The 144,179-nt window shown below is 38.6% G+C and overlaps 5 protein-coding genes across 10 annotated transcripts in view; 4 read left to right on the forward strand and 1 right to left on the reverse strand.

Moving 5' to 3' along the window:
- Positions 1–5,113: 5,113 nt before the first annotated feature.
- Positions 5,114–42,467, forward strand: sh3bp2 (SH3-domain binding protein 2). Of its 5 annotated transcripts, XM_088071206.1 has the most exons (14): positions 5,114–5,629; positions 18,967–19,127; positions 35,366–35,505; positions 35,689–35,791; positions 36,224–36,341; positions 36,630–36,697; positions 37,096–37,181; positions 37,269–37,346; positions 37,859–38,579; positions 39,167–39,284; positions 40,048–40,103; positions 40,520–40,595; positions 40,698–40,757; positions 40,874–42,467. In XM_088071206.1, exons 3-14 carry the CDS (start codon positions 35,370–35,372, stop codon positions 41,009–41,011), a joined length of 1,758 nt encoding a protein of 585 aa, XP_087927332.1. In that variant the 5' UTR covers positions 5,114–5,629; positions 18,967–19,127; positions 35,366–35,369; the 3' UTR covers positions 41,012–42,467. The 5 variants fall into 5 exon arrangements, with proteins under 5 accessions (XP_087927332.1, XP_042365154.2, XP_042365155.2 ...); XM_042509220.2 differs by lacking the exons at positions 5,114–5,629; positions 18,967–19,127 and adding an exon at positions 23,305–23,677; XM_042509221.2 differs by lacking the exons at positions 5,114–5,629; positions 18,967–19,127 and adding an exon at positions 23,305–23,677 and having other exon boundaries at positions 39,170–39,284.
- Positions 42,468–47,996: 5,529 nt separating this feature from the next.
- vldlr (very low density lipoprotein receptor) lies at positions 47,997–116,638 on the forward strand. Of its 2 annotated transcripts, XM_042508911.2 has the most exons (20): positions 48,011–48,489; positions 64,557–64,676; positions 71,769–71,891; positions 80,760–80,882; positions 82,385–82,593; positions 85,437–85,599; positions 86,027–86,149; positions 87,434–87,556; positions 90,406–90,525; positions 92,691–92,816; positions 93,920–94,091; positions 94,467–94,691; positions 94,805–94,923; positions 96,847–96,986; positions 99,574–99,715; positions 100,348–100,497; positions 108,330–108,383; positions 112,636–112,713; positions 113,091–113,260; positions 115,388–116,638. In XM_042508911.2, the coding sequence occupies exons 1-20, from the start codon at positions 48,417–48,419 to the stop codon at positions 115,421–115,423; spliced, it is 2,589 nt and encodes an 862-aa protein (XP_042364845.2). In that variant the 5' UTR covers positions 48,011–48,416; the 3' UTR covers positions 115,424–116,638. The 2 variants fall into 2 exon arrangements, with proteins under 2 accessions (XP_087926915.1, XP_042364845.2); XM_088070789.1 differs by lacking the exon at positions 108,330–108,383 and having other exon boundaries at positions 47,997–48,489.
- Positions 116,639–120,305: 3,667 nt separating this feature from the next.
- Positions 120,306–128,752, forward strand: kcnv2a (potassium channel, subfamily V, member 2a). The gene is made up of 9 exons (XM_042509998.2): positions 120,306–120,835; positions 121,736–121,873; positions 122,521–122,699; positions 122,789–122,960; positions 124,486–124,677; positions 125,444–125,698; positions 126,519–126,635; positions 126,823–126,948; positions 127,877–128,752. Exons 1-9 carry the CDS (start codon positions 120,716–120,718, stop codon positions 128,153–128,155), a joined length of 1,578 nt encoding a protein of 525 aa, XP_042365932.1. The 5' UTR covers positions 120,306–120,715; the 3' UTR covers positions 128,156–128,752.
- Positions 128,753–129,141: 389 nt separating this feature from the next.
- pum3 (pumilio RNA-binding family member 3) lies at positions 129,142–138,426 on the reverse strand. Its single transcript, XM_042509204.2, has 18 exons — positions 138,326–138,426; positions 137,294–137,406; positions 137,005–137,211; positions 136,336–136,522; positions 135,605–135,680; positions 135,412–135,505; positions 134,570–134,636; positions 134,272–134,446; positions 134,023–134,126; positions 133,738–133,816; positions 133,365–133,463; positions 133,171–133,224; positions 132,884–132,964; positions 132,630–132,772; positions 132,217–132,439; positions 131,878–131,965; positions 131,112–131,202; positions 129,142–129,991 (listed from the first exon to the last, which is right to left on the reverse strand). Exons 2-18 carry the CDS (start codon positions 137,358–137,360, stop codon positions 129,862–129,864), a joined length of 1,965 nt encoding a protein of 654 aa, XP_042365138.2. The 5' UTR covers positions 137,361–137,406; positions 138,326–138,426; the 3' UTR covers positions 129,142–129,861.
- Positions 138,427–139,758: 1,332 nt separating this feature from the next.
- cfap44 (cilia and flagella associated protein 44) overlaps positions 139,759–144,179 on the forward strand; it is a 19,443-nt gene continuing 15,022 nt past the window's right edge. The window contains exons 1-8 of the mRNA XM_088070806.1: positions 139,759–139,817; positions 139,992–140,094; positions 140,900–141,053; positions 141,159–141,321; positions 142,185–142,287; positions 142,940–143,156; positions 143,307–143,421; positions 144,144–144,179. The exon at positions 144,144–144,179 is cut by the window's right edge and continues 129 nt beyond it. Coding sequence (XP_087926932.1) covers positions 140,028–140,094; positions 140,900–141,053; positions 141,159–141,321; positions 142,185–142,287; positions 142,940–143,156; positions 143,307–143,421; positions 144,144–144,179 — 855 coding nt within the window. The 5' untranslated portion in view covers positions 139,759–139,817; positions 139,992–140,027. The remainder of the gene's footprint in view (positions 139,818–139,991; positions 140,095–140,899; positions 141,054–141,158; positions 141,322–142,184; positions 142,288–142,939; positions 143,157–143,306; positions 143,422–144,143) is intronic.

Consider the following 144,179-nt stretch of genomic DNA (forward strand, 5'->3'; position numbering starts at 1 on the left):
TGAAATAAGGAAACAGGGAGACACCAAACCAGATAGTAACATTAGGTGAAGTCAGCGGAGTATAGCGGCAATGGTGTCAGAAGACGACATTGCCACTCAAAGTTTAAATATCCTAACATTTTGTCGTTTTTTCACAATGGATTTTACAACCAAATGTTACAAAGATTCTTTACATGAGGTGCATCATTAGAATAATTACACAAAATAATAAACACAAAATAATTTTACAGGGTCTCCACAGTCATGGAAAACCTGGAGAAGTCACAGAACTTCACAATCACATTCTCCAGGCCTGGAAAAGTCATGGAAATTATTAAAAAACATTGAAAGATGTGGAAAAATCATAGAATTGTGATTTAATGAAATTGTATCTGTAATCTTCTGTGGATAACATTACACATAATGTAACAAAACGTATTTATTTTTTGGAGTTGTCAATGCAACATTGATATGCAGCGATGAATGACAGTTTGTTTCCCATCATGTTTCCATCCATCATTTGTTCATTTTCTCCCAGCTTTCCCTCCTCATGTATGCGAGCAAGCTGAAAACAGCCTGACAAAATTCCTCAATCATTACATTTTTTTACATTTCTTTTTAATTGCCTTTGCCAACTTTAATGTTGCTACTGAAACATATGTGATAAGTTACAGAAAAAGCCAATGTAGCAGACTTTAAAATTGGAAGTCTCTCCTTTTTCACTTGTTTCCTGCAGTTCAGACTAAATAAAACCCTCCCTCAGACTAACTGTGCTGAACTCACCCCTGTCTGCTGCAGAGCTCTCTGTTCTGAGAAAATGAACCACTGATACAGTTGAGACTGACTCAGCTTTAACCCCATCCAACCCTCGATTGGTCTCTGGACTGCCCCATGGTTTGGGAGGTCTAGACTTACTGTAAATGCATCAGTGAGATTCATAAAAGACTGAGGAAAACACAAACATGCTTTGTCATTTACCACTGACCGCTACGGCAGGGATGGAAAGCACATTTCTACCAATATGCCCAAAAGTAGTCTATGTCTATTCTGTAAGCATGAGTAGTTTTGTCACAAATATAAGAATAATTTCCAGATGATATTGTATATCAGGAGTCTGCAACCTGGTTCTGTCTGACCACATTCTCATCTGACGCCCTCCACCCATGTTTGGTTGGACGCAGAAGGTGGATTTTGTCATCACGCTCAAACGCTGACAGCACTTACAGAGCGGCGCAATGTGGCGAGTTCAGAGTGAGCACAGTTTGGGTGACAACGTATCTTAAATTTGCTCACAGTTCACTTGGTTTTATATGTTGTCACGCACCATTCTCCTGGGATTAAGTCCTTTGTGTGTTTGACCCATTTACCACCTCAACGTTCTTCCTTACTCAGACTTTCGCTCTTTATACTACTTCCTTCTTTACTCCATTAATTAAATTGGTCATGTGATTGCATCCTTTCTGATTACATGAGTTATACCTGAACTACTGGCTCATGATTATGTGGGTTATGTACACTCTAAAGAATAATTCAGGAGACCGATCACCACCACATTTTGGATGTAGAATAGGAGGTACGCCTTTAACCAGCTGGAAATATTAAAGTACAGCCTCCAAAAATTAAAATATTCAACTGATTATTGGTGACATGTAAGTTTCATTTGTCAATGGGCTGTATGTGCAATATTGACGCGTATATTTTGCTCCACCGTGATCTTCCTGTGCATGTGTGAACATATGATTACATGTTTACACACGTGTCTCTTCTCTAATTTGAAACATGTTTGGAGGAAGTTTCTCTACATCTGAACTAACACTAACGTGGCTCTCTGAGACTCATTTGACCAGCCTGCAGTAATTACAGACCACCGGGCAAAGAGGACGCTGGCACTCCCAGTCAGCGAGCCCAAGAGGCCCCGTTTTTTGGGGGAGGAAGTGACCATACATGGGCACTCCTCTGGATGTGTGGCCTTGAGTCGTGTCTTTGTGGTTCACTGGAAGTGCTGACCTACAATAACCTCACTCTGTGACTCTGTCAACACACAGGGTGAGGAGATGGTATGGATTCTGGGTTAAAAAATGTTATTTGGAAAAGGGAAAGAAGGGGACAATGAATGAAGGAGGAGAAAAAGAAGATTAGCAGACTCCTCTGGATCTGCAAAACGTTTCAGGAAAAAATAAATTAAAATCATGGGACAAATGGTCAGTTTGATCTAATTTGGTACTATTACTACAATACAGGCATACACACAATTTATCTGTTATCTGGCTCCTTCCAGTGTTACCAAAATCTCTTTCATATAGTGCAGAAAAAAATAATGCTGACTATATAATTTCAGATTTTGACTCATAGTCATTAGACCGTTTCTGCAGTATCAAAGTGGGCTTTTGTCTGTGCATCTATGGATACGAAACAGTTTCTACTAGATTTGTCGTGCATTGCAGGATGAAGCTGAACTGATGTTGCACAGGTGTTATTTTAACCTCACAGTCTGACGTTAAAGCCTGGCACATTGAACAGTTTGTGTGTCACAAAGGCAAAAGATGGCCATCTTTGAAGTGAATGCACAATGGTCAAAGGAGCTTTTTAGATTTGTGTTTGCAGCTTCCTCTTTTTTTATATCCTTTTTAAAATTATTATTATTACCATTATTATACATAATTTAAACTTTATTTTCTCTGGGCCTTCACTGGTTGCAACCCATAATTTATAAAGAAATATAGCCCCACTTGATATATAACCGAATGAAATATAACCACACTTGAGCTCTGTGGAGGTACATGCCCATAAATGTCCTGAAAATAGAAAATTTAGAATAAATTAACAGGTAGAGGGGAGAGTCTCTGCAAAAAATGCACTGCCACACACCTCTGGTTTTTATGAGTCTGTATATTATTATCTGAAAATTCTACCTTTTAAAAAGACAAATACTCACAAGATGAAAAGCTAATGATAGCATTTCATGCTGAAAAGCTTTAAGATGTCTTTTCGGTTTAGACAAAGCCCTTCTTTTTCATTACTAATCATGGATATGAAGCAGTGTAAAGTAGTAGAACTGTCCCTTTAATTTTCATATATTCAACAAGTTGGTCACAAGTTGGTCACAAGTGAATGTTTATATACTCATTTGCATGCAAACATGGCTTAGTTTCAGTAACATTGGTGGAAGACAGCGCACACAGTCCATCCCACTGAGCTAAAGTTAGATTTGTTTTGCCATCTTCCAAAAATTCAAATCTGGCAGCAGAAGTTACCAAACTGGGCATGTGTGAACATAAACAAAGTGAACTTTTTCACTCTGATCTGAAGCTGAGAATCAACAGTATTTGAAGAGAGGGAGGAGAAAGACCTAAGAGGAGGAAAATATGGTGTAAGAAAAACAAAGGACAAGTGACAGAAAGAAAGACAAACATAAAGAGAGAGAGCAGACAGTGGCCAGTCTATTTTCACCATGTTTTCCATATTCGGGCCTGCACACATGATGAGATGTTTTCCATTAATTGGAAATCCTCACCTTTGTTTATGTGAGTGGGAGCGTCAGATCCTCTGTGTCGTCAGCAGAGGTTTTGGTCAGACTCGGGGGAAGAGTTTCATCCCCAAAATACCCCACTGTGTAAACATTTTTTTTAATGTTATTGCTTGTTATTTTTACAACGTTGCAGGTAATTCCATGATTTTGAATGTCATCATTATGGGAGTAAGTGCTCTAAAAGTCTGCTGCTAAAATGACTTTCCCAGACAACAGAGCTATTTTAAGCTCCACAAGTCATTTGGTGGACGTAGGTGTGAATGTTTGAGGACAGGAAAAAATTATCTGAACAAAGACATGCATGGACAGTCCAATCTAATTATATATGCATACAGAAAATTGCAAAATCTTGCATGATGTGCCAGAACAAACCAATAAAAAGAAGTTTGAAATAACTGTGAAAAATGAAATGAGCCACTGACAGAAGTATGAGTAAAAGAAAGTTTTAATTTGGTCTTGGTGGTAAACAAAAAAAAAGATTTTCTTTTTTCTTTTTTTTGACATCTGATTAGAGGTTAAAGGCAAAGCTTTTTTTATTTCTTTTTACACTACATTTTAATAATTGAACAATATTATTTGTTCATGTAATCAGCAGCAGCTTAATAAAACTGGAAAAAAAGCTCAAGCACATAGGCTCTCCTCGGGCAGCTCGCAGAGACTGTAGACCAGCAGCAGCGCTGGATCTGACCTGTGTACCGGCATCAACAAAATGTTTGCTGTTGACGGGAGGCCAGATGGCCTGGGATCAGACCGAATTTGAATTGCTACCGCTGCGGTCCTTGAGCTGCTGTTTGCTTTCCTCGTAGCTAAGTAAGGCCAAAATACATCGCCATCAGCAAAATGACAAATGTGAAAAAAGCCCCGTTAAAGGGTGGCCCTCACATCCTACAAACCGTGCTTTGATCAGCACCACGGACAGCACCCAAAGCACCAGATTTATCAATTACAACTAAATAATCAGCCCTGGACAGCCTGGTTTCTCCAAATGACAAGAATTTAGCTACCTCATCTGGGGTGGAAAACCTGTCAACACTGGGAAGTCTGTTGATACAAGAGGATAAATTATCCAGGTTGATGTCCTTAATTTTACGGAAAGTTATATTGTGTGGAGGGTTGGATTTGAAGAGTGAGAGATTAACACTGAACAATAAAAACATATGGTCTGAGAGAGGGAGGGAATCTGCTTTGCATCCAACAGGTGTAACACCTGAGCAGCAGATTAAGTCCAGAATATGTCCTTTAGCATGTGTGGGAAAATTGATATATTGCTGCAGTCCAAAACTGTTCAAACAGGGTGTGAAGTCTTTGGTGAGAGTATTATTGGCATTGTCCATATGAATGTTAAAATCCCCCAGAAGTATTATGTTTGGCGAGAGTGTGGAAAGGTGCATCAGGAAGGCTGAGAAGTCGGTAATAAAATCCTTGTTAGGCTTCGGTGGGCGATACAAGGTGGCAATAATAGTAGGAATAGGGTCTTACAGTGGCCTCAAATGAGTGACAGACAGGAGCATTCACAGGCGCTATCCTCCACTTCTCGCGGTAAATTATCGCGAGATCTCCCCCTCGACCGGAATCACGAGGTTGCGCGATGTAAACAAACCCCGGAGGAGTAGCATCATTAAGTGGAGTAAAGTCATTCGGCTGCTGCCACGTTTCAGTTAAACATAAAAAGTCTAACTTGCGGTCAGTAAGGAGATCCTGCACAAGACATCCCTTACTCGTGAGTGAACGGATGTGAAAAAGACAGAAGTTGACAGTAGTCCTGCTGTGGTTGGCAGCTGTGCCAGCTGACCTAAGCCAGGCGGGCTAGCACACTGTGATCAGCGCGACGACCGGTGTTTCTCAGTGGACGCCGAGCGGTAGACCGGAAAGACTTGATGGAGTTGGATCCGTCCCAGCGGAGGTTCCGGCGGGGAAGGTGTACAATGTCCGGGTGCAGGAGAAGAGCTGGTGGTGGTGGCGCATGCAGGTGGAAGCGGAGCTTAAGAAGCTCAGCGGCAGAAAACTGGAGCAGTGCTGTCGTTGGATGATGGACTAAGGACAGGATAGTCCAGACCAGCACAAGCCACACACGACTAGCCCACATAGTTGCCGAAGCCGTGGCAGCAGCGGAGGCAGCAGGTAGGCTAATCTTAGTCCAAACACACACAGACACAGATGCCAGCTAATTTACGAGAAAGGATGATTAGGTTAACGATTGCTCACCCTAAGGATAACAACTGCAAAGTCCACAGGCGATAAAATTACTAAAAAGTTTTAAGAAAGCCGGGGAGCAGCGGCAGCTAAAAAACGCGCCAGCGTCCACAACCCGCCATCTTTCTACAGGCAGTTTAGTGGCTTCATCGATGATTTTTGGTGTTTTTGACATGCAACTCAGCCAATAATGTGTTTTATGATGTGCTGCTCTGCAGTGACAGCAGTGTGTGTTGGATTAATATTCCCATTTACACACTGAATAACTCATTAATGATACTTATGCACAAAAGTCCAGTGTGAAACTTTCTGTTTAAGGAACCAGAGCTCCTTTGAAGCTGCCTGCAGGGGCTGAAATGAGATTATTACACAGCGAGGGAGAGAGAGGCAGCTAAATATACACTCTTTAATATCAGGTCTGAGTCCGGACCTGAAGAGCCAGAGGAGGGTGGAGGCCACGTACTTCTGCCAGCTACTACTGTGTGTGTGCGCGCGCGCGTGTGTGTGTGTGTGTGTGGTATTGTGGCTTTAGGACAGAGTCGTGACCTCACACTTCATGCACAACTAAGCTGCAGATAAGAAAGATTAAAGCTTGTGCAAACAAGTTAAGATCAACAGTCATTCGTTCTTTTCTTTCCATCACAGTGATCTGCTAACTGACCTTTTTTCAGCTTACATTATTACCCTCTTGATGCAGTGCAGAGTCAGAGCTTTTCAGGGATTGGCTGTTTAACACTTGACAGAGAGATATTGTTTGGTGATGCTATAATAGTGTTGACAGAATAAAGTCAGCATTTAAAAGTTTCATTTGAGGCAACACTGTCTTTTCTTGGTGGCTTTTGAAGGGTGTTCCTGTTTTATTTTATGCTGCGCTGGCTCCACAGAGCTACAGTGTTAATTACTGATGGCTTTCTAGTTGGGCTTTGTTCCATTTCCTGAAGCGCAGATGTAAAAGATTTGTTTTCAAAGAGCTTGAGAAGACCCGAAGAGAGAGAGGAAACAGTAAGGGCGAAAAAGAAAAGATGAATGGATCTCATTTAACAAATTGCAGGTGTACGGCTAAAGTAAATTTGTATGCATTAAAAATGCATCGATCCATGGATTATTAAAGTAAATTTGACTAGTTGACTAATGTCATGTGATACGTTAAGGTCCATACATACACTTTTTTCAATTTAATCTTTTATCATATAAAACTAGAAAATCTTGGGAATACAGTTGTACCAATAATAATAATAATTATAATAATAATAATAATAACAATAAACTTTATTTATACAGCACTTCTCTTAACAAGGTTACTTTTTTTCAGAAAATCAACAGATGAAAACAAGGCAGCAACAAAACAACAATAAAAGAAAATGTGATCATTCAAAACAAAACAAATTCCAAAAATAGCAAACAATGGCTGAGTAGGGATGATAAAACTTAGCATCAGCAACATATTAAATAAGCAGAAATGGGACTTAAAAGATGCTTGTAATGTTGCAAATCTAATCTATGTACCACATTTCATGGCAATCATATATTAAAATTAATACCACAAATAATAATGTTGTGGTGCCACCAGGCAAAACTAAAGGGGTTCACCAAAGTCTGTATCCATCCTCAGAGCACGATATACAGGTATCGAATATCTGCAAAAAAAACTGACAATCAATGTGATAGTTATCGAGGTATTAGTGATGAGTTATGTTATGAGATGTGAGTATTTCATCCTTTTTTAATGTGTCTGAGTGGACCTTTTGACAGCAGTGTGTATTATGTCATGCTGAGGATGTGGATTTGTAAATTGGGTGCAATATCTATAATTGACCACCAGATGTAGCCATTCTTCTGTTTTGGATATGAACTCTTTACTTGATTCATGATCCCTTTTTGGGAAATCCTCATTGTTTTGCCCTTTTACTCCTTTGCCATCAGAGGGCAGCATCCCCCGGCTATAACATTAAATATGTAGGTTAAATAAATATTGTTACTCAGAACTTATTGTTTTAGATTGTTTCAATCAGCCAGACTTTATTTGTATAGCACTTTTTCATACAAGCAAGCTGTAACGCAAAGTTTTTCATACAGTAAAACCAGAGTCGTCCCTCAAACACACACACATGAATAAAAACAAGACTTTGTGATCAAGTAAAGCACTAAAAACAGAAGTTATTAAAACCAGGATCTGAGGAAACACTATCATAAGTGACAAAACCCCAGAGGCAGGATAAGACCTATAAACAGAAAAAAATAAAAAATAGCCTAAATAAAGAAAATGATAATAGTAATAATAAAATCTAAATAACTAAAATACTCAAACTGTAAATCAGATATTCATGACAAGATAACAGCACAAAATAAAATAATAATAATAATAACAATAATAATAATAATAATAATAATAATAATAATAGATATAGTAAATAAGTAAATAGTTAATAGATAAACAATTAAAAGTGTAACTAAAAAGGCAGGTCTTAAGTTTGATGTTAAAAATATCGACCCTCTCCGCTGCCCTCATGTCTTCATGTAGTAACCAAAGTAACAAAAGGATACCTCACTGTTTCTATATAAAAACATCTGAAGTCTCTTTCATCATGTTGCCAGACTGTGTTGTACTCAACACCGAATTTCTTCATGCAGCGTGAAGTACCTGGTTTTTGAAGGGGCTTTTTGGGTTTATTGGAAAGTTTAATTTTTTTTGTTTTATTTTTTTCACCAAGGTTTTCTCTGGTAATCTAATCTGGTAATCTAGTCTTCCCCTTTCTGCTTGTTTATATCTTTAAAAAATGGTGACAAAGAGAGTAGTTTCATGCAAGAAAACATCCATCTGTTCAGCCTCGGATCAGTGTCCAACTTGACTCGAGCCTACTTGTGCCCACAAACTCAGCCAGAAACCTGGGTGTCATGATCGATGACCAGCTGACCTTTAAGGTTCATGTGGCCTCAGTTTCTCGGTCTTGCCGTTATGCCCTCTACAACATCAGGAAGATCAGACCCTTCCTGACCCAACAGGCCACACAGCTTCTGGTTCAGGCTCTTGTGATCTCACGCATTGACTACTGCAACTCTCTTCTGGCAGGCCTCCCTGCATGCTCACTCAAACCTCTTCAGATGATCCAGAACGCAGCAGCACATCTGGTCTTCAACCAGCCCAAAAGAGCACATGTCACCCCGCTGCTAATTTCTCTTCACTGGCTTCCAGTGGCAGCCAGAATCAAATTCAAAGCACTTCTCTTGGCTTACAAAACAATCACAAGAACTGCTCCAGCCTACCTGGAATCCCCGATCCAGGTCTACTCTCCTTCTCGCCCACTACGCTCTGCATGCGAAAGACGCCTGGTGCTTCCAGCCCAGCACGGCTCTAAATCTCTAGCCAGACTCTTCTCTTCTGTTGTTCCCAAATGGTGGAACAAACTTCCGAACTCTGTGGGATCTGCTGAGTCCCTTTCTACTTTTAAGAGACAACTGAAAACTCATTTGTTTCGGGAACACCTAGGCACTTAACCTGACTCTTCTCCTCTTTGCCCTTTGGGGTAGATTAAGTCAGATGGTCCAAAACCCAGCACCTAATGATTATCTAGCACTGACAAAGTTGTGTGATGTTGTATGTTGACTGTCATCGTAAGTGGTGATACTGAGATTGTGGAATCTCAGATGCTGAGATCGCTACTGGTTATTACTTTGGTTTCCAAAAAAAAAAAGGGGAAGGGGGGGCTGTGTGGCACTTCTTCTGCCACTAGACGGCAATACCTGTGACCAATCACACCTGAAGCACTTTTTGCACTTACTAAGGGTTTTTTCCTAAATTCTTGCTTGTGTTGTACGTCGCTTTGGATAAAAGCGTCTGCTAAATGAAATTGTAGAATTGTAGAAAACGCCGAAGCAACAACTCAAACTAAACACTCTAAAACAATAAAGCTTCTTTATTCAGTTAAACTTTCTTTCAAAAATTTAAACACATTTCCAGAAACAAAGGCTCAAACTAAACTTCTCATAATTGGTTATTTCCCCCAAAATGAGACAATTTAAAGCACTAATATCAAAATAGTTTAAATGTTTGGCTTCTTAGGCTATGTTACACATTCAAATGTACAAAACTGTGTCAATTTGTTTCCTTTTTTAAAGTTTATGGGTGTTTTTACATCCCCAAATAAGCTGCAATTTATGATACATACTATAAAGACTGTTGCAGCATTTTACCACAACATTATGAATATATCATGTTAATTTCGTTTTATCAGAATAGTATACTTGTCTTTTACAATGAGCTCCAATTGAACTCACAACCCAGCTGTCCCAGAGTCATACTATAAGCTTTCAGTTTATTCTGCAACATTGTTAGAGTTCAAAGACAAATGTTACCTTGCAATTATAGGCAGAATGAGAAATACCACAGTGGGAAAAAAAAACGCTTCCCTCTGCTCTCCGTGTTGCTTCATTTTCCCCAAAACACAGTAGAGGTCACTATGAGGCAGATGAAATTTCTAGTTTGTGGTTGTAAAGTTTCATAAGGCTCTAATGATCCAGGGGGTCACATCAGGTTATTTTATACGATGATGTCTGTTTCAAAAAATGTTCTCAATGAAATAAAATGGCTATTATGGGGGCTAACATCATCACACATTAATGAAACTGGGCTCATTAAATCCATTTATGCTATTTCAAAACTGTTGAGGGACCCCAGAATGCAGAAATATCCAAATATAATAGTTTACATCCCCTATTTCATTATTCAGGAACTTTGAACTATTTTCATTTTGCAAGCATAACAAATTTGCAAATGTGTCATCCTCAGTGGTGCATACGAATAAGAAAGAAATAAAAACTCCACACTTATTTACATTTTCATGCTATTCTTTACAAAAAAAACTCTCATAAATTGACTGTACTCTACCTGCTCAGCACCAAACAACAGACGGACACAGTTAGAGACAACCTGGAGAACATGGTGGAGCATTTAGCAGATAAAAAGAGAGATATTTCCTTGGGAGCAGATGGAGACTAAAAATAAAGCTCAAAGAGAGAGAATATTGGACAAACGTGACTCCAAACTAATGCGAATTTTGCTAAATTTGTGCTAGATGTGTGAAGATTGCTTTGATTTTAAGTTTATAAGTGATACTGTGTCAGCAATGTTGTGCAGATTGTTTGTACTTTATAGTATTACCGCACTGAGGGTTCATTAAGACAGGGGCAAGTTAAAATTCAAAGATTTCAAATACTTTTTTAACCATCCTTTTTTATTTCCAAGGATAAAACGGTTTTCTCCACAACCAATTGCGCAAGAGAATTGTAATTGTAAAAATTGTAATTATGACATTTGATAAGAGACCTTTCTCAGAACTTTTAAGATAGTAATGCTTTAAGCATCGCAAACAAACTGAATATGTTTGCATTGTATTCTGGATTTAGCCGAAGCCTCAGTGGCGCCGTATCTTTAACCCTCAACAAACAAAAACCAAAACTGTCTGCATGGTGAGATAACACTGGAAGTGCAGCCACTGAGAAAACCAGAGGCGTGACATGTCATGTACAGTAAAAACCAAAGAAAGATGGACGGGATGTATCGAGAGAGATACCAACACAAAGGGGGAAAAACACTTTCAGAAAACAGAAAGTTACAGAGGCAGAAAGAAAGAGAGCTGGAGGAGCGGAGCATCGGCCAAACATCAGAAGGAAGACATGAGTCAGAGGCCGGGAGACAAAGACACCGAGTGAGAGTCGATTCAGTTGGCTGGTGTGGTTCAGCATGTTTCCTGTCAGTGATAATAATAGCGCTTTGTGTTCCTCTCTGCGAGAAGCGTGGGAGGAGGAGCAGCGATGTGACACGTGGGACGGCCGCTTGTTACTGTCACTACAGGGGAAACAGCAACATCCCCTTTCACACACACACACAAACATACAAGCTCTCTGCCCTGACATGCAACACATTTATTTTTATGCAACTTCTTCAGAATTGCAGAATGCTCTTTTTTTCCAACACGCTTCTAAATTCAACTGAAGGACAAATATGAGTAGAGTACAATGAATTTAAATAATGTTTGATATAGTTCACAGTCACGACAGAACTGTGGGTTTAGAAGAAGTATATTCAGGCTCCTGTGTTGTAAAGGCCACCATGCAGACCATCTGTCGTCACTACAGAAGAAGAGGGGCTTTGCATTCATTGGCTGACGAGGCCGCTGATGGTGACACTAGTAATGTGTTTGCTGGTCAGTGAGTCAAAAGTGGAAGCTCATGGTTTTACCACAAGACAAAAGAGACTCACGAGAAACAGATACCTGTAAGACAAGACTCAAGGAAATAGCAAACAATAAAACATGAGGAGAGTGAACGCTGGTAACTAAAAAAAAGAATGTGATTGGTATGCTTTCAAGTGTCATTACCATCTACCAACGGTGTTATGTTACTTGTTTTAGAGGATAAGAATGAATTAAACAATCATTTCACTGTTTGGTTCAGTTCACTGAAACCTGAAAGACATCAAAGACACAATCAAAATATATTTGAAACGTGAAACAATAAAAAAGTTTATTTCCACTGAAAAAACAATGACTTTTGCCTACAATGTTTATGCATTTATGACGTCAAGTCAGCAACGCGTGTTGTAAAATAATTTTTTAAAAATTGCAATCATAGCTGAGTTTAACTCCATGCGTTTAGTTTCCATATTCTGAGTGACAAGTTCAAGCTAACTGCTCATTGATTCACCTCATGTGTCAAGCTGCTGCTGGTATAGAGCTTATGGGAAATTGTGTTAACTAAAGGCTGCTAAAAACATAAGTATTTAACATTATCTGCTAAGCGTACATATGACCATATCGAATAAGGCTGGTTTTATAGTTATTTACATTTTTATTTAATTTTTGTCACTGTGGCAAACAGTCAACCAATCAGGGATAAGTACATGAGCTTGCATGCTAGCTGGCTATGAAACATAGCTGCAGAAAAGTAACCACAAATATAGTAACAAGTGGGGTTTAAAATTGACACAGCTGTAGGCTGTGGTTGTAAGTGAACTTAAATCAAGATGCTAATAAAAGACATGACTTAGCTGATCCTAAAAATGGCTTTTGCTGCTCTTGTGTTGACTGATAATGACATTTGTCGAATGCAAATTCCTTCTTACTGATTAGTTAGGGCAAAAAAATAGCCTTAAACTCAGAGTCACAATCAGTATTTTAATAGCTGATCGGTTTTAACAATGGTTTATATAAACACAAACCTTTTCTGTAAATCTTTGTTGTATATTTTCACATGCATGTATACATTTGCATACTCTTCTATGAAACATGAATGGATGGACTGATTGATAAAGGTGGCAGTGGTCAGAATGTGACACATTTGGCATTTTTGCATGAGCTCATCAAGCACAGGAAGTCAACAGTTCAGTAGTTATTTTGGTGCTGTACATCTTTTTGTGTACATGGAAACACACGCAAATAACCACAAATATACATGCACCAACCTGTCTCCCCCCACCCACAGAAATGACCTTCAGGCAAGTCAGCACTAAATATACATTTAAAATTTGTGAACCACTTGTGAGACTGATTGAGACGTCATCACTTAACAGCTGTGTGAGAAAATCTTAGAAACTGTGGGTGATTTTAAAAACATGCCATCAGTTTTTCCGTCACTCCAATTTTGACCTGTAATGTTGGTTTTGAGGACAAAATGATGCTTACTAAAATAGATTTCACTTAGCATTCTTTTTTTACCTGTCTTTCTTCAGTTTAATCCAGTTGAAGTGACAGTTCACCCCAAAAGCAAAAATATATATTTTTTTCCTACCTGATTGCTATTTGCTATCTTTATCCTTATTTTATTTCACTTACTAGTTTTGTCAAGTGGATTTTATCCACACGAAGATGCATTCTATGTATTTTATTCTGGTCTTTTTTTTACATGCATGGTTTATTATGTGTTTTTGTTTTCTATGAGGCGACACCTCCTTACTAAATAAAAGTTTCTGTCCCTTCCTTGCTCAGAGTTGCTCTGAGACCTTTCCTAGATCCCTTATAAGCTAAGATGCCTGGCTGAAATTTTAAGGCTAAATTAGGAGCTCTCAATCTTATCCTAATCATATCTTAATCCAAAAAACATAGTTACATGGTATTTAACATATACTTCAACTCTTAACATCACTTTTTAGGGATTAAAATAACATGCCATTGAAACAATATGAAAAAACACATCACACATCTCTAACAATCGAGCTCTATAACATGCTCAGTATTGAATACACTGCAAAAGTTTTGTCCCGACATCCTGCAGCATAGATAAGGTGGGAGGAGGTCGTAATTATATATAATAAGCTTTTATAGCACAATTGAACAGTTAAATGTTTAACTTTTAAGACTGTTCCATGGATGAATAAACAAAAATGGATAGACATGGTATACATTACTGTGCAGGCATTTTTTAAACATAAAGATGCAATCTGTCAAATGTCAGTCCTCCCATCATTTGTTGAACAATGAAAAACCTGATCGGTTTCTGAACCCATCTGTTCTCCTACCTACAGCACCTTCACATATCACCCACGTCCCCACATACCCACCACATGTTTGCACATGCACCTACGCCTTTCTTTTGTCTATCTCCCCTCTTCAGAAGAAAACTGCAACATGCAAATCAGTCAATGTACGGTAAGTCCCACACTGATTTTTTTTAAAGAAATTTTAATTATATATATTTGCATATTGTTTTGACAAATTTAAGAAACCTTATTCAAAACAGCAGTGATGCCCCCAAACAGGAAGTAGCGGTAGACATTGACCTTATTGTCATATTCTCACGCAGGAGATTTGAACAGGGTGGGAAACTACGTCAATCAGTGGACAATAATTGAGGCGACAGATTCATTGTTTGGTGGCAAAAACACCACTGGAAGAAAAATGGCCAGGTTTAGTGGCACAAAAGCTGCTAAGATGCCCCGACGTATTACCAAATAACAGCCATTTTTGGTGGCATAGACCGTGCTGGAAAGAAATGACCAGTATTGGTGGCATAATTGCTGCCATAAATTCTGCAATTTGTCACTTAAAAAACATTCAGAATTAGGGGCACAAACACTGCTGAAAATATGGGGGTGTGTACCGAAAGAACAGCCAGGTTTTTGACACAAACTTTGTTGGAAACTGCTCATTTTGCATGAAAAACAAAAGCTTTGGTGGCACCAAAAACTGATGTTTGTTGGCACAATTGACGCCAAAAATGCTGTGACTTGTCACTAAAAACAGCCAGGTTTGGAGGCATATACACTGCTGAAAACACCGCAAAATCTCAATATTGAACACTTGGTTTTGTGGGGCTTAAATAGTGATCTGCAGCTTGGCAGCTGTCTTGCAGGCATGCCTTCCACCATCTCCTCTTCCTCCTGATTAAAAAGTCAACTCGTAAACAAAAAATCAGAACTACATCCTTTTAGAAACCTTGATATGATACTTAAAAAAACTGCCTCTATGGTTGGTTTTGCAAAAACATACACTTTTTCTTCTAATGAGTAGGCTGTGTAAAATGCAACAGATCTTTTTCCCAGCAGACATGCTGCCATAGAAGGAAACACGCAGGTGTCACAAATCACATCAACCATGGCTTTGTACCATTCAGGTGTGCCAGTCAGCCATGACAGAGTGACCATGAGGCAGTAGCTATAATAGCATTCATTATTTACTGTTGTGCTTTCCCTACTGTGACATTTCAAAATGTGAAAAAGGACTATTGTTATTGTCATCTTTAAAACAAAATGAAGACCAATAAAGAGGCTTGCTGAATGGATGAAAGGGACACTACGCCATCTGAGAGGAAATGTAAGAAAACATGTTTATTTGACACCACGTATGGAAAAACAAAGTTCAAAAAAATGCAGACATCAAAAATTAAGTTACATTTTTCACAATTTAATGTGTGCTGCTGTATTATAGTAACATCAACCACTAGATAAGAAACTTGGGTTTGCTATATTTGCGGTAAAGAAATGGGACTCTTGTGTGTATGGTCTGCATATTTGGAATTTCCCTTAGAGAGGACGAAAGTAAGCTCAAGTGTGCACTCTTTCCCATCGAGGCTCATTGCCACAGCAGTAAGCGCTTTGCACCAGAGACGGGGAAACTAAATAAAATTGAGAGGCTTGTGGGTTACCGCTTTAATTCGCAGGCAGAGAGGTTCATATGGTGGAGCAGACTGGCAGATATTACTGCAGAGTTTTAGGGTCTATAATGACTGGTTGTGATTCCATGTGCTGTGTCTACTCTGGTTGGTTCTGTTGTGTAGCTGAGACGCTATTTTTGAAATGGAGGGAAGAAAATTAAACTAGTCTAAAACCACAAGATTATACAGGGATCAGGCTTGGTACAGTCATGAAAAATCTGTCAAGTTATGGATTTTGCATATAGCAAACACATGATGTGTACAAGGACAGTTGGAAATTTGAAAGTTGAACAATAGTTTCTGTTTTTACAGTTACTGGTTATGATAAATGGTGTCATTTTTAGTGATAGTTTTTTAAAGAAAACATGCAAAAATTACCCGAAAAAAAAATAAAAGAAAAAACCCAAATTCCCCCTTAAATTTTCTTTTTTAATTTAAGATTAAAGATTACATTTTTAATTTCTTTAAAAATCATTTAAAACATTTTTTTTTTTAAAAATCACCAAAATTGTATTCTTTCAAAATTACTTCGTTTGTAAAAAAACAAATCCTTTGAAGACATATTCTAAATGGCAGTAAAATATATACAAAGCCATAATTAAAAACATAAGTCCCTTTCCAGTGCTTGAAGAATTATTCCTTATTTATTCATAATTGTTCATTTTCCTTCTTCCTTCCGTCTTCATAAATAATTTTTTAAAAAGGTAAATATACTGATGATACTAGGAAGTGTCAGAGAATGTATGTCTTGAAAATTGGTCTCATAGTCATGGAAATGTTTTGGTAAAAATGTGTATGAACCCTAAGGATAGTCAGTAGTGCCGAATAGTTAATGTTCTTCCACACAGAAGTCCAACCAGAAATCACTGGCTCCCACTTTTGCCTTGTTTGCCCTCTTTTTATTGCTCCAGTGTTTCTGAGCCAGCTGTGGTCACCACACTGTGTGGGCGTGTCGATGGTTTGCTCTAAAAGTCTCTGGCTCTCTGTTAAACTAAGCAGCTACAGAAAGCAGGAGTTTAAACCCAGCAAGTCTGTATCACCACATGTTTGCTCATCCAGGCAAAGGTATTTAAATCTCTACTTTTAGCTTCATAGCAGTTTGGATTGTGTGTGTGTCTGTGCTAAAAAAAAGTCCCTGCTGTTTCTTACTGGTTTAAGTCAAAATGGTTTGTACTGCATCTGTACTACACTAGCTCTGCTTTTTGTTGAGAAGAAAGATTGCTTATATGGTGGCAAAATGATCGAAGCTCTCCAAACCTGCACAAAGGCCAGACTACACAGACTGTGCAGGCAGACGAGCTGCGGTGGAGAGCTCAGTTTCATTCACTGCAGCTTCCATACACTCACAGAGACAGTGTGATTACACCCTGTGCACTGACAAAGACAAGCCACAGTAAATCTACTCTTCCTGTCAAAAAACTGACAAAGAAATTATACATAAATGCTTCAAAGTGATGTGCAGTCTGCCTTTTACTGGTGACTGTATTTGAGATGAAACAGGAGATTGAAGATGATTTGGCAAAAGCAGGCCAGATTTATGGTCCACGCAGAAGGTTTGAAGTCACATATCTAATACTACACAGATGCATCGCACATGATCAGGCTACGTTCATGAAGAAACGTTAAAAACCTTTTTATCAGATTTGCAGTATGAATGGTTCATGTTTCCCGAATAACTACCCCAGTGGATAGATGGCTCAAACTTTACTCTATTTTGTTCAGTTTATCCTCTAGATATTTCAGGGAAAGCGATACTGCCAGAGGCCAACCACAGCATCCCAGCAGTCAGGTGTATGAATAAATGAAGTAAGGATATTTTGAGCTTGGACCTCACCTCGGTCGAGGGTCGTGGGGATCCACTCCTGGCACTTTCTTCAATAAAAACAAGCTCTATTTTGATGCTTTTTATGCACACTGGCACTGTATTTATGGTTTAAGAAATTATGGTTTAAAAAACAGCAAGGTAACAATATCTGGGGAAAAAAGTATAAAGCTTGGGTAAAGTATTATAACTATGGATGGCAAGTTTGAAAACTTTTGAATGTTTCAGTACTTTTAAACCATCGCTCTGAAACTTTTTGAAACGTTTCAAAAGCTGTTCGCTCTACATTGGCATCTACTGGTAGAAGCTTGCATTGCACCCATTTATCATTGTTTTTGTTGTAAGCTCCATTTTCCTCAGCCCAAAAGCTTACCTCAATATGTGTCGTGCAAATCGAATCAAACTGCTACTGCTATTGATTTAGTTTTTGTAAGATATGGTAAATATTTCAAATCAATATTAGCTATGTGACCTGATGACTTTGGTTTTATGCTACGCTGCAGTTAGTTTGTGGAACATTTTAATGGTTTCATTCATTAACGGAGACTTGATCTGTCCGGGTTTGGTACCGATCACGGGATGTTTCGAAACCTGTCTCGAGCTATGTGCCGAAATCGGAAGTGACGAAACATTTCGAAACAGTTCGATCTTCGGTGTCAAAATTGCCATCTCTAATAACAACTACTATTATATTTATAGTTACCATAGAAACATATTTTAAACATGCCATTCGCTTACACTTTAACAAATACTCCACAGCTGATTTTGATGACCTCGTGACCTTTCCTGTAGTACCACTTTCAAGTCAAATTTCATATTTTTAAGCCAGCTAATAATGATTTGAGAATGGCAGCCCATTAACATGCTCATTCTTTCACTTGCACTACTCTTGTGTTGTAATTGCAATACACCAGCATGTATAAAACACTACCTGTCGGGTATTCAGACTCTTTTTCATTGATGTATTTTAGTCACCACATATTTAGTTATATAGGCTTCAATTTAACTATTGTGTGGGAGTTTGTTTACGCCACAATTGTTGACCAGATGTTTGAAGGTGTGGCCGGTTTACACTGTAAAGAGGAAGTTAGTCATGTTCTGGCTGCAGTCATACAGCAAATATGATACATACAGATACATAATGGTGTCACCATTTTGTCATTTCTGGTAATGATTCAGACAGATACTACTACTAATCCTGCAAAGTAATGTAACATCATAGGACAGTTAATGCAGCCATGTTCTTCTTGTGTTAGCTGACTGGTTTGTGTGTCTGCTCTTCTGTGTTTGTATGCAGCCAGTTTCTCTTGTGGTCAGAGGGAGGGTGACATGACACTTCATACAGTAGCTCTGAAGCGTCACGCCAGGAAGTGAACTGAGCTGAAGCATAGCTCTGCAAAGCTCAAACCACCGATGACACAGACAGAGGAGCTACACAGCTGACGCAGCGCTCCATGGGTGAGTTTAATTAAAACTTTTAACAGGTCGTGCACTTTTTGTTTTCTATTTGAGCAGATAGCTCGATTGCTGCTTGGTTTGTTTGCTGTGTGTGGCACAGAACTGATATGCAAGTCATTCAGATAACTTTTTCTGGTTTGCTGTGAAAATTCATCCTCTGTTTAATGTTAATCAACCAATTCACACATCCAAACAAGCAATAAAGCTCCTTTGCAATGCAGTGCAGAGCTGGGCGTTGATGTTATATCACTAACTCAGCTTGTATCATGATATGATTTTTCATCAATTTACAATCTTCTGTTGAGCAAAAACATTATGCTGTTTACAAAAACTATAAGAATACTTTAAGTTTTGTTTCAACAATATGAAGAGTTTTATCTCAGTGAATGTGTGTCAGTGGAGCACAATTTAAGCTTTGCCTTTGCTAAGTTTTGTCTGCTAAACCTGTCAAGCTCTCCAGTCTAGCGCTGCTGCATGTGGTATATATTCATAATGGCGACTGATATAGCACCCGAAATACATTGATAGACTGATAACAACTGTCACTGCCACATTTTGTCAGTTTTAGTTTCAAACTTGACAGCAAAAACAGTCTATATGGTTCCTTTTATATTTCCTGTTGGAGTGTTTTGCCATGTTTGTGAATGTCAGAAGCTGGCAGGAAGTAAACATGGACTGTTGCTGTTGCTTTTCGGTGAAATTCCAGTGCAGTAATCTGTAGCTTGGATGCATAAAGAGACCTGGATACAGGATTTGCGATGGCACCCCGTTTATGTCTATGAAAGTTGCTCAGTGGCACATAAAGTAAAATGTGATTGCCGCTGCGTCAACTTCATTTTCGTCATTCCGAAGGAAATTCGATGTGCAGCAGGCATCAAATCATGAAAAAATCATTAAGGACAAAATTAGAAACAAATACTGCAGTTCCCCACAATTTCAGTATAATCCTGCCACACTGAACCTGTATGATAAAGTCATCACTGGGCCCATGAAAATGGGTCCTATGGGTACCCATGAATCTCCCCTTTTAAAAATTATGCTACCTTGTCAGTATGGACTTCAAGGCCCAGTAAAAAAAGGTCTTCATCCTCACCAGTTGAGTCATGCTGAAAACATGGAAATGTCCCAGAAAAGGAGACAGAAAGAAATGGAAAGAAGTAGATATAGTATTTTCTTGTAATATGTAGTGAAGCAAGTTAGCTCTAGTACATTGCAATATTATAAGTAACTTGTTTCTATAAAATGGTTCAGATGTTTATTTCGCAGATAGTTGGACAAGCATAACTTATGTTATCTGAAACAATTTTAGGATGAAGATAAAATGGATTTGGTCTTTAACTCCTGCATAAAGTTCTTTGACTTTATGCAAGAGTTTTCTTTGAATTTGAAGATTTTGAGAGACCTTCTACTCTAAACCTAAATATTTATTTTTGCTTTTGACAAAGTTTTTGCAGCCCGACTAAAGTGTCGCTCAGAGCAGCTCGTTTCACCACTCTATCTGTTTTTCATTCTTTCATGGCCAGGTTGTAAACTTTGTTTACTCTGTTTTAACACGGCTTCACAGGGCCTCTGATTTTTTAATGGAGCCATGTAGAGCCAGTCAGAGCGCAGGGATGCGTGTTATAGTGGGGATGATTCTGTCGTTGTCTCCTTTCTAATGGATGTCAAATGTTTTGTGGCATTAGGGGCTTTTGTACATGTGAATGTTAAGTGGCTATATCTCAATAAACTCTGCTGCACTAATATAAAGAGGTTTATTAAGTCATAAACTCTGGTAGGCTACTGTTCTTAATATTTTAAAGGAGTTTTGAGCGAGGAAATTCATGTTTGACCTTTGCGAACACTGCTTTGAGTTGTGCACACAATGTACAATGTGCACAAGTAGTGCATATAATAATTTGTGTCTGAATTAACCCTTTAAAGACGGACATTCCAGAGAAGATCATTGTTTGCATCATCTTGTTTAAAATGATCTAAAATAAGAACCATGATAGCTATAGCAGCAGAAAGCTAAGACTCCTGTCTTCTCTGTCATCACATGATCTTACATCACCCTACGTGCAGTGGAAATATAGTATTTTGCACTAATTAGACCAAATTTTCCATATAATATTTGTATAATCCTGTGTGTGTGTGTGTGCATGTGCGTGTATAATGATGTCATCGTGCTGTTACCTACTCATATAAATGAGTGTATCAGGAACTAAATACATCATTTATATAAGTCATGTAAATTGGCAATATGCTCATTGCCTGTTTACCTGTGTTTTCAAAGAAAGCTAAAGAAAAGCTCAGAGTTGTTGTGTTCAGAGGTTTAAAGAGTTGTAAATGTGTGCTGAACGCAGCACTAGAAAAGTGATGTCATCCAGGCTTTCAAAGGGTTAATAATAGAAAGTATAAGTCACTGAGTTGATTAGATAGAGTGTGGGCAGTGATCTCATGGTTAGTTAGTTTGTTAAGCCTGCTTGGTTTAGCTTTGACTCACACTGGTTGTGTTGCTTGCTGTGGTGTCACACTGGGCAGATGACTCACTATAACAGGAACCAGTAGCCCTGACTATTATCATATATCATATGTCACACATTACAATTCACTGTGTCTCTGCTGTGTGTCACAGTGCTGCTGCAGCCATGCAAATCTTCCTATAGTGGCTCATATTGTACATAGAATCTGTAGTCCGAACTGAGCATCTTTATTAGTTTGATCAGAGACGATGTGCACTTGCCAGTAGCATTTCCTGTGGTTAACCAGCATGGATGCCAGTCATTATAGTGACACACGCATAATTTATAGTCCGAAACAAATAAAGCCTGAGGTTACCTATGCGTCATTGATACTCTGCAAAAATGTTCTCTACAAGATTTTTCCACTTGACTAACCTACAAAAGCGTTTTTGTCTCTTATCTTTTATTCGGGTATTCTTGTTGGTTAGGGCTCTCACTGCTCCAAATTTGACCTAAGGTAAAAAAGCTAAGGGCCACTATGTCTTTTTTCAAATTTGAAATCATTTAATTGATCTTTGAAAAACAGCTTACATACATATCAGCTCCAGCACCAATCTTAATGAAATCTAGCGGAGTACAGGACAGTTAAGAAGAAAACTGAGCACCAGCCTCCTCTTTAGCGTTTACTGATTAAACTTCCTCTTGGTCAACCACAAAACAGAAATACTACACAGTGGCTTTAGCAAGCTTACATTTAACTAAGTTGATTGTCAGCAATGTGCAGAACAGAACAAGCTCAATTTGTGCAACTAGTTGCTCAAGATTATCTTTCCCAGGTGTTACCATATACCTTTCTCTACCAAAATGAGCGTGGCTTTTCTAAACACAGGAAAACCCACTAAAATCAGGTTATAGTATCCTTTCCCACTGTTGGTAGACCAGAGCTGTGTACACCGATTTGCATCAGACAAGTACACCTTTGTGTGTGGGTTTTGGGTTTTTTTGGTGTGTCTGTTCAGCGCGTTCTCACTCCAACTTGTCAAATACATCTTCATTGTCAGATGACGCTTGGAGAGAATTGGTGGCATTGTTGTTATACGGGTGGACAGCCAGACATGCCCATAAAGCATCCCCCAAAAATCTGTCTTATGGAGATGATACAAACTAATCTTTCCCACCAGAGTTCGCAAGGAGGAAAACACCTCGAAGAGAACGTGTTTTTATGCTGAATGAGAAGATGTTTAATTGGTCTACACAATGGTTGCAAGACCTGTAAATATGTCACTTAAAGATGTAAAGTGTGTGTGAATACATATAAGGGCACAGCGAAGTGGTAGGCAACAGTCCAGGTCACTTGCAGTTACACACTTCAAATTTTGCAAAGTTCTCCTGCAACTTCACACAGGAACAGTTGCGTTTTAGGACGTGTTTGTGGCCGTGTAAATATAAATGTGTGGGTGTGTGGGTGTGTGTGTGCTTGACCTCTGCATTGTTCCAGTCTTAGGGGACGTAAAGTCCCTCAGTCTCTTTCTCAGGTCCTGTGTGTCCGAGTGTGCGAGGCATGTGTGTGTGTGTGTGTGTGTGTGTGTGTGTGTGTGTTTGATGTGGGTTGTATCCGGCAGCCAATCACATACTAGTTGTGAGGAAGCAGGAAGTAACATTTTGCAGCCTGTCGACCAATGAGAAGCCGCGGCTGGAGGAGGAGGCCCCTTCAGGAAACCACTGGCAGAGTATCAGGGGTTCAGACCTCCAACAGACTTCCGAACCAACAAGACTGATTGTTGTATCTCCTAGTTGATCCACGTTTTTAATTTTTGTTTTTTCAGTCATTATTCGTCTTTTTAACCATTTTAATCATCGATATTTGTGCTCTGTTCTTCTTCGTCTAACCCATTAATCTTAAATCAGTGTCTCATTCCATCCCGCTTTTTATCTGATCAATCTTCCGTCGCTTCACACGGTTGAAAACTATGGTGATAAATTGCAGCGTGCTGCCCCCGTCATGTCCGCCGACATGTCCGCTCCATCCGTGAGGAAGAAGAAGTCGTTTGCGCGGAGCTCCAAGCCGAGCGTCAGGATGTGTATTCGGGAACAGAGGGATATCCTGTAAGTTCAGACCATTATCTTTTTCTGGCTTCATCTTCTGCTGTTCATCTCGTCTCTGATGTCGACTTTGGTTACTTAATATTTTGATTATTTGGATATATTCCTAGAAAGTCAACTGGATATTGTCCTTTCTTGCCTTGATTCGGTGCTCAGTGTTAAGACTCATTTGCCGGAGTGAAGGAAGATCTTGTAGGTCGGTATACAGATTTGTTGACTGGTTTCTATCTTTATCTCTGATACCTTTTGGATATTCAAGTGATTCTTTTTATCAACTTTGTGCTTTGCAAAACTGCTCAGCTGGAGGTTTACGTCATCTGTATTGGTGATTGTTTGATTTGGTAAAGTTTCTTTCCCATTGTAAGAGGTCAATGAGGCCAGTGAGAGATTTCCTGTCTTTGCCTGTTGATTGGAGTTTAAAACCGGCATATTTTGGGTCAACTTTTTACTTTTTGCTGATGCTATAAACCAAAAATTGTTAAATTGATGGTTGCTTTTTCTGTCGTTGCACCTCTCAGTCTACAGTGTGAGGAACAGGTTTAGCCTGTCCAAAAGTTGGCAGGTCAAAAGTAAACACCTAAAAATTTTTTCACGACACATCTGTAATGGTTGCAATTTCACAGCCTCCACCGGATGTGACACTTTGCTCAAAATAGAAATGATAAATGTCCATTTGAAAGCCGTCTGAAAAACAAAACCAGCACTGCAGCAAAAGTGACACATACTATACTTTCTACACTGTCACTGTGCAGCCAAACCGTGTGAAACACTGCCAAGAAACTATAGCATTTATAATATGCATCAGAACTTAAAGGCCACATAAAAAGGGGAAGGTACAGTAAGAGGCCATTAAACTTGAAAACTATGAGGTGCTAACTGAGGTCAACGATGATGCAACCACAGCATAAAGTACATTATTACACACACAGTTAGGTTGTGCAGTAGGTCATGTCCTATTTTTGGATGTGTTGAACACCAGTTGGCATATTTCTGGATATAGTTTTAATTTTTGACATTTTTTTTCTGAAGGTACTTGTTATCTTAAGCCCCTAAAGATAAGAATACATATCTGAGATACAGAAGAAGGGTAATTTAGAGAAAATGCTTCTTTCACTGTAGAAAGAAATCACACTGTGGGGAGTTCACAGTTTTTTTTTTCCCACAAGAGAGCCACACGTTTAGTCATTTTGGCAGGTGACATCTGTGAGATGACCAACATACCTTTGAAGATACACCATTAAAGTAGACTTTAAATTTACCCTTAAACTGCCAGTTTACTTCTATACTAACATACCTTTATATACTCTACTTAATGTTTTACAAAGAGTTTACATCTCTGTGTATAGATACCATTTACTCTCATTATGCACATACATTTACTACATTTTTGTTTACATTCAGTTTGTTCATTTGTAATGGCGTCTGCACATTTATATTGCTTTATTCATATTTTATGTATGTTTAAATATTAGCCCTATATTTTTACTTCAATCAGATTGTAGGGGAAAAAATATCATCTTTCTGCAAACCACTGAAATGATGCATTTGTTCCTTTTTATGCAGTGGAAACTTTGTGCTTCAACAATATTGTGGTATACGGTGGTTAGGTTTAGGCACAACAAACACTTTTGTATGGTTAGGAAAAGACGGTTGTCACGTCGGTTGTTGTCACGGCAATTCCTCAGCAAGGTGCATTTCATGATAGCAAAGAGAAATGGAAGCATTTACAGGAAACGTGTTCTCATTGTCGACCCTGTGTCGGGGGAGGAAGGGTGGGCTTGTAGTGTGAGCAAAATCTGAACGCTCTTCCTGCCTCTGATTCTCACTCTCTCTCTCTCTTATCCACTATGTGTATATTTTCATTATCTCTGTGGTTTTCACATGAGACAGGAACACAGCTACAGTATCAATTTTAATCATACAGTGTGTGTGTGTGTTTTTGTGTTAGTTTAAGAGAAATCTTTCTTGTAGCTGTCATAGAAGTGCAGAACTTCCTGTGAAGTGGAAATTGCCATATTTGGACACAGGAAATAACGATGTGTAGACACAACAGGTAGAGAAAGAGGACCTTGTTTAACTTTTTCAGCTTTCAATAAGTCCACTGCTGCAGGTGTGTGTGTGTAGCAATAGTGAACTTTCTGTTTCTGTACTGTTTTTTGAGAGGGAACCGAAGAAGTCCCACACGCTGACGGTTATTATGGTTTCTCGTGCGAACTTTATTAAAGGTTCTTGGATCTTTACCAGGTAGAATTCATCCAGCAAAATAGCACCTGCAGCGTCATATTGCATATGTATGAATTTCATGAGGAAATTTGCAATAATCTGATGATACCGCAGCACCAGGTATCCAAAAACAAGGGCTATTTCCTCACCCAGTCCAAATTTAAGTGGAACATAGTGTTCTTGCAATATGCTGAATGTCCTTGTGGCTCTTTCAAGATATAAATGTGGGACTTCATTCTGGCAGTTCTCCAAACTGATGTAGAGAAACCACTTGCCTCTGATACTATATGTAGTCAGAGTTGTCCTTAATTGAACCTTATCACTCACTAGTCAGGTTTCCATTACAAATTTGTGCAAAACTTAAGCGATATTAGTTAAGATGATGACTGCGTTTCCACTAAGTGATGTTATGTGTTCTCCTCTGACGAAAACATTCAACGAAAAGCATGGTGATAAATGTTCAAAACATTAGCAGCTTTATTTCTATTGCAGCCACCGCACTAGCCGTCATTATTTCCAAGTGAATGAGACGTGGGAATGTTATGAGAGCAATAATGTAAAGGCAAGCCCCTTGGGAGCGGCCATGTATGAGGGATTTCTGGGAGGTGATAGTCAATGATTTCACAGAGGAATTGTGGATTCAAAACTTCCGGATGATCCAATTTTTAAAGTGCTACTTGATGCAATAACACCTCTTGTAGCGCCTGCTCCATCATGCCCGTGGGAGCAAGTTCCTACTAACAAGCGCATAACCATAGTATCATGTGACCTATAAAACCCCCCAAAAAAGTGTTTCCATTGCAGTTTTGCAAAATATGGCTTTTTCACATTGACTGAAATACCACCTCATGAAAGCGGAAACAGTTTTTTGTGGCAACTATTCATTTGTTAGCCCTTTGAACCCTGGATTTTCCATCTGAACCCCACGCAAATTAGCTTGCAACTTGGCAAGAAGTGTTCTGCAAATTGCAAGAAATAAGTTAATATGATTTTTTTTATAGCTAGGGAAAATGTCCCAAAAACTATATTAAAAATCTTCTTAATTTTATATTTCAAAGATATTTTACAGAGAAATACAAAGTTTTTATTTTTAAGTAAATTTTTTCCAGGTTATTTCCTGGTTTGTTTGTTCTTATTTTTTGGGTTTTTTTTCCTTCATTTGTATTTATTTATTTGCTTTTTTAAAAAATAATAGTTCTTGTACTTTTCATAACTGTTTTAACTAATTTTTGGGTCATTTCTTCCAGAGTTGCTCATTACCTTCTTGCCTTGTTTTTACAAGAAATCAGATCGATTTCAGATTTCAGATTATCAGATGAAAGCTTCATAGGGTTAAGGGACATTATTCCAGTATGAAATGTCAAATTTATTTCTTATTATTTATACATTTTAATTCTGAAAAAGCAGATGAAATTAAAAATGCCTCATTAGTCAGTTGGAGCTGGCTGGCCATCAAAAATAATAGTAAGGGAAACACTGAAATACAAAGCCATTGTTTTGATTTTCCGGTGGTTTGCCTCTAGCGTCCTCAGCGTGCAGACGTGCCGTCACCACCTCATAAATCATTCATCTGGACAAAGAAACCGAAGTAAGAAAGCAAACACTGCCGAGTTCAGATAAATCTCTCCAAACATACTAACCTTCAGTTTCTATTCATGTGCTCACCCCTGCAAATAAAAAGTACCAGAGAAAATGTGAGGTCGAGCCAGTGGAGGAACCATTGTGGTCGGTCGTCGAGGGGAACAGGAAGAAAACGCAGCTCTGTGTGACAGTTTCTGTTTCCTGGGCAGGACAGCAGTTTCTCTGCAGATGCTGCAGCTCGGACAGCGGTCTACTTACGACCTTTCCATCTGCTCGGAGTTGTGTGTTTGTGTGTGCAGCTGCTTGATGATCAAGTCAGAGCCTAAAACACGTATTTACCCACTGCTGGTTAGCCACACACACCTGGCAGACATTAAAATCTTTGTCATATCATCACAGATACTGAGGTAGAATGTGTGCATATAAAACGATAACTATTTTAGGCCCATGAATAATTATTCAAGCAATTAGGCAGGGCTAGAAAAAAAGTACAGTATAACAGAATAGAGAAAGTGTGTGAAATACCCCATTACATATCAGTTTGCTCCCTGTTTATGGTTACATGCTATTTCAGCAATCTAATCCATGACTTCATGGCTACTGAGAAGACCATCTGTCCACTATAAGCCACATTAAAAACCACATGACATGTGTGTCAGCTGTTCGCGCTCCAGGACACTGATACCATGATGTCAACAAATGCACATGGTGGGCTGAAGCAGTATGATCTTTATGTAGAAATATTACCGGTTTATTATGTTTTGTTGCCAGCCATTATGTCATGAAAAATACTGTTCCATGATGTAATTCATCTGGGATTTTCCATCTCACAGCTGAGCAACTTTAAGTCTGGTAAATTGTCGGTCTGTCCTCGTGAATCCAGCTCATCCCTCCCTCTTCTCTGTAAGAGAGAAGTGATTTGCAGACTTAAGAAATAAGAAATAAGAGGTTTCAAATGAGTCAGATAACTCCTACATCAACTTGAGATCTTAAGCCCTCTTATGCCCTTTGCAGACTTTTTCAGGCTCCATTGCCTTTCAGACAGTATGTAGGGATGTTGTCAGCAATTGAGGTCAGGATTTACATAGTTTACCAGCCTCCTTGCTGTCAGAAGTTCAACATTTCTGTATCAATTTAGGCTGTCTGTGGTTCAGATGATTACAGTTTATTATATCATTTAAAAGGCCAAAAGATTATGCTCTCATGGGTCAATACGTACCCAAAAACAAGTCAGATGTCCCTGAAAAGCCGTCATCTAATCGTTCTGATATTTTTACAATTTATTAGTAGTTTATTTTACACTCTACTGGACCAAACATCACCTAAAATCCCTGAAAACACAGCTGTCCCCGTCCTGATTTCAGTACAATCAGTTAAGATGTATATTCTAAGAATCAGGACTGGTTTTAAGTTTTTGGGTTTAGTTGTACGATGGATTTAGGTTTATTTTAAGATGAGCCAACTTGTATCAAGATACAGCCTAATCATACTTCACTAATACTGAGGATTATATATGAGATTATATATACTATATATGAGATTATTTGCTGCAGGAAGTAGGAAGTTTGATTTCAAGAAATTTAATCCCCAAATCAGCTTTTTCTGCTTATTTAACCCTTTTGAATTCTTATCTTATTTCAACATTTTTATAAATTAACTTAGTAAGATAATTTCACAAGTATTTTTCTTCTCAAATTTGTGTTTATATCTTATATTTAGGCTTCCGTTTTTTGCTGCACTTTAATTAAATCTCTGTCGACCCCAGACAATGTGTGTGTGTGTGTGTGTGTGTATCCAGAGAGGAAATAGGTTTGAATGTGTCTGGTATGTGAGCAGCTCCTGTGCTTCCCTTCCTGACAAACAGCTGCTCTCTGATTAGCATCTCTGGCTCATAAACGTCAGCAGAGTTCAGGATGGAGAGCTTAAAAAAAACGAGCGGGGTGAGAGGGTTCAAAGCTTCAACACACTCCATAAAACGCCAACAAACAGACTGTATTTCAGATCGCCGTATACAAGCAAATGCATCAAATTTAATGAGTCATTTCTGGTTGTTGTTTCCTGCACGGAGTTTCTCGCAGTTTTCTTGTCATAACGATGATGATGTAAGAAAAGGTAAATGTGACTTACAGGTTTGACTTGGCAACTTCTGGTGTTGGTGGCTTCATGTTGCAATGGGAAGGAAATCGTTTGGGTGAAGCTTCAATACCTAGAAATGCAATAACTGGTATGACAGAGAAAGTTTGCACATCACCGTTTCATTCATCATTTCCTCATCTGACACAGCAACGAAATTTAGCAGAGTGAATCTACTGAATGTTTATCAAAAAAAATAAGAATTTGTGATTTAAGAAATGCCACTTTGCAACTGAAACTGATTTGCAGAAGTTGAAAGAGAACAGATACAAAGAGTGTATTAAACCAGAAGTAGAAAAAATATATAAAATACCATAAAACAGTAACTTTCAAATGGTGTGCAGTCTAACGTAAACATTTAAAACAATTCCAAAATTAGGTCGCTAGTATGTATGGTAAATATGATAGGGTTCCTTGTAAATATGTTTATACAATGTAAATTCTTAAGTGTAGGAGACGAAGAGTGTACGGTTATCACATAATGTTCATGATTATGCTTATCATGCCATGATATTACTGTGTCACATTTATGTTTTGAGGAGAATAAAACTGTTAGCTCAATTTTGCTTTGACATTTATATCTTCATGAAATAATAACTATTTTGCAAAGTTATAACTTTATTTTGATAATAATATTACTAAAAGGGCCACTGTTGGGGGGGAAAAGGTTCTTACAACAAAATTTTGATATTGTGAGCCAAAAAAAACATGTTGAAAACTGTCATAGTTTCAAAATATTACATATTTCACAAAATATATTATCACTGTCAAAACAATATTCTTGTAGTTAGAACTTTATTCGTATGCTTTAGTTTCTTCTCAAAATATTGAATTATTAAACATCACGCAAAACAAACACTGTCAGATGCAGCAAAGTGGAGGTGCGTTTTTTGTTGAGGCACTTGAAGTGTTGCTTGAAATTTAAAGGGACAATTCACCCCAAAACATCAATCTTCTCATGAATGGGAGGCTCAGGATCATGACAGCATTAAATGTAAACATGTATGGTGTATTTTTGAGAAAACGTAATAATTACATATGAAGTAACAATTACATAAGACTCCTGGTTATGATGACTTTTATTTTTCAAGGCAGTCAGTTTCCTTGACTTTTCAGATTTTACAGTGTAGGCAGCGACAGCTGACGATTTTGACGTATCTGACGCTTGTTCAGTGTGTGTGAACGTTCTCCTCTGTCATTGGATAAGGGAATAATGCCGAAATATAAACTTTCAGGTCACTTCCGACAGTAAGCATGAAAGTGCACAGTCAGAGGGCCATCGTGTTGCTTCAGTTCTGTCTGCTGGCTGCGTGTCTGCTGACTCCAGGAAATCCTCATATTCATGATAAGCAGCTGGTGAACTTTGACCTCACTCAAACTGAGATGAGGTTCAGTTAACTGCAGAATGTACGCCGCTTATCTCTGTTTGTGTGTGTTTGCTGGTTATCAGCAAACATGTTTGGACAATCAGAGAGACAAACCTCATGATAGCTTTTGTAGGTCCTCTTGAAGTCCCACAGGGCACGCAGAGGTCAGAAACAAGCAGCAGCAGCTCCACCCTGGTGATTTATTTTGTCTCAGGCAGGTTTTTAGCCTCCATTTTTTATCAGCTTCTCCCTCCCTCTGTCCACACTCCCATTTTCCATTTTTTTCTCCCTCTTTTTTTGTAATTCTTGGTGCCTGACACAACGTTGCACTTTTTGCAAACAGGGTAAATGAAGGTGCAGATGTTCTGATTAAATCTGTGTGAGCAGGCTGTAAGAATGAATGAATGAATGAATTTTCATGAGCTTTCCATAAAATTAGTCGTAAATATCTTCAGAGGATGACTCCAAACGACATGCCGATTGTCTTGATGTAGCGTTCAAGAGATACGAAAATCAAACAAACATTTATTGCATATTCAGTTGTGGGACCCATGCACCTCCGACACTCCGTATAAGTGCACATGTGTAAGCACACTTGCATTCCTTGGTTACCACCAACTTTATTAACTGATGCTGTCGTTTAGCATTTCACGTCCATGTGCACACAGCCATGTTCTCAGGTGATGGCGCCCATGCCCATTACATGTGAACGCGCCCGGTGCCATCCGGCCATCCACCAGCGTACAAAATCTACATGTAATGCTACCGGTTCTGTCCAAACCCGTTCTCTTCTGACCCCATCCAGCTGCGTTCTGATTGGGTGCAGAAGGTGGTTTTTGACGTCATGATCGCACATGAAAAAGCACTTACAGAGTGCCAATATTTCACAAGTTCGGAGTGAAAACGGGTTGCTAAAATTTAACCGTGCATCCATGCAAAAAAGTGCTGCTAGAGGCTGTTGACTAGCCATAAACTACTGCAGCTGCCAAGCTTAAACACTAATCAGCCAGGTCTTGATGTACATGAAACAATGAACTTCTGTTGCGGTTTGACCTTTTGTTTACACAACAACAGTGTTTTGGGGGCCTGAAAATGCAACTTGATTCCATCTTTTGATCTTTTGAAAATGCAACAACTTCTGTACCCGTGTAAACTGGCAATGCGCAGATCCTGTGAGAAAGGTGACGTCAATGCAGAACTCAAGTTACACCACCAACTACTGGCCTGGTATACTTAGTGAGCGTTTTCGGTTGTTTTTGCAGATCTGTGTACACAAGGATCATTCTCACAATGGTATCATATGAATGCAGAATTTTTTATTTTCCGTTTTTAGTAGATTGTTGTCGTCTAAACGTGGCCTTTGACTTAACAATGCAATTATATTAAGCTGTATGTTTTCACAGACCCCTCAAACAAAGTGTTTGTCAGATTTTCTAACAGCATCTGAAAATCACTCCACCCACAGTGGAAGTAAGAGCTGCGACTGAATGTTTTTGTCCTTTTCCGAAGCAACCAGCTGAATGGCTCTTTCAAGCTCTCTCTTTTAATTCTTTATGCAACTTCTACCGCTTTTTGTGTGCATACAGCTAAGTGCAACACGATGAAGGCCTTCGAGGACACACTGTCCAAATTGGTTCACACATCATGAAATCTTTACCATGTCACAGCAGCAGGCTTTTATTGAGTTCTTTACCTTTAGACAATGCAGTTTGTTTGATGCCTTCACTATGACAGAAACTGACTTTGACATGAAGACTCAGTGGTGTGCAAACAGATCTAGTGCCAAGCTGCGCATTGTTGCATGTCAGCGTCACTTGACATATGAAACACTTGTGGAGACGATAGATTTGTTTCTGCAAACTGCGTAGGCAATCAGCTTTTCCTGTAGGGTTAAAGGGAGTGGATTTGGCAACACGTCCTGGTAAATATGGAGCTCCTCATTCCTGGGCTTCACCCACCCACTCACACACACACACACACACACACACACACACACACACACACACACACTGACACGTATGCACACCCTCCCTCTCTCTCCCTCTGAGGTCATTAGATGCTCTTGATAGACTAGAAGTTGCGCATAAACACATTAGAGGATGAAGAGCTTCACTCGGGATGTTTATTTTGACTACTGCTCTTTCTGTCACACACACACACAAACATGCACACACACACAGGCCAATTACACAATACCCTGAAAACCAGCAAAAAGTACTTGGGACATGATGTGTTTCCTGTCTGTACTAAATGAGTGTGTGTTCATGTAGAAGACTGTGTGAAGCGCACTATCTCAGTCTGCGAGTGTTTATGTGCGAGGGAGGGAGGGAGAGATAGAAATCTACAAAGGCACAGCGAGTGTGAGAGAGAGAGATCAGCAGAGACTCAGAGAGCATCAGAGAGTGAAATGAAGGAGTGTGTGTGATCACAGGAGGCAGAGAAGCGGAAAGACAGATCCGTCTCAGTTTGGATCTGATGAGAAGAGACAGTAAATCCACAGAGGGCAGAAAGTAAAGGAGTTTGAGTCCAGTCGGCTGTCAGTTCGACGTCTCTGTCATGGACATGCTGCCGGCGTTGGCGTCCACAGTGTTAGCCTCCACAGTCAGCCTGCTGAGGGAGAGCGCTGCTGTTCAGAGCATTAGCAAGAGGCTCAACAGGAGGTAGGCAACACCTGAGCAGGTCATGCACAGAGGGAGTAAGAAGACTTTCTGAAGGAAGGATTTTTGAGATCGGAAAAATGAAGATTATCGCACTCTTAATAAGATTTAATGAACTCCAGATTATGTTTTTTGGATAACAAGGAACTGTTCAGAGCACCAGACTCCATCTGTCTGTTAAAGGAATACTTCACCTCCCAAATAATCATTGGTATATCAGTTTCACACCCCGGGCTATGCTGAATTCATGCATCTCACATGCCTCCACGACAAGCAAAGAATACAAGAATGGACAAAATAGTGATTATTTTCAGTGATTGGGGTCCAAGTTTAACATCGCAAAAATGGCAACTTTGATTTTTAAATCTTTAAAAACTGAAGTGACACAAGTCTTCTTGTGCAGCTCTCAGAAGTATTTACATGCAGACTTTTAGCAAACTGATTTCATTTCTTTCAAAAACAATAGAAAAATGGCAATGAGTAACTTGGCAAGAAATGTCCAAATGGCAAAAAGTTTGTAGAAAAGTTTAAGAAAATTATTTTTTTTTTAAAATAAGCCAGGGAAAATGTCCAGAAAACTATATTCATAATAATAATAATTATACACTAAAAACTATGTTACAGAATTATGTTAAAACGTTTTTTTTTTCATCACTTCCTTGTTTGTTTGTTGTTTGTTTTATTTCTGGGATGTCATATTTTTCAAAACATGCAGATTTCACCAAATGATTTGGTGTTTGTTTGTGTTTTTTAACAGAGATTAGGTTAGCATGGTAGTATGGCAGCTTTGGTTGGTCGCAGCAGTCACATTGTGAGACTTTGGTCCTAAATTTTGGCGCAGATTGCATTAGGATTGGCTTCAGATGGAGGTGATCTTGTTTCACTTGCAGTTAACTCCCACGTGGGGCAGCCAAAAATGATTCTGTGTATAGCTGTACAGAGGCCAATAAGAGTGTGTACAGTTTGAGTAAGATTGCACCTTTTCATTGTACAAAATGACTCATATCATTGACGTATTGATGCCAGTGACACAGTTCTTTGATGCTCAGATATCTGGCTCACTGAAAATACAAAACTTTCTCCAACTGAAATGACTGTAAGGATTTAAATGCCATGTTTTGGAACATATCACCTCTTTTGGGGTAGAAGAAAGTGAGAGTTTGTGCTTCTGTTGAGTGTCATTTTAACTATGTTTATTATTTAATGGTTGTAGGGGGCTGAGGAAGAAGCTGATTGTTACTGACATGACACTGGGTGTAAATAAGGTATAAAATAAATTTCTAAAAGATATTGTAAGGACATATTTTTAGGTTTGTTCTTCTTTCTCATAAGCATTTATTATGTAAAATGGATCCCACTACTGTCTGTCATTGTATATGTATTGATTTAGAGACCTAAGAAGGTATGTGAAGGTATCAGGCTTTCTGACAGCATTGTGGTTCTGTGCATGAGATCTGATGCAGCTGGTTTGGTAACAGAGAGGTTGTGGGTTTGAACTTATTCCGGATCTTTAAAAATCTAATTTCTCATCTGATCCTTATGGCACAACAAAACTAATTCCTAAATGAGTCTGAACAAGAAAAGGTTCTTATTGTGTTCGTTTCTTGTGAGAATCAGTCCCTCATTTCGATGAACTTGTTCAGCTCCAGAGGTGACGGTCTTCACTGGTACATCTGTCACAGTGATATAATAATAACAAAATTCCACTTCTCTTTTTTCCTCTCTGGTAGAACGATGTCGTCTCCGGAGATGTGCTGGCCGGTGCCGATGCGAGCAATCGGGGCTCAGAACCTCCTCACCATGCCAGGAGGAGTTTCCACATCAGGATACCTTCACAAGAAGGGAGGCAGCCAGTTCAGCCTCATGAAATGTGAGCTCATGATTAGAAAAATGCAGTGTGGGTGGACAGAATAAATGTTCTCCTTGTTGATCCAATTTTTACCCCTCAGTCCAGCCTTTCTTTGCTCAAATTTCAAGCGTTGGCACTGAGTTGTTTTGTAATTAAAGGTGGATAAATAAAGATGTTCTTGATAAATATTGCCTGTCTTTGCAGGGCCACTGCGGTACATCATCATCCACAAGGGCTGTGTGTACTACTTTAAGAGCAGCACCTCTCCTGCACCCCAGGGGGCGTTCTCTCTCAACGGTTACAACAGGTCAGTTAAACTGCCTCAGCTGATTCGAGTCCGCCATTAGTAATGTTTTTTTAGCATTCTTTCAGATTCAGATTTTGAGCACTGGTGGTTTTTAAAGGTTCAAATCGCATTTTATGGTATCTTGTTGCATTTACAGCATCTGAACATTTAGGGGAACACATGAAATGTGGAGTTTGAGAATCCTTCAACAGGAAATTTTAAGCATCAGACACTTAATTTCTGCGATTCTCTAGAATATTTATGCACCAATTAGTGCCTTTTCTTCATCGATTTATGGTGTAAATGTTTTCAGTTTTGTAAAGGTGAAATTACACTGCTACTTTCATGTTCTGAATATTGCGGGTAATGTGTGCCCCCTGAGATCTATAGCTATGGTTTACAATTTTTCTCACTTTATATTTCTGGGCATAACATATTTATCTCTTTCCACAGAGTGATGAGAGCAGCAGAGGAGACAACATCCAGTAATGTGTTTCCTTTTAAGATCGTCCACTTCAGTAAAAAGCACAGGACGTGGTTTTTCTCTGCAGCCAGCGAGGACGAGAGGAGGGTGAGAACAACCACACGAAGGCTACGTTCACATTACAAGCAAATGTGGCTCGAAAGCAATTTTTTTTTTTGCTCTAATATGACACAGAGCTGATTTATTCAGAGCAGTGTGGGCACATAAATTCATTTTTTTCCAATCAGATTCTGGCGTACTTAGTCTAGGTGTATTTATTCCAGTAGTGCATTATAGCCATATATGAGCAATTATTGGCTTGTCGTGTAGTCACACACTGTCCTTTCATCTGCTAATATACCATGGACTGTTTTTTTATTTTTAATTATTTTACAGAAATGGATGCGATACCTGCGGAGGGAGATAGATCACTATAACGACAGAAAAGAGTCCCACATTCCAAGGTAACTTCAGCAAATCACATCATATTTTACAACACAACATAGAGACTCTGACTGTCTTATCATTTATAATATAGAATATATTCAATAATTAAATTACAGTAGTAAATATTAATCAAAAAGGTGGAGCATCAGACATGTCTGCACAACCTGTTATTATTCCCGGGCCGTCAAATACCAATGCTTTGTCACATCCCTCAGCATCTCATTATGAAGCACAAGGTGTATTTATGTAATGCACAGCAGAAAAATGTGGTTTATGCTGTGAAACAGTTGCCTCTGCAACAAAACCACACCATTAGGTTGAGAAAAAAGATTACATTTTGGGTTCAAATATGTACGTTTGATATGTAATGTAACGTAATGTTGTATTCATAAGCTAATTTTCTTTGTTGCCATAGTGACTCGGATTCAGATACCGACAGTTTCTATGGGACGATTGAGAGGCCCATGGAAATTAAACACCCCGTCGATAATGCAGAAGATGGTGAGATCACTTTAATAAATATGCATAACTAACATAAACATGCTGCTTGTGTTGTTATTCAATGTTGGTATCTCTTTCTGTGTGTAGATTACGGTGAGGATGATGATGACGACGATGAGGAGGACTATCTGAAGCCAGACAATAACTGCTCATCGACATCTACAGGTGAAGCCAACCACCACACACGCACACACACACATGCAGTGAAGTAGGAGTTCCTGGACATGAAACAGAAACTGAGGTTAAAGTGAAGAATAGACCAAATTAATTTGGCTGAAGGAAGCAGGAGACAAAAAAAGGGAACTGCGACCAGAGGTGCACATGCAAGGATAAACACCCACACAGTAGATGTTCTGGATATTTTAATGGAGCTTTTAATTTCCAGTCTGGATTACTTTTAAAATACATGCAGGAATTTACTGGGATTTGTGTGAAATTCTTTTAAGAAAATTGTGATATTAAATAAAAGTTAAAAAAAAATAAATAAATCTGAGTAAAAATCAAATTTAAAACACTATGTGAATGCAAAATGGTTGTATTCAGAGTCATGTCACCCTCGGGCCGTCCCTTCAGTTCAGCATAAGTTCCCAGTTTAGAGGGCCAATGGGCTCTGATGAAAGAAACTTTTACTGAAACAAGACATCAAAGTGATTTCTTTCTCCTTTTTTCTGCTTTAGGTCGACCCACAGGGCCACCTCCCTCTTACCCACCTCCCCCAGTCCCGGCAGCAATCCAGCTCCGTCCAGACTCAAGTCCAGTTTTCCATAAAGGCCCGCCTCCTCCCGTCCCGCCGCAACACCGAATCCCATCCAGCCCGCTTCCCAAAAAACCCCCACCCTCTGTTCCCCCACCATCCATACTGAAAGACTCAAACAAAGGCCCGGCTCCCCCTCTGCCCTTCGCACCCCACCTGCACAAATCTTCCACCCCTCCACCTCCTCCTCCCCCCAACGCAAAAAGGACTTTTCAGAGCAGGGTGGCATCCGTGGGGGGGGCCGGGAGCGACAGAAGAGACTGGAGGCCTCTGCCAGCTGTGTCGGTCCAATCGCCCGCCACCCTGCCAATCTGCGACCAATTAGAAAGCAGGATGGTCCTAAATGGTCCCACCCACCAACCCTTAAATGCTGCAGGGAGCAAATCACTTGGCAACAGCCACCACATGGTGATAAGTATCCCCCGCAGCAAGCCGGGTCTACCTTCCCATGCAAATATTGCAGGGTCCAATCTCAGACCTACGACAGCAGACTCCCTGTCGCCCAACCACAAGCCCCCCAGTCACCCACCACTCTCTCCTCTACTGGGATTACATAACAAGCCAGGGCTCTCCAAACCTCCTCCGCCAACAGTCAAACCCCCGCTGCCTGCAGCCAAGTACAAGCAGCCAGGAACCCCAATTCAGTAAGTTCAAACACCCCAAACATTCAACACCCAGTTCTTAAGAGCAGTGATACTCAACTAATACTTAAGAGCAGTGAAACTCACCATTTTCCAATTCACAATAAAAATATAGTGATTAACACTGGGAGTTATGTTTCTACCTCTAGTAGGTGCTAGAGTGCATAAAACAGCATCAAAATAGAGCTTGTTCATCAAAAAAAGTGCCTGAGGAGGATCCCCCTGAAATCCTAGAAATGCCCTAAAATCCTAAAATCATAGAAACGTCTTAAAATCCTAGCAATGTTCTAATATCTTAGAAACGTCATACAATACAAGAAATGTCCTAAAATCCTAGACATTTCTTAAAATATTACTAATTACCTAAAAGCTGAGAAACATGTTAAAATCCTTGAAATGTCCTTAAATTCTAGAAATGTCCTAAAGTTCTAGAAACATATATAGGGCTGTTGTAACTGCCCCCTGGCCTCCTTTCATTTTGCAGAAGTGCCCCCCAATCAAAACAAGTTGAGTATCCCTGCTTCAGTGTCCTAATAATACAAAAAGTAAATGTGGTTGACTTGTCCTCACTACGATGCTTTTCTTCCCAGAAGAGCATCTCCAGACGGCCAGAGCTTTCGATCATTGGGAGAGGAGACGCCCACAAATTCCAGGATGACACGAGACAAACACAGTGGAGGAAACGAGTCTGATGACGACTACGAAAACGTAAGAGAGACTGAAAGTGACGTGACAACTGGTATTGCCCTCCACTATAGGCTTCTAGGCTTATTGTCCTCAAAGCGCCAAAAAATATATTTGAAAACCTCAACAGCTCTTTCCAGAAATCATGACATTGCTCAAGACAATCCACAGACCTTGTTGTGAGCATTTTCGTGTAAGAACTATTTTCTTTCTACCAAACTACACCTACCAACTATATCACCACACAGAAGGAAGTGTGCATCACAAGCACAAGCTGCTCATCCATCAAGACATGCACGCTTCACTCTGCACATTGATATGGTTGGTGGGTGTAGTTTGGTAGAAAGAAAATAATTCCAACAAGAAACTGCTCACAACAACGTGTATGGTTTTTAAATGTATTTATTTATTTATTTAATTAATTATTGGGTTTTTCTTGAGCAGCACAATCCAATTCATATAGTTCTATTACATTACATTATCTTATTATACACACCACAAGATATTTTTGTCTCAGACTGTTGTCATGTTGGAGTGATGATGCACAAATTTCACTACTGATCTCAGAGATACTGAATACAAGATTATTGATTCTGATATTACAGTTGAATCTTGTGGGAGGTCACCGAGGTCCAAACTGCCAAACTACAAATCTATTCGGACGCAATTTCAATTTGTCAAGGAGGCATTTAACCATCATTTCTGAGTTCTCCAGTTGTTATTTCCCATAATTTGAGCCAATGCCGTTATACACAAATTGTGTTTAACAAGGTGTTTCAATTTTCAGGTGCAGCTGCCAGAGTCTGTGTTCATTGATACGACTGAAACCAGCTTCGTAGAAAAGTAAGACTGAGTCACTTTCTTGTAACATAGAGCTGTAAAGTGAAATATTTCCTCTGCAGGCTTTGCTGCTTTACATGGCATGTCTGCCCTCTAGTGCTTACTGCAGGCAATTATTTTATCAACATATTTTTTTATGAAGTGGTTGTGCAGTACATGTATTCTTGTTTTACCCTATGAAACCTGGGTCACTGTCACTTTTCTTGCGCTGCGTTCAGATGCTTTTCACAAGTTACTGAAGTTACTAATTTCTTGTTAATTTTCAGTTACTCATTGCCTTCTTCCCATGTTTTAAAGGGTTAATCTTTATTTACTATTTACACACGAATAAAGTAATGCAAAAGAACGGACACAATATCTGTCCTATGTGTGTTGATGTATCTCCATTAACTGTTAATCTGGGATGTTTTTCCCTACAGGTTGTTTAAAGAGAGCCCCGACCCTCCACAGGATGGACTGTACTGCATCAGAAACTCAGGAACCAAAACATCGAAGGTACATCAGAAAAAGCTGCTGTGCTCGGTGTCTGCTACCAAAAATAGTGTTGCTACATAATAACAAAAAGTCCTAATAACATAATTTTGGCTTGCTGCCCAGGTGCTGGTGGTGTGGGATGTCAGTATAGGCAAAGCTAGAAACTACCGACTTTTTGAAGAGGTAAGAGGACAACTGCTCTCTGTCACATATATACAAAATTAAGTAAAGATTTAGTGAAATAACAGTGTAAAATTTCCAGTATTTCAGTCTCCTGTTCACTGTGTCTGTTCTGGCAGGACCGCCGCGTTTTTCTGGACAATGAAATCACCTTCCCTTCTCTGCCTGCTGTGATCGAACACTACTATAGCCATCCTCTTCCTCACCATGGCTCGCTCTGCCTGCAGAAGCCCTACACAAAGACACTGAGCAGCTGACAGTCAACTCACAAAACACAACTGAAATCAAAGAACGAACAGTCGCTGCAAGTAAGGTCCACTTTTATTGACAGTGCATGGGGATAAACTCACCCACGTGGATGAAATAACTGTGAGAGGAGATCGTTTCTCGCAATGTTCAGTGGAAAACAGATCATTTTTCACCCGTTTTGCACCAGAATGCACCAAAAAGCTTCATTTAAAGAGCAAGTACAGCAACTTTTTGACTGTGAGGACACCAGGTATTATTAGGACAAAAAAACATAAGCAATCAACAGTTAATGTAACATTATTTAACTCACTTAAAGTCAAACTACACTTTTATTTAACACATCAAGGCAAACCTGGATCAACATCATGGTTCTTATGCTGCGTTTAGTAGCTGTTCACAAGTCTTTAGACCTTTGAACACTGACAAAATCGGTTCAATTTCTTTCTAAAACATTGAGATAAAAGCAATACGAAACTTCTCAAGAAATGTGTCACAAATTGCAAGAAATTAGTAGATTTTGGAAATATATTAAAGCTAAAAGAAAATGCATAGAAAACTTTAAAATATTAAAAATATATGAATCAACACATAAACTTTCTCTTTTTTTCTTTTTTTTTTTTTGAGCTGCTAATTCTCAGGTAATTTTCTTGTACATTTACTAATTTCTTGCTAATTTTAGTTGCCTTCTTCCTGTGTTTGAAAGAAATGAAGCCAATTGGTTCAAGGTTACAAAGGGTTAAACAAACTTAAGAGTCAATGTGAATAGGAATGATAGCAATGAGGCACAATCTTGGAGTCAATTTGGCCTATTTTGCCCACAGAGGGGCACTGTGAGACGAAATGACCAAAATAAAATCCATCCTAATGTAGGATCCGGGGAATCTGTCTCTGTCACCTGGCTTTTTCAAAAGTAATTTTCTAATTCTGCTTATTTATTACAATTTAAAACTCAAGTGTCACAGTCATGAATGAAAAATTCTTCTTTGTCTTTATATATGTCACATATTTTCAGCATCTCCTTCTGACTTTACAACTCTGTTATCTCTGTTTAATTAACAAACAACATCTCACTTTTCTAGAATGCAGAACGCATGCACATCTGTCCTGTCCAGGTGTGGAGTCCAAAAATTGTGATTTATGCCTCCCAAAAACTTGTAAACCTTGGAAATGCTTTCTTGCAAGTCCTTGGAGGATGGAAAACATCTCACTTATTAACTAGAAATAAACACAGGTGTAAAATGTCGGACTGAACTTGGAGAAAAATAATCTGCATTTTATTTGTGCTCAGCTGCGAAAATGTTTTCATTCTGCTAATACAGTTTGTACAGCACTGACTTGAATGCTGTAAATCACTATATTTATATGTATATGCTGTATTTACTGTAAAATAACATGACTGTAAAAATGTAAATACATTGTTTTCTACGGAAATATATGTTAAGATTGTATAAATGATCATTCAGATTTTCCTGTTGTTGTGGTGTTTTGATTTTTTTTTTTTTTCATTTCTTTGCTAATTTTCAGGTAATTTTAGGCTTTTTTTAGGCTTTTTTTCTCATTTTTTAGATAATTTCCTATGCATTCTTTCCGTGTTTTCGGACAAAAAATTAAAATTTTTATGTTGTCAGAACGTTTTAAAGACCAAGAAAAAAACTTTTTGAGGCAGTGTCATGTCTGGTGAAGCTACTATTTTCATTATTTAGATTTATTTTTTATATTCCCTTTTCTCTGATTTCAGATCCCCACTTCCTTTCTCATGTGTTTCCCTTGATTATCTGCCCCGCCCTGATGTGTCTCACCAGTGTCCAATTGTCTTGCCTCCCTTGTGTATATAGTCCATGTGCCTGTCTATCTTTGTACCTTGTTTTAAGCGTTCTAGCATTTTTTCCTAGTCTTAGTGTCTCTGGGTTTGTTTGCCTGTCCGACTGCCAGCCAAACCAAACCCTTTTTGCGGCAAACTTTGATTTTTCCTCTGACCTGTCTCCTGAGCCGTGTCCTTGAGTCCAACATCTCTGTGTCCCAGCTTTGTCAGACAGGAGGAGTACCCTTTTCTTCTGCGGTCTAAAGTTGAGATGTCTCTTAATTTGAATTTACATCAGAGGCAGACTAAACGATTCATGCACTTTTAAGGGGTGTGAGGAGTCGCATCAAAAAAAAGGGTCCAGAACACTTTATTTATATTTATTGTAATTAAATGTTTAAAATTAGGTAAGAAAAAATTTTTTTTCACATTTTCCAGCACTTAACTTTTATTATTATTATTATTATTATTATTATTATTATTATTATTATCTTTATTATTATCTTTATTATTGCTATCATTACCTTTTTTTGCTTATTTTCAGGTAATTTTCTTCTTTAGTCATTTCTTGATTATATTTTGACCATGTCCTAAGTCGCTCATTTCCTCTTTCATTGCTTTTGCAAGATGTCATACCAGTTTGCTAAAGGTTAAGGCACTTAATACATAAAAAATTAAAACTGGAAACAAAACTTTTCACTTCAGGCTTTTTTACAGGCCATCCTCCCATTGGGGCCCTGTATAATCAGCCCCGCTTTTCCCCCCAGTATGACCCACCTGTATACATGCATTTAATGTTCAGGGGCCGCATGAAATGCTTCTGAAGGCCACTTATTGGATGTGACCGTTTGAGTACCAGGATGTAGCACCAAAAACAACAGCAGGAAGCATCCCAGGAGTTGATTAAATAATCAGCCCTGAGTTGAGGTTCCTGAGTTGGCATGTGGTGACAAAAAGGTGCTTCCCCACAGTGAGGAGAGGTGTCAGGAAACAGCAGCTAATAAATACCAGGTGTGCCAGCTGATTGCTCAGTGGGATCATGTGAACTTCAACATGTTTTCACCGTCATGTAAACAACTTGTTTCGTGCTTCTTTGACACTAGAATGTCTCAGTAAATACTGGATCAGAGTATGTACATTGTTAATGTTTTCCAGGATTTTACTGGATACCAATATATGTAATATTTCACAATAAATAACTGTAGAAATGATCAGTAACTTACTGTGAAAGAAATACAAATAGTAGCTGGTAATTTATTGTAAATGTGCGAACATATTGCAGCGTATCTATATCACTGTATCATTTTTACAGTGATTTATTGTGAAATATTACATTTACATTTTTGACAATCCTGGAAATAATCACAGAATCTTTGTATTTATATAGCTGTATCATTTTTAAATTAATTTAATTTGAATTATTACAGTTACACCCTATAAAACTCTGTAAACAATCACAGCATCTCTACACTACTGTTAATTATTTCCAGGATTTTACAGAATGTAATTGTAATATTTCCAAATAAATTACTATAAAAAGAAATAAAGTAACTTACTGTGAAAGTGATTCAACTAGTAGCCAGTGATTTATTGTAAATGTGCAGTCAAACATTTTATAGTGTACTTAATACTCATCAACAAAAACCTGAGAAGCTTCGAGTGTCGCTGTCTGTGGTGCTGAACAGCTCTTATTTGCCAAAGAGTCCAATTATGTTTCTGTTTTATTCCAGAACAGCACTTTTTAATAACTGACATTTTACTCTTATCATTTCCAAGTTAAATGTATTTCTTCCAAACATTTTATTGTTGTGGTACCACTCATTGTAGTCATTTTTCACAAGGCTATAGCTCATTTTGGACAAGATGAATCATTTTTCTGTGGTATTAAATCACAGCAGAACTTCTTCTCTCTTCTCTGAGGGCTGAGTAGAGAAATAAAAAAATCCTGAAGAGAGTGGACTACCAGCTCTCCTTCACAGCGAGATACAGAAGCTCCCCCTTTGGCTACAAACATCTTCAGAAACCTGGCCCAGATCTGGGCGTGATTAAATATCTCCTTTCAGCCGGTGGCTTCATGGTGAGATGAGGATAAAGCTGTTTGGTCTGCGGAAGTGTTGATATCTGTAGGCTGTGTGCAATTCCCTGCCTTATAAATGTCGCTCCTCTGCTGGATTTTTACACACAGAGACATATTTTTCCATGATGAGATGAAAATGAAAAATAAAACCCTGTTGGGGCCTGGTTTTATAAACCATCTGTAGCTGCATTCCTTCAGTTTTTTCTCTCTTTCTGTTCTAGATAAATCTCAGTTTTAACTTGTTTTTATATCTAACAATAAAGTTTCAGTTTTATTGCACTGCCTGACACTTAAAATTTTACTCTGCTGCCCTGCTGTGAGACAGTGCACATTGACAAGTATTACGAAATGAAATGTGACCATGTAATTATGTCCAAAGCCTGAACTCTAGTAGTTGCACTGGTCCTTTTCAAACCTTGGTCACTACGTAACACAGTCATACACTGAACAAAAAGTATAAGCGCAACACTTTTTCCCATTTTTTATTAATCAAACAATCAGATTATATTTGTATAGCACTTTTCATACAAGCAAAACTGTACAAACAAAGTGCCTTATACAATAACACCAGAGGCAGGATAAAATCTATAGATGAAAGATAAAATACAGCATTAATAATGAGTGAAATAAATAAATAAATAAAATACTCTAAATAGTAGATAAAAGGTAAATAGAGGGATAACAGGACAAATAATAGATAAAAATGTTTAAATCTGGTAAAATACACTAAAATGTATAAATGAATAGTCAATAAATGGTAAGGTTAAAGCCAAACTAAGGCTAAACTGGACTACAGACTGTCATCACATCGAGCCGCACTGAACATGCCTGTACAGCCTCATAGCAGTGGCAACGCAGACTGTTTTTGGGTTTTTTTTGTTAGTGTAGTTTGTTTAGGCCAAGCAATAGCTTTTTTACTTCTGGCGATTGCATTTATGCTTAATGTGTTCATTTGTGAACAAAACCTGTAGGTATCATAAACTTTGTATATGACAGAGCTTATTTTCGCAATAATCCAATATCCAATGGAAAAATCCCATTGGCTTTTTGACGAGACACCTGTTAGCTTCTGTGTCAGCCTGCAGAAAAACATTATTCTTGGGGTGCTCTAGTGGCCATTCAGGGAAATGCAGTTTTTGGCACTTCTGCTTTGGCTTCGTTTTAAAGCCTCGGAGGTTGCTGCTCGATTGTGACAAATTCCTGCAAATGGGAAAACAAAAATGCCACTTTTTGTTTCCTTAAAGCACTAATTCTGTCCAGCAGTAATAGAGCTGATTATCATATTGAAAAAGAAGCGTTGATGGATTCAGATTTTTGTAGTCTTCCTCACTGTTCACATCCAAGCTGTTCAGCCAGAAAATAATAATGCTGTATTTCATAAAAGAATGAAATTTCCAACATTTAGATCTGCAGTCGTGTATGTGTGTTAGTGTGTTTGGAGGTGACTGAGAGAAACAGATACTGACATTTAGAGAGATGGATACACTTCCTCTTACAGCATTGTACAGTGGTTTGCGTGTGTGTGTGTGTGTGTTTTTCAGGGAATGTAAAAATCTGGGACAGAATGAGCCTTGGGGTGTATCAGCAGCCATCAGCCATCACTGAAGATGAGGTTCAATCCTCTGATAAGAACTGATGAGAGCCCATGAAACCTGGCAGCACGCAGCCCTCTGGAAAATCCAAAGGCTTGGTGATCAAAATGGGGAGAAATACCATCAGACAGACAGAGGGAAGAAAATGTAAGAGCTGAATTTGGTTCCAAGATTTGGTATTCACTGTTTGAAATACGAGACATCTGCTCCTACAAAATGATCCGCAATAAAACCAAAATTAAGCATATGGTGCTTTTTAACCAGTAGGTACTTAAGGATGCCAAAATGATAACATGTTTGATCATTAGGAGCTTTGATGAATTGAAAGATGAGCTTCAGGTAATTTTTTTTGTTTTGTTTTTTTTTTTTTATAAAATGGATACCCGAAAATCTAGTGTCAAGGAAGTCTTGTGGAGTATGGAGTATGAAGAGCACACATGGTAGTCTCCACCAAAAAAGGGCCGCTTGCCTCAATGGTGTATGATCCCGAAACTCTGACCCAATCATACCATAAGGGAGTGGGAGACTCAGTGTTTTTGACAGATGAGATGAGTTTATTATGAAAATAAAGCATCCCCAAGGTCTTCAGCTTATCTACCAGACATCCTGAGAATCCTTATTTTACGTATGCCAACTGTGAGGGTCACTGAGTATGTGCCTGCAAGCACTGTTCTGCACAAAAGTAAAAAAAGTTGGTGAAGGTTTACAGATTTTTATAAGCAAACCAAGTGATCACACCAGTCAAATACACACACACACACACACACACACACACACATATATATATATATATATATAGAGGGAGAGAGAGAGAGAGAGAGAGAGAGAGATATGAGCAAAGCATATTGGGAAAAAAATGAGAGGACATTTTTGTTTCTGTTTTTTTTTTAAACTTCGCATTACAAGAATAAACTTTTATTGCTGAAAGAAGCTGAAAAAAGTGGAAACGAGATTTAAGTGAAAGTGTTGAGAATACAGTTGACATTCTTGACATTTTGACCTCATTCTTGACATTTGGACTTTATTCTCAATATTTTGGCCTCATTCTCAACATTTCAACCTCATTGTTGAAATGACAACAACAACAACAACAACAACAGCAACAACGACGACAACAAAAGTTTCCTTCTGATTCTTTTTCCTTAATTAGACCTTGTACTTGACATTTAGACACTTGTTTTGTCTGGCCATGGAAAGAAACTAAAACTAAAACGTCTCACAAGTTCATTCTTCCCTGCAAATGTTTACTGTAGGCAACTCGTCCTGTAAATTGTTGAATCAAAATAAAGTTGATTTATTAACCTACATTGATAATTATATTTATTTATAATTGCTTATTCTTAATTTTATCTGAGATTTATCCTGTATAATGACGATAATTTTAAAAAGTACTTTATTATTTTATTATTTGGTGCGGATCGTAAAGGGTTAACAGTGTTCCAAGACGTACTGAAGGAGGAAAAAAATCCTCAGTTGTGACGGGCTCAGTGTAGCACTAACAAACCGGTTACCGGAGCCGCACGTTACCGTCAACTTTGGGAAATGGATTACAGCACCGGAGGAGCGAACGGGAGCCCGAACGGCGCCCACGGCGCGTGATTGTAGAACGAGATCAAAAGGCGCGTGGTCTGCGCGGCGGCCGCCTCCGTTTTATTCTCACTGAGCACAGAGCTGTGCAGCGCGTGCTGCTGATCGGTCGGTCGGTGGCGTCTTCACGAGCGGCCGTTGTGTGTTTCGTTTCGCTCTCGTGTGTGCGTGTGTCTGTGTGTGTGTGTGTGTGTGTGAGCGCTCGTGCGTGTTGTCTGTATGTGTGGTTTGCGCGTGAACCGGCGGAATCAAAGAAGAAGCAGGCCAGCGCGAGCCAGCGAGGACGGCAGGCAGGCAGGGCAGAGAGGCAGCCCCGCGAGCGCTCAGCTAGCAAACCGTACGTTACACTGCGAGAGATGGTCACGTCCACACCGGGGATCCTTCTGCTGCCGATGCTAATATGTCTCCAGCACTGCGTTAACGTCCACGGTAAGTCTCGAGCCCCTCTCTGAATACGCGTGTGTGTGTGTTTGTTCGTGTGTGTTGGGAATCACTGGGAAACACGCGCCGTGTCCTGTGAGGTTAGCTAACATTACCGAGCTGTGCACCTGTCCTCTCCTTTAAGGAATGACCGTGTTTGTCTACACCTTGAGCTAATAGACCTTGCGCTTCTTTTTTAGCCTCAAAATACGTCTTTTGGTGGCGAAAATGAGACATTTGCTGCTTTGTGTGTGCTTTCAATTTGTTTATAAGGAATGTGTTGGGGTTTAAATTCATTTAGCTTGAATGTTTTAGCTTTTTTTCTGGAAATAAGGGGGAGATGGAGAGGCCCGTGTGGTGTGTGTTGCTTGTCGCTACTCATTCATGGCCAATTAGCCCTAGTCAATTAATTTCACCCTAAAAGCGCCCAAACGTTTAGACTAAAACCCCTGCCTCTTTTTTTGCGTGTCCTGATTTCTCATTCACTCCCACTGTGGGATTCTCTTCTGCCGTCACCACCCCCAGCGAGGTCGGTAATTTATTTATTTATTCCTGAAGTGGGAGCCGACAGAGGGAGAGATATGGCAGGCAGAGAGAAGAAAAAGGGGGTTACAGTGGGTTGATATGGAGCGATAAACCAACAGAGGGAGGGGAAGCTGCACCGCAGTCCCCGGTAGGGAAGCAGCAGCTGAGGGCATGGAGGGTGAGGAGTGTCCGCGGCCCATTACCCACCACAGGTGATCCCAACGTGGGGCTAATTACGATCATAGTGGCTCGTGAGGTTAAGTTATTATTACCAACTGGTGGTACTTGTAGAGTAGTATGCATACGTCCTGCAACCAGTGATCATTTCCATTATCCCTTAATTACAAACAGCAGAAAATTATTGATTGGAACTTAATCACCAACCACTTTTCATTATTAATGAATCAAAATAGTAAAGTTCTTTGCACTAATGGGGTTAAGGTCATTTGAGTGCCTTTATTAAGTCCTGTTTTGTCGCTAAAGGTGAAGATTTGTTAATTTTAGGGAAGAGTATTTGGGCCAGGCATAAATAATGAGAGAAGAAAGATTTTTTTAAATGTATTAATTCTGAGAATAAAGTCACAATTATGAGCAAAGAGCTGAAATGCCATTTTGAGAATAAAGTGTTGATGTTAGATTGTAGTCAGTGTTGAGCATGTTGTGGAACTGTTATAAATTAAGTCAAAATGTAGAGTATAAAGTTGAAATAGGCTATTCGAGAATAAAATCGAAATGTTGAGAATATATAGTCAAAATGTTCAAGACTGAAGTGGAACTTTTGATAAATCAAACCGTTTGCGTTTTCTGGTTCGACTTTTTCTTGACATTTGGACTTTATCTGCAGGTGATCCCAATGAGGGACAAGAGTGGGTTGTAGGGTTATTAGAGTTATTAACAACTGAACTGGCGGTAGGTGTAGAGTAGTTTGCTGCAATCAGCAATAATTTCTATTATTCCTTAATTACAAACAACTGTAAATTATTGCTCAATGGTTAGGAAATTTAAAACTTTTATAATGGATCCATTCATCAAAAAAAGTTGTTTGTATTGTCTCCAATGTGAACATTTGCTGACTTCCTTTACCATTTAACTACCATTTAACTTGGCCAAAGTGCTTGATTTATTTGAAAAACATAGAAAAAAATACCTGAAAAGTAGCCAACCACTCCTCCTCCTTCAAAAAAAAAGAAACTCAAAACAAACCACAATCATTATGAAAGTAAAGGACAGTAACAAACAAAACAGACAAGAAAATAGTGCTTAAACATTGTAATAATTCTGTAAAATCATTTAAAATATATATTCATGTTACTCTGAAATAGTTTTCAAAATTATTTTCAGAGGTCTTTTCCTCTCCAAACAGACTGATAGCTGAAGCACTAATTCACATCCTTAAAATTTATTCCCAGTATTTTAAATGTGGGTATTATATATAGTTTATATATAGTATAATAGTCATATTGCCGGCTAGCCCTGATCCAGGACAGTTTATGGCTTAGATAAAGACATGACATGACATATTGACTGTAACTTCAAGAGACCTTTCTTGGTTAGCTAAAACAGCGATTTTTATTCAATTTGCACTTGCCAAATGTTTTTTCCCTCCCAATGTGTTGCTGAAAAAATTGCCTTCAATTCACTGCGTTTGTTATCACTGTGACTAATTTTATGGGCAGTTTAGTAACTCAGTGTGCGAGTTCTTGCAGATGATATGATAGTCTTGGGTCAGAGCCTGTTGCTGACATTGTGGAGGTTCATTTCTGGCCCCCAGGTACATAAAATATGTTCGTAACTTTGGCATAATTTCATTAATGCAGTTGCTAATCATTTCAGCAGCAGTTTGCCTGCAGACTAAATTATGAAACAGCTGAGAGAGGCTGAGAGCCGTGTTGTTTGGCTGCTTGTGTCTTGCAAAGATTTCAGTCGCTTCAATTCCTACCTACCGTGGAAAATGGCCTTTGGAGGGAACATTGAATCAAAACAAGTGCTTGTAATGTGCACACACTCCTCTTAGCATACACCCACCACTACCACCAGCTCCTTCTCATTCTCAGCTCCAAACACACACACACAGATTGAGATTGTGTGAGCCTATTTGAACAAGACGTAAGGCAAATTAGATAGTGGCAAGAGCAGCAGCAGCATCTCTGGCCTGATTAAAATGGATGCATTTTTCTTCCACGGTTACTGTGATGCCATGCTAGACCCAGATCCTCGGCTACATGAGGGAGGGGGATGAGTGGGGGGGTGCGCTTGGTTCTTGAAGTGGGCGGAGTGGTGGACAGAGGGAGGAGGAGGAGTATACTGCAACCATTGCTGTTACTGGGGAAAATTGCATTACCATGACCTCCAGTGTGACAGCGTTTGTAAAGCGCACAATGATCTACTATTTTGGGAGGTAGACGGCTCATTGCAGCTCCCCGCCTGTTGAATCTATGGTTTCAAAGCCACAGGGAGTACTAACAAGTGAATAATTATCATATGAAATAATCTGCATTTCAGACTCACACCCTCAGTTAATGGCTATATCAAAGTAATTGGCTCTTTAAGTTATTATAGAGCTTTTGATTATCACATTTGCATTCACAACTGTGACTTAAACATTAAAGATGGTATTCTAGTGTGACTGTCAGGGAAAAAAACTATTCTGTGATCTTAACCCTTTGAAACTTTGGCACATTGCTTAATTCTTGCAAATAGCAGGACATTGCTTGCCAAGTTGCTTATTGCCTTTTTTCACTTTGTTTTTTATAAGAAATCAAACCAATTTGAAACTCATGAAAGGTGTCTGAATGCAGCACAAGGAAAGTGATGTCGGTCTGGGTTTCAAAGGGTTAAGGATTGTTTAATATTCTGAGTCATGAGGAAAAATTTTGTTTATGGAAAAACAAAATATTGCAAGAAAAAAAGTTGGAATATTTTGATCCATTCTATCCATTTAATTCTGACTTCTTCCCAGAAATCAGTTTTGCTGTCACAGACTATAAAGAAAATTTAATTAATGATCCACCTATAAAGTTGACAAAACTCTTTTCTTTGCGTTGTGGTTTTGGGTTCACCAAATCATTTTTATTCATGTTTTTTAAAGGCTGCAACTTTCCAGATGGTACTCTGCAGCCACGGGAGAAATATTGCTAACTTTAGTGCTCCAAAATCCATAATTATGTGTTCTTAGTCATCATGAACTCATCTGTGACAATTTATGCAAAACGACAACCAGCCTTTCTTTCTAGCCTTTGCAAGACAAAGTGGTGAAAGCTTCCTCAGACCTTATTATGTGGTAGTAGTGTACAGTTTACGGAGTTCAGACTTTAAATGTCAGCTAAAAATTGAGTCTCACGCTGCAGGCAAGAGGAGAATACTCTTGTACAGGTTTATATACTTCAGGTTACGATTGAAGTCTGTTGTTGTGCTGATTGGATCAAAGTGCAGGGTGTGCAGTTTTCCAGACAGCAAGTCAATGGGTTTCTGTGGAGACGCTAAGTAGTAACGCCAGAGAGTACACCCCTAGAGAAACAAAACACAGGAATAGATTATGCCCTGCAAATTTGGTTTTTGGTTGCATTGGTTTTGCATGTTGCACCTCGTTTACTACATCTCACATTTACTTTACACTACTGAGAACCATTTTGCAAAGTATGCTCCTGTTTTAGATTGCTAGATGAATTTTTCAGTACAGGGTGTCCCCCAGGACATTGGTTAGTGGAGGTGGCGAGTGCTCTCAAAGTGCACATGTTGCATTAACATCATTAGTTTATGCTGAACGGTCTTGAATCTGCACTCAATCTGCATTACCATCCAACAATTATGTAAGTTTGGCACAAAAAAAACATTCAGAATGGATGATAAACATGATGGGTTATATTGCATAATCATCTTTATGAGGAGCTTAAAGTGTCAATCAACCCCAAAATCAAAAATACTGGTGGGTTTTCTTATTCCTTTAGAGCCATTTATTAACCCTATGAAACCTGAGCAAATTGGCGTGTTGTTAAACTTTTTTTAAAAAAAAAACATGGGGAAAAGGCAAGGAGCAACTTAACAAGTAATCTCCTTAAAATTAACACACAAAAAAATGTAAAAACCTAAAAATTTGGAGAAAAAAAAACAAAGAAAAAGAAATTATCTGGAAAAAGTGCTGAAAATAGTCATAATTCTGTATAATAATTTTAAATATATAATTATTTTGGACATTTTTCCCTCGATAAATGGGCATAATATCTGCATGTTTCAACATGCAGTTTTCATGAGAGCATGTAAAAAAAATTAAGCTTGTTTTTTATTAAAAGCTTCTTAAATTCTGTAAAAGAGTGTGCCTTGGAATTTTTTGGTTTTGACTTTTTGATAAAAGAAATAACGACTCTAACCTCTCCCTCCTTTCTTGGGTAAAGTAAAGTGTTTGTTTAGAGTAGCTAAGTTGTCCAGCTTTGCAATTAGTCTCAAAACTCTGGAATCATGTTGGCAGTTCTTAAATTTTCTTTTTGATTTGAAAAGACAAACACAGCTAAATGTTGATGGATTGACTCTGCAAAATAAACCACTGAGAAGCTGATATTTGTTTAAATCTTTGATCAACACAGGACTACACACTCACTGGGCACCTGGGGCTCTCTCTATATGATCATGTTCACTCTTACTCCGTCAGCATTAAATGTACGTCAGCAGTAAGCAGTAGGTCAGGCTGATGTGATGAGTCAGGACTTTACTGTTGATGTGAGCCGTGTCCCTCATGTAACATCTCACGATGATGACTGGTGTATGTACTTCTGCTTCTGGCTTTTCTGATGTATTTTGTGCTTTTTGCAGCACAACTGGAGTGAGTGGTTTAAAAGTAAATTTGAAGTAAATTCTGCCAAAAGTTGCACAGATGTGAAGTGATAGGTTCATTGTTAAAATTGTGTGTAGTTTGTAGACTACCAGCTTATTATGTGGTGACCATGTACTAATGTGGTAGAAATAGTGATTAAATGTGTGAAGTGTGGAACATCAGTTTTGCACAATATTTATATAACTAAAAATGATGCTTGGGAGGTTGCCGTATTATTTTTTTTTAGGTAATGGCAAAAAGAAGCAGCAGCACAATTGTAGATTTGTTTGTTTGTGGCTCAGTTGCATCTTGCGGATAAGTAATGTTTTTGTCAGTTTATTTTTGAGGACTGGCACAGCCACAAGTATGCAGGAGGCATGGGGTGACCATCATGCAAATATGTATACAGCTAAAATGGGTTTATCTGAGACTTAACCCTTTAAAACCTGAGCATACTGGCTGAAATTTAGCACAAAAAATGAATATATACATAAAATGGTTAATACTAATTGTAATATAAATGTAGTTTTCTCAACACTTTTTGATTTTTTTTTTTACTATTATCTAACAATTTCCAATAATTTCTCAAAAAAAGAACAAAATGTCGAACACAAAACAAAATAAATGATTATATACAGTTGTTTATTATTATTATTATTATTATTATCATCATTATTATTATTATTATTAACAGGAATTATAAATATAGTTTTCTAGAGATTTTTCTTTTTATGTCATTTTTAAAAAAACTTCATACTTATTTTATTGCTTGTTGTCTTTTTTAGCAATGTTTTTAAACAAAAAAACAAACAAATTTGCTGAGGTTTTAAAGGTTTAAATGCATGAGAAATGCGTGTGAATGCAGCACAGTAAACCTGATATCATTCCATGTTTTAAAGGTTTAAATAATCAGTCACTTTCATGTCCTCATCAGTAGATTAGATGTTTAAAGGGACTCCAGATAAAGGATGGCCACCCACGCATGGGGCTGTCAGATTAGACACACCTGAAAGAAACAGGCAAAATCTGTCTGGATTTGACTGACAATGTCTCTTATTACATCTTAAATTTTCTCAGTTAATGTATTGTAATAAAAAATTTTTGATTCTCTAGGTTTTATAGGAGTAATTGTGCAATTAAAGTGAAATGTAGATTTCTTTTGCAGATCATTGAGCTGGTTCCCAATGTTTCTGGCACCCATGGCAAACTATGATTCCTCAAAGTTACGAGACATACCAAATTTTTAAATTGGCCCAGTTTGTCTGGAAAGTCTAGAACACCGTACAATCATCAGACGCTGCTGGACAAGGTCCAAATTACATTAACAGTGGGATACTCTGATCTGAAGCATTCAAAACTGTTCATTAATTCAAGTAATGTAACATTTTTGTTTGGCAATATTTTTTTATATTTCAGTGAATTCCCAGAGGGCCTCTGAGCTCAACCCATTGCATGCATCCATGGCAGCGAGCCTCTCAAAGCACTTAATTTAATGAGTCCCATCTTTTTCAACAAAAAGAACAGAAAAAAATACGTTTTTTTCGCTTGTCTTCAGGGTGAAAAATTTGCACCCACCACTTGTAAATTGCGAGTGAAAAAAAAAACCAACATATATTGGCAAATTTAAAATAATGAGGTCAGTCGGCTTTTGGCTGGTTGTTGAAATAAGCCTACTTCTCTCCAAACTCTCGTTACTAGAACACATAAGTTGGCTACATTTTTTTTGCATGGACTTTGCACGCTGTGAGGTGAAATACAACGCATGAGCGTACTAACTTTTGTGCCGGTGATCCTTCGAGCTGATCCATGAGAAGTTTAGTAGTTTTAATATTTAGTATTATTTAGTACTGCAGAATGAACTTACAAAGAAACAGCTTAACATCCTTCTGTTTTAGTTTTATTCAAACATTCAAAATCAACAAATCTGGAGATGCATTTCACTGAAGAAGGGATAATAAAAATGGAATTTGAAAAGTGACTGAAGTCAGATAAGTATAGTTGAGTGAAGCTTTTCCCTCTGAGAATATTACTAAAGCACTTTACTTGAGTAAATGTACTAGGCTGAAAATGGGCTGAAAATTTTTTTAGCCAGGAAGTTTTTTTCAGTTCACCAGCCATTGGCAGATATAACAATAATCTGACTTTGTACCCTGCGTGACTCGTTTGTCTGTTTCCTCTTTTCCTTGGAAATGCCTTGGTCATGGTCGGGAGTTCCTTTTTTTTCTTCTTCTCTCAGCTCATTTACGAAACGTCTTGACGTTCAGAAGAAGATCTTAGAATGGGAGGAATCTTGTTTTTTTGGCTTAATTTGTAAACAGGGTAATCTTATCAAGTGAGCATGGTTAGATTAATTAATATCTTTATTCTGTGTCCCCTCGTGGTTTACAGGACACCATTACAGCGTTGTTGCAGTGATCAATCCAAAATACATGTTATCTTACTGCTCAGTCACCAAACATATTACTCTGCCTTTTATCTCTTGCCTGACAAACAAATTCTGCCATAAAAAAGATTACCTTTCTAAAACATAACTCAATTTTTTTGAATTTTTGAGCACAGAGGATATTTTGACGTGTACATTGTCAGTGTAAAATAAAAGAACAAAATGCAATCAGAGCTTGGTGAGGGTTTAATTGGCCAACATACTGGCGTCTGGGCAGGCCGCCTTAAATAACTCACTGGTCAGGTGTTCCAAGTTAGTGCAATGGCGCCTCAGCTGCACCCTGCCAAGGACACACACAGTGCACAGGACTCTGGAGCCGTCACAGTGGACAAGATGCTTTAATAATGTTATCTAAAAATGATGTCATACCCTGGTAGACAAGGTATGACTTGAGGATTTTAGGGAAACAAAACCAGTCTCTGAGTAATTTCATTGTACTTACAGAAAAATGAGGAAGAAATGAGAACCTCCACGCCCTCTTTGACTCTGTATTTAGACCTGTTTGGCCTTCTAATTCCCTGTGTGGTCTTCTTTGCCCCAACATTATGGTCTTTGTTAATGGCTGCCTTGTTTAGTTTTTTTCTTAAACCAGGCTCTTACACTGTTGCAGTTATTTCTAAACCCTCCCATTGTGTATCACAAAGGCTCTACTGAAGTGTGTTGCCCATTTTAAAGGAGCAGTGTACAAGATTTAGTGGCATCTAGCAGATTTCAACCAGCTGAAACTTCTCCCAATTAAAATCAGTGTTGAGCTTTTAACCTGAAATAAAGCAGTTTCACGATATGAATCAGTGTTTTTCTGACACTGTGTGGCATGTTGGAGCCGTTAGCCTAGCATCTAATCTGCTAATTTGAGCCCACCTTTTTTTTATCTGATAATTTAAGATCCAGACATTCAGCAGATTTTTACTGCAGAGATCTCTTCCTCTCCAAAACAAACTGACTAGTAGATTTAAACCAGTAAAAAGACAGTATAAATCAGTTTCACTGAAAAAAAAACAACCCCACAGAAACATGGTGGTGCAACTACGATTGGGCACTGAAACTTGGTACCAATGTAATAATAATATTTCTAAGTGTACTTTTAACCTGTTTCACGCTAATATATTCAGATACAGCTAATGCTTTAGTGGCTCATCCCTAGTTATTATTCACTAAAGAAAACATTCTTACTGTATTATATTCCCTTTTGCCAATATATCCCACTGAATCCTTCACACTGGACCTTTAAATAGTTAGTGCATCTGTTCCGTTTGTGTGTACACAAGGACTCAAAAAATGTAGCAATCAGTCATCTTTATCTTTCAGTTTTAAGTTCACAAGAGTGTTGAAATTATTGGGTTTAGTTATGTGAAAATGCCTGAGCTCTAACTTATTCAGCGAAAGGATTTTCAGCTTGTTTTCATTTCAGAGAACAGCATTTCCTTTTAGGCTTTTCAACTTTTGTTGAGGAGAAAAATGAGCATGAAGTTATTATCGGCCACTCTGTGTATTTTAATTATTTGAATTAGTTGGAATAATGAAGACCAGAATTTATTGCAGTCCTAGTTGACAGATAGCCATCCTTAGCTGCAGCACTGGTGGCTGCTGATGCACGCTGTCTGACTGGTCAGAAGGTAACGTGGTAAATGGTGTGATCTTTCATACTGAGAAGGAGGGTTTTTCCAATGCATGGGGGTACTTGAAGAAATGTTTTGTGGCCTTTACTTATCATGAGCACAACGACAACAAAAAAGGGGCAAAGAGGAGTTCAGACTTTAAATGTCAGCCAAAAATGGAACCTGACACTGCAGGGGAGAGGAGAATACTCTTGTTACAGGTTTATGTACTTCAGGTTACTATTGAAGTCTGTTGTGCTGATTGGATCAAAGTGCAGGGTGTGCAGCTTTCCAGACAGCAAGTCAGTGGGTTTCTATGGAGACACTAGAAAAGTAACACCAGAGAGTACACCCTTAGAAAAACAAAACAGGACTATATCATTCTGGGTTCTTGGTTATGTTTGCGTGTTGCATCCCATTTTCTACCTCTAACATTTACTTTATGCTACAGAGAACCATTTTGCATTTTGCTGCTGTTTTAGATTGCTAGATGAATTTTTCAATACGGGGTATCCCAGAGGAAATTGGTTAGAGGAGGTGGTTAAGTGCTTTTAAAGTGCCGATGTTCCATTAACATTATTAGGTGTTGCTGAACAGGTCTTCGTATTTGTCTGCACTTTATCTGCATAACCAGCCAAAATCAATACATAGCATAGTACTGCAACAGTTTTCCCTGGCAATACTGTATCCATACACGGATGCCAAGTATTGATTTTTGTATTTTAAAATTACAAATACAAATGAAACCCTTTGTAACCTAATAGAATAATGAAATCAATTGCTTTTTCCAGTCCACTAGATACCCTCAGCTGCGATAAAAATGATTTGAGTAACATGAACAAACGTAATTTTATAAAGATAAAAAAGATGTTGACAATTTTCATTTGGGGACATAATTTGCAGTTAAAAAATGGTAATAATTCACAATATATTGAAATGTGTTATCACAGCACTCAGCATATTGCAAAAAAATAAGAATGAATGTTGTATTATAAGTATCATGATAATATCATATCCTGGGGTCTCTGGTGATTCCCACCCGTACCAAGCAGTAATGTAACTTCTGCAGACTTTGGCATTTCACATATTTGTTAGCTGTGACAAACAGAAAACAAGACACAAACAAGTGTACAGAGAGGATAAAGATTAGCTCTACATTTAATTAGAAGAGAGCATAATGATGGAATAAGTATGAAATTAATAGAAATATGCAGCGGATTAAAATATTGTGTTGAAGTCACATATGTTTTGTTTTTGTGCCTCCCAGTGATGTGTCATTTTCAAGGCATTTTTCTTCGTAGGGTTGCAACAGTATAGGATTGTCATGATATAACTGTCTCAGAAAATATTGTGTTTTCACAGTATTACTGAATTATTATTGTTAGCAATCAGGATGACCCTTAAAGGAATGAAAACAGAAGTGTTAGTTTTGGTTGAGCATACATTTTATAGCTAAATTAAAACTATATTTTTGAAGTTAAGTGTGTGTTTAAAAGTCTCCCTTTTAAGAATAACTAAAATAAAGTTGAGATTCTCTGACCATTTTTTCCCAATATTGTAGATAAGCAAATGTACACTATGATAACGTCAACTTTTACATCACAGTAAACCTTAAAACTGGTATATCACTGCAACCCTAACCGAGAAAGAGGGCACTACAGGAAGGTTTATCTTGACAAACTGGAAACACTATTTGATGGGAAACAGACTTCAACACAGCACTGCCTTCTTTCAGTCGGCTACCTTCACAAATATATTTCCGACCTGTGGGACACACTGCTCTCTGCGGTATTTGTCTGTATGCCAGTGGTCATTTTTTGGGTTGATGTGTTTATTTTGATCTGATTAAAATGCATGTAGGTCTGCTATGATCCATTATGCTGTGATTGTGGCGATTGAAATGGTAATGTGGATGAAAGGTCAGCGTACTCTATTCTGCGATGTGACTACGGGGCAAGTACAGCTTGTGTAGTCGTGGTTGAATGGACGTCTGGAGGCTGTTGGCACTGTTGGCTGTGCATTTACCTCCTCCGGTGCTGTGATGTTAGTAGACAGGGTCTGGCGTGCCAATCAACAGTCCAAAGTTGCAATGGTATTAAATCAAAGGCGGCAAATATCCACATTTTCAAAGCTGAAACCAGAGAATGTTTGTTCATGCCTGATAAATGACTTACAATTCTGATAACTGGTCATTTAAGATCATTTATTCTCTATGACTGGAGGTTTGTGTAGAATCATACACTATATAACTTGGGCACAATTTCACATATGCAGGACCACAGTCGTGTGTTCCTGCTTCAGTTAAAGGCCTGAAGCACCTCAGGTTCAAATCAAATCAAACGGGAATGTTTCTCTCCCTTAAGGAGCTTCTGACCCACTTTAAACAGTTGGCTTCATGATGGCGTTTCAGTGACTAAAAACAGTTTTTATAGGTTTTTCCATCCTGTCAAGAATATAATTCTGGTGTAAATACCTACAATCCTTTCCGCCAAAATGTTTTTTCATCCTTATTTGTAAAAGTTGAAAACTTTTGACCTTTTGAAGAAAAGTAGTCGACCTCACAGCGGCACAGTAACTCAGCTACATCTGCGACCTCTCCTGGGTTTCTATTATCGCTGTGTGCTCCATTTACCCACCTGGACAGACACAGTCCAGACTAAAGTGGGTGTCAAGGTCAGACAGTGTTATTTTAAGACCTGGAGTCATCACTACCTCCAGCAGGGCTGACTGAACACAGCACTGCAAAATAAAAAACCCAACTTTTTCTTACTACAGAGATTCTCTTGTTGAAGGTGAACTAAATCTTGCAACAGTTTTCTTTCTACTTAAGTCTGACCATTTTAGTATTCACCAAACTGTTGCAATATGATTTATAGCGACAGTTTGTGCCAAAATCAGATTGTGCTATTTATCAGTCTAGATTGTTTTGGTGTGAGTTGCTGCATTCTGGAGATTTTGGCCATAGAGACATCTGATTTCTCTCTGATGTAATGGAACTAGATGACACTTGGCTTGTGGTGCTCAAAGCGCCAAAAATATATAAATAAACATTTGAAAAACTCAACAGCAATGTCACTTGTCTCCAGAAATCATGACCTGCTTATTCAAGATAACCCATAGACCTTGTTGTGAGCAGTTTCACTTCGGAACTATTTTCTTTCCACTGAATTATGTGATTGTTGTGTGGGAAAATGTGTGGAAGCCCTGAATGTAAACATGTCTTTACAATAAGTTTAAACACTAGGAACTTAGTATTAGGTAAATTGCATGACATTAGAGAGCCTGCTTGGTTTAAAATTAGATTTGTCTACCAGCTTAGTTATGTCTAGTCAGCCAGCCAATCGAATTGTCACTGTGCAGTCTTTCAGACTAATGTCTCTTTCTCCTGTCATGCTCTTCTCAAGTTCTCCTCCTCCTCTCAAAAAGCACCTGATGAAGTCCTACAAAACTAAATTGTATCTCCAAACTCTGAAGGTATCCCTGGAGACACACATAAGGAGGCTTGCAGGATACTGAAATGTAATTGGCTTAAATCAAAAGTGGAAGTTTTCTTCCTCTCATTGAATGGTGAAGTAATGAATCCTAAAACGCGGAAGTCCATTAGTCTTTTAGCACTTCTGGTTCCCTCTTCTTTAAGTCTATGGGTTTTTTGAATGAGTTTTTGGTAAAATGCCTTAAATAGGGTCTGTGGTTGACACAGGCTAAAGATATTGAGACGTTTTGTTCTGCAACATAAAAAACCTCCACTTAAACACAATTTTGAATTTTTTAAGGTTTTACTCGTCTTCAAAAAAGGTGGTTGGTAACAAGGGGCTAAATGGGACCACAGTTCGTCTGGAATGTTAGACGTCATCACAGCGGACACAGAAACTCAAACCCACTTTACAGCTTTACAGAGTCACACTCGAACTTCTAGATTTATCTGTTTATAATAATTTTCTATGATTTTCTATAACGGGTTTTTACAGTGTTTGTAGTTGTGACTGCAGTTTAGTTTGTGTTTAGCCTAACAATAGCTTTTTGCTTCTGATGATTTCCGCTTCAAAACACACAAAAGTGGTGTTCATCTGTGAAGATTATCATGCTGAACAAAATATGTAAGACTCATAAAAGGAACCAGTGCAATGCCAACTTCCTGGTTGACCTACAAAAATATGTCATTCCTTCACCGCTCTATTGCAAGAGAGTGTTCATGAATCACAAGCATGCTCCGTCTGCTGCTTGCTGCATATTTCTTTTTCTTTTTTATTTTTTTGACACTGTAGCCAAACATATTGATAACCACATAATCTGGTAGCCAATCACCCTTTATGGCTCATTATTTTTTTTTAGATATTTCTGCAGATAGATAAAGAAATACATTAAAAGATTTTGGCAGCACAGTATTCATGTGCTGAATATTAGATGGTCTCTGTTATCACACATTTTGAGACTTTTTTAAAAAATGTTTCTTAAACTGGTATTGAATTTAACCGCTCACCTGCCTCCCTGAACCCCTATCTGCTAAACTTCATAACGATCTCTGTACATCTGTGTGACCTTCAATGCTGAATACAGTCGTTTTATCACTTAAAACTGTCACACAACTTATCACTTGGCACTGTCACCACTAGCTTTAAGACTGCTGTAATTAAACCTTTGGTGCTTACTGAGAAGTCCCTAATCTTTCATTTTATTCAAAAGGACTAGAACGATATGTGTCTCAGCTATTTTCAGCCCACATGTAAGTTATCTTTTTGAACCTTTTTTAATCTGCTTTCAAGGCCTGTCACTCCACTGAAACTGCTTCTAAAGTAGTAAATGATCTGCTGCTTACCTCAGATTCAGTTTCCACCTTTGTGCTTTTATTACTGGATCTCAGCATGGCTTTTGACACCATAGTTCACTGCATACTCCTCAGCCGCCTGGAAAATCAATGTGGCGTCTCCGGCCTATTGTAAGAAACACTATAAAGAGTCAATATTAGATAGCTATTGATTGATGACGGCTCAATCTGCCAAACACTTAGCTGATTAATGAACCAAGTGTTTGGTCTGTAACAGCAGAAAATGGGGGAAACTGCCCATTAAAAGACTTTAGAGCCCAATAGGACATCTTCACATGTCTTGTCTAAAACAAAAAACAAAGGAGATTCAGTTAAGGCCAACTGGAGAGAAGCTTGAAATCTTTGCATTTTAGAAACTGGAGCAAATTTTGGTGTTCCTGTTTGAAAATATCAGTGTGTAGATGAGTGCCTTTCCTAAGCAGAGCCACTCTCTTCCCACTCATGACCTAAATATGTTTGATCTACAATAGTGACTCAATCTGCCAGTTTAGTTTTTCCTTGTTAGTACTTTTCTTTAAAGGGACAGTTTGCTGATTGTCACCCAGTTTTGTATCATAACAATGTGGGTAGTATGTATCAATGAACTGAAACTCATATGGCTGATGCAAAATATGTCATCTGAGTTTGGTTAATATGACTGATCAAATATATACCAAGATTATGTCATGTTTTTCAGAAACATATTTTAGTGCCTTGTTTAGTTGTAATATTAAGAGTTTGTGAACAGGAAGTCGGCGCCAGCATTTGCTGCATAGTGTAAAAAAGGCCGAAAAAACATATCAAACAGTAAAACCAAGCCATGCTGATCAGAAATAAACCAAGATTCTGCCACTGAGTTGCCAATTTCTCTGCTCAAATGTTTTTAGAAAATATTTTATCTTACTGATTAACTGTAATATCAGATTGTTTGTTACCAACTGGACGCCATTGTGTCAAACGGATGAATTTGCATCACATCACCTTTTATTGTTTAGCGTTTATTGTTCCGATGTGGCGCAGTGCATTCTGGTAGTTGTTGCTTTTCTACCTATTAAACAAAAGCAAACACCACGGTCTTTTTTCTGTTTTCTCTGGTCATTTAGCAGCAATTTCAAAAGTATTTTAGTCTTTCTACTGCATAGACAGCCTTGTTTTATGAAAAGACCATCTTTTCAACTGTAAAATACTTATTTTACTTTACAAATTCAGAAAACCTTCAGCCCAATCATTTCATCAAATTAAAAGTCAGATGTGTTTTTTGGCAGTTTTGGATAATGTGGAAAAATTCCTTCTTGGTTCTGATTTTTTTTCCCTTTGTCAGTCCTTGTATGTCTGACGTCCTTCAGAGGACAGTAGAACAGATGCTAGCCAGAAGACATTTTCCGGACACTGAGGTTTAGTCCTCCACTAAAATATTGATGTCATTTCATCTTCAGTTGCAAATGCAAACACAAGGAAGTGAGTTCCAATGTCAGCGGTGTGTTTTTTCTATGTGAACACAATAATATACAAAGAGGGTTTTTCTCTCTTGTCTACTATGTTTATTGAGCTGTATTAATGACGCCGTTTCAAATCAATGGCCAGTATGAGTAGTGACTTGCACAAGTAGAGCTGGATGGATTATTTCACTGCAATTACCGGATGTTGCTACAGAGGTGCAGCTGTGAAAATGTAAAGCAAGTTTAAATTCAACACATGGAGCTGGCGTATCTCCACAGTGGCTCAGCAGCGGCTGAGATCTGCTCTCAATGCCAGCTAGTTCTCTTTAAAACAATTTGTTTTGAAATTAAAGCACTGCAGGGAGTCTTACTGGGACTAAATAAAAAGCAAATTAACTCTAAACACTTCAGTTTTCTTCATGCTCCCTATGTGTGTGTGTGTGTGTGTCTTCCTCTGTAGGTACAAAGACAGAATGTGAAGCCAACCAGTTTCAGTGTGGAAATGGTCGCTGCATCCCGTCTGTCTGGCAGTGTGACGGAGATGAGGACTGCACCGACGGCAGCGACGAGAACTCCTGTGGTGAGATGCCAAACACAAACTGCTGTGAAACACTACACACACATTCTGAGCAGAGTACTACATAACTGAGACCAATAGACACATAAACATATACACAAATAATGGAAAACAAACAGATTAAAAGATTACTGTAATAGAATGTGTTTGTGTTGAGTTTAAAGGAATAGTTTGGATCTTTCAGGATCCAAAATTAACATCCTCCGCACACCAAATGCAGGTAGATTTTCTGTTGTGCGAGTAAATCTCAGGAGGCTGTCAGCCACACTGTTTTTTTACCAAATTGTAATGCAATAAAAATGGGAAACTGTGCTTAGAGACGGTATTTTTGTGTCATTCACGGTCAAGCTGCTTCTGTCCTCTGTTGCTGTCTGTCTGTGTCTGCGACGAGTTTGGGACTCTCAGCAACAGGGACTCAATGATGCATTCACGTGCACCTTGTAAATTTTGAAATTTACATTCCTTTGTACGGACAAGCTCAAAACCACCAACTATGGCACATTCAAATGCACCCTGTACTCATTTGAGTGTAATCTTTACTCGAATGGCTATGAAGGTTGTTTGAGAAGGAAGAGCATTTAAATTATTCAGTGCTTAAATTGTAACAAAACCCCATTCATCTCTACATAGGCAGATTTTATATTTTTTTTAATGACCAAATCGCATTTTAAATGTCCTTGAAATGTGTGGCACTTTGCATTTTGCTTTATGAACATGACTCATTATCCTACAAACGGGACCGAAACCCCCCAAAAAAGTTACCAAAAAATATATTTTTTAAAATAATATGTCTCAGACAGATAAATCTTTATGAACATGCAATTACATATAATCAAAATGAGGTTGACGGACTAGTATTTCTGGTGCTGTGTAACGACAGTCAAAACTTTTAATCGACGAGTTGACTAATCACACACATTCCTGAGTGAGCCACCATGTTACACTGGATGACATTGTTCGTCATTACAATGAACACAGATGTATATAGTTGCTATAACATCAAAAAAAAATTTAATCCACAACAAAAAATGCAACATCTACTCCAGATTGATTAAGAACTGCAATACATATACAATGTTATGATTACAGCTGTTGTAGGCGAATCTTAAAATAAAATTATATTTGTGAGCAGTTTTTAAAGATTTATTTCTTAAGGAAATGACACATGTTGGTCATTTCATGGTATATTTTGCCAATAGTAAAACTACAAAATCAGCTTTATCCTTTTAGCTTTCGTCATAAATGCCTTTTCTCACTATTAACCTCCTAACAGTTGTGACAATTTGTATTTGTTAGGATGTTACCGATTGTGCTTTTCTTTCTGTGCGGATCAGTCGCCATGTCCATTGCTGCTGGTGTGAGTTGTGAATGTATTGTATTTACATAGTTAATGTGGCCTTTGATGGAGCGTGGGGGCGAATTGATGACAACCCATCTTGGTTACAATTGAGCACTGTTTCCTGCCAAAGTGAACAATATGTAAATGAAGCTGGAAATTGAGTCTGACTTGTATCTTGAAAGGTCACCTCACAGGGTGCCAGATTAGCTTTTTACATGGTGGGACTGGTGCCAGTAGTTTTTCTCTCTCCAGTTACAAGCTCTGGCACTCAATTTGGTGGCACCTAAACATTTAATGGAGGGCCACAGCATGGAGTATTCAACTCTTAAGCCCACTTTCCTCTCCACATGCTTTGCTTTTTAGCCAAATGGATGCAAAGCATCAATGAGTAAGAGCAAATTCAAAGCATTTTCATAAAATAGTATGCTTCATGCCTTCACCTAACTTCAACCTTGAGGTTAATATTGATACCAAGGACTCAGTGTTACTCAGTGCTTTTGTGTTGGTTAGAAACTTTGAGGTAAATACAGTTGCAGACGGCTGTGACTAATCTGTACCTCTGGCCTTGAATAAATCTCCTCCATTGCTGTAGGGCTGCAAAATACTTTTTTTGGTGGTTAGTTTATTATTTTTCCTGGTTTATTTAGTCTATAAAAAGTCTGTTATCATGAATGACAAGTTGAAATAGCTTCTTTAGTCTGACTAACAGTCGAGATTCAGTTGATGGTTTGTCTTTGGATGGGTGTTACGTAATTTCATGTAAGGCACATTGCATTTACTTCCTTTTATGCAAATGGCAATACTCTAACTGTATCGTCAACCATCTAGCTTTTCAAAGGTTTCTACCAGCCTTACACGATAGAATTTACAACAGATTTCAAGCAAGCAAATTTCCAATCTCACAATTAATTCATGAGTTTACATCAGTGGGTGTGTGATCTCGATAGTTGGGTTTAAGATAAAACTCAGTCCGAGCTGTCTAAGTCAGTCATTTTCTCATGTCATGGTTACGATACGGTGTTTCCCACAGAATTAGGTTTTATGTGTGGCTGCAACTTATACTTTTTACTACTTTTACTTTTACTTACCCTATTATATCATTTTGTGTCAGATTAAAAGATGTTTGCAGGTCTATGAAGTCAGCACAAGCAGAACTCGAGTTCTTCTTTTCCGCAGCTGCAGTTTGTAGAGTTTGATTTGCAGGATGGATAATTAATCAGTCAATCCAATCATAGCTGATAAGAGCAGATAGTATTGATGGATGTGAGGAGCAGCTGCTGCAGAGGCGAATTAAAACTTTTAGACCCAGAGTCCACCCTGCATTCAGAGTGTGGTGCAATATATAACCAAACAGTATACATATTCCAGTAGCACTCCTAATAAATGGTGCATCTCCAAAAATATATAAAATCAATACGTTGTGGCAGATTTTTTAAGATTGTGGCAGGTCGCCACAAAAAAAAAACAGTATGGGAAACCGATCAGACCGCTAAGTAACTTTAAGACCAGTAACAGAAAAACACTGCAAAGGCACAGCATTTTAATAGGCTGAGTAATACTAGAAACAGGGCAGTGAAGTACTTGGAAAAAACAGGTAGACAGGATAAATAAGGCCTTTTAATAAAGTCAGTAGGTCTGTACTACTGAACTTGACATGTTCACGAGTTGTTTGTGGTCCATCCTGAGAGGATCCGTAACCCACTTTTTGACCACAACCTAACAGTTGGGAACCACTGTTCTAGTGTATGGTAAGGTGTATTACTAGGTGTATCACTCACAAATTTTCTGAAAACTTTGGAAATACCTTGCTTCTTCTTTCTTATTGCCTTGCATCTTCATAATCCATAAACACGCTGCATTAAATAAAAAGTCTGCTGCACACACATCCATCGCTTTTATCGTACACATACTGCACAGATGGTGGCATGTGTTCTCACTCCTTCACATAGCGACGCATGGATGTGACATGACATTCAAAACCCAGCATGTTAACTTGGCCCCACCAGGAGACTTCCCCATGTCCCTTGAGACAGAATGACCTGGTGATGGGAAGGTAGCAGATAGAGCAGAGCTAAATATGGATATGAGAGGTGTGTGTGTGTGTGTGTGTGTGTGTGTGTGCGTGCATGTGTGTGTACATTACATTTCAAATCTTTCTCTTTTTTCTTATGTCCCTCATCTATCTGGGTCATACTATACTGAGAGGGAGGGAAGAACAAGTGAAGGAAATGAGCACGGAAAAGGAAGAAAACAAGGAAAGGAGGAGGGGAATAAGAGCAGCTGATCACACTGCAGGGTTGATATTTGGGGAAAAAAAATCCTGATTACCAGAAGACCCCCTGAGATAAATACACAGGATTTCCCGAAGGACATTAATTGCAACATGTATTTCCTTAATTCTAAAAGTTTGCATCCTAAATTAATGGACATTTCCACAGGAGTTAATGCAATGAAGTTCAACACTTCTTGTATTTTTTTTACGATAGCCATGGCCAGAGGCGTAGAGCCCTAAAACCATTTTAGTACCTTCAGTTTCCTCATCTCAAAGTCGATGGGTTTATTTGAAAAGGTTTTTGTTTAGATGCCTCAAATATGATACGTTGCTAACACAATTTCAAGAGATGTCTATGAAAGGACAAGTGCTAACAAGTGGCCTAAAAAAACTACAGAACGTCATCAGATCGAGCAAAGTCAACTTTACTATCAATTCTGCCATATGAACAGGACATAGATGGGATTTAAATACTATTTCTCCCAAACTGTACGTGTAAACATGAAAGTTCACAAACAAAAGAAAAGAAAAAGTATAAAGATTAGTTAAATACTGAATACTGAATAAAAGTAATAAAATTATAGTTAAAACTTCATGTGTAGAGCAGCAACTTCAAGTATTTCTGTTATGCAGTGAATGATTATTTTGCAGATAGGATGAATAGTGTAAACATAAATAATTCAGATGTAATGAAGAGTGCAATAAAGCTTACGTATGTGTGAGTGAGGCATTTGCTCCGAAGCATTTCCCGGGACAGGGACACGATCAAAGCTAAACCAATGCCCAGTGTAATTGAAAATGTCTGCAGGAAGTGTTGCCTTTCATTGCTTTTACTGCAATAACCAGGATTTTCCACAAGCGTCATGACCAAGACTTTAAAACATTTCCAACCCACTACTTTCTTAATGTTCCAAGCCATGTGACTGTCAGGTTTTAGATCTTGGTCATTTTTTACTCTTTCATGAAGGATTTTAGTCATCAACACTGTAGATCTTGCATTGTCAAGGAGGCAAATGTTAATGTACTGGGCTTGCAGTATCACCCAGCTGGACATTGTGGAAAACACTAAATAAATGATAATCACAATGCACTGAGCTGAAAGTAATTAGTAGTCAGAGAAACTGATTTGGAACAAAAGAATGGCAGTCATGACCTAAATCTGGTGTTGCACTGATGGAGATAGTGTTCATTTATACTAAGTTTATCCAAACAAGAGGTTAACATGGAGGCTGTTGGGTTTTCATCAGCAGCCAATCAAAACAGGAGCAGGTCACTTAATTTTCTTTTGGTGACATTAGGCAGGTTTCCATTACAGATGTTCGCAAAACTAAAGCAATATTTGTGAAATGTCGATAAAAAACAATTGCGAGATGACTGCATTTCCACTGAGTGATGCTATGTGACTTCTCCTCTCGGGATAACAGTCTAAGAAGCATGGGGATGGATGTTCAAAACATTAGCCGCTATATTATTCTCTTGCAGCCACCGCACTAGCTGTCATTATTTCAAATCAAAGACGATGTAGGCATATTATGGTAGCAAAAATGAAAAGATAAGCAGCCCCTAATACGTGGGAGCGGTGATAGTCCACCATTTCACAGAGGAATTATGGAGGAATTATTCCATCATGCCCGGGGGAGTCACTTCCTACCGACAAGTGTGGGCAGTTTTGCGAAATATGGCTTTTTGGAATCAGCTAAAATCCCACCTCATGTAAACATAAAAACGTTTTTGTGATAAATTGGAGTTTTTTGTTTTTTTTTTTTTAATTGACGTCTTTCCATCAAGCATTGCATTGTGCAATGCATTTTTTATTCTCTATTTTCAATTTGCACAATCTGAGGGTTAATGGAAACATGCCTAGTGAAGTGATGATGGACTAAAACAGATTTTGGCTTTCTGCCCATAACTGGTTTCACCCCTTTGCTCTCTCTCTCTCTCAGCCGCTGACATGTTGTTGCGTTTGACTGTCCGTCTGTTATTTAGTCAGCGGGAGATCAGAGCTGCTTTGACTTTCAACCCAGACAGAACTGAGATGTGTGAAAGATGAGAGACCAAAATTAATTCATAAAAGACGTTTGGTAATGAGGCCCGCTGCGACTCTGCTGTTGTGGCTCAAATCGGAGTTGGTTGTTTCTTGAGCGCATGTTTGTATTCTGGTCAGAGAGACTGAGGAAAGGCCTCAAAGAGACACCCGAGCCCTGCGAGGAGGTGGAGATGTTGTCGTTGTATTACTGTTTTTGAAAAACCTCAAATCTTCTTTTTCAGACAGACCATCAGGAATATTTCAAGTTTTCCTTAAAGCATTCACTTTTTAGAATCTGCCTTATTTCTTCCTGGTTCCCTGTTCACTTGATTTGCACGACATAAACATAACCTGGAGATTGAGTTCGATGATTCATCACTTTATATCAAGATTGTGGTTGCAATTTATAATTCAAATTGCAAGAGCCTTGATTCTAATTAGAATTTGCATAATTAAAAGTCTCTTAATAAGCTGGAGGAAGTGGAAGGTTTAGTATAGTTTGAGGCCATTACTTTTGCAGCTCTATATTTACTGTTGCAGACTCATTTACTCACTTGTAGTTGATTTTGAGAGTTGGCTGAACCACAAAAAAGAAAGACAATGTTGGATGTCAATTTCAAGTACTGTTACAATAAATTTAAAGTACTGTTAAAAAAAAGCTAAATAAAGTGCTGTTACAATCCAGTTAAAGTATATAAGTGAAAGTATTGCAATACAGTTAAGTACAGTGCTGTAGTACAGTTAGGTAAAGTATTTTTACAATAAAGTGTGGTAAAAGTAAATAAATCGAGTTGACTTCTTGTCAATTTTTGCTCAATATAATCAAGTTTATTCTATATAACTTTCTACAGTTCACGTGCTCAACAACATGCAACTGCATTGTTTTATTTGGTTCAATATGATTTAAGAAGAAGCTATATTATTTCAAATTGCAATATCTGTCAGAAAAATAGCTGTTGGTTATTTTTCATTCAGTTCTACTGCGGGAGAGCCCTGACTGAAGGTCATCGGAGTTGTTTTTAAGCCTGTCTTTATCTTCCATGTTCATCTGTAAAGCAAGAACTCTCTGCAATATAATCCACCTCATGGTCAAAACTGGAGGATTTTTCTTCACTTGTAATTTCACTTTATCTGTTAGCTGTCTTTCCCGTTCTTCTGCTTTTGATGGAGACGGGTGCAGCAGTCAAATCTCCAGAGGACAGCTTTGAATGTATTTTTAATGTAGATGTGGAGTTTGGGCTTTGCTTAATAAGACAGCAACAAATTGTTAACTCATGACCTTTTCCCCTGATAAAGTAAGAAACTCAGTTTTGTGAGCAATTCATATTTATGAGGTGTGCAAGTATAGTTTCAGTCTTTTTCCCTTCTCCTTGTATTATTTGTGTGTTTCTATTTCATTGATGCAAGATGTTTCATTAAAGAACACAAATCCATCTCTGTTTTTATCTCCCGCTGCAGTTAGAAAGACTTGTGTGGAGGTGGACTTTGTGTGTCGCAATGGCCAGTGTGTCCCGAAGAGATGGCACTGTGATGGAGAGCCGGACTGCGAGGACGGGTCCGATGAGAGCGTCGAAATCTGCCGTGAGTAGATTGTTTCCTCTCTGATGAACTTCACACAGCTTTTGTCAGATTGTTTGTGATGATGGAAACTTGTCTTCCACAACACATGTGAGATATATGTCATTATTATTGATATTTCTGAAAAAGCATTAATGCAATTAATTAATGCAGTTAATAAAAAACCCACAATTTTACATTACTGCTTTGAAAGAAAAAGCTAAGTTGATCTAAGATGATTGATCTCTCCTTTTGAGGCAGTCGTTGAGTTTTGATTATTTCAATGCGCTGAAAATCCACTTGTTAGAAACTTGAAACTTGCTTGAGACAGTAATTTCAGGACAGTTTTATGTCTATCTACTTAGGGCAACTTCAGTCTGTTCAACCTGGACCATATTTGATTTGAAGTTTGTAACGGGAAAAAAAAAAGATCCCTACAGAGATGGAACTTTTTGTTAAAGAGTTTCCTTTAATTTAGCCAGAAACAGCCCAATAATTGCCATCAGCAGACTTGCCGGACTCCATTTAGTAAACAGTCATTTCTAGCGTGTATAGAGCATATTTTCATGTCTAACTGGATGAATTAAAGGTTTATTTTAACCAAACCAAAGTTGCTGATAATGGAATAGTGGAGAGAAGAACCAAGATCACTTTTGCAAGTTTTGTATTGTTTTTGTCGACTTTGAACCATGTTTCACGATCGTAAAATCAGTGTTTATTTAAACATAGACTTGAGGTCTGGCAAAAGTGATTTCGGGGCTGTTTCTGTTTAAACAAAAAGGATTTTACTCTGAAACCAACTGCATGGTCTTTTTCACAATGTTGTCACAGTTATGATGTGATATTATATGAGGCTCTCTGTGGCAAAAACAAGCACTTTTTGTGGACATAAATTGATGGAGCATAATAGCACGGTGTTGCTATATTGCAGCTTGTTTGATGGTGCTGGCTGCAGCCCTCTTGCTCAGTACTGGACCAATTTTTAGAATTACTGTCTACAATTGTCACAGAGATTACATAAGAAAATAGGGTACATGTTGAAAAAAATCAGAACTTAGACCTGGAATATAGGTTGTAGTATAGTTATTTTGCAATTGCACAGATGCAATTGGATACGTTGTTCGTGCATAAAAATGCAGGACGCATTCATTGTTAGTTTGTGTTTCAATGGGAATTGTGACATTAAGAAAAATGTCACAATTGAAAATTGTGTGTGAATATCTTCAGTATTATCCTTTAAATCATTAAAACAAGTGCCAGTTAACCTCTAAAAACAAACATTATCTCCCACCTGTGAGAACACTGCTGTACGAAGGTCAGCTGTTCCAATAGCTCCGGTTAGAGCAGCGAAACACGTAAATGCAGATTAACAACAATGCGAAACCAGGACATGTACACATGTGTCCCCCAGGAGGTCGGACAGTGTGAGCAGCCTTAATTACTGCAGTGTCTCACTGCAGCGAGGAGCACGGCTCACACCACAGCATTAAATAGGCAGGACAAACTGATCTATTCACCCTTTTGGGGCTCACATCCATGAGTCACCGATTTGTAGTAAATATAAGAATAATGTTGGCTCACTGGTCTGGGAGCTGACATTAGAAGGTGTTTGTTTTAGTACTTTTTCTTTTAGCCCTTTGAAGCCTGAGCAAAACTGGCTATGCTTCTTTCAAAACATGGGAAGCAGGCAATGGGTAACTTAAAAAGGGAAAATGTCTATGAAACTATAATTCTCATAATTACAAAATTAAAATTATGACAATTTTATAATTTTTTTTTAAGTACCTTTTCAGGTTATTTCCTTGTTTTGTTCTACTCTCTTTTTCTCTTCAGTAATTTTCAGGTGATTTTCTTTGACTTTTTAGCCATTTTAGCATTTTAGTTTCATTATTATTTTCAAAATCTACGTATTTCTTAGAATTGGAGGAACATTTCTTACAGAGTTGCTCATTGTCTTTTTTCCTTTTTTTTTTTTTTTTTTAAAGAAATTGAAGTTCAAAGATTTAAATACTTGTGAAAAGTGATGACAAAAAAGGCTCATAAGGATGAAGTATTATCAGCAAAATATTTTACATTTTTCTGAGTAAAGGTTTGATGGCAGGACTTTACTTCAGTTAGGTTTCCGAATACTTCTTCCACCGCTGAGATAATATATTTTGAATTTTTTTTCCTTGAGGCTGAAAACAGTGCAAGACACATGGCTGATGACTTTTCGAGTTAGCATCCAGCTGCAGAGTTTTCTGACCATGTGACCGCATAGTAGAGATTTCCTGCTGTTTTTAGCTGCATTTCACCGTTGCAGAAATTAAATGTGGCACTTAAAAGCAGCAAGAGGGGGTCCCCTGCGAGCATCCCTGTCACATAAATAAGTTGTTTAAATGGAACTAAGGCGAGCCGCTGAGCTTTGAATGGTATAGCTGTGATGTGGGGTTTTGACGAGGTGCTCGTCAGAATCAAAGCGATGCGAGATGGTGAAAAGTATTTATACTGAAGTTGTTTTTAATGAGAGTCTCCCATCTGCGCTGCATTCACTGCACCGTGGTAAAGACAAATGGACTATGGCGTTTCCTCAGGTACAGAGATAAATATCAGAGGAAAGATGAAGGCACTTCATCAAACACACGTTGGTTTGATATTCACTGCTCGCTGAAATCTTCCTGAATGCTTAAAGCAAGTCAAATAAAGAAAGATAGAAGGCGTCTTTCATCCATGGTACTCTAAGTAACCACTGAACCTCAGGTCTAGGATGGCACAAGTATCAGTGGAGCACAAAGAAGAAAGGCTCGCTGGAGTGTTGATGACACATTGAGCACTTTATTTTAATATCTAAGCAGTAGAAAATACAATAAACTGTCAGCTGCTATTTAACAAACCAGTTTCAGCATTTTTTTTCGTGCTAAAGTTTTACTGCATGCCATTACAACATACAGCTGAATGAGCTGACAGCAATTTTAAACATAAGAATAAATGCTTGCTTTTTGTGCAAAATGTTCAAGGTATAGACGTATTTGCATACCTGTTTACAGAAGAGGTGCATAGGGAATACATTTAATGAGAAAATGCGTAATTACTTGTACAAAATGGTTTTAGTACAACCACCGTGATCAGGCATTTCATTACGAGACAAATGTCAACAGGTGTCGTAAAAAATTAGGATTCAGACTCAGACTCACACTTAAACATACAGCAGGCAGCTTTATTATCAGCACTGCTACAGTCAGGGTGTCTAGTTGTTTACCAGCAACATTTTTGACCTGCTTCTGGTCATAATGTCAGGTAAAAACATTTCCCTCTGACAGTATATAATATGTAGGCCTAAGACTGTCCTAACAGCAAGTGAGCAAGTATCTCTCTGTCCAATATTGTGCATCTCTAGATTCCTGTGTATCCTTAAGAAGTCTTAACACTTAAGAATACATCATTGCAAAATAAGTCTGTAATTGGTATTAAAATGTCTTAAATCAATCTGTCAAAAGTCTTAAAAATGTTAAGACATTGCAAGAAGAAGTTTATAAATCTTTCTCTGACATTGCATTGTAAAATCTCAAAAGCATCGATAACATATTATTATTAGTAGTAGTCATGGTAAAAAATTATGTTACTAAAACTGATGACGGTGATGATAACATAATTTTGATTTATTTAATATTTGCTAATATTGAAGGTCTTTTTAGGAGTGCCCCAACAGGAGTTTTGTATGGAAGTTAGGAGAGAATAGATGGAAGAGAAGATTAAGAACAAATAGGAGCGATTCTTGAGTCAGACGCTGAATATCAAGTACAACCTGAGAGTTATCCACGCTTCATCTGAGCGTTTGTGAAGTGCTGTGTGCTGTGGAAGCAGAGGTGAGCGTGACAGGGTTATACTCCAGCTGTTTTTGCACAGCAGTCCTCTTTGGTTTTTTGCCGCAGTGTGTCAACACAGCAGGTTGAGTGCACAAACCCGAAAACAAGGCAAAAATAAATTCTTTACCTCCTGGCTGAAAAGACAACAGCACTGCATCTTAGAGTCGGGCAAATCCCTCCTGCACTCTTGGATGGGGATGTGTGGCGCGCTCTGCCAAAATAAGAGCGGTGCAGTTTGGGGAGTCGTTCAAGCACCAGAGTTATTCAAAGCCTCCGGCTGTGTGGAGCTGCCAAGACCCGTCTGAGTTTTACTGTTAGAAAGTTTGAGTTTATCACCCCGTCCTTTGTGTGATTCGCCCTTTATCACAGAAGACGCAGCCGACCACCCGCTCCGAACCATCTGGGTCATAAAAGACCTGAAGGGGCAAACGATGACCTGATTGTTAAATCTTGTTACTTTTAATAAATCTTTATTAGTTTAGTAATTACATGACAGTATGTGGCTTTGCCAACAGTATAAAGGTTAACTGGGACATTTCCCAAAGCAACAAAGAACGAGGTTTGAGTCAAGTCAACCTGTGACACTGCTGAATTTTTCATGATAAAACAATAAGCTTATTTCAGGCTGAAGTTTGCCTAATTTTAGGCAAAATGGTCAACTTGTTACAGTTTGTTTACATCTTCAGTCTCACATTGAGTTCTCAAAAGGCAGAAAAAATTACAATTACAAGAGAAGCTCCCATGACCTGCACACGAAAGAGAAGTCTTGGCCTGCGTCTCCCAAAATATTAACCGTTCTCTCATAGACTTCGGCCAATAAGCAATAGGTTCAGAGATTGTCATTAGTATGTTGCCATCTCACTTGTAAAACCTTGCAAGTACACAGGAAAGGGTTTCACTTTTAACTCCTTTTGCTATGAAATATGGCCATGAGATTTCTAAAAAAGCTTTCATCTTAATTCAGATAATTTACACGGCAATGGGTCTTTATGACATGTTAAACTTTTGTTGCGATTTGGCCTTTTGTTCACATGACAACGGCGTTTTAGGGGCCTAAAAACGCAAACTTTGGAAACCAGGCTCCAGAGTGTTATCATTTGAAAACACAACTCCTTCTGTCACTGTGTAAACTGGCTATACGCGAATGTCGTTCTCACAGTGTTATCATATGAATGTGGATTTTTTTTCAAAAACGCAATGGAAAGACTTTTCTGTTTTCAGTAGGGCTGTTCGTGTCGAAAAGTGGCCTCAGTCAAGTTCATATCAAAGTCTTTTTTAACCTACTTATAGCAAAAATTCTTAACAGTTGCAAACCTCTTTAGATTATATAAAATGATTAGAGCAGACAACAATGCCAGACCCTTCCCTGATCCTGAAAATCATCTTTTAAAATCGTTATTTCTGGTTAAATTTATCTTTTCTTTCTCTTTAATCCCTGTTTTTTTAAGTTGTACATTAAATTGAAGCAGCCTGCTAAGAGCTGAAAGTCCTGCTGTGCCATTTGATTTTTCGTTCTTTCTTTAGACGCGTCACCTTTCTGACACCAGTCTGTGTGGATTGTAGACAACCTGTGTGCGCATGTTTCTACTTGCACTTGGAAGTGTGTCGGTCAACTGAAGGTCATCAACAGCGTCCCTGTTTGTAGTCCACGTTGTGTGTGTGTGTGTGTGTGCGTGTGTGTCTGTGTGTGTGTGTGTCTGTGTGTGTCTTTGTGTGTGTTTTAAGAGGTTGTGCTAAGTTCCAGACATAGCTGCAGTGGTGTACGTGCAGGTCAGCCCAGCTACTATAGCTGTTATATCACTGTACTGTTTGACCAGCTGTTACACATGACTTGGCAGCTGAGAACAGGATCTAAAGTGTGTGTTCGTGTGTGTGTGTGTGTGTGTGTGTGTGTGTGTGTGTGTGTGTGTGTGTGTGTGTGTGTGTGTGTGTGTGTGTGTGTGTGGATGCATGCAAACATCTCCTGGCATTTTCTGTGTGAAGGATTTGTACTGTGGTTGTGTTTACGTCAGTTTTCTTGCGTCAGTGTTGAAATAAGGAAGCGAGCTGCAGCTTTTGTCCACTTAGTCATTCCAAAAACTGCAAGCAGGGTGTAAGAGTCTTCTTTTAAGTGTTTAAGCTGACCATCTGTGTTTTGTTTACACAGGCTCACACTGTTGGTGTCAGGTGAAAATCTTTGTCTGTCCTGTACACTTTTCAGGGACTAAAAAAAACACACTGTGGTTTCAAAATCATCTTAAAACATTTTCATAGATTTCTGTTATAATATTTTGAAACTTCCAGCCTTTTACTGGTGCACTGTAATATTTTTTGGGGTTACCGAAGCCAAAATCTGTCTGTGGCATTTATTTTTGACAAGTACTGAAAGTTGGCATGATAGTTGGGTGATATTGAAATTCCCCTACTGATGATACTGCTCTAAGAAAGATGACGATGTATAGTATTAGTTTCCAAAAAAAGAAAGCTAACGAGAGATGCACATAGATATATGGACTTGAGAGGCATATGTTCAAGGGGGCTCCAGGTCCCTAAAATCTGTTTATTTCAATTGTAAACATATTAGGCCTTTAAAGTAATTAAATAATCTTTATATTTATGATTGAGGTAGGTTTTGGTCCATGGCAGACTTCTCTGTTACATAGTGAATTTTAAGATGGGAGCTATGTGTTATGTATTTTATCGATAGTTCTAACTTGTTTATCGCTCATTTTATTTTTTTAATCATTTTTTTATTGCTTCTTCATGGCAGTATATAAGTATATATCCTATGCTTTGGGTTTACATTAAAATCATTAGTAACTAAATGAATTGGCATTTGCCGAACACTTTTCCTGTCATAAATCAGGAACTAAATGGGAGACATTTGGTCAGATAAGAAGTTGTGACACTAATGTTGAAACTGTGCTGATTGTATAGATCTTCTGTGCTGCCAGGGGTAAAATGTGGGTGAAGCATCCACGTTTTCACAGACTGGGATGTAAACTGTCATTGCAATTTGACTGGTTTGGGGGCATACAACCGCTAGGCCGTAATTCTAGTTATTCCTCAAACTAAGGTGTCAGAAATGTATTTGATGTTGGTACTGAAACTCTGGTATCACATTGGCCCCATATAAACATCTGACACTGTTTGATCTTGAAATCATCATTGTGAAGCATCATGTATGTAAAATAGATCACAACATGAACAATAAACTAACCTGAAAAAAAGTCATCTGAATGCAGTGAAAGCCGTATAAATGTTCATACATTTCCTTGAGTTTAATGCTGAGAGAAATACGGGAGCAAAGTGTTACCTGGCTTATCAACAGAACTACATCCTCATAGTCAATAATTCACGCAGCTGTAGGAGCCACTTTTCAATTCACCTTCATCTACTGCTCCACTGAGCAGCTCTTATCGCTGCGCAGTCCGACTTTATGTGCCACACTGCCTGTTATCTCCCTCCACAGTGGAAGATTGCAGGGATAAGAGGCAAACTCGGTCTTAAAGTTGACATTTTATGGAAACAAGCAGTGTGGAATGAATATGTATGGCGAGATAAAAAGCGGTTCCTAATGATGCAGGAAGGTCTTGAGTTTAACCTCCAGGTGACTGATATCAAAGACTGATACTGTGACCCTTATCTGGACAGGACATCAATTTGTAGAATAAAAAGATGAAAAGAAAAAACAACAAATGTAACGAATAAAAGAAACACAGGCTAGATGGGTTCAAAACTAGGAAAAAAAATTCAGTTGAACTAACAGTGATTAAACTGTAAGTCAATTTTCCAGACGTCTGCCGTTGATATTCCAGCAAACTAGATAATGTAACAGCCTGCAGTTTTTTTATCATCTTGGCTTTGAGTTAACAGAGGTGAGGATTTCGTGTCCACCACGAATCCTCCTAACATCTTTCTTTGACAGGTAACTCTTAGCTGAATATCACCATTAATCTGCCAAAAGCTGCTCACTAGTTCCACTAGAGAAAATCAGCCACGCTGTGTCCTTGTTCTGTCCTCTTGTTATTTTTGGCCCTGCTGTCATGGGGGAAATGCACTCAAAGGCAACAAGTAGAGCCGCTGCAGCTGTGTGATGACACTGTACATGATACTACTTGAACATGTTGCTTTTAACCCCTGAGGCATGTTTCGGGAGAACATTTAAACCAGAAAACTTTTAATTTGTGCAGTAAACCAGAGATGGAAAGCACATGAACATGGCCTTGAAGTCTCAAATTTGCAGATGAATGGTCCTTTTAAAATACAATCAGATGATAAGAAATGTCGCTGTAAACACCTATTTAAACTGATCCATTTGATAAAACTGCAGTCAGTTTAAATAAAGTGGTTTCTCAGCAGACAGACATCCTACACAAAACAATGCAGAGATGATGGTGCGGGTTGTTAATCCACATGTATTTAAATGATTGATTAAATGACAAAGACTTGAGAGAAAAATACCTATCTTGATCAAAAAATAATGGCTCCAAATAGGGTTTGGCAATGTGTGATTTTCACAATAACATAATAATATTGCAGGAGTTATTTCGGGCTTTGTACCAAATCAGGGCTGGGTTCTTGTCTGATCTCATGATTTTACAATCTAGCAAAACCAGTTGCCTTGCAAAGAAAAGTGATTCGAGCAGACATGGAAGGGGAAATGTGAAGTTGTAAATACAGAAACTTGTAACATTTTAAGTTAGTTTTAAGTTATTGTTCTCAGAAACCTTAAAGTTTCCACTTTGACAGAATTTTACTTTTACTGTTGTGAGTCTTGTTCTTTAACTAAAATGTTGTCTTGTGAGTGTTTTTTTAATGGATCTTCCAAACAAAAAGAGAAAATAATCAAATGTGATGAAGTTTAGTATTGCCATTTTAAGCCATTTTATCAAACATTTACTGTATTGCAACTCCTCTCCATTTTGGACTCTTTCAATATATCACTAGATATTTCCGTCTTTTAAATTTATTTCTTTTTGGTGTGAGTCCATAAAGAAAAAAACATAAAAGCCAAAACTGACAGAATACATTTTAAACACTGTTTTCTGTGTTTTTCTCCCTGCAGACATGAGGACGTGTCGTGTGAACGAGTTCAGCTGCGGAGCGGGCTCAACTCAGTGTATCCCCATCTTCTGGAAATGTGACGGAGAAAAGGACTGTGACAACGGAGAGGACGAGGTCAACTGTGGTAGGTGGACATGCACACATTGACAGGGGAGGGACATGCGTTCTGCATTTGAAAAACTAGTTAGTTAGATGTCTAGTTACCACCAAAAGTAGTGGAATTACAGCAACTCTGTTGTATGTTGTAACATTGTTCATGAAGTAAGTGATAGTTTTAGCGTTAATGTGTTTTTATACACACTAAGTTTTTTAATACACTAAGTACAAACTACACAAACTGTGGTCACGATGCGTCCCTGGTCACCTCCGGAGGTGGTTTGGCTGATCGGATCTCAATCCCAGTCCTCGGTCCACTGTGCCTGCTTTTGTGTGGTCCAACACTACTGGACTGCAATCCCATCACCCAAAACGTATTTTACGCAAGGTGATTAACAAGGACAACCAGTGGAAGTTACTCCTTGCTCCCAATATTTATGTTCTGCTGTGGCTTTTTCATTTCTGCAGATAATGTCATGCATTTGCCAGTGATTGATGAACTCTTGAGGGCAAAGACCTATGATGACCTATGATATGCTCACAAGATACTTTCTGACCTTGAGCTGACAAGGATCGCTTATGCAGCTTTTTAAAAATGGACATGCTTAATGGCACTATGAATTATGGGATACTAAGAGGTGCGAAAATGCCATCCTGAAAATCTTTGGGCATAACAAGTTTGCATGTGTTTGCTACATCTAGACAACACTTTGACATCTTGTTCTTGTTCTTAAAAAACAGACTTCTTAGGATATTGCCTCTGAATATGATGTAGAAACACAATTGTTGCAGCACCCTAACTTCCCTATAGCATCTGATTCACTGAATTAATTTCAGATAAATCATTCTGGACTTCAGCCATAACGTCCTTACAGCTGCAGCTGTGCTGTTTACCCTTCTGTCTAATTTATATTGTGCAGGGACAGACAATATTTTGCACAAACACACTCGACTGTTGTGGCTGTAGGAAGTGCGGTGATACAATACAATTCAGATGTGATACAAGCACTATTTAAGTGTAACAGCTGTTGTCCTGTACTTACTCAGTCACTCAAACTATTTCATGGATGTGTGTATCAATTACTTCTCATCCCCCAGCTGTTTACCCTAAACACTCTGCAGCATAAACACACTTACAGTCTTTTGCGCAGAGCGTGGAGCTCTGCCCAGACCAACTATAAACTAAAATAATTGGATCTGACAGAAAACACTAAAGCAGCCTGTGGCATGCTGGTAAATTTTATCCACCCATCTATTTTCCGCCCTTTATCTGGGGCCGCGTCGAGGTGGCAGCAGGTTAAGCGAGGCAGTCAGTCGCCTTTCTCAGATGGAAATGCACTCAACACATTTGTTGGATAAGAAGGATACACAAAATGCGTTTTAGTGACTTAAAACGAATGCAAACATAACTTTAGTTTGTTTACAAGAAAGCTCTGCAGGGCAACTTTAATATTCTACTATAACAGCATCCACTCTTTAGGGAGGATGTTTTCGCTCACACTTGCTTTCTGTCCTCTGAACTGCCTCCAGGTAATATCACCTGTGCCCCAAACGAATTTACATGCGCCAGCGGCCGCTGCATCTCCCGCAACTTTGTGTGTAATGGTGAGGACGACTGTGGCGACGGCTCTGATGAGGTGGAGTGTGCGCCCTCCTCCTGCGGCCCCAGCGAGTTCCAATGTGGAAACTCATCGTGCATCCCGGCCAGCTGGGTGTGTGATGATGATGTCGACTGCCAGGTAAGAGAGAAACGCAATCAAATTTCCACACAAAATGCAGATTACAAATAGTGAACAAACATATTTATCTCGTATTGTGCCTAACTTGAGTCGATCACCACTTATCGAGTATTTGCTTAAACTCCAGAAGCTCTGGTTAAAATTTAAAACAAATCTGTGGATGTGAGTTTTTGAGCTATAATGAAGGGAAAATGTGGCCTACAACAATTTGTAGGGCTTGTTGATTTTAGCAGAAAACTTTTTTTGGGGAAAACTTTTGGCCTCTAGTGACCAGTTTGGAGGTGTGAGGAGTCAGCAGCTGGCTCTAAATTTCCTCACTTAAAGTTTGAAACTTTGTTGACAAGTGTGACAGAAGAAGACGAGTAGGCGTATCTAGCACAATTTTACCCACTGGCAAGTTGCATGGATCAGTTTGACCTTTATTTCTGGTGACCATCCAAACTAAACTCAGTGTGATGCATCGTTCAGGCTTTTTCTGAATGTGAGACATTCTCTTGCACAAAAATGCTCTTTTGAAATGTTGATTCTTCCCTTTAATTAGAAAAGTGGTTGTATGTGTAGTTTCTGATAATCTCTGCTGCTATCCACCCAATCTTTACATTGTACTCTCCTGGTTCAACATCCATCCTCTTCTTCTTTCTGGATGTCTCTTACAACAGTTTTTATTTAAAGTATTTTAAATCATTTAAAGTACATAGAAATAAAAACAGAAAGTAACATGCAGAGAAAAGTCCCAATAGAGCTTTACTTCTTTAAAGAATTTAATGATTTGCAAAGCTTAAAATACAAAATCATAAAATTGAAAGGTTTTTTTTACTCTGTAGAACTTGAAGGATGTTTCTTAAGTAGATTTTGCCTATAATGACCTTCCCAGTGTGATATCCCTGGGCACACACATTACACACACATACTGGTTTTACATGTTAAATTTTCACAACACCCTGCGGTTATTGACCTGCCTTACACACATGCACGCACACACACACACACACACACACACACACACACACACACACACACACACACACACACACACACACACACACACTGACATTGACACTCCCAACACGTTTCCACACACAGCAGAACAAGTTCCACTGAGTCGGCACTTTGCCTGTTACCTGTTAATTGGCTGTGTGGTTATCACTGTGACCGCCTCGTAGGAAAATGAAAAAAAACAAAAAAAAACGGACTCAAACACTCACGCCCACAAATATTTAAAACACTGTTTAACGGGAAGGTCATTGTTATTCACGCTCTCGCTCTCTCACACCCAGCTGCTCCTGCGTCAGTGTTAATAGTCATGAAGCTTCACACACACAAACACACATTCTCACAGTCCATTAATCTGCTCCCACATGAGTCAGTGACTTTCTGAGATGATGAAAGTGTGAGAAACTCCTCCTGCTGCTGCTCCTCCTGATCCCTTTGTGTCTGATTGCTCCGTCATGATTCTGAGTCCTGAAAGCTCTCTGCCATATATATCCCTAAGATCACCTGTCAATCAAATAATCTGTGTGTTCTTGTTTGGATTTTCTGTTAATAACATTAGCTCCTTCCTTCGGTGACTGATATCTGTGCAAAGCTTGGAAAACTCTTGAAATGTCTAATATTGTGGAGCTATGGGAATATATTTACCATGCAGTTATTCGCCTTAATCTCGGTCCACTGTAATGTTGTCACAGACCAGCAGCACGTCAGGTGCAGTGAAAAGGAATTTAAACTGTTCTTTGTGCTAGGTCTAAAAGTTTACATTCACCTACTCTGCACTCTGCTTCTCCCCTCATCCACCACGATCAGCTCTGACCGTAACATTTCAAAAGTCTAGGAAAGTTGCACAATGAAATCGTTTTTATCCACATTTAAGTTAGTGATGGGCTAAATTTTAAAGTCTCTAGTGCGCCTGCTGTATGGGCCCAACGGTGCAGAAGATCCAGGTAATTTAATGCTGGGAAGTCAAATTTTTTTGGCTCCATGCACCACTGAGCAGCTTTTATAGGAATGAATGGGGCCCCACACTGTATCCAGTTCTCTTTATAAACCCCCAAGACCAAACAGACAAACATCTGCACTTTGTCGTTTGTACAGCGTAGTTTACATATTGCAGCCTGACATTTTTTAAAAATCTTGTTTGCGTGAATTTCAGATGCTATTAATTGTAGCTTGGTTATTTAAAAATGGTGGGTTTGTGCAGGATGGCCTTGGGTTATGCGGGTGATGGTTCTTGTGACAATGTCCTCTTTTGGTGTTGGCTCAACTCACGTTGAACCTCGACCAAGGAGATACCATAAAGTATCCACAACTTTTGCCAAGAGTAGAGTTGAGTAGAGCTGTGCTGTACCATGCAGTGGAAATGCAGCAAAAGTCTGCCAACACCTCTAGAGCTCAGACTTCCTGGAGTCTCTGCTGGTTACCTGGCAACCTCATGGCAATGACTAGACTACAAAGAAACTATAAACGTTTTATTGTTTCCTTGTAAAACTCCAGGAGGTCACTGTGCCTGGCAAAGTTACAGAACAAATGCAGAGAAGTCAGATTTTTGTAAAAATCAAAATAAATGCCTATTGAAAAATAAATGAAGAATAAGAAACATTCCCTTTCTGTTCTTTTTATGTTCTTCTGCCACAAATTTCCCTGCAGCCAGAAGGCCACGCCACACCACATCACATCACACACTTTGAGTTCAAAATTGCTATTAGTTTTCATTCTAACTGATCTTTTAGGTCTTGTTAAATCAAATGTCAGGCTCCCTGCCAGGAAATGACTACAAGCGTTGAAGACAGCGAGCAGAAAGCAAATGGAAAAGCTTTCACACGTCAGATTCTCGTGTCTGTGCCCTGCAGGACCAGTCAGATGAGTCTCCGTCTCGTTGCGGCCGTCACCCGACGCCGCCTGCCAAGTGTTCGTCCACTGAGATGCAGTGCCGCTCAGGGGAATGTATTCACAAGAAGTGGAGGTGTGATGGAGACCCTGACTGCAAGGATGGCAGCGACGAAGCCAACTGTCGTACGTACACACCAGCTGTCATTAGCACATTAAAAATTGAGCGTTTTCAGATCATCACCATGACGTTCATTGTATTATTCATATTGATTGGAGTTTTAAACTGTGTTTTCAATCTTCTTTTTTGGAATCCAGCAAATAAATGTTCAAGATAACTTAAATTATCTAGCTTTGTAATTATCCCAGATTTAATTCCTGCAGCGATGACAATATGGCTATCAATGTCATATATTTATTTTACAGTGACATAAGAAAATCTTCACATATGAGTTGCTGGATCCAGAAAATGTCTTTTTTAATTTGATTAATGACTTAAATGATTAATGGAATATCAAAATGGTTGTTGATTAATTTTGTTTCAGCACGTACTTTCATATGTGTGTGTGTGTGTGTGTGTGTGTGTGTGTGTGTGTGTTTGTGTCGTTGGCAGCTGTACGCACTTGTGGACCAGATCAGTTCAAATGTGATGATGGAAACTGTATCACGGGCAGCAGACAGTGTAACGGCCTCAGAGACTGCGCCGATGGATCAGACGAAGTCAACTGCAAAAACAGTATGTGCGCTCTGTGTGTGTGCCTGTTTAATGACTTTTTTCAATTAACCTGAGAATATTCATCTCAATCATGAATTTGGCTTCCCATAAATAAATCAACATGATTGATTGAGATACTGATACTTAAAATGTGTGCTCTGCTTATAGAAAATTCTTCTACAAAAAATTTGAAAACCTTTAGGAAATAATAATGTTTTAAGCCATGAATCGAATTAGTTTACAGTTTGAGCAGACCTCAGGTATTCCGGGAGTTCAGTCCACAGGTGGGGGAGCATCAGAAAATAAGAGCTGCTTCACCTTGCTTGGTTTTGATCCTGGGAACGCTGAGCAAACCTGTTCGAGATGACCTGAGGGGCCTGGATGCATCATAGTGTTCAAGTAAATCAGAAATGCATTCATGCCTGAGACCATTTAGTGCTTTATAGACGAGTAACAGTATTTTCAGAATTTTCCTTGTCCTTTGACAGTTGAAGAATGCAGAATCCAGTCTCCAAGAATTTGAGACAAAGCATCATATTCTTTCCAAATAGACAGTCTGGACCCACTCTGACATGCTTGGCAGAGTGGGTTAAAGGCCAGGGTCAGTTAACCATGACAGTGCAGAAACACACATTTTGTGCATAAACATAATGTTTTTTGTATTTACATTCCGCTTCAGGCTGTGCGAAAGAAGCCAAGAGTATGTAGATGCTATAGGGTTGTACATTTTTCAGATGTGTTTTTACAAAGAAAAAAGACAATGCACCTCAGGTTGTGCTCAGGTACAAATGCATTATTTGCTTGCTCGTATAAGATGAGTTCAGTCGGCTTCTTCTTTTTTTTTTTAACATTGCTGTTTTTTTATTTCTGTGTGCTCTTTTAGAAGATAAATGTACCAACAAAAATCCCCCCCGGTTATCTCGTTTACATGAGTTTGTTTGTTCTTGCTCCAGTAGCCTAAAACATCGGCTTTGAAAACAGACTTTAGAGAGTGGCAGTTTGTGGCAGATTCTCACTCTGAGACTGCTGAAGGAGAGATGGTTGTCACTGTTTGGTTTTCAAATTCCAAAACTACACTCTTATTTTTGTAGTGAGTACAGCAGTAGATTTGTGAAGCAATTAGCTTAGCACATGACTGGGAAAAACACTAGCCTAGCTCTGTAGTGTGAAATCAAAGTAAAATCCTGACTTATGATGCACTGGTAGCTTTTCATGTACTAGTATATTCAAAGGAAGTTATTGTTTAATGTTGCATGTTAGCAGTTGCTACCCCTGATGTATAAAAATCTTTGCGTCTCTTCGCAGTGACGCAGTGCAACGGACCAGAGAAGTTCAAGTGTCGCAGCGGGGATTGTATCGAGATGAGCAAAGTGTGTAACAAGGCCCGAGACTGTCCCGACTGGAGCGACGAACCCATTCAGGAATGCAGTGAGTATAAAACAAAGAAAAAATGTTTATTTACACTCTACATTTTTGCATGATAACTTGTATACAACACTGTAGATATTTTTGTCTGGCCTATGAAAAATGGATTAGGTATCCCCGCATCTGGCCTTGGCAGAAATTGGTTACTTTCAGCTATATGCATCAGTTTTATAGATGTTGGATAACTTGAATGGAAAATGTGCTGAACTTACCAACGTCACTGAGCTGCAGCCTCACTGTTGAAGCTGCAAACACAACTCATGTGCATGTTGGTGTTGACCGAAGATTGTCCTTCTGCAGCGACCTCCCACTTTGCAGTTGTTTTGTGAGCACAATCAATGTGATATTGGTATCAGTTATAATACAGCTTCTCATACGCATGGTAAGCTGTAACTAATGATATGGCTGCTCCCATATATGTGGGAGTGGCCTAGTATGAGGGATTTCTGGGAGGTGATGTCCAGAAATTTTGTAATCTACTCAATTTAGGCAATATCACCTCTTGTAGCGCCTGCTGCATCATGCCCGAGGGAGCCAGTTCCTACCGAACAAGCGCATAAGCCAAAGCATCATGTGACTTGTAAAAGCCAAAAAAGTGTCTCCATTGCAGTTTTGCAAGTGTTGCCATTAGGCGTATTTTATATTCACAGCTTCAACTGGCGCAGTTTGAGTGTTAAAGGAAACCTGCCTATTGTTAGCGTAGCTGCAGAGACAAAGTGGTGTGCCTTTGCAGGAAAGCTTTATGCAAATCGATGCAGATAACACTCGAGATAACTATAGAAATATTTCCAAAGCCCTCCAAATGAGTGGTTGAACAAATTAAGACTGATCAACTTGTTTGATTTTGCTATAATATATTTGCACTGGAATCTGTGTAAATATGAATGATCTTGTAGTTTGAGTTGTGATCAACCCACAGAGTGTTCGTCTGCTGTAATTTGCAAATGTCACTTGTTAAAAAGTCTTGCAGTGCTTCCCAAGCTGGCATCTCTAAATGTCAGCAACATAGAAGCGTTTGAACTGGAAATATTTTAGTTCCTAGAATGTACATTGATGCAGCAAGAGAAAAGAAGAAAGAACGTCCAACATTTCGATTGCTGTGGACAGGTCACTCAGGAGACATATTGCTTTTCAGTAGATGTCTTTAACAGTGTCCACATCTGAAAAAAGAGAGTTGAATTTGGCCAACGGAGTAAAGCTACATGACATTCCCCTGTGTTGCACATTGATTTATAATATGTGGATTTTTGTATAAAATCCCACCTCGTGCAGCTTTAATGCATCGAGCATTTCAGGGTGAGCAAACGAACAGTGCCTCTAAATAATTCTCTTTCATGGATCAAAGAACTCGCCCAAAAGTGATTATGCTCTCCACAATCAGAATTCGAAACGTGCAAGTCTGATTTGGACAACAGTTCAGTCAGAGATAAAGATTGGCATATCATTCAAATAATCAATTTAATGGATCAAATAACTCATAAAACGTGAACATTATTCTTTTGATTTTCAAATGTATTGTTGCAGAGTCGGTGATGAGTTGAATAATCCTGTTTCAAGTATTGGTGCACTGCCTGCTTTGTTGAGTGGAGAGAATGGAACATTTTATTCATTTATTTTTCCTTTTTTTTCACAATATGCTGTACAGAGTGAAATAGTGTATCATCCAATTATTCAAAGAACAACTCGCTGTTATGTCAGTTAAAGGTCGTAGAGCTTTAATTCTCTGCCCGATCCAACCTGACCCAACTCTTGGGCTTTGGGCCAGGCTAGGCTCCAGTCTCTCATAACTCCCCCAAGTTGAATTGGGTCAATACTGTTTTTTTGTTTGTTTTTTATGCAGATAAAGTTAGGACTGTGCCTCAATGAAGTCATTATAACTTTTGAAAATACTGAGATTTAGAATCGGATTTAAACTGCATGAAACTTGCCGTTCTCATGTTTAAATGGCAAATAGTTTTACTGCACCAGGGATAAAACAAGAGAAGGAGAGGCTGCAAGGTGACTTGGTTGTCAGTACTGCGTAACATGCAGCAGATAACGGCGTTCATCTGCATGCTGCATCGCCGTTGACCGCTATGCACTCTCAAAGACTGTAATGCACCACTAGGCGCAGCCCTCTTGTCAGGCGTGAGATGCAGAGTTGGCGAGAGATGAAATGATATAAGAATGAGAAAGAGTGGTGCTGCAAAACATGTACACCCTGAGCTTGTGATAAATGTTTTAATATAAATTTTTATTGGGCTTGGGCCCAAAACTCGACTCAGGCTTGAATAGTAACTTCAAGGGTTCGTGTAAGGTCAGGCCTGATTTTTATATATATATATATATATATATATATATATATATATATATATATATATCATACCTGCAGCAGAAATAGATAAAAAAGAGAGAGGTTTTAGATACATTCATTTAACCTTTTAAATAAGATAAGACTTTATTAATGCCAAACTGGGCAAATTGACTCGTTACCCCAGACATATCAACAGAGAAAAAAAAAACTGATTGAGTGCCAAAAAGTCTAAAAAATATTGCCAATAATACAAATTAGATTTATGTTTTTTTGATTCAAAAGATGCATATTGGACCATAAGAACATGCAACATTGTCACCAGCGTCAATTTGAATCCATTCTGTGATCTTTGTATCATCCCATTTTGTTGTGCCTTCCTGTCTTAACTGTAAACACCGGGATGAAATCAAAACTTTCAGATGTCACATTTTATAGTTGTTAATTGATCGAGTGCAAAAGGATCACTATTTAGATTGCTGTCTGCAGTTTGTGTGTCTTGCTTGCATGATAATGTCCTCCTGTTGCTACATTAAAACCCTGTTTGCTTCATGTGCATCAGATCTAAACGAGTGTCTCCTGAACAATGGTGGCTGCTCTCACATCTGCAAAGACATGGTGATTGGCTTCGAGTGTGACTGCACACCTGGACTCCAGCTCATAGACCACAAGACCTGCGGAGGTAGGTGTATTTGCACACGTGTGCATCTACTTACAGATGAGAGGCTCATGCTTATGATAGTGTGAGATGAATTCATCTCACTGAGCTGTAACATTAACTACCTCAGTGGTGCTAGATGAGCTAGCAGTAGATGTACACTTCTTTATGCGCTGTGATAAGGTAGTTCCTACATGAAACTGCTCACAATAAGTGCCTATAGGAGAGATTTGGAATACTGAGTGCAGCAGCTAAAAACAGTTACAAAGAAATGGCTTCAGTCACATGTTGCATCTATAGAAAACTGGTATGATATCAGTTATGAAATCTATGTTATGGAAAGACTCCTCAATGAGGCTTCAGGAAATTAGATTTGTGAAAATTTGGAAGTGAGATTGTGTATTTCCCTGAAACGCCCTTCTTTTGTTTATTCATCTCTTGAGTAATTTTATTTCTATTCATTTTTTCTCAAAAGAAAAATGTTCAATGTTGGTGTTTTATGACTGCATGGTAAAAAAAAAAGGAAAAACGAATCATTCTGTAATAGTAACTAACTAAAGACTAAAGATGGCTGTTTAACTGTTGCTAAGCAAAACAGAATAAAGGGAAAAAAAGAAACTGCTCACAACAAGGTCTCTTGGATTATCTTGAGTAACCGGGTAATGATTTCTGGAAAGAGACATTGCTGTTGCGTTTTTCAAATGTATTTTTGGTGCTTTGAGCACCACAAGTCAAGTGTTGTTTAATTCCATTATATTGAAGAAAAAGTGAATGATATTTCCAACTTATACAGAGCCGTGGCCACAAGCTCAGTCTATACTTGCCGACCATAGCCGCCCCCTGTTCATGAAATATAAGCTTCTGCCACCTGGCCGTAGATATATCTTGCCAAGATGCAAGACTATAAGTAGTAGGAAGTTATTCGTCCCTGCTACCATTGCTACCATACCTTGACCTTAACCTTGGCCGTCGCCAACTCAAACCAAAACAGTCTACACCGATAAAAAGCACTACGGGTAAGAGACAGGATATGCATTTTTTATTTTGGGGTGAATTGACCCTTTATACCCTCGTTAGATCCTTCCAGCTGTTTCTTTAAGAGTCATATTTGTATCGTTTCCCACTAGTAGTCGTTTTTATAATTGCCATGTGTTTTAGTGCCAATAGCTAGTTCAGTTTAGTTAAGTGTAAGACAAACACTGGCAGCATTTTCAACGTTACCATTATATATTTAAGACTCCACTGGATTTATTTCCAGGAAAGAAAACCCCACCATCCCTCACTGTTGTTCTCTGAAATGCTTTCCTTTCTTGGCAGCCGTAGTTAAACCTCAGTCGTTTGAAAAGTAGATCAGAGAGAACTGTCGGCTTTAAACCTCACAACACTCAAAAATAATCCCAAGTCACAATGTCCTCGGCAGGTTATTGTCCTGGATGGTTTGAAAAGAAAACATCAAGCCAACATCAAGAGACTGTCAGGTTAAGGATGTGTTGTTTTTGGGTTTTTTTTTTTTTTTTTAGAAGTGACTAATCCAACAGGCGAGGTCAGACATACTGTAGGCTGCCAGTGTGACTTTGAGATATTTCAGTTATGGCTGGTTCATGTTCTTATTGTGCTCTTCTGGCCTCTAAAGGTCCAGTGTGTAATGTGATTAGCTGTGTTGTGATTTTTTTTTCTCAAAGTGGAAATCCCCTCGGTTATGTTCAGAAGGCACTGATCCGACACACTTCTGTTATTGAGCCAATCTTAGCCTCTAGCGCTGCTCTGGATATTGGGAAATGTGTGTAATCCCATCTGGAATGAACCCCACTGGTTACACAGGCACTTATCCTGCTTTCAGGTATAAAATAACCACTGTAAGCATCCGTACGGTTGCATTTAATTCTGATGGGAGCAGCTTGTGAAAGCCAGAGCTTTCTGGCAAAACACCAACAGCAATTAAAGTTAGGTATAATTTTCACTTTCTGTAGCCAGAGCTCACATCAGTTTACAATCTGGTGCAATAGAAACCTTGGGAATGCCCCCAGAAAAGGTTTTCAATGGTTGTTAGGAGCAGAACCATGCGTCTGATTACCCAAATTAAAACATTCAGCAGAGTTGATGAATTAAACATGTCAGATAGCAGCTGTATACCCTCTCTTCTCTCTTCCTCATCCCACCCTGCCTCTTGTCTTTGTCTCTCTGTGCAGACATCAATGAGTGTTTAAACCCCGGCATCTGCAGTCAGATCTGCATCAACCTGAAAGGCGGGTACAAGTGTGAATGCCACAACGGCTACCAGATGGATCCGACCACCGGCGTCTGCAAGGCTGTCGGTGAGTCAACAGCTGGGAATACGGTGTAACTCTCCGAAGCTCTCAATCTTTAAGATGCACCGTGATGAAGTATTACACCAAATGTTTACAGGTTGTTTTTTTTGTCTCAGGGTTTTTTACTTGATTACTGCTCAAAAACACTTTTGAATTACATTAGAATTTTAGAGTAACCAAATATAAGATGTATTTATCAATTCTGAAGCAGCACTTTGAGCTCTACCAATACCCAGGCTTCGAAAATCAAAAAGAAAAACTAAGCATGTAGGTTATCAAAAACAATTGTCTTTTGTATTTTTTTTCATCATCTCAAAACATAGTGGTATCATGGCAAAAACCTGGCATTTAAAGGGTTAAAATTCTGAAAATTTCTGAATATTTCATATTTATTATTGGGAATGATGTTAAAAATAAAATAAATGAAAGTAGAAAATAATATTACTGTATAATATTTTTTAAAGCTTTACTTTGAAAAGTGAATTACATGCACAGAGCAATATGAGTGTGTGTAATATTAAAGCTGGCCTTAAGGGTTAAGGATAGAAATGCTGTTGCACTGTAATGGATTATACTAAGAAGCATTTTCAATATTTTGTCCACCCATTTTTCAGTGCTGGAGGTTCTGATGTCATCTTCTAGTCTGGTGATAATGCTTGATTGTTTCAGCTGTAAAAAGACTTTATTGTTTGCTCGTTGACAAAGAGCATCACTGTATCCTTAGCCTGATGGGTATGTGTGTGTTGGGTTTTGGTTTTTTTGACTGATCCGATGAACTTTTATGTGTTATAACTCCTCTTCCGTGGCATCATAATAATCTATGTAATCGCAAAAATGTCACTAATTCACAGATTTTGAAATTTAATTCAGGAATTATAGCTTCTAGTTAAACACTAGTTAAGGTTTTCAGACACGTTCTTGGTGATATCAAAGACTGGAAAGGAGAGAGCAAATATTTGTAAAGGCCATCCAATAAAATTCATGTCTAAAAGGTATGAAAGTCTCCAGTATCTGCAAGTGAAAAAGACAACTTGGAGGGACATTTTAAAGGAGTATGAGTTATCGGATTGATGTTCTTTCTGTCCTCTGTCTCTCTTTCCTGTCCTCAGGTAAGGAGCCCTGCCTGATCTTCACTAACCGCCGGGACATCCGTCGTCTGGGCCTGGAGAGGAAGGAGTACACGCAGATTGTGGAGCAGCAGAGGAACACAGTGGCTCTGGACGCAGACTTTGACCAGCAGATGATCTTCTGGGCTGACCTGGGCCAGAGGGCCATTTATAGGTACATAACACACACCACAGCCACACTGAAGCATGTGAAGCAACACAACAAACTTGAATTTGACAATTCTACTGTCAAATTCAAGTTTGTTCAAATAGATTTTCATGTTTTCTAACATGACAGAAATATGGTAATCGCATGAAAGTGGTGAAATTCATATAATTGTCAATCTAACACCTAAAACATTCTTTCAAAGTACATCTAAACTTGACACACCGAATCGTAATTTCATTTTTAGCCATGCAAGCAGCAGAAAAGGAGTTTGATAATGTGTCCATATGAATATACACATGATTTTCTTGGTGATTTTCTGGTAGATGACTTGAATCCTAAAAATTTATGTGACATGATTTCTGTTTTTTGTTTTCCTCGCAGCACTGTGCTGGACAAACGAGGGGACGTCGGCACGCACAACAAAGTGATCGACAACGTCCAGACCCCTGTGGGAATCGCTGTAGACTGGATCTATAAGAACTTGTACTGGTCTGATCTCGGCACCAAAACCATTTCTGTAGCCAACTTCAACGGAACCAAGCAGAAAGTTTTGTTCAACAGAGGCCTCAAAGAGCCGGCATCCATCGCCGTGGATCCGCTGTCTGGGTGGGTGGAAAGCTTGAATTGTAATGTCAGGAGAAAAACTTTTATCTCCAATTGTCAGTGAATATTTAAAGATCTGTTGTGTGTGTGTGTGTGTGTGTGTGTTGGTCTTGTAGGTTTTTATACTGGTCTGACTGGGGCGAGCCTGCTAAGATTGAGAAATCCGGCATGAACGGAGTGGACAGACAGGTTCTGGTCATGACGGACATCCAGTGGCCTAATGGAATCACGCTAGGTACGATCACACACACACACACACACACACACACACACACACACACACACACACACACACACACACACACACACACACACACACACTCTGAAGTCATCCAGTATGTCCACATCCTCACTGCACATTTTTCTTCCCTGCTGATTCATCAAAAGAAAAGGAAAACCCACCCTAACCCAATTAAAGAAGTATTTCTCTGCTTGAATATGTTCTTTTCATAAACTGGGCTGTCTATGCAGAAGAAAGAAACAAATTCCTCTGAAACTGGTGCTACATGACCTGAGAAAAGAAAGAAAAATGGCTGTGGTATTTGTTTTTTGTTTAAAAGATAGAAAACCTACAAATACCAGAATGCACTGTGCCACTCCTAACCAATAAATGCTCCTGCCGGTGGTTCGACAGTTTTGAGACAGGAGACAATGTGGCTGCGAGCTGATGCAAAACAATCCTCATTTACAGTAGAACAGTATGCTAAGATATGTTTCTGAAAAGGTTAGGGGAGAAATGAGCAACACAGTAATAAGTTCATATTTTAGCAGCACTGCTTAGTTTTACGGTTTGATCTTAGTATTTTCAGCCTCCATTTTTACAAATCAGGAAACAGGCGCCAACTTTCTGTTCACAAATTCTTTCCGCTGTTTTCCTTTAACTGTGACTTCAACTTTTAGTATTAAAATCTTGTCACCCAATTACATTGTGTCCATATGTCCTGAAATTTCAAATGCCACTACACCTTCTTCGAGCTCTTTGACTTAGAGCTAAATAATAAATAGAAATTTAATCAAAATCCCAATTCTGCAATTTTCTAATGGCAAGATGTGTAATATTTCCTACAGGTGAAATGTGTGTCAAAACATTACCTTATTGAAGTAAATATTATTATGTGTCCTGTCTTTGTTTGATACAAATCCCTGCAAAAAAAAACCATACTTTTATCATTTGAATGTTTTCAGATGAAAGCAAGAATAATCATGTAAAAAACATTATATTGCAGATCATGTCACAATTGCAATATCAGTTAAAAATGATCACAATTAGATTGTTTGTCAAAATCATTCAGCCCTGTTTTTACAGTCACTTCACAACAGTCCAGCTTCCTTTAGCCTTCATTCAATTATAACTCCTGTTCAAACGGTATACATTTCAGAAGCTCCAAAGTATCAAACCTTGAAGTGGTTTCAAATGTTTGCAATGCAATTTTTCAATGGATGCTTACAATACATAAATTTGCCTCCAAAATGCAGCTGTTTTTAGTTTTTATTTACATACTGGTGGCATTTTAATCTGTTCATCGGAGTTCCTGAGATACATTTACTAATAAATAAGTTGGAAAGAATAAATAATGCAGCCTCAGCACTTAATCCTTGTGAGCTTCCCCCCAGCTGATCAGTAAAAACTATTAGTCATTAAAATAACTCTTAACTTTATGTCCAGGAGATACATTTTTCTAATGCCGGACCAGATCATATACTCAAACACTCGCCTTGGTGTGCTGTCTTTCTCCTCTCGTTCTCTATCCCCCACACTGTGGAAAAGCCATCGATTCCTCCTTGTTAATGAAATGTTGTATTGATTTTGATTTTTTTTCTCTCCCTCTTCTTTTCTCCTTATCTCTGCCCGCCATGCTTCGCCTTCTTTCTGTCCTCTTCTACTGTATTCTTTCATCCGTCTATTCTTCACCTCTGTGGTCTCATTTCCTCTGTCAACACGCTTGTATTCAACGTTCATATGGGCTTCTCTTTTCTTGCCTTTCTTACCTTGTGCAATTATTCTTTCCCTGCTGTCTTTTCTGCTCTGTCATTTCTCCACTCTCCTTTATCCCTTGTATTATCCATTCTTCTCTTATTTCTTTCATTTCTCACCTCTTCTCACCTTTTTCTCACCTTCTTCTTTCCCGTTTCTTCTTACATTTCATCTTCCTCCCAGATCTAATCAAAGGCAGGTTGTACTGGGTCGACTCTAAGCTGCACATGCTCTGTAGCGTCGACCTGAACGGAGACAACAGGAAGAAAGTGCTCCAGTCTCCAGACTACTTGGCTCATCCTTTCGCTCTCACTGTGTTTGAGGTACCGCTGCTGTTATATGCACTCTTTCACACACACTGAAGGTGGCACACACTTTATCTAAAATGTGTCGTGTGTCAGTATATGCTCCAAGCTTTAAGGGAACATGCAGTATTTTTCAACCTGGATCCTATTTTCCTGTGTTTTTATGTCTAAGAAACCTAATGGACACATTCTTTGAAATTGGTCCAGTTTGAGTGGGAGCGCTTCAGCCAGCAGCAGTGAAACAGGCTGCAATGTAATGTATAAAAGAACATATGTAAGAAAACTCAGTTTACACAAAAGCTCAAACTTTCCCGTTTTATCATTTTTTTAAAAAAAAACAAAAACGTCCAAACAGCTTGGAATTTGCATTCTTATGAGAACACAGCCGGTTATGGCATATTTAGATTTAATCAGCACTGATTTTTTGTATCTAAAACTATACTGTCCTAATAAGGACAGTCTTAATATTACATATCTGCTGTCTTTAACCTGCACTCATGTATCTGTGCTGTGTATTTCACATATAATCTCTGAATCATAGAATCATGGACATTTGGCTCTCTCGCTGTCTCTCTCACTCTACACCCACTCAAACAACTGCTAGCTCACTCGCACTCAAACAGATGACACATTTATTAACATGCAAGCACATGTGCTCATGGTACAGCTCATGTCTGAACACTCTGGTGCACTAATTTAACATTAAGTGATTTCAGCTAAATGGCATGCTAGGTTTGGGCAATAGATAATATAATGATATATAATATAAAGATACTATATCATATTAATGATCTTATACATTTATTATCATTATTATTATTATTTTATATCGTGATATGGAATAAATGGTGTTTTTTCCTGATTTTAAAGGTTGCGTTACGATAAAATGATACTTTTCTCAATTTATCACAGTTCTACTCATTTTAATACTTTCCTTTATCCACTTTAGTCATTATGTCTACATAACCAATGAATATTGATAAAAAATTAGATAAGATAATCCTTTATTTATCCCCAGAAGGGAAATTCAAAAATGGACTTGTGTTTATATGTTTTCAAAGTACCAATAGTCATTCCTACAATATTGTTGCATCGAAGAGATAATTTGATAAATTAATTGTAATGTTTGATTTTGTCTCCCACTTCTAGCATTAATTAAGTGCTTTTGAGGAGATTTAAAAAATATTGAGATATCAAGCTATAACTGAAAAATATCACAGTATAATTTTATCACCCTGTCCTACAGCATACTGTAAAACTGTAATTAAAGTGATAATAAGTAACACTGTTATTAAAATGGCATTTTCTTCTTCCTTTTATCATCTTATAGAAGCATAATCTAGCTAGAATCAGTCCATGAGGCACTTTAAGTTCAGTGCTCTCATTACTTGCGGTCTCATAACTTGCTCATGGGGAAAAATGCTCTGCTGCACAGTAGGTTCTGTTTTTTGGGGGATAAACATGTGAAGAACAAGATTAACATGTTAGCACGAGCAGTGAGCGCCACTAAAGCTGCAGAGACCAGAACAGTGCCACATATTTTAGCATAAAATCCAAGGAGAGATGTGGTTTGATTGACAGGCGGTCCCTGCAAAGTGCAGCACAGGAACACCACACAGATGGTCTCAGCACGCAGATGGTTGAATTTGTGATTGGAGTCTCTCCATCCGCATTTTGCACAGCATTAATGCTCGACAATTCCCTCACACTCATTTGTAAGAGGGAATCATCTGAGCACCTGACTCGAGAAAATAATCAAATATAATTTATGTTTTTTTCTGGAATTTATAAAAAAAAAATATTCCTGCCAAACCCCTCTGCATAGTCACCAGAGATGACTTTTTGTTCAGATAGAAAATAAGCTTTGCAGGGAACAGGGTGTCTGAGTTAGTGAGTTAGTGTGAAGATCACTTCCTGTGACAGTGTTGAAGAAAGAACTGATTGTAGTGATGCACGCTTGTGTTTATATCACATAAATAATAACCCTCAGGGACTGTTTGGCATATTTCACGCACTTTTCATTCTTCAATTTTTGATAATTTTGATATTTAAGATTAGGACTGATGTTGGTAAAAAACATAAACTCAGTGAAAGTAGAAAATCATATTAATGTATAATATTTTAATAGGCTGATTTTTAAAAGCACATTTTGTGTGCAGAGCAGTAAGAGTGTGGGTATTTGACAAGGCACAAAAAATGATGTATAAAAATCAATGTTGATGCAAATCATTATTATATCCCGGATTGGGATAATCAAAAAAACTACTTAGCATGTAGTATTTTTTTTTAATTTTATTTAGAAAAACAGTGGTATCATGACATAAACCTGACATTTAAATGGTTAAATTTCTGATAATTAATGAATATGTGATAATTCTGATTGGTGTTGACTGATGTTGCATATGGCTTGTGCTTTTCTGCTGACTCATCCTTTCACAGGGAATATTTTTTACAGCACTGAATCTTTATTTTCATTTTTTTCTTTTTCCTGAGAGGGAAGCAAATACCCTCATTGTCTTTTTCTTGGCTGCTTGCCTTTATCTAACAGGCACTGTTTTTCGTTAATAATGGGTAAATGAGCTGTCTTTTTCTGTCCTCTCTCCAGGATCGAGTCTTTTGGACGGATGGCGAAAATGAAGCCATCTATGGTGCAAACAAGTTCACAGGTTCTGACGTGGTAACGCTGGCCAGCAACCTGAATGACCCCCAGGACATCATCGTGTACCACGAGCTGATCCAGCTGTCAGGTACAAACCTGCTGGGAGGGGAAATGAGTGGAGAAAGGCGAGAGGAAAGGACAGACATTAATGGTTGTTGAGTCCCGCAGGCTCAGTGACATCACAGCAGCCTCAGGTTCACAGCTGACGTTGCAGACTTTTTTTTTTTTTTTTACAGTAACTGCAGCTGTGAGTTAATAAAGGTTAATGAAGAGAAAGTTAATCTGGAATTACTGTAATTACACTTGATTCATGTACATGAAGGACTAATAATGATGATCATTTTAGCTGTAATCATGCAGCTGTAATTGACACAAGTCATCTGGTCACTGACATCATTTAGTTGGGATTCATGGAAGGAGGGAGCCAATAAGCGATACAACACACCAGCTTTTTTGCAAGAATCTTTTCTGCTTACAAGCTATCACACAGTTATCAATATTTGGAGTTTGCTCAGCTGAGCTCTAACGTTCAACTTTCAAGCCGTACATTAGATTACCGACTTCCAACTTGCAATGGGTTGCAGTTTTAGAGCAGAGGTAGTAGTCCCTTCCAGCTGTGGCTTAATCTTTTGTGATGAACAATTTCTGCATTACAACTTTATCACAGATGTTCTTCATAAGTTTGTCAAAGTAATCACAGCCGTTGACTCTTGTGTGCAGGTACGAACTGGTGTGCAGAGAAAGGTGAAAATGGAGGCTGCAGCTACATGTGTCTGCCTGCACCGCAAATCAACAAACATTCCCCCAAATACACTTGCGTGTGTCCAGAGGGACAGGAGCTGGCTGCTGACGGCTTACGCTGCAGACCTGGTGAGTCACAGCACCACAGAGGGGAAACTAATTTATTTATTTATGACGTGTTTACACCTGAATCAGGAGCACATATAGCCAACATGCAAGCTACAATTTAGCAAAATTAGATTATTTCTTCACGTGTCTCTATAATCAAAACAATACTTGTGAGCACGTGAGACGGATGTAGGACTCACAAATGTACCTGCAATTTGCCAGCAACCATAGTTTGTGAAGTGGGGGACTGCCATTTGTGATGCACATGCAAACATGGCTTTCAAATTGCTTTTGTGAAATAGGCCCCAGGGCTTGTAAAAATGTCACACCAACAGGTTTGTCTGTTTTTTCAGCCTGCATGGAAACTGTAGGCCTGCATAATTCATTGTTTTGATATCGACTTGTACTTGGATACAGTCTCATGACAATGCTGCCATATCCGTATGGAGATCCGTTATGTTAAACCAAGCAGTCCTAATTTCTCCCCTGGTTACATCACCAAATGACAAGACAGAATTACAATGATAAAATGTGCAAAGACATGTTGTCAGAGAAATGTCAGTGTAAGAAAAAGCATCAGGAGAGTTACAGAAATGGGAGCAAAACTATTCAGAAACGAGCAAACCTTGCCAGTGCTGGTGAGGAAATACATGTATCCAGTTCTAGATCTTTCAAATTTGCAGTTACAGGAGGAATATTTAAAGAAAATAAGTCTCCTAAAGATTTGTGAGGATTGCAGTCTCTCACTTCATTCAGAATTGTGCAGGTTCATGAAAGTGTGTCTAGAAATGTGTTGGAAAGATGTTGTTCGCTTGGCTTTATTATTTTTTATCCCTTTTCTGTCAAAATTGCACCAAAAGGTTCTGAAACATAAACAACACAAAAAAGTTATTTTAATACTCAGTATTATAATTCATAGAGAATTGTAACTGCAATTGTGAGATTTAAAATGGAAATGTTCAAACTGAAATCTTATATTGTTAATTTTGTTTCACAGTTAAACTTTTTTCATTTTCAAATTATAATTTCACATTTTAAATTTGCCTTTTCAATTTCCTTTTTCTTTTAAAGTTTGATTATGGATCAGTTATCCCTCTTAGTGTGGTAAATTAAAAATCTTTTTAATTTATCTCTTTTAATTTGCTATTTGGACTTTTAATTTGAATTGTGACCAAAAATATCCTCCATATCATGTTAGCTACTTCCATTATTTTGAATTATGGAGGCATTTCAAGAAAAGAGAGGATTTTCTTTAACTTGAAGGAACCCAGAGGTAAACATTACCAAAAATCTGATTTTAATTTGCCTGTGTAGATGTCATCATGGGAAAAAAATAGTAATTGTATAGCTCGGAGAGTACAGACCACACTGGTGCTCAATACGGGGCGAGTTAAACCACCAGACGGATGTTAAAACTGTTGCTTCACATTGTGCTTATGTGCATTTCAATAACTGTACAGACAAAGGCGATGCTGTGTGTTCCTCTCTGCTCCATCTTCCTTTGACTCTGCCGCTTGTCTCAAATGTGCCTCTTCTTAAAGAACTGATTAAAAAGGCTAAAGGAGGCCGGGCTTTCACTGTGGATCCCCCAAAACACAGAATCAATTGTAAGAAACAGAATTAATTCAGTCTAATTCTCTGGTTTAAACTGGCTTTGATGCGAAAAGCAGCAGAGTTTTGTCACTCCCACCATTTTTCCTCTGGCGCTCAGTCGCTCAGGCATGTTTGCTTGGTGTGAGTGTGTTCCCTCTGCGAGTCTGTATCCATGCCAGCCACAAACCCAGCTGTCTGTTTGTGTTAGTTGCCTGACAGCTGAACAGTAGCTGAGTCAGTTGGTGTTGTGATCCAGTTTTTCCAATGTCTTTTTGGCAAGTCTCAAACACCGTCCTCCTTCACATCTCAGCTGCGGCTCTGTCTGCTTCCTCTAACGTTTGAAAGTGTCTCTGCGTCCTCACGCTGACAGCTCAAGTTCCCATGGTAGATGCTTCTTCCAGTCGTTCCTGTGCTCTGCTCTCTCTCCTCTGGTTTAATTTTTGCCTGTTGGGTTCAGTCCTTGTCTGGGCTGACTTCAGTTCTCTGTATGCGACTGTGTTAATGTCATGACAGCTGAATTTATGGGCCAGAACACTGATATGTGATAGCTGAACTGTGGGAATTAATCTGCTGCTCTGTGTAGCCGTCTTGGCTCACAGTCAGCGCTCTAGTTCATCCCAAAGGTGTTGGTGAACGAGGTCGAGGCTCCGCGCAGGCCAGTCGAGTTCTTACACTCAAAGATGGGAAAGTATTTCATCATGGACTTGGCTTTGTGTACAGAGGCGTTTTCATGTTGAAACAGGAGAGAGTCTTTGCCAAATTGGAGTCACAAAATTGGAAGCACGTGTTTGAAATAGAAATACATGCTGGGGTGTCTTCATTTGCTGCAAAACCAATTATTTTAATGTTATACTGATTAAATGGTAGCAATTTTGGTTCATCGAATCAATGAGCTCTATAAACTAAGGATACAAGATATTGGATTTTTTGCCAATATCCGATATGCTGATATATAACAACTCAATTGTCTGATAGCCAATACCAATATAAATATATTCACTAATTTTCCCACCTAATTTTAGTAATCATCAAGTCTCTTCTGCAGTGGAATTAACATAATTTTATGCATATATGCATTATATTGTTATATTTAAATCAGTGAGACCCATGGTGCTTTTATTTTGAAGGACCAGGCTCATCTCAGACTGTAAATGTCGATGTTTTTGCTGTGGATTTGAAACTTCCAGACAACAGTTGGAATTTAGCTTTAGCAGACCATTAAGTAGTTACTGCAGTGCCTTTAAATGTAAGAATTCATTCACAGCAAGCAGGCAACAAACTAACTGCTCTCCAGTTCAAATATTACTAATATTTGCAAGTCACACTGGTGCTCCATGGTCACAAAATGTGACAAAATAGTCACATTCGGAGCTCTACAAAGGCAAACACAAAGCCTCACCTGCTCACACTGCTGCCACTACCACTCATTAAGTTAGACTGCAGCGCTGTAATTCACTGTAGGCTAGAAACAAACTAAGAGTTCTCCAGTTCATATGTTAATAGTATGTTGCAAATGGTCACAAAATGTGACTAAATAGTTACAGTTTGGAGCTCTGCAAAGGCCTTGTTCTGTGTGTGTGTCCGTGAGAGGCAGAGAGCTGTAGGAGAGCACGAGAGAACCCTAACGCTAATGACAGTACGTAGTTAATAACAAGGACAGAACATCCTTGCCCAGGTCAAAAGTGACAAGAAAGGACTGACTTGATCTTATTTCCTCCATTATGAGATTTTAATATGATCAAATAAACTTTTTAAAAATGAAACTCAAAATGTGGCCCCGCCCTCCATCTGTCTCCTTTTCTTTGCCGTGAAAAGGTTGCTGGGAAACGCTGTCCTCTCTCTCTGATCTACTCTGCTCCAGTTGTTTTTGTCTTTAGCTGCCCGGCTCCTTTCTGCGCTCCCACAGATTAGCCTTTTCATAGTGAAGCAGCGTCGGATAGGAACCTGACAGCTGAATTCAGAGCACATACTCTCCTAATTGGACTCAAACAGTAGACCGAGACACTGGTGTACACACAAAGCACTGAAACATCTCCCTGGCAACTCTCTGCACCATCGTCCTCCTGCCCTCCTGAATCAAAGTTTGCTTAGTTAGCCTGTTCAGTTTTCTTTAAGACTTCTTTGCCTTACTCTTCTCAAGTTCCAGTGAAAACTGAGAGTCTGTTTCCAAAGTTTTTTGACAGGTTGTGCAGCTCATTCTCCCCTGTGAAATCTTTCTTCTGATCCATTTATATCTCCCTCAAATCTGCTGTGTTTTTTGTGTTGTATATTGGTGAAATATGTAGGATTTCAGGTGTCTTTTTGATTGATTGATTAATTAATTCAGGCTGCCTTCATATTCAAAAAGATGACATTATTTAAAAGATCATTACAACTACCCACGGCTTATTTTCATATAGAAGCCATACTGAAAAAACAATCGCCCACCTTGTTCTGAATTACGAACACAAGCTGCAGAGTGATGTGATGCTCTTGCTTGATATGGTTTTAGGCTAATCAGATTCTAACATGAGGGGACAAACTATTAAGATTTATGCAAGTTTGTCTTATACATGGCTCAAAGGTAAAACTACACTGTGCGTGTAAAGTAAAAACACATTGTACAAAAATATGTTAAATATGGCTCTGAAAGAAGTAGTAAGGTGCAAATATACACAAGTGTTTTTTTAAATAATTGTTTTTATCTGCATTTCAGTTACTATAATTTCTACATGTTTTTGGTTTTGAAGTGAACTGTCCCTTTAAGTCTATCACTGCATTTATTTTGTTGTCATCACTAGAGCTATCTGAATTGTTGAAAAATCCCTAGATACAGATATGGAACCAGAATATTATACTATAGGATGAGATGAACTTCAATAAAAAAAATCTGCCAGCTCTGTAGCAGGTTTTACAGCCTGCTTACTCTACAGAAATGTAACGGCCATCATATAGTGAGCGTCCCTGCAGCCTGACTCACCTCCTCACGGGCTGTTTGGGAATCTGGAGCTGCCTCCAGGTTCTTTACAGCCTCCGTGATGACTGAATGTACCACCCAGACTGTGCATTTCTGTTTTCCTTTCTACACAATTTTCATGCAGCTTGTGGGAGTCTTTGTTCCTGCAGTGTGTGCGAGAACATGCATGTTTTCATTAAAGTATCTGAGAGTGTGGGTGCTTCTGCAGGTTTTCCGTGCACACTCCGGTTGTCTTGGGAGTGTCTTTGTGTGCGTGTGTGTTTCTACATCTGTTTACACGCCTGACTGTGTATCTGGTGCTAGTTAATAGTAAGAATAGTGTGGGAGGGGTTAAAAGGGATTCCTGTGACTCGATTAATGCTCCTCCACCTTCCTCCGAGTTGGGTCGTAGCCAAAGGACTCGCTGCTCCTCACTAAAACTTCAGCTAACATATTTATCCCATTAAACAGCCGCTGCAGCTGAAACGAACAGGAACTGTAGAGCATTGTGCGGCGGCAGCTTTGACTGGCTCTAATCTTGTTAGTGAGACAAAGTTATAAGCAATGCTCCTCACTTCAGGGGTTGGACCTGAAACTACCAGTGAGGCTTTTATATAACAGCCTTTAGAAGCAACTTGGGAGTGTTTTCCTTCAGGCTGAACAATCTCAGGCTGAAATACAGCATGTTGTTGTGACTCTGCAGGGACTCCACTTAGTGCTACACTTTGTTTCCGACGCTATTAATCACAATTATCTGAACTGTCTAGAACACTTTAAATTCGCCACAAACGTTTGAACAGAATTGTGGATGAGCTGATTGGTCAACAGTGGTCAGCATCACTGTAGGTCTCATTTTTGTGAACGCAGTATCTGAAGATGGCCTTGAGGAAGTTTCCCCAAATTTGGCACAAACTTCCACTTGGACTCAAGAATAAACTGATTAAAATCTGGTGGTCAGAGGTTGTTTAATACAACAGAGTCGGCCTCTAGTGTGACATAATATAACTCCAGTGCTTTACAAACAACATTGGCCATAGCACTAATTTACCTTCTCCATTATTTGGCTGCTGATCTTTTCATCTGCGCACAGAGTAAGGAGCTCCCGAATTTTTCCTGTTATCCCAATTTGCGGCCATTTATGACCGCTGTACTTACTCTTTGAGTTAGCCCTCAGCTGCTACTAGCTGCTTTTTAAATCAAACGTATAACCCGTCATCAAAGCGTCACACCCCGTCTCCCTTTTAAACAGATAAAGTGGCAGCCTAAAGATAACTGTCCCTTAATTCTGCAATTGTACTTTATGTTCAAAACAGCAAGGTGGCGTAATGGTGTCATATTCCCACCTTAAACAGGCAGTGTAATAGAGGCTAGTGTTTCTCACCAAAAAGCTTTTGCCATGCTTGAAGGCAGGGCAGAAATCCTGCCATCATAACCTCCTTGTAGCTCCATCTTCTTTGTTTTTCTCCATGAATTTTGTGCATTTTGTGCAGTTTGCTTGTCTCTGAAGTCTCAGCGTGATGAATTGTACAAATTCTGCTTGCAGTGCAGACTTTTGGACAGACTTATCAAAGGCATTCCTGGTGTTGCACTGGGTTGTGCATGAGAAAAGTGGCAGAAGTAGGTCGTGTGAAGAGGAGGGCTTGAGGAAGTTAAAAACCTGCCTACTGTCTCACCACAGTGCACCTGTGGTTTGTCGGATTGTCTGTTTCTGCGACACTGGGCGAGAAGCAGAGCAGGGCACACCCTGGACTGGACACGTTGCCAGTTAATCACATGGCTGACACATAGTCGGACAATCATTCGTGATGAAATTCACACCTACCTAACCTGCATGTGTTTGGTTAGTGGGCAGTTCTGAGTGCTTAAGGACGTCCACAGCAGGAATAGGCGAAACGGACAAACTCCACACAGAAAGGCCTTTTGCTTTGAAGTGACTCCACAAAGGTGCCTTCCACAGCAGAATTAAATATGAAATTTTTGAAACACTTTTTGTCATTTAGGGCTGCAACAAGTACATATTTTCATTACCAGTCAATCTGTTGTTTGTTGCATGTGAAAAGCGATATCACTTAAGTCAGTTGAAGACCACAAGTTTGAAAATTAAAAAAAAATACATGCATATATTGTCGTAACACATATTGTTACAACTTCAGATGTTCATATTAAATGTGGCCAATGTGACCTTTAGATCGTTCTGAACAGTCTGTTTCCACTATGAGGATTTCACACAAATTCATGTATTTGTGGCTTCCTGTTACAATTAAAACATCTGCCTGCAAAAACAGATTTTCGATTCTTGGAGCTGGACTGTTAATTAGGAGCGCTACTGAAATATGTATACACATCTTAGTTTTGCATTGCACCACATTCTGGGAGTACAGTGTGTACTCTTGGCACAGATGGCGCAGCAGAACATCAGGTGTATTGAAAGTTAAAGAAATCAGTAATGCCCATGTTCTATACTGAGCAACTGCAGATCAGATTTTACTGCGCATGTGTTTTACCCCAAATGATATGAAGCCGTGATTTCTCCTCTTTAACCTCCTTAAGCAAGATATGGAAGACCCAGAAATTCTGACCAATCAGAGCACATTGGGCTTTTTTAAGAGTTGGTCTTAAAGAGACAGGCCCTAAAACAGAGTGTCTTACAGAGGGTAAATACAGGTGTTCCAGCACAGCCAGTATGAAGGAAATAGTGTTTTTTGACCATTAATTCATGTAAAAATGTTCCAGTAGAAACTTTAAATACAAGTATGAACCTGTGAGTCAGCATAATAGGCCCCTTTACTGCCAGGTTGTTTGGCAGTAAGCATGATATGCATTTTCAACGCCTACATAGGAGACCTCACAGCCCTGTGATTTTACAGTAAACACCTCAACAGTCCGCTGCCTCTGCTAATCAAGGCTGCATTGATTCGCCTGTAAGGACTTTAGTGTTGGTGCAGCTGTCCAGGTTGTACAGATGCTGATAGGGACGTTGTGATACCGTGCAGTGTGGCTTTAAACCTTGAAATAGCCTCTGAGTGTCACTTCTCCAGCTTTTGCGTGCATCCAGCTTGAACAATTGTCTTTGTGTAAATGTATAACGCTGCTGCTGTTTGGTGTCATGACTGTTTGTGTCGTCTCTTAGCATGGAGATGGCTTCTTTTTCGCCGAACAGTAATGGATCCCACTTTCATCTATCGAGTGCTTATTTACTAGTTTAGTCTCACGAGATCTGGTCTACTTTCAAAGAAGGCCTACTTGCGTGTTTAAAAATAGGACAAGTTCTGCAGCCTGATGTTTTGTTTGTCAAAAGCATGACTCTTGGCTCTCTCTGTGACAGACCACCAAGGTTCCTCAAAGGATGATGGGAAAGCTCTAATACAGCCACCCCAAGGTAAAACCATCAGCTGTTGCCTGCTCTGCTGCCTCTCCCTCTGCTGACTCGCTTTAAAGCATGTTGGGCTTTGTTCAAAAATGTAATAACAGCTCCTCCTTTACTGTGGATTCAGGAGGTGTTTTTCTTCCATTTTAATTGTTAAACTGGACATCTGGCTTTTAATTATTTTTGGCTGCAGCCTTAGTTGCAACTTATTTGGCTTTTTCCTCCTGAATCAGCCTTTTTGTTTAGCTACTGTCAAAGTCAAATGGTAAAATCACTTCTTGTGTCCACGGTGCTGTAGAAAAACGTTTTAATATCCTGGGTCTTTTTTCTGAGTATCTGTCATGATGACTTCTGTCTGTGCTTTGGTGTTCGTTGTTTGGTTATGACGCACATTAGATGTGATTCAGGCCTCGGTACATTTCAGATGATGATTTAAGTGTGTTATACCTAATTTGTAGCACATGCTCAAGTAAACAGCTGTCTACTGGTCTATCTTTTAGGCCTAAAAAAATACTTTTTCTCTTTTTTTAAATTTTTCTTCAAATAGTCACTAACTCCATGACAACATTCCACAAGGTCCAATTTTGATTTGATTTGGGATATTTCAATTACTTTACTGATTTTACTTTGATGTGATACATTTCACTTCTGCATACAGGTTTGGGGTTGCCCCAATGATTGCGTGCGAGTAAAAAGTAGCGTGGTTTTAGGATGTAATGAGGCTTAAGAAGCCGTCATTTTCAACAACAGTAGTCAGTCCTTTTACATACGCAGTTAAGTTGAGCTATGTTCTTTTGCTGCTAATTGTAGCCTTCCCATGTTTTTTTTTTTAAAGAAATCAAGCCAATTTTGAAACCAGAAAGCAAACTTTTAGAAAATTTTTGGACCCAGCACAACACTTTAGTTCCACTTTTCCTTTGCCTGGCTCTGCAATGCTCCACCTGTGCCCAGACTACACACTCTGCTCCAGTAGTGTGGTGCAGTGCATAACAGAAGGCAGATGCTTTGATCGTGGCAGGTGGCCACACAATAAATGAATGTGTAGGAAACCGTGTAAGAGCTTAACACTTCATGCATCCATGGGAGAAGGCCTATTTTAAAGGTTTGATCTTTGGAGTTTATGAATAGATATCAGATTGTTTAAGTGAAGAAATTAAGTGAATTGGTAAATCGGTTTGTTTTTTTAACCAAGCCCTAGATGTGCTTTTCTTGCTTTCTACATTTTTCTCATCGGATTTAATCATTATTCATGTTTCACTTATTCAAAGATCATATTAAAACAGACTTTTGCACTGCTATCAGAGTATAGCTGGGATCCAGTGCTTTTCAGCTGTTTGATTGTGTTTTTTAACACCTGTTTTGGCGCTAATGTGACCCAACAATCTAATTACGTTTTCCTCATGATTAATGATTGATTGATTTTATATGTGGTATTTGCTTTACTTTGGGTGGAGCCTGTGTCCGTGCTCTGTGTCCAATTTCTGGCATGACTTCAGCTTGATTTAGCCGCATTGTTCAGTCCTGTAACTTTTAAGTTTAAAGTGTCTTTGGTAAACTTGTGTTGGAAGGAAGTGTTTGCTTACTAACTTTGTCTTAATCCTCTGAAAAATGCAGTCAGTGAATGTGTTTCAAACAGTAACAGGGACCTTAATCAGCAACACAAGGAGCACGGACGAAGTTTGCTGATGAGTTCCTGTTTGTTTCTGATTACAGCACTCACTCTTGTGACTTTTAAGTCAATTTGACCCTCATTTTTTGTGTTTAAGCTGTAATGTTGGGAAAAGCTTTTAAACTCATTTCTCCCTGCTGCACATGTGACGCAGTAGAGTTCTTTTGGTGCATCTGCGCAGGAGCAAGTTTTGTTCCTTTTATTACTGCAGAATGAGCTGGCGGGGAAGATTATCTCGATATTAAAGTGCAGGTTATCAAACTCTAAACTAGCAGGTGTTTGTTTGCAGTCCAGGAGCAGCACCTAGTGGCAGAAACAAAGAAGTGTCCCAACACAACCAAACTAGCTCAACGTTCACTATGGTTCTGGTTAAATGAAAGTATGATTGTTGTACATTTTAACTGAAATTCTTCACACGGGAAACAGGGTTGCAGGAGAGAAGCAGACATCAGCAAATCTCACAAACTCAATACTTTTGCATCATTTTCTGTGACCTCAAGTTATGAAAGCATACACATACTTGCATTTCTTAATTATTTTAAGTAGATTAATGAGTTGGATTTTTTTCTTTTTCCATGTAGTATTTTCACAATATTGGAATATCTACTTGCAATGCACTACCTTGAAAAATATCGACATTTCCAATTCCTCAAAATTGACAGAGGTCATACAATTAAACTTTTTTATGTTTTAACGCTGACAATGATTTTTCTTTTCTTGGTTTGTGGCAGAGAACAGCACAGCAACTGTGGTAAACACTAATAAGAGAGAGCATGACAAAGTGCAGCCAGTATCAGTTTATCAATACAGCAGAAAATGTGTATTGAAACTATTTCAGAATAAATAAAAAATACAGTCCTGGATTAGTTTAGGTTTTGCAAAATACTGTGGAAGAAGGCACTAAAACATGTAACAACTTTAAAGTATAGATTATCTCTAGATTAATCCTTTTCTTATAGTCAACAGATCCCAGTAAGTATTTTGTGTTAATCCAAAGCCTGAAATCTTCTTCCTCTCTGCCATAGAGCATCATCGTTGTCCAAAAGCTATTAAACACACTTAATGTAACAAACATAAATCTAACCTACACAATCCTTCTGCCATAAATACTCATTAGAGCACCAAGGGTGCATTCATTCGCCACAAAAAATTAGTACCGAACAAATGCACAGTTCCCACCTGTTTGGATTTAAAAAAACAAAAACAAAACAATGACTTTGACAGATGTGAGAGATGCTGTGATTTGAACAGTACATTGTGATGCATTTTATCTTCATCAGAAAATTAGAGCTCCTGCGATTTCGAAATTGCACTGAGCCAAATTGCAATTTCAGTACTACATAGATAAATAGATGTGCAGCCCTATTCAGTGCCCAGCTGTTTTAGGAAATAACTGAGTCACTTTTAATAATGAAACTATATATTTGCGGCATGTTTATCAACATTTAATTTTGCAGGAAATGGGCTGAGTGCCACAGACAGGATGGAGGCTGGGAAATATTTAGAGAATGATTAACGTCTTTATGGTTTTGGTCTTTTCATTGGATTTATTGACAGTAACAAAATCAAAGGGTAACACCAGACCAACCTTATTCATTTAAAAAATGCGCTCAGATGTGCAATCAATTACTGATTTTATATTTAAGGATTAGAAGAGTGACCTTCTGAAAATGTAAACCTTTGATATGAGTCAAATTTTTGTTAAGTATTAAAATATTAAAATAAATTTAACAAGCAGATGCCTAAATTATTGTGAAAGTAGAATTTGTTGTGTATTTGTACAGATTTTATTGACATTGTTGGAGTTTGGCCAGTCTGTTTCTGATTCATTCTGCAGCTGAGAGGCCTGTTGATTACATCACCACGTCATTTGGCAGCAGAGCAGCCTGACTGGCACGACCAACATGAGTCAACAAACGCTGTTTTTAGTCTCTTTGTCCCGAAGTCTCTGTCGCTGCTTTCAGCCGAGCTGTTTGCCAGTCATGTCACTCACTCGTCGCTGACGCCCAAACACTGAGGCCTGCTGCATGAACACACTGAGACTGGATGATTTTGACCCTGGGAAAAAAGTGAAATAAGCCTTTACACAGCACAGCAAAGTTTAACATTTAGCTTCAGAATTAAGTTTGGAGCTAAATTTTCCTCACTTTAAAATCTTGCAGCCATAAAGGCCGTCTGTGTTTCTTTTTGATGAGTGACTGTGTTAACTGATGACTTTTAGCTAAATGCATCTGTTTGCTTTTAGTGTTTGATGTAAATAATGAACACAGATCAGTATGTACTTAAAATGAGGGGATGCCATGCAGCGAAGGGCGAGGCCAGACTTGAACCTGCGCCCGCTGCGGCGAGGATGCGGCCTCAATACATGAGGCGCCTGCTCTAGCAACTGAGCCGCCAGGCACCCCCTTTTTTTTGACTGTGTAAGCATCTAAAGTCCAAATTGTATGTGTACTCCATGCAACAGTACGTAATTTGAAAGGGCAGCTGCAGTATATACTGAAAGTTTTTTAAAAAGTAATGCAGGATGCAACGGAAATGATTTGACAGTTTGTGTTGGGTTCAAATTGATGAGCTGTGGTTCGCTTTGTCTTTCAGAAGCCAACGTGAGCACGTCGATCCAGGTGAACTCCACAGCCAGAGGGTCAGCTGCTGCCTGGGCCATACTGCCTGTCTGTACGTACAACGTTTGCACACACTCACACAAAGAGTCTGATGGTTTTATTTGCCAGGGTTTGATTACCTTAAATTAGTAACCTAAATCCAAAGTTAGTTAAAGTTAACTGTTTCAAGTTATTTTTTGTGCCAAAACAGCTGCTTACTGTCCAGCTGGGTAAGAAAATATTTTTAGAGCGAGTGCAAAATCTAAGCAAAAATATGTGACTTCTTAATTGAGGGAACAAATTGAAATGGTTTAAGGAAATAATTTGTAATTGTAGAGCACAAAGGGATGGATTTATCATAATTTATTGGGCAACATACAAACACACAAAAATCCTGAATATTATTATTATTCTCTGACTGCGTTTGTGTCTGTTTGTCTCTGTGCTCAGTGCTGCTGGCGATGGCGGCGGCAGGCGGCTACCTGATGTGGAGAAACTGGCAGCTGAAGAACCAGAAGAGCATGAACTTTGACAACCCTGTCTACCTGAAGACCACCGAAGAAGACCTCAACATCGACATCACCCGACACGGCGCCAACGTGGGCCACACCTACCCTGCGGTGAGTAAAAACAACAGGGAACATCGTAGGTAAGAAGGGTCAGCAAACAACCTCAGGGGCTCGACTCACGAATCCCAAAACTAAAATGCTTTTAACCCATTGAAAGCTGTGCAAATTGGCTTTCAAAAACTTTGGAGGGGTGGCCCACAAATTTGCAAGAAATTAGTAAAAAGTAATGAGACAATCACCTTAAAATAAGCAAAAAAAAGAAATTTGTTAAACACAAAAATAAGAGAAATTTAACTGAAAAGAATTTTTGAAAAGTTAAAAAACAAACACAAAAATAACCTTAAGAAGTGCAAAATCCACTATCTTATGAAAATTATGAACATAGATTTCTAGACATGTTCCTTAGTTTTTTGATAATATCTAATAATATTTTCAGGTCATTTTTTTTGTCACCTTTTCCTGACAGGTCACCCGTCAGGTCATTTTTTCCTCATGTTTTCAAAAAAAATCTAACTAATTTTCTTAGGTTTCAGAGGTCGAAATGCTTGTGAAAGGCATCTGACTGTTACTCAGGAAAACTGATGTTAGGTTTTAAAGGGTTAAATGGTAAAATCCTTTATTATTTTTCTAAAAATAGCGATAAAAAGAGTTTCTGAGCACCTGTGCAGCTCAAATGATTTAATCCTGACCCAGAGGATAAGAGTGTTAATGACCTCCACTCTCACCCCGACCTTGTGGCCTTTAGTAATCCTAAGTGCATTGTGGGTCGCACACAGAGCACGTCTCTGTGCACACAGATTAAACAGATTAACCTAAACCCGGCCAGAGCCACAAGATGGACACACACCTCCGCTGTCACCCTCACAGCTGCAACACACCACAGGCAATGAAAATGTTATTGTCTTTATATTTTTATTAATTTATTTTTTTGATTGCAAATGGAACAAACAAGATGCAACGTGATGATTAACTTTAAACGGGGTTCACAGAAGGTGCTTGAAGTTCTTGAATTTGGAGAGGGAAAAAATCAAGTAGTAAAATACTTGAAAATACTTGAAAATAGGCCCTTTTTTTAACAAAGTGCTTGAAAAGTCCTTGAAAATCAGATGAACCACATAGCACTGTCTTATATTTTGACCAAAGTTTTATTCAGGTCATTATGATTCAGAAATGGCTCCTCGTTTTCTTTTGTTTAATTCTGACTCTTTACCGGCTTGTGGTGCACTCTCTTTGATAGTGTCCCATCTGACATCGTAGTTTATTTTTTATTTCAGTCCATTTTTAAACCGCCAGCAAAACTAGAAGGCCTATGTTGGCATGGCCAAACTTAACATGACTTTACCTCATGAGCTGACTTTTTCTGTGATTTGTTGTTCTCCCTCTTCAGTGTTGCGTCAACATGAAGCTGCACCAAAAACTGAAAGTGAAACTTCAGTTCCAGCTGGCATTGTTCCCATTGTTCCACTTTCAGATGGTTCAATTTTAAAGATGATTTTCCTTTGTTATTATATTCATTTATTAGTGGCGGGCCTGCACGATCAAAACTTCTGCTGCTACAAATTGATTTTCAGTTTTTGGTGCTGGACCGCTTGAAGCCCAATTGGAACATGTGTAGAGTTAAGTTAATCATAGCACCACGCTGTCGGAGCACAGAGCGTCCTCTGGGCACAGACGGAGCAGCAGAAAGTAAAACTTAACAATTCATTGCGTAGGTCTAAAAGTTTGCTTGAACTCTGCAACAGCTGCTTCTTTTATCTATAGATCTGATCAGCTCTGACCGGATCAACAGATTATTCAACCTGCCGCTCAAAATTCCTCAAACTGCTACTGAGGGAGAAAAAAAAACAAAAACATGGAGTCAGCAGCCAATGCTGATGAGATTATAAACTTGGAAACACTGCTCTCTTCATTTGTTTATTTGAAGATTTTATACATTTCTGCCTAAAATAAGATTAAATTTGGATTTGAAAATGAATTATTTGCTTTGAGTGAAGTCCTACTTTTTCAGTAACTGAAACTCCTTGATTTTTATTTTTTTTTTAATTTTTGTTTTTGAATCTAGTTTTCAATTTTGGCGGAGCCAGGCTGTTTCTCACTGTTTATTAACAAGGACAAAACACACAAAACTTTTCTTACGCCTTTTCTTTCTCTCCTCCCCTTCCCTTTCTCTGTCTCCAGATTTCTATAGTGAGCACAGATGACGATTTATCATGATCGTTTTTGTTTTAGCGGCAACCTGGGGGCGTCGCATGGCGCCTACACGTTCCTACGGGGCGCCGGTTGTCCGTGGCAGCAGCAGCAGCCCTTACAGTACGACCACATGCCTTCTGAAGTGCATTATGTCATTATCTGTGGAGAGGATGACTTGAGGAAATGTTATTTATTATGTGAATACTACAATGAATTATGTGTCCATAACTGTTTTCACTCGGTGTTTTTTTCTTCCTTTTGGTCCACATTATTTTTGGACCACAGCTTCCTTTCTATTTTTTTGTTTGTTTTTCCACATCCTCTTAAAGGAGTCCGACGCCATCTTTTCACGAGAGAAACACGGTGTATATCCACATTTTGAACACTTCTAACGGGGCTTTCTGTGTTCAAACTGAGGTGGAAAACTTACAAGAGGACACGGTATTTCTCTCGCCAAACTGATCGACTCTGCTGGACAGGATTTAAAACTGGATCTGAGCTGTCTGGATCCGACCTGATGGCGCGTGACTCCTTTATGACCATATTTTGAAAAGTGAGGCGTTCGTGGGGAATTAAATCCAAACTTTGTTTCTTGCCCCGTCTGATCCAACGGGCTCAGATGTGTGAATATTTATGTATGATCATGTTTTGGGCGATAATATCTAAGGTGTAACTTTTATTTTATTTGGTTAATTTTTATGATTTTGTCAACAGTACCTCCCAGCGAGCATTCTTTCAAGCTGCTTTTTCAGCCAGTGTTCAATATTATTATTATTATTATTATTATTATTATTATTATTATTATAAGCGGTGTAAGAATCACCATCGGTACAGCATTTGTAGACATTGTATATATTTACCCATCATCCCTCAAAGACATGACCGTCAATCAGGACTCTCTTCAATGCACTTTGATCAAATGTTCCTTGTGTAAATAAGATTGTATACATTTGACTTGAAATCAGTTTTTTGCTATGGTTGGGCATCATACAAGGGTTAGAGTTCAGATTCATTTAACAAGAAAGAAAAAGCCGAAAAAAAAAGGAGAAAAAAAAATGACAAGACAACTGAATTTGGTAAAACTATTTTGTATGTTTGTGTGCTGTTGCTGTGACCTTTTTCTAGCCTTGTACAGTGAGGGGGAATACTACTATTAAAACTTCAAAAGCTCTGTATCTGTGAAGAAACTGATTTGAAATTCACTTGAGAATTAAAACCTAATCCACAACGTTGTTCAAACGAGGCGTCCTGTCTTGCATATCGTGCATGCAAGTGTGTGTTTCTGAAGATACACTGAATCTTAAAGGTTTCATATCATGCTCATTTTCAGGTCCATACTTGTATTGTTTGTCTCTACAAAAACATGCTTTAACTCTCGAAGCAATTTTTTTCTTGCATTGTCTATTTGACTTTTCCCTCGATATGAAACGCTTCGTTTTAGCGCCTGTCTCTTAAAGGTTTACTCCAGAAGAAACCCAGACTGCGCTAAATAAGCCAGTGTTTCCAGGTCTTCCAGAGTTGCGCTTTCGGCATCTCTGCACCATCAGTGCAGCTGGGTAATGACTGTAACAGCAATGTAGAAACAGTTATAGCAGTTTTATTCAATATGGGATCTTTAATGCTACAGAATATATTTTGGACAATGGAGCATCTCCAACATGAAAGTGCTCACTTGAGTGCAAGTTTACGTACTAATACAGCAATCTAAAAATGCTCCCTTTTAATGCTTCATTTCCACATAGCTCTGTGTATGTGTATGCACATCAGCTGAGAGGTCATTAACTAACCTATAGAGTGCATGCATAGTGGATAATAACAACTTTAAACAACATATTAAAAAACAGACATGACAGGCCAACCTTCTCACTTATTTGTGGCCGTGCATTTGTCCTTTTTCGTCTCTGGACTGGACTAAAGGTCAAACATCTCCAAAATGAGCCAAATGCTAACATGACTACAATGGGTACATCTTAAAAATTAACAGGATGATTTTTTTTGTTGTTTATTTGTTTTTTGTTGTTGTTTTTACAGGACTTTGTCTTTTATTGATGTATTCCAATGGCTTCTTAAACTGGTTTGTAAATGTTTTCATTTTCAAGTATTAACAAGATCTGATGGATTTTCAGGATGCCGCCATGTTGAAGCTTTCATGTAAGTTTGAGCTAAATTATAAGTATCACGCCGAGAACACACCAAGCAGCGGCGAGTGTGGCTTGTGGCGAGCTCCAATGTTACATCTATGAAAAGCTGCAGCAGCCACTCAGAGCTGTAGCCGTTTGATTCTGCGGCAAAGTGTGGCCAAACTAAAAGTTCAGGGTCCCTTTTATCGGCAAATTGTGGCCACAGAGACCACAGCTAATCAGTTAACAGATTCCTTAAACTCCAGTGACGTGTAAACCCGTTACACACTTTTTTCCCCACCTGAAACGCATGAATAAGCCTCCCAGCAAAGAATGAATTGAATGATTTTTGTGTTAAGCCACACTCTGCAGCTGCTTGGGGTTTTCGGGGTGAAGCACTTTGACATAGTTTCAATCTCACTGATGTAAAAACTTTTTGTCTACACGTAACTTTTTCAAACAAAAAAGCACATAAAATAATACACTGCAAATTACAAATTACCAGAGATTGTATCAAATGCATTTGATTTTTTCCCCTAGATTGAATCAGTTATTTGATGTTGAATATTGTTTATTTAATGTGAATGTATTTGATACATAGCCTATTTAAATACTGTTTGGGTTTTAGAATACAAGATGTGAATGTCTAAAGATGTTGAATCTTTTATTTTTATTGCTGTTAATGCATTTTTTTTAAATTCAGGTATACAGGCCGACTGTGGCAGAGTCCTTCCTTTAACTCAGACCTACACATTTGACCTCTCTGCTGTAATCCATGTGTGTTTGACGTATTTCGTCCCACTGATAGCAGTCAGATAGGTGGAGATTAATCCTTGCTGCAGTTAAACTGGGATAATGAGCGGATGGAGTTGGACTCGGTCCAAATAAAACGACTTAATAGCTCTCCGATGTCTCATCCCATTTCTTTAACTGAACAAACAGGCCTCCTCCTGTTTGTTCCCTTAGCGGAGTGATACGGCCATGATGAGTCAGGAGCTGTGATTTTTTTATTTTTCATTTTTTTGCAGAGATTAAAGCGTGTGCTGGATGCACAGAGGAGGTGGAGTTTTCGGCTTTATTAGCTGTGTGACTTTAATAGCTGTCAGTGGCTTTTGTGTCTTGCGAGTGAGTGGGGAGCTCTGAATCATCATGGCCATTCTCTGATCCTCACTTACATGTTTTTTTCTGATAACATCATGTCAGTCTTTGGACTCAAGAAGGATATCAAGTCAAATCTTGTCATGTTTCAGCTCTAGACTTTCCAAATTTAATCAGACTGAATAGAACAAATTCTGACAAAATGCATGCACTGATTATTTTACTTGTCTTTTGCTGTGTAAGTCTATGGTGAAAAAGTATTTTCGTGCCTCATGGCATCACATGACTGATGTCATTCAACCGTAGTGGCCACTAAGTTAGACTTTTTGACTGGGGAATCAGGGCGAAGCTAACTTCAGCAGTTTTCTACAGAAAAATGTCATCCTTAGAGCAGTCAGTGTCACCCAGGAAAAGAAAAAACGCTACACTCGTCCTATTTTGGTTGTGCAATGACTTTGTGCCATAATCGAGCCTTCATTTTCCCAGGAGATGTGTGCCATGGCAGACAGAATTGCATTGTAAAAGTAAAGTGTATTATTGAGCAGGAGGTGTCAGAAAAGTCACCACTGGGAAAACTGGCTTGTGGCAGCCAAACATTTCTAGAGACGTCACTTTTTGATCTTTCAGTGTCAGTTCTTATGAATCAGAATACACCAAACACTGCAGTGTTCACCCATTAACAGGGAACGTGAGCTGGGTTTACACTGTCATTAGACACTTTTACCCTTCTGATCATGTGTTTTTGCAACAGTAATCTGGGCGGCCTCGCCTCTGGGAGAGGGGCCAGAGATACGGGTGGACTTCGTAAAGGAGCACTGCAAGGGTCTCAGGGGTCCAGGAGGGCAGCCTCCAGGAAACAGAGTGCTGTTAAAGGGAATTTGGAGTCCTCGGGGAGTTTGAATGGTCCCAGGGGTCCTGGAGGGCTGCTTCCAGGAGATGGGTCGAATAGAGGGTAACCCAATGCAGGTTGAAGTCCTCAAGGGGCATTGAAAGGGTTCAAAGAGTCCAGGAGGGCGACCTCCAGGAGATGGATTTGATAGACGGCTGCCCAGGGCAGTTTGGATTCCTCAAGGGACATTGAAAGGGTCCTGAGAGTCCTGGAGGGCGGCCTCTGGGAAACAGGCCTAATAGAGGGTTGACCAGGGAAATTTGGAGTTCTTAGGGGGAATTTGAGGGTCCCAGGGGTCCTGAGGGTGGCCTCCAGGAGATGAGCCCAATAGAGGGTGGCCCACAGGAAGTTGGAGTCCTCAAGAGGCATTGGAAGGGTCCTGGGAGTCCAGGAGGGCAGCCTCTGGGAGATGGGACTGATAGACGGCTGCAAAGGACAAGTTGGAGTCCTCCATTAAAAATTCTTAAATCTAACGTGCCGTAAGCTGCAAGAGGCCTGGAGCAGAAGGGCAAAAACTTGCTTGATCTTGATTTTCAATATTAATGCAGACCGTGAAAGCATGCCCTCGTGATCCTTCTGACTTTTTGGGTTTTAACTGAACTAAACAGTGATGGTGTCTTTAATCTATAGTCATTTCACTGTGAAATCAGTATTTACTTCATAATAAGTTAAAGCCACTTTAAATTAAAAAAAAAATGATATTGACTTCAGCTACGCCGTCCAGCTCTGGATAAGCAGATGTGTAAAGTTATGAGACGTCAGAGTAAGTGGGAGGAGAGAGAGAGATCAAGAGATGGATCAAAGAGGATCACAGTATTTAAAACTTTAAGCACCCAGATCGTCTCAGTCAGCCGCATTAGATGCCGAGAGTCACTTCCTACCTCAATACTGTGTGTGTGTGTGTGTGTGTGTGAGCTGTATGAATGTTGACATGATTTCTCTGTGAATTAGTGTGAAAACATTTCCCACCCTTGCATGCATGTTTACCCATTTGCCCGCCTTGTGTGTGTGTGTGTGTGTGTGTGTGTGTGTGTGTGTGTGTGTGTGTGTGTGTGTGTGTGTGTGTGTGTGTGTGTGTTTATGACAACAAGGCTTTGTGCAGGATGCCAGCTGTGTGTGTTATGTTTGAGAGATAGATGGTGTTAGAGTTGCCAGGATGTCTGTCAGTGCAGGTTAAATGATTTTCGGCACAGACATTCAGCAGCGACCATGTTGACCCACCTCAGAGCGCGCAGCAGGAGTTTGTTTCCCAGCCGCCAAGCCGTCAAAGAGCAAGCCGACTATGTGGACCTAACCAGCACCTTCGTGAAGCCATGGAACTCCATGCAGGTCAGACACTTTATTTATTCTTATTTTATGTGTCTTTTAGTGCATCTGAATGCTCCTCTGCCCTGCAGTGTACAGACTTTTGCTTCTCCTAGCTGACAGTAAAAATCACACCTTTACTCAGTAGTTTACTTGAATGAACTGTTTGGGATTTTTCTTTTTTTTTTGTCCTTTTTTTTGGTAGAACGCAGAAATGTGTTTGGGTTGGTTGTTTTCGTAAAATTTTTAATAGAACTATTTAATGTAGTTATGTTACTTTCTTTTATTGCACTGAATAAATTTAAATGGAGCTGACGAAGGGAAAAACAGAAAACATAGAAAAGAGAAAAAAAATGTAAAAATGTTAGTTGTAATAAGCAGTGGCTTCAGCCTGCACCTTTACGGTCTTTTTTCTTCTGTTTTTAATGCTCTAAAGGCAGTGACTTATTGTTTATGTAAGGTATACTAACTTGTGTATTTGAGTTTGTAAATTGTAATTATGACAGAAATTAACCAAATTATGTCAAAAATAAAAAAATTGCAGAAAACCAAGTGTGCAGGCAGGAAAAAACTTACCACTGAATCCAGTTTTGTCTTTTTATCTCCTACTTGTAAATGCAATCAATCAAACTCACTCTTATGACTATATTCCTACATAAAACATACTTTCTTTGTACAGGACCACACTTGCTTTAATGCTTGAATAATGAAGAGATTTTGTTTTACTAAAGTCTGTCCTAATTTGGATAAAAAAAAATCTTGAAGGTTTTAAAAAGCATTAGATTTAAGTGTCTAATACCTGTGGATACGCTGTAGTACGTTCTCTGCATAGATTGATCCCTTCTTTATATGGTCTCTTTCATCTTGTATAAAAGCTTAAAATGTTGGATTAATCATCGTAATCTTTCTCTTTTATTTGTGTAGGATCTAGGCAGAGACATCTACGATCTTTACGCTGAGTACGAAAATGAGGAGGAGGAGGATCGGCTCCCGGTGTCTCCTTCCCGCGTGCTGCTGTCTCCAACAAAACACTTCACTCTCAACATCAACGTGGGAGGAACGGTAACTTTAATTAATGAACATACTGCTTGATTTGACATGTTGAATACCATCAGGGGCAATTATTCAGTCCGTTAGATCATTTATTGTTAGACTTCTTTTTTTAAAAATCAGTCTTCCTTTTCTGGAGTTGCTTCTCAGTAGTTGCCAATGCTGTAATCTCAACTTTTTCTTCAGTTTTTTCAACCATTGAATCTGGTTTTTACCATCTAAAGAGACGTGCACGTACAGTCTGCATTTGTAAAACAGCCAGTATGAACTTGGTCCCTCTAAAATGTCCTTGATTGACCAAAGTCTCTCGCCACAGCGTCTTTTCTAAAGCTTAAAATCATCCAAGAGGAGGTGTAGTGGTCTAGTTTTCTTTTAGACCATTTGAATCACGATATGTTTAAAGTTTGCAATGGGAATTTTGTGCAGTAATGCCAAAATAAAACTGCTTACCCCTGCTTTAAAGACATCTGAACAGACAGGTCAGCAAAGGTCAGTTATTAAATGTGTATTTTTTTCACACTTAACTGTTTTAAAGGCCTTCTAGTGTTTTTCTGCTTCACTCTCCAAATGATTCAAGCTTTGTCGTACTTATACTACTCCATTATATGAATATTTTCATATTACTATATTTCACCTTATTCTCTTTTGTTTTCCTCCAGGTGTACCACTTGCCCTACAGGTTAGCCGCCCGGTATCCAAAGACACGGATCGGACAGCTGGCCACGTACACAGACCACAGCAGGAAGTTGGACCTGTGTGATGACTACGTCGTCCAGAGCAACGAGTTCTTCTTCGACCGGGACCCTAAAATCTTCCACAACATCTTCAACTTCTACAGGTCAAAATAAGATACATTAAAACATGAAAGATGTGTGTCCCCTCTTCTGCTTGGAATAATTTTGGACCCTGTTCTCCTGTCTCTGTCAGAACTGGAGTGTTGTGCATTAAAGAAGAGCTGTGTCCCCGCAACTTCCTGGAGGAGATAAACTACTGGGGCGTCAGAATCAAAAACAGCCAACGCTGCTGCCGCATCTCCTTTGAAGAGAGGCAAGACGAACTCAACGAGCAACTGAAGATACAGAAACAGCTGATAGCAGAGGTGAGTGAGCTCTGTGTGTTTTGTAATGGATAGAAGAATCTGGCATATAGTATGTATATATGTTTAAACTTCTGTCTGGACATATTACTTACAATGTCAAGATTCCCTACAATTCAATCAGTTAATTTTACTGACACTATGAGCACCAAAGGCGGTGATATTATCAACATTAAAAACAAGAGACGCAAGAAAGAGATTAGAATAGTATTTTTAAAAAACAGGAAAAACAGGAAAAAATGTGAACTCTATTTAAAATTGTCATGATTATATATTTAAAATTATTTGACTGAATCATTAGAATTTAAAAAAAAAATTCAAGTCATTTCTTGTTTTGTTTTTGATTTTTTTTTTTTTGCTTTACTTTCTCTTTTTTTGTTTGTTTGTTTTTGTTCCCTTTTTTTGGCACGTTCTCACATAATTTTCTTGTACTTTTCAGATTTCTCCCTAACCTTTTGGTCGTTTCTTCTTTTGTTGATCATGTTTGCGAATTAAATTAACCCAGTTTTTTGTACTATCTGCTTATTACTATTTTCCCCCTCCAGGCTCTGTTTAAAAATACCACAAATTAAAATGTCAAGAGGTCATCACCTTCTAGATTTTAGTGGTTCAGCAGTTTATTTTTCTACCTGTGAGATATTTTTTTTTTATCAGTAATCTGCTGGCTATGTCTGAGTCTGGCTGACCTACATTATAAATCACCGCTCCGCTCCGCCGTCTTGACAGATGGAGAGTGGAGAATAAGCTTTTTCTCGGCACAGATTTAGACAGATCTTTCCATCACAGAAGTCCCACTCTGATGCAGTTTGTTGCACCCGTTTCTCCCCTGTTGTGTTTTCTTGACATTTTGTGTTTGCTTCTTTAATTTAGCTGCATTTTAGGGTTGTTTATTTAGTCTTTCTTTATTTCTCTTATTTTTTTTTTAAATCTATTTTACCTTTTTAATGTGTAATTTATATCTTTTATTTTATTTTATATGTGGTTTAATTGCTTTAATTGTTTCTGTTGTTATTTTTTAAATTTTATTTTATACTAACATTATGCACCCTGATAGCTTGCATTGTTTGTCCTCTGCTTTTAATTTTAGTTTAACTCTACCCTGGTTTCTTTTCGCTTGTGCTCAGTAGGACTGTTTGGCTTTCTGTTGTTGTTTCGCCATCTATGTATCCCATTTCTGCTTTGCTTTGTTAGTAAAAAACACTTTGTAAACTCTATTTTGAAAGGTGCTATATAAATAAAGTAATGATAAGAAGATTAAGAAGTTTGTGATTTGAATATTTTGATTGTTTTGCTCTGTCCTCATTTAAATCAGATGTTTTTATCAACTTTTTACTCTCATTCACTCCTTATATACATGCTTAGTTTCTACATAATGTATTATTTTGCGCTTAAATAGTGTTCTATATTGTTTCTGTATTTTTAAAAATGTTTTTTTTTACTTGTATTTCTTTATTTATTGCCATGAATATTAATGTTTCTCCTGTTTGTGTTCTGTGTCTGGGGTGCATCTCTGCCCCGTGTCATCCAGCTGGAGAGCGAGGAGAACGAGGTGTTGTTTGACGGCTTGGCCTTCGGGACGATCCGAAGGATCATCTGGAACCTGATGGAGAAGCCGTTCTCCTCGGTCACCGCCAAGCTGATGGCCGTCGCCTCCTCCATGTTCGTGCTGGTATCGCTGGTTGCCATGACACTCAACACCGTGGACGAGATGCAGTACAAGGTGTGTGTTTTACTATGTGTGTGTAATTGTAATTGTAATTTCACAATACTCTTGTGATTTATTATATCAAAAGCACTGCTTTTAATGCATATACATTTGCTAGGATATGGTTTTATTCTTTAATAACATGTTAAAATTCATGTGCTTTTGAGATAAAAAAAAAAACAAAAAAAACATGTACGAATATAGAGTATAGACGGATAAAGAAGCCAGAAGATTTAAAACAATGGTTATGGAAAACCTGGAAAATTTGTCCCAATCCCATTTCCAGGCATGGGAAATTTGTGGAATTAGTAAAAATGATTGAAATTCTGGAAAAGTCATGTAATTTAGTTTTGTGTAATGAAATTGTTTCTGGAATCTTCTGTGTTTAAGTAATTTTCTATAGCTGTGGAAGTACTGTATGTCTAATATGCGTCCGTGTGTAATATTTTGTTTTCTATCATAGACATTTTTACATTTTCTCTCCACATTTTGTCTCCATATCTGCCAGATTGCTGGCATTATGTTTAATAACACTTGAAATCTCAAACGTCTGAGAGTGTCAGCCACGTGGGGCAATCATTTTTTTATTATTATTGGTCTTTAAAAGTCATGGAAAAGTTTGATAATTTTGTTAGGGGGTCAGTTATTCCTTTAAGCAGCAAACTGTATCAGTGTTTTTGAGCCAAAATCTTTAAAAGCTGATTTCTCCAAACGTCTTATCATCCGAGCTAATATGGCATAATAATTCATCAAGGAAATATTTTATTTTTAACTCTTCCAGACGGCGTCAGGCCTGCCCAGCGGCAGATTCTACGGCGAGTACGTGGAGACTTTCTGCATCGCCTTCTTCACGATGGAGTACCTGCTGCGTGTGGTGTCCACCCCCGACCTCAAGAGTTTTGGACGCAGCATGCTCAACACAGTCGACCTGGTCGCCATCTTGCCGCACTACCTGCAGATCGTCCTGGAGTACTTCGAGGACGCGGACCTGCACCCTCATTCAGGGGACATCGAGACGGTGGCGCGTGTTGGAAAGGTAAAAGCTGGCTGATGAGATTCTTAGATTTATTTTAGGGCTGTCAGCAACAATGCGTTAATCACGATGCAGTTTAAAAGCCAGAGTGATGATACTGGTTCCCAATGAAACTAGAAGACCTAGTGAAACCAGTATGGTACCGACCATGTCATGCTAGCTTTTCCTTAAGGGGGCTAAATAATGCTGCAAATTTAGGCTACTTTATGTTAGTCCCATGCAGTTTTTTGTTGTCATTTAATTCCTTATTGAAATTATCTTAGGCCTTAATTGTTATTAAAAAGTCTTAAATTAATCTTTCAAAAGTCTTACAAATGCTTAAAAAATGGGAAGTAGGTATCATTATTTTTTTTTGTCTTTACATGCATCTCAAAATAATTGGTAAATCTGCTACTTTAAATAACTTACAAAATGCCTCTCATGTTAACGTTATGCAGGGAGCCAAAAACACTCATATATGATAACCACATCCAGCTGAATGGCAAATTAACAAGTTTTAGTAGATCTTTTCATTTTCCACCTTGACCAATAAAAAAGGCCAAATTTGTCTTAAATTTAATTCCTAGTGGCATTAAAAATGTCTTAAAAAGTCCAAAATCTCACCCTGTAGTCTCGGGAGAATTGCTTTAGTTTGTCAGTATAGACTTCATAACGGTTTTTTAATGCAAAATAATGGAATTTAAAACATTATTAAAAATGCGTTTAATCTCGATTAACTATAGAAATTCTGAGATTAATCGCAATTTTAAAAATTAAATACTTGACAGGCCTAACTTATTTATGTCACTCTTAATTATTGGTTCTTCTTCTGTGTTTTCTGCAGGTGGGTCAGGTTCTGAAGATCATGCGACTGATGCGAATCTTCAGGATCTTGAAGCTGGCTCGTCACTCGACAGGCCTCAGAGCGTTCGGCTTCACCCTGAGACAATGCTACCAGCAGGTCAGTATCAAATAAGCTAAATACGGGGGTTAAAAAAAACAAAAAATATGTCAGTAGAAACGGGCATGGCCTGTATGAACGGTGCATGTGGACTAAGAAATCGGAAACTTCTATGAGCGTTGACTTATGAGCAAAAAAGTTAACCTAAAGCAGATATACAGAATAGGATGTGTGTTTGTTCGTGCAGGTGGGCTGTTTGCTGCTCTTCATCGGCATGGGCATCTTCATGTTTTCAGCCATGGTGTACACGGTGGAGCACGACGTTTACAACACCAACTTCACCTCCATCCCGCACTCGTGGTGGTGGGCCGCTGTGAGTCAACAACACATAAACAAACTCAAATAAACTGTCAGTCATCTCCGCCTGTTCTCTAATGGTAACTGCCACCTCCACTTTCTGTGTGTTTCACCTTCAATCAGTCCAAAATACAGCAGCCATTATTTTAACCCTTTGAAACCAGGAGCCACATCAACTTTCTTGTGCTGCTTTCAGATGAGTTTCAGATTTTTTTTCAAAACCACGGGGAAAAAGACAATGAGCACCTTGGTAATATATTTTCCACATATTTCGAGAAATTTTGAATTAAAAAAAATAAATATAAAAAATGTCCAGGGAACAAAGAAAAAAAGCTAGAGATAAAAACTGTATCTATAATGATCAGAATTACATATTTGAAATTATTTAGAATTATTATCAGTTTTGACTAATGTCTCGCTAATTTTCTTGCTAAAAAATCAAACCAATTTGCTCAGGTCTCAAAGGGTTAACCCATTGAGACATTGCTTTTTTGTGCTGCATTCAAATGCAAAAAGTCAATGACTAATTTAGTAAGAAATGTCTCACAAAAAAGAAATTATTAGATTTATTAAAATCTGATATTATTTTCTATTTTTGTATTTTTTTAAAAAAAAACATTTTCCCTCTTTTTTCTTCCTTCCTTCCTTTTTGGTTTTTGTTTCAGTTTTGATTTTCTTTGTTTAAATCAATTTTGATTTAAAACCCATTTCAGGAGCAGGTGAATAAGAGAATCAATATATGTGAGTAAAAACATTAGTTTAGATATTCTCTCCAGAGAAAATCCCTTAGAACCGTAATTCTGTTTATGTTCAAGTAAAGCATCACTACAGTCTATAGTTATACAGTCTATAGTTCAAGAACAGACTTAAAAATGAAAAAAAAAACCATCTCATGTTGGAGTTAAATCGTTATATTTAGTTCTTTCTGGTTTTTCTTCCTTCAGGTGAGTATTTCCACGGTGGGCTACGGCGACATGTTCCCAGAGACCAACCTGGGCCGAATATTCGCCTTCGCCTGCATCTCCTTTGGGGTCATCCTCAACGGCATGCCCATCTCCATCCTCTACAACAAGTTCTCCGACTACTACACCAAACTCAAGTCCCACGAGTACGCCGCTGTCACCAAGGCCCGCGGGAAGGTGCACTTCGCCAAGAGGGCGGCAAAAAGGTTTGCAGAGTGCTGCGAGGACGCCGTTCAGCCGAGGATGGCACGCCTGCGGTGAGATTAGTTTTACATTTTCAAGTCTATGATAAGATTTATCTGGAGCAACTGCAAGGGACACGAAATGACCATTTTACCTTTAAGACCCAGAACTGGACTAAAGGAGTCGTGGCGGTTTGGACAAATGACCTGCTGAGAACTCTGGACCTCATTCAAGACATTTGTGAGTTTGTCACCTGGACTGTTTTTTGTTTTTTTAAAGAGTACATTTAAGCATGCATCCTTATATCTATCCATCTATCCTCTGTCCCTGTTTATTCCCTGTTAATTCTTCCCAGCATGCAACTCGGAGAAAGGTAGCTGTCGGAGAAGTAGATTGAAAAACAAAAAAACTGTTGGTGCGTCTTTTTTTCTATTTCATTTATTCACTAAAAATGCTACATACTCTTTTTAAAGCTAACATAGTGCACATCGATGCTAAAGCTGTCCGCACCACAATCTGTCCATTAGACTCTAAAGCTCACAAGTAATCCGGGAGCGAGCGTCAACGTGACTGAAATAAATCATAAGTTAAAGAGCCGACATCTGGACCATGGATATTAGACATGTTTATCTTCCCCTGTGCGTCTCTCTCTAATAATAAACCTATGTCTCTTTATCTTGTCGTCATAATGCTTTGCAGCTCTGTCTGAGTGAGTGAGTGTGAGTGAGTGTGTGTATATGTATCTATCTATAGCTATATATATATATATATATATATATATATATATATATATATATTCTGCACTTTTTCAAGGTCATTTTCTTGTTATTTTTATCTATTGCTTATTTTAAGGTAATTTTGTTCTGGTTTTTTTTGCTTATTGTCTTGCAAAGTTTCGAGCTGCCTCTTCGTTTTTGAAAGAAATTAAACTGATATACTCAGGTTTCAAAGGGTTAAACCTTTTAAATGATTGGGGAGCAACAGTTTGAGTTTGTTTGTCTATTACACTTAAATATTTAAATACACCATCTGGTACAAAAATGTGAAAAAAGTAGGAGATGTAGTTTAGTAATTAGAATAATCTTTATTATTGCAAACATGTGTTTTTAGTTGGTACAATTATTCCTCACAAGGTACAAAATCTTGGAATAAACATCTGAAACAGGGTGGCACAAACGATCAGGACCATTGCACAGCTAGAACCTGTGCTGCGGTTTGTATTCACTGCGTTAAAGGGCCAGTTCACTCAAATCACCAATCATCAATTTTGGTTTTTCTTTGTTAATTTGTAATTGAAATGCTGTTAATTGCTCATTAATTGTACACGTGTTTTTTTTAAATTAAGCTACAGTCAAACCCAACACTTCCTGCAGATGTTTCACTCTAAAAGCAGCTCAAAGGGCATAGTGCTTTTACCACGTGTGCTTTTATTGCGAAAGAAATGTTGAGTTTCACTTAAAGCAATTGAAAAAAAACAAGTCGCATGTTACAAGTGTACATTATGTGTAATGTTGCTTCCTGCAATCAAGCAGCATCTGTGTATTTTGACCAGTTTTCTCATAGCATCACTTGCAAACATGTTTATTTACAGACAGAAATACAAATTCACGTCCATTTTTCTATCACGGACGGACAAAAGTGTTCCAGGTCGTGTCCACTTCCTGAAATCGTTCCCATTTGCAGCTACAGACACTCGCAGTCTTGTCGGCGTTTGATGGGAAAATACCCACAGCTGCACAGGGAGTGATGCATCAATATCACCAGTCTGTTTGAAGAAAAAAAGTCTATTTGTTGAGATTCTCCAGCAGGATTTCAGCTCCTTTGTTGTTGCTGATGCTGCTGAGCTCTGATTTGATGGACTCCAGCGCTGCTTTCACGTCTGCGGCCACAGACTTGTCACAGCTGTTCAGGAGGCTGCACCGAAAACAAAAACACTGGTTTTTCAATGACAACATTTCCTATATTTTACTGTTTATCATTTAATGTCAACATGTAAACAGTTTAACTAATGTGATATGAGACTTTTGATCTTGTTATAGGGATACTTCGCCCCTCAAATGAGCCGTTGTATATAAATTACTCACCCTGAGTAACACTGGCGTTTTAAAGAAAAGGTTTTTCACTCATGCCTCTGGTGAACAAAGAATACAAAAAATGAAAAAAAATCTTGCTAAATTGCAGTTAAAGGGGTTTATGTTTAACAACAGCAACATTTGTGCAGTTTAATCAAAGTCTCGTTTATCCAGCCGTGTGCTCAGTGCTCCAAACAAACGGCCTTTTCTGACGGCGAACTGAACTAAAAGTGTATCTGTGCTCTCGAGTCGGCGTTAGAAAAGCAGCTCCAGTGTTCAGCGAGGTAAAATTGCTGTTTTTGTCAATTTGTTTGCATTATTGTGTGACTCTGGTGTCCTCAAGGTTTAGTTAGGTTTCGCCAAAATCAATGATTTGTCAATGGAGTCTTGCTTTGAGGAGACGAGTACTGAGAGTTTGTAAATTAATGTTTTGAAATAGTTTTGCTGCTGTTAAATGTAGACCGTTGAATTTTCTCTTATTTATTTTTTTATTCTTTGTTCACTAGAGGCACTGAAGAAAAAGTTTTTGTTGGTTTTATGTGTGTCTGTGTTTCTGCCTCAACCCAAACACAATATAGTTCTTTTGTGGTGCTCACAACATCAGATATTTACCTTTAAATCCACAGATTCCACTTTGAACAGTTTCATACAATAGACCCTAAAAACTGTTGACATGTTTTGGAGTATTAAGAGAAACTTGGACACTTTTTGCAGAAAGAATTTCCTTTTTGAGGAGGTTTTTAAATGTAGTGTTTCACTGCTGTGAGCACCACAACACCAGTCACCTCCTGTGTCCAAGATCAGGAGCAGGAATCAGAAAACCTGGACAAATATAGATTCTGCTACAGAGGAGTTTGTGATTTGGGTGAACTGACCCTTTAAGTAATAACAGTGTATCTTGTAATGTGATTGTCTTGTAAGTAAGTAAGTGTGTGTGTGTGTGTGTGTGTGCGCACACTGACCTGCAGAGCACCATGGCCCCTCTGTTGACTCTGACCCAGGTCTTCAGATTGTCTGTTCCCACTGTGTCCACCAGTATCCTGCCGAACCGCTCTGAGACAGCAGATGAGACAACAGGACGGAGGACGCAGAGAGACGGAGGATACAGTTAGTGATATCTAAACTTATATTTTGCACACGTTAAATTTCTGTCACCTCTGTCTGCAGAAGTTTTCTGATTTAAATGCAGTTTGGTGGAGATTTGGTCAGTTTGCATGTTTTAGGTGCAGTCTGCGTCCTCTGCGTGTGAACATTAAGTTCTTTACTTACTATTATTTTGAGTTTTTGCCATCAAAAAGCTGCAAAAGGACTCCAGTAACAGAAAAAAAAATTAAGTAAGTAAATTAAGTAAAATTAATCACTAAATGATTTACAAATTTCAAAATAAAAATCACCAATAAACAAGCAAAAGTGCAGAAAAAAAGGCAAAAGTTAATTTGAAATTATTTAAAAACAAGTTTAAAATAAGTTTATAGTCATTAGTGGGCGGCAATGTAAAAAATTGAACATTTTTAGCTTAATTTTTTTAAAAAGATCAGCAGTGACCCCACAACCGAGCAGCACACTTAACCGTGAATTTTGTGTCGTGTTACAATCATACTGGTTGTTGTTCCTTTAACAAGCAGATTATCTCCATTTCTAAAAAGACCTCAACATCAGTGAACAGTTTATTACAACAAGTCTTTTGTGTGTTTGTGTGTTTGTGTGTGTGTGTGTGTGTGTGTTTACCTTCCTTGCCGGCCTCTGCCAGCGTCATGTCCTGCTCCATGAGCCACTTCAGCACCAGGTGTCCTGCTGGATGCTCCGCCATGTGAAGCTGCAGCAGAAACAAAAACTCAGAGTGAAGAACAGCAGGACGTTACATCAGTGTGTCAAGATGGCTGCGTCTCCTGGTGAGCATTCTACTGATAACACACACACACACACACACACACACACACACACACACACACACACACACACACACACACACACACACACACACACACACACACACACACACACACACACACACACACACACACACACACACACACACACACACACACACACACACACACACTTTACCTGTCCATCAATCCCTCCGGGCACCAACTCGTGATTAGCCAGCTGAGCAACAGCCGTCATGGCGGGTCGCAGGTCCCCGCACGCTGACGCCAGGATGTCACTGATGGTGACGCTGGACGCCTTGTCCATCACCATAGTGGCAGCGTTGTCACGGAGATACTCCAGCAGCGGGGGGGAGACGACTTCCAGCAGCTCCTTCCTCCGAGTCGCCATGTCCTTTTTACTGATGAGAAGCAGAGCTGAACTCAGCGTGGTTCATTTTGTACATTTAATAGTCTTATCAGTATTAGGGGTCGACTGATATACCGATTACTTCTTACTGTCAGCTGTCACATGTTATACCTTTAGTTTGAACAGCAGGAGGATTTTGGTGAAAGATTGAATCTATCGATACACACACGTGCGGCTGTTACCTGTGTGCGTTTCCGTCTCCTTTCTCCAGCACCTTGATGATCTCTGGCAGCAGGTGAGCGGGATCTCTGGGGCTCAGCAGGTACAACAAAACCTTTTTCCCGTATTTATTGCCGATGACCTCATCCAGAGACGACAAGATCTCCTAAACAGGTGAGACAAGATTTTTTTAGGACAACTACAACTTAAAATCATGACCTGACGGCGACATTAAATTATTTTTCAGCATCATCAGAGGGCAGGACGTCAGACTCACTGAGAGCACGGCCTGTTTGACCAGCTTGGTGTCGTCCACACAGTCGAAAATGGCCAGAAGAACCAGGTGACCAAACTCTCCCTGTGGACAAGAAACAGTCAAAGTGAGGACGTTTAACAGCGGACACATTAACGACACGAGTTTAAAGACCTGATGATCTGAAAACCGTCACGCCAACAAAGGTAAACACCAAGCCTCAGTTCAGACCTTTCCTCCAAATAAAAAATCATCATATACAATCTGATACTCTCTAAAATCCAGTTAGTAAAGCAGGAGCGAGAACCCACCGTGGCAAACTTCACCATGTACGTCTTCATCGTTTTGATTATAACTTTTCTGTCCTGAAACATGAAAACAAAAACTTTTACTCAAATTAAAAACACTGCAACATTTATTTTACTTTATTCCTTTTATTTCATGCCATTGAAAGGCTATCATCGTGTGTGTGTGTGTGTGTGTGTGCGTGTGTGTGTGCGGACACCTTGGCCGTCCCGTGCCACAGACAGTGCATCGCCACTCGTGCTCCGTCGTGTGTGTGAGCCATGTAGACGACCGACTCTCTGATGGACTCGATCATCTCCTGCTCGCATCAGAACAAATACAAACCGAAGAGGACAAAAAGATATTAGTGTTAAATATTATGAGCACTAAATTAACTTATAAGCCTTTTATTTTGAAATGATTTCTAGTTTTATTTGTTTTACAGTTCTCTGATTTTTTTAGGATTTTTGGGTTGTCTTCTTCACAGCTCAGATTTCTGCTAATATTTTAATTTCTTATTCCTTTTTTTTTTTTTTTAAAGTGCTGCTATTCAAATATTGAACACATTATGTGACGTGTTTGGCGCTGCTTACCGTTCGCTGTTTGTCGGCTGCGAATAGGAAGAAATCCAGGAAGACTTTGTGGACCAGAGAGTGTTTGATCACTTGTTCTCTGAAAAACAACAACAAAACCATTTAGATAGTTTAATGATAATTTAGTAACGATAAAAACCATAAACCACCTAAATCTTATTCATCTTACAAAGAATTTACTCGTTTCAAAATCAATTTATGGCAATAGTTTAACTTAATATTTTCACAGCTGCTTATACTTTGTTTTACTGTTATCTGCATTTCATTTTTTCTTTCTTGTCTTACTTCTGGGCCATGGGGGTGAGAATCTGCTTCATCTCGTCGATGATGTTGTTCATCTTCTCCGGGTTCGCCTCTGCAACTTTCTCGATGGTGTTGCACACCGACGACTGGACGCAGAGGCAGAAAAATATTCAGTCAGCAGGTATTTCTCACACGTAACACCACAGTTAATCTCACACGGAGACACATTAAGGCCTTCAGCATTGCCAGATATCATGGTGTATAATAATGTCTGCATTCAGCCTTGTGTACCTTGCAGACGGTGAAGGTGTTCCCATAAAGCTCCTCAGTGAGCATGAGTCTCTGCGCGAGCACGGCTTTGTCGTTGTAGGCGTACTCGATGATGGACGAGGCGGCGGCGTGCCGAAGCATCGGCCGCACGTGACCTTTAAATGTTTTCATCACAGCCGCCACCAGCTCCTTGTTGCTGTGGAGGAAAAACGTAGACACAAAATGTTCCTACGGCGTCGAACATGCAGCTGGAGTGTTGCTGATTGAAATTTGGGCGTCTGCTGAGAAAAGAAGAAGAAAGTAATCTGGGTTGACTCACCCGTACATCAGCAGTTTTTTCACCACGTGTTTGCCGTACTGCGACTTGCACAAAGCGATGATGTCGTCTATGAGAGACAGAAAAGCATCGAAACAGTTACCGTTTAATTGCAGTTTTACTCGTACGTCACAGAAATAAAACCAGGAGCTGGACCACAACTCATGACATCATGCGCTCATTTGCATATTGGTGACATCACTGCACATTAATATAAGCATTTTCAAGCTTCAATGGATTAGACTCAGTTTTTTAAAAAATCCTCAACTGCAAAGAGCTTCATTTGCACTTCCTATTCAGAGAGCATTGACAATATATTAACCCTTTGAAACCTGAGCAAATTGGCTTGATTGACAACAAGCAACTAAAGAAGAAATGACCCCCAAATTAGGAAAAAAAAAATCATAAAATATACAAGAAAATACTAGTAAATGAGTTTTAAAAATAAATAAATAATAAAAATAATTTTAAAATGTCATTATAATTATAGAGTTTTCCCTCAACATTTTTCCTGTTCTAGAAAATAATTCTCTAAATCTACTAATTTCTTTCAATTTGTGGAATTTATTACCAAGTTGCTTATTACCTTTTATGCCATGATTTTGAGAATTAAAAAAAAAAAATCACCAATTTACCAAGGCTTCAAATGTTAAAATTATTGTGACAACATTTAAAAGCTGCACCAGAAGTGATGGTGCTCCAGCTTTCTAAGGGTTAATATATTTCTGGCTTTTTCCTTGATGGTTTAAATAAGTCGTTAAATTTGTCGCTTTTTCAAAATTAAGTAAAGACACACGAGTTTTAAACATAAGAATCACAAACTTAGAGTAACAGTTTCTGCTCACCTTTGAGCTCCTCAAACACTCCCTGTCTCTGCTCGTGGCTGCCGAACTGGATGAAGCACTGAAGCACTCGCACCGAGTCGTGAGCGTACGCCATCTGGAGGCGGGAGAGCGCGATCAGAAACGACAGTCCGCGAGATTTAACACTCTAAAGCTAAACTGCAGGACGGACCTGAACAGCCAGAGTGAGACTCACCTGTTTGATCTTCCCCTGGATCAGATCGAGAAGCTCCTCCATCAGTTTCTTCTTTAAGTCGTTGTCGCAGTTCTTCCTGTTGACACACACACACACACACACACACACACACCAGATAACTTTATCAACTGCTCTCGATGCTCTTCGCAGACTTGAAGACGTCTGAAGAAGAGCAGTAGCTCGCAGCGTCACTTGTGGATGTGCTTAGGAATTGCACTTCAGGGATCTACCGTGTGCACACCTTTCTGTGTGCTGTTAATTATCTTTTGTTGGTCCAACAACGGCCTTCAGCAGTGTTTGGATGTGTGCGACAGCTTAACTTTTAAGGGTCTGGTTAAGCTGATCGACTTATGATCTTTTTATTATCCGCCTTTAAAAATCCAGTAGCGGTCAACTCTAATTCATAGTGTTGCAATCATTGTGCAACAGAGAGAAGTCAGAAGAAGAGCATGTTTTTATAACCAGACACTTGGTGCTTTTCAGATGCTCGCCATCTTCAGAACAAGATATTATTGTTTATTATTTTTTAATGAGTTTAATGAGCATGTATGTGGAGCTAGTTTTAATACACATGTATGATCTGCAGTGGAACGTTTCAGTTTAAATGTCAATGTCTTTTTAATTGAAAAGATAAAAAAAGCAAGAAGAAGGTAAGAGTTAAAGATTCAACTCTGACTGTCTGACTGTGTGTGTGTGTGTGTGTGTGTGTGTGTGTGTGTGTGTGTGTGTACCTCCTGAGGTTTCCCCACACTTGTTTGCACTGACAGATGATCTGGAACATGTCCTTCCTCTCCGCCTGCTGCCTGCTCTTCTTCAGATCCTTCTTCCTCTGCTGCCGGTTCTTCTTCATCTCCTCCTCCGTCAGCTCCTTCGTCTTCGGCTTAAACTCGCCTTCCTTCATCTTCTTCGCCGCTGGACCTGATCGAGTTGCACAAGCACATGTTCATATTGTTATATATATATTTCATATTATTATATCCTCAGAATCCACTTTCTTGGCCACGTATGCTTACAAAAACAAGGAGTTTGACTCCAGGAATTAAACATTAAATATAAAAAAATATATATAGTTTGAAATTTACATATGTACAAGTCCTAAGTAAACAATTTTACCTAATATATACAAGTCTGTGTGCGTAATAGTGCAGTTACAAGTGGGTAGTAGTAGTTATATCCTGTCTGATTTAATGTTTATTAAGTGTATATAGTATTTCAAGCTGTATTTGTACTTCATTTATACTGTACACTGACTAACTTTTCCTTGACACTTGAACTTACTTGCTGTGTTGTACCTTTATTTTTTTAGTTAATTGATACGTGACGTGGCGCTGCACAGACATGAGACTGAACATTGAAAACCAAACTGTAAGCTGACAGGCTTTAGGCTCTTTTTTTCTCACCTCCACCTTCTTCATCTTCTTTATATTTCCCTTTGAATGGCGCTTTCCTCTTCGGCGGCCCCGTCCCGGCTTTGGAGAAAGCAAACTTTCGTTCTTTATTTCCTCCATCTCCTCCCTTCCCTGGCTTGCCCTTCCTCTCTGTGTTGTTGTACGGTTTGAACGGTTTTTTACCGCCAGGTTTTCCACCGAGTTTGGTCCCTATGGAATCTGGACAGAGACAGACACGCCGATGACAAACCTGAACGATGGTTATGGTGTCAAATGTTCGCTGATGTTAACTACAGCTCACCTTTTCCTTTTTGTGTTAGTTTCTTCCCTCCTTTAGGAGAAAAGGGTTTTTTGGATTTAGCCTCCATCCTAACGTAAGAGACAAATGGAGGCAGTGGACAAGGAGGACAACAGCTGAAAGACAGACATACAAGTTATCAGAAATCTGGGCTCCCCCCAAACAAGTGTCTGCTGTAAGTATCTTAAATTTTAAAATTTGGGCATAGCTTTCACAAAAGTATGATTTGACCTCAACTGTATGTATAAATATGTATGTGTGTATTCATGTGTAAATGTGTAACTCATGACTTCCACAGCGTTTTCCAGAACTTGTTTTAAGTCTTTCTTAGAAAATCAACAAGGAAAAATGTCCAGAAAAATATATTTATTATTATAATAATCTTATATTAAATAGTAAGTTACAGAAAAAATATAGTCAAATATAGAAAATAAATACTTTTTTTATTTTCAGCACTTTTTAATGGTGATTTTCTTGTTTGCTTTTTCCTCACTTTTGTGTGTAACCTTTTTTTTATTATTTTTTAAACTTTTTTTTGGGGGGGGGGGCATGTTGCTCAGGTCTCAAAGGGTTAATAATGTGTTAATAAGGCTTCTTTTAATCCAGTTAAATGTAACCTTCTGCTACTTTTAGAAGTCAATTTGCAGAATGAAGTTTTAATCGCACATATTACTATTTCTTACAATAAACATCGTTTGGAGTCACAAACTGTTTCATACCGACACATTAATAAATTACAACTCTGGATTAACTATTCGTCCACGATTAAGCTACCTATTACATAATTATATTCAAGCACATTTTGCAGGTAATACGTTACTTACTTTAACATTTTAATGCTGCGTATTTACTAAATTTTTATCAGTTTAGACTGTTATCACGAAGATTAGCCGAAGCTAGCAGCTAACAGCATAAACAGCGATGTCCTCTGATATTATTGTACTGTCTATAACGCCACGCATACCTGCGGTTAATACGTACTGTTAAGGCGAAATATAAAAAGTTAAAACATCGTTTTTTAGTGGTGTAACTTACATTTCAGCTGCGTACACACGCTGTCCACCACCGTCCCATGTGTTCAGTAACCAACACGGTTTACGGCATAAGACGTCCAATCATATTGAAGCGTAGCTGCCGTAAAACGCAGAAAAAGTAGTAGAACATGAACATTTAATTTTTTAAAATTTAATCACGTTTTAATTTTCCAATCAACTCAGCTGTTTTAAATCAATTTCAGTATATATCAGGATTTCTTTGAGTCCTCTCGATTTTGTGAAGGGGCCAAGTTTGTTTACTTGTGGCATTTAAAGTCGTTTCTATGGTTACAGGGACACGAGGGCTTTTTAATAATAGGATCTTAAATTAGTCGTAATACTAATTTTTAAAAATCCCAATATTTCAACTGATAAAAGGTACGTAACTGATTTTATTCATATTTTATTAAAATGTATACGTAAAATGATTTGTCAAAAAAAACTGTTTATATTTTTAGAGAAACTGATTTTAATATGAATTTTAAAGAAACAAAAAATTTAAAACTCATCAATTTCATATCGGTAAAAACTATAAGACTATTAAGACTTTTCAGTTTCAATATGGAATGCATTAGGTGTTGAATTATACTGTCGATAGGTTTGAGAATTTAAAGAAATAAGTCATTTTATTCTGTTTATGTATTTATTATTCCAAAACCTAATAAAAAAAGTTGAAAACCTAAAACATTTGAATTTGTTTAAATATTACGTAAATTTTGTCCGTCTTTTTTGATTGTATATTTATTTTTAGCCTACTGTATGGTTATATGATCATAAATATAATCATTAGATAATTATAATTCTATAATTAACTTAAAATGCACTGAGTTTTTTTGGACGCTGCGTTGAAGCCTTGAGTTAAAAGATGAGGCCACAAGAGGACGCTATTCCCTAACTCTTTGTTATTATCCATCCTTTTCTCCGTGTATTTAGGGGACTTATATTTTTTTCATTATTTTATGGAAAAGTAAAACTATATTAAATTGAATTTAAAAAGATTTAAAATACATCATACAAGGAGACTGTACAACATGGTTATGTGTCAAAGTTGAAATCGTTTTTAAGCTTTTTATATTCTGGCCTTTTAGTAGTAGATCGATCGTTTTTCGAGATAAACTGTACATTACACAAGAGTAAGGTTTTTTTAACAGTAAAATGATCATTTAGTATTAGATCTGAAACAATTAAAAATAAAAACAAAAAGGAAAAACAAACAAACAAAGAAACATTTAGAACATAAAACAGACACAACAGAAAACAAAGCAAAACAATAATCCAGATAACATTATATATTGTTTTGAGGCATTATATTTTAACTGAGCAGAGCCCTTTATTCTAGTGCACTATAATAGAATTAAAGCTACTTAAAAAATCTAGAAGACTACATTAACCAGCAGGCTTTGCAGTGGAACGCCTTATCTTGTTGCCTAGCAACGCCACCAAACTTAAAACGGACTTGTGGAGTCTAAAAATTACGGAGCCAAATTTACAAGGTAAGGCTGGTAGACATTAAAATATAACTCAAAGATAACGTAAAAACGTTTAAATGAGTGTTAATGTGATTCGGAATTAGTTAAAATGTAGTTGCTAACGGTGTGTTTTAAGTTACCGCGTTCACTGCCGTTAAAGTGAGGTTAAAAAAATGAATTTTACGTTTTAATTTACAGATTTAAAAAAGAGAGGCAGGTGATTTAACGGTGGAAATGTCTGAAGATAACACAACTGCTGTCGCTGGACAGGCTGAGACAGCTTCACAGGGACACACTGGAGGTAACGTTGGTTCCCAACCTGTGGGTCCCGACCCTCACTAGGGGTCGCCAAAACTTCACGTCGTGAGGCCGTATTGATTTTAAGTAGTGTATGAAACCTTTTTTAAAAAAAAAACATACAGTAGACCTGAATCTTAGCATTCAATCATTTTTGTGAAGAAAATGAAATGAGATAATTATATTTAACCCTTTAAAAACCTAAATTGACGGTACTTTTCCTGTGCTGCATTCAGACGCCTTTCACAAATATTAGGAAATACAATCTATAGAAAAGAAAAAAAGCTAGGGAAAACTGTTTTATAATTGTAATAATTACATATTTTAAATTAAGTTACATAAATATTGTAATTTTAAAGCACTTTTTATTTACCTTTTGAATTTTTTTTGTTTTGTTTAGCTAATTACGGGTGTTTTTTGTACTTTTAAGTAGTGTCTTGCAAATCTTAAGGCCATTTCCACTTTTATTGGTCACTGCCTTCTTCCCATGTTTATTTAAAGAAATGAAGCCAATTTGCTCAGGGTTTATGGGTTATTTCTTCTCAAGTTAGACTGTTTTACAAAAAATCTCACAGGACCTGACCACACGCCATATCCAGAGCCTTCAGTCACTGCTAAAGGGCCTCATCCTGCATTAGAATTAGAATGAATGAACAAGCGTCACAGAGAATAAAACACTGATTTTGTCCACAAAAAAGAGTTTATTAAGCATGTACGATTGCTAAAAAAAAAGGAAAACAAAACACTAAACAACACAAGTGAAATTACTGGTGCCTGAAAGCTTCTGCCAAATGTTTCCTCCCTTACAGGATGTGATACTGAACACTCGGTGATGCAGCAGGAGGCTGAAAAAGGATCAAAAAAGCGTCTCTCTTCAGACATGTCCTACAAATATGAGGAACTTCACTCCAGACCTTTCATCACTCCCGGCTCTGAAATCCCAGAGAACCTCCTGCACCTCTCGTATCCTTTGAAAAAGAGCTTATGAAAAAAAACATTTTATAACACAAACTTTCTCTCATCAGACTTGCAAATAACAGTGAATCTGATCCTTAATCCTGCTGTCAGTCACTCCTTCGGCTATGACAGTGGGCGCAGGGGGAATCTGCAGCTGCTGGACGACAGGACGATGATCTTTATAGCAGGAAACCTGCTCGTCCTGCTAGATATCTCCACCAAGGAGCAGAGATACCTCCGCTCCTGCAGCGGAGGAGGAATCGGCTCCATCACGGTAAGATGGCTGACAAACTGTGTGTAAGAGAGGAATCTTTTACGCTGTAAAATCTGACAAGTTGATCTTACTTTAAATAATCTTGGAAACTGACTCCCTTAAAAAAAGGAAGGTAAGTATAAACCTTAATTTATGTTTACTTTATGGCTAACTGTTAATTTTACTTAAGTTTACTTTTGTCAAGTTGTAATTTAAAAAGGACAAGTGAAATTGCATTGCTCTTTCTAAGTGTTAGCAACTTCAGTAAACCAAGTTAATCTGACCTAACTTGATCACAATGAGGATTCTGCCAATGATAACATTAGGAGATTAAGATTTCTTACACAGTAAACTTTGTTAACTGAAGTTGCTAACACTTAGAAAGATTGACTTTAATTAAAATTGTCATTTTTAAGTTGCAATAACGTCACAAAATTCAGTAAATATAACAAAATTTAAAGTAAACTTAACAATTAGACGTCATGTTTACTTAAATTAAGATTAATAGTTATATTTAGGTTAGGGTTCCTAGATTTTTTAAAAACATTTTTTAAGTAAAATCAACTTGTCAGATTTTACAGAGCACTGACATACACCTGAAATGGTGGTGCTTAAGCAGCTGTTTGAGAATTTATACTTTGACTTTACTATTTTTTTCCGAGCAATACTGCAGTTTCAACCTGCATGTTTCACAGGCAGCATTACAATAAGACTAGAAATAGTAAAAGTTCAGACATTGAAATTTTCAACTTGACGTGATATCGAAGTTAAGAGTTGTAAGTATAAATAAGGCATTTGATTGAGTTAATAATACGGTTTCTCAGAAATACCCATGTTACTCCCTAATAAGACTCTACTTACTGTGTCTGTGTTTGTTTGTCAAGGTACACCCGAGCAAGGAGTACTTTGCTGTAGCAGAGAAGGGTAACCAGCCCAAAATCATAATCTACGAATATCCTTCGTTACGACCATTCAGCATCCTCAGAGGTAAAAAGATGCATTGAGTTTGACCTTTTTTCAAATGTTTCTGCTTCATAATGCCTCAGTGCCAGTGACAGCCGCGGTCGGAGACATCGTGGTTACACGTTGTCCGTCTCTTTCATTCTTGAACATGATATCTCAAATTAAATATGACTGAATAGTTTGCAACCAGCAGACCACAGATGACTTGGTTTGCTGAAGTTGCTAAAACTTAGAAAGTTTGATTTACTTAAATTTGTCATTTTTAAGTTACAGCAGCTTCAGTACACTTGAAAATTTTAAATAATATAAACATAAATTAAGATTAAGAGTTACATTTACTTTACTTTTTAAAATTAATATCAACTTTTCAGATTTTTACAGAGCTCTGTTTAGCACCATAACTCAGGAACAGGAAGGGAGACTTTTAGTAGGAGACTTTATTGTTTTATACTGTAGTTTCTTTTATGGTGTTCTGCTGCCATTATGTGTATTTTATCATTTTGCAGATTTCAAAACATCTTGCCAAAGGACTACAGTTGAAAATTAGCCTGGTGGCTAACACTAGCATGTTTACAGAAGTGTTAATTAATGCGTGTTGTCCTTATAAATGAAATAAATGACATGAAATGCAACCGTAAGGTGGTCGTTGATCATGTTTTAACCTTCATCTTTGTAGGCGGTACAGAGCGGGCGTACAGCTTTGTGGATTTTAACCGTGATGGGAGCCTGCTGGCCAGCGTGGGCAGGGCGCCGGACTACATGCTGACGCTGTGGGATTGGAGGCAGGAGGAGGTGACGCTGTGCTGCAAGGCCATTTCTCAGGAGGTCTACCGAGTTACCTTCTCCCCATACAACCCCGGACTGCTCACATCATCGGGATCTGGACACATCAAGTAAAAAAGATTCTGTATCCTCCTAAAACTCTGTTCAAGCACTTCAGAAAGAAAAAAGCATCTGACATCAAGTTAAATTATTGTTCCCTTATAGTGATATTGGATGTTTTCAAATTAGCTGAAAATACGTTTTCTCCTTCTTTCTGTCAGGTTCTGGAAAATGGCCAGCACATTCACAGGTCTTAAACTGCAAGGGCTTATGGGACATTTTGGGAAAACTGAAGCGACTGATATTGAGGGCTACGTGGAGCTCCCAGATGGAAAGGTTTGTGCGCTGCGGGTCTGACAGGTTGAGTCTGTACGCAGGTCAGGAAATGTATGTAACAAAACTCAGTTTACAGCCACAAGACTGATCTCAGTAATTTGACAAAATAAGCAATGATTTCTCTGCCCCTGGGAATGTGACAGCGTGACTTTAATTTTAAATTAATTTATTTTATTTTAGCATATAAGTTTGTGGATAAGTCACACATCACATGGATATAAAAACCAGATACTTCAATATAAACAATACAACCATCTTCAAGAAAAAAACAGCAACAGCATACACATATCAGCACATAAACATAACGAAGCATACCATCATTTGTTACATGTAGATACAATGTCACTTCGAGTGACATTAATTTAAAATAAATAAAATTAATAAGAGTCCTCCTCCCCTAACATGTCATAGGAACCTTCATATGTCCATCTTTTCTATGACTCAAAATGTTACCAAACCTGATGAAATTTGAAGGGAATTTGGCACAAAAGTTCGATTGGACTCAAGAATAAACTAACTAAATTTTAGTGGTCAAAGTTAAGGTTTTTGCGACATTGCATCTGACTCATTCTGGTAAACTCGATATCTCAAGAGCACCTTGAGGGAGTTTCCTCAAATTTGGCTGTGCTGATCGACATATTTTGGTTCCAGAAATCCCCTTTAAGAGTCAAGAGAACTAACAGTTGTTTGTGACTGTCCCTCCCCGTGTGTCCTCCTGTCAGGTGGTGTCCGGCTCCAGCTGGGGCAACTTGCTGCTG

This window comes from Plectropomus leopardus, chromosome 20 (assembly GCF_026936395.1).
Source record: "Plectropomus leopardus strain MGB_pleo_1.0 chromosome 20, ASM2693639v1, whole genome shotgun sequence".
Lineage (NCBI taxonomy): Eukaryota > Metazoa > Chordata > Actinopteri > Perciformes > Serranidae > Plectropomus > Plectropomus leopardus.

What these genes read in the sequence shown, in the direction of transcription:
- sh3bp2 (XM_042509220.2), top strand. Translation starts at nt 23,574, where the DNA reads ATGTCCGCCGACATGTCCGCTCCATCCGTGAGGAAGAAGAAGTCGTTT. An exon ending in CGTCGATAATGCAGAAGATG is followed by an intron (nt 37,182 to 37,268) that starts GTGAGATCACTT and finishes TTCTGTGTGTAG; the next exon opens with ATTACGGTGAGGATGATGAT. An exon ending in CAGGAACCAAAACATCGAAG is followed by an intron (nt 40,596 to 40,697) that starts GTACATCAGAAA and finishes CTTGCTGCCCAG; the next exon opens with GTGCTGGTGGTGTGGGATGT.
- vldlr (XM_042508911.2), top strand. Translation starts at nt 48,417, where the DNA reads ATGGTCACGTCCACACCGGGGATCCTTCTGCTGCCGATGCTAATATGT. An exon ending in GCCGTGGATCCGCTGTCTGG is followed by an intron (nt 94,692 to 94,804) that starts GTGGGTGGAAAG and finishes TTGGTCTTGTAG; the next exon opens with GTTTTTATACTGGTCTGACT. An exon ending in CGAGCTGATCCAGCTGTCAG is followed by an intron (nt 99,716 to 100,347) that starts GTACAAACCTGC and finishes TCTTGTGTGCAG; the next exon opens with GTACGAACTGGTGTGCAGAG.
- kcnv2a (XM_042509998.2), top strand. Translation starts at nt 120,716, where the DNA reads ATGTTGACCCACCTCAGAGCGCGCAGCAGGAGTTTGTTTCCCAGCCGC. An exon ending in TGGACGAGATGCAGTACAAG is followed by an intron (nt 124,678 to 125,443) that starts GTGTGTGTTTTA and finishes TAACTCTTCCAG; the next exon opens with ACGGCGTCAGGCCTGCCCAG. An exon ending in CGGTGGCGCGTGTTGGAAAG is followed by an intron (nt 125,699 to 126,518) that starts GTAAAAGCTGGC and finishes TGTTTTCTGCAG; the next exon opens with GTGGGTCAGGTTCTGAAGAT.
- pum3 (XM_042509204.2), bottom strand. Translation starts at nt 137,360, where the DNA reads ATGGAGGCTAAATCCAAAAAACCCTTTTCTCCTAAAGGAGGGAAGAAA. An exon ending in TCCAGGGGAAGATCAAACAG is followed by an intron (nt 135,506 to 135,604) that starts GTGAGTCTCACT and finishes TCCCGCCTCCAG; the next exon opens with ATGGCGTACGCTCACGACTC. An exon ending in GGGGCCATGGTGCTCTGCAG is followed by an intron (nt 129,992 to 131,111) that starts GTCAGTGTGCGC and finishes TTTTCGGTGCAG; the next exon opens with CCTCCTGAACAGCTGTGACA.